The sequence below is a fragment of the Daktulosphaira vitifoliae genome, unplaced genomic scaffold, assembly GCF_025091365.1.
Source record: "Daktulosphaira vitifoliae isolate Bord-2020 unplaced genomic scaffold, ASM2509136v1 Scaffold_5, whole genome shotgun sequence".
Classification (NCBI taxonomy): domain Eukaryota; kingdom Metazoa; phylum Arthropoda; class Insecta; order Hemiptera; family Phylloxeridae; genus Daktulosphaira; species Daktulosphaira vitifoliae.
This window is the reverse complement of record NW_026099576.1, coordinates 24,583,891-24,700,956: the sequence shown is the minus strand read 5'-3', so window position 1 is coordinate 24,700,956 and position 117,066 is coordinate 24,583,891. Positions and strand designations below refer to the sequence as shown.

At 26.6% G+C, this 117,066-nt stretch overlaps 5 protein-coding genes across 14 annotated transcripts in view; 3 read left to right on the top strand and 2 right to left on the bottom strand.

Annotated features, from left to right (window-relative positions):
• The window catches only part of LOC126907786 (uncharacterized), a 13,394-nt gene extending 10,322 nt beyond the window's left edge, over positions 1-3,072 (top strand). For both annotated transcript variants that reach the window (XM_050689380.1, XM_050689379.1), the window contains exons 3-4: positions 322-474; positions 719-3,072. In XM_050689380.1, the coding sequence (XP_050545337.1) occupies positions 322-474; positions 719-2,520 (1,955 nt within the window). In that variant the 3' untranslated portion in view covers positions 2,521-3,072. The remainder of the gene's footprint in view (positions 1-321; positions 475-718) is intronic.
• The window catches only part of LOC126907788 (uncharacterized), a 30,212-nt gene extending 14,001 nt beyond the window's left edge, over positions 1-16,211 (bottom strand). The window contains exons 1-3 of one of the 4 annotated variants that reach the window (XM_050689382.1): positions 15,503-16,211; positions 7,805-8,622; positions 5,390-5,657 (exon numbers count right to left, since the gene is read on the bottom strand). In XM_050689382.1, coding sequence (XP_050545339.1) covers positions 5,422-5,657; positions 7,805-8,622; positions 15,503-16,167 — 1,719 coding nt within the window. In that variant the 5' untranslated portion in view covers positions 16,168-16,211 and the 3' untranslated portion in view covers positions 5,390-5,421. Of the gene's footprint in view, positions 1-5,389; positions 5,658-7,804; positions 8,623-14,014; positions 14,309-14,684 lie in introns of those variants that run through there. The other 3 variants (XM_050689383.1, XM_050689381.1, XM_050689385.1) reach the window with 3 other exon arrangements.
• Positions 16,212-37,837: 21,626 nt separating this feature from the next.
• Positions 37,838-40,567, top strand: LOC126907791 (uncharacterized). Its single transcript, XM_050689388.1, has 2 exons — positions 37,838-39,405; positions 40,195-40,567. The coding sequence occupies exons 1-2, from the start codon at positions 37,953-37,955 to the stop codon at positions 40,425-40,427; spliced, it is 1,686 nt and encodes a 561-aa protein (XP_050545345.1). The 5' UTR covers positions 37,838-37,952; the 3' UTR covers positions 40,428-40,567.
• A 13,874-nt stretch (positions 40,568-54,441) lies between these two features.
• LOC126907793 (protein-tyrosine sulfotransferase-like) lies at positions 54,442-95,485 on the top strand. 6 transcript variants are annotated; one of them, XM_050689393.1, is made up of 7 exons: positions 54,443-54,783; positions 75,644-75,692; positions 92,249-92,395; positions 93,619-93,749; positions 93,809-94,112; positions 94,457-94,710; positions 94,992-95,485. In XM_050689393.1, exons 3-7 carry the CDS (start codon positions 92,270-92,272, stop codon positions 95,224-95,226), a joined length of 1,050 nt encoding a protein of 349 aa, XP_050545350.1. In that variant the 5' UTR covers positions 54,443-54,783; positions 75,644-75,692; positions 92,249-92,269; the 3' UTR covers positions 95,227-95,485. The 6 variants fall into 6 exon arrangements, with proteins under 6 accessions (XP_050545349.1, XP_050545350.1, XP_050545351.1 ...); XM_050689394.1 differs by lacking the exons at positions 54,443-54,783; positions 75,644-75,692 and adding exons at positions 58,374-58,628; positions 71,096-71,229; XM_050689392.1 differs by lacking the exon at positions 75,644-75,692 and having other exon boundaries at positions 54,442-54,783.
• A 19,462-nt stretch (positions 95,486-114,947) lies between these two features.
• Positions 114,948-117,060, bottom strand: LOC126907792 (uncharacterized). The gene is made up of 2 exons (XM_050689389.1): positions 115,747-117,060; positions 114,948-115,263 (listed from the first exon to the last, which is right to left on the bottom strand). Exons 1-2 carry the CDS (start codon positions 116,990-116,992, stop codon positions 115,028-115,030), a joined length of 1,482 nt encoding a protein of 493 aa, XP_050545346.1. The 5' UTR covers positions 116,993-117,060; the 3' UTR covers positions 114,948-115,027.
• Positions 117,061-117,066: the final 6 nt, after the last annotated feature.

Below are 117,066 nucleotides of genomic sequence, written 5' to 3'. Positions count from 1 at the left end.
TATTAATAAGGAACCAGCAGATCAAGTAGCTTTTGGAATAAAACACCATTTTTTTTAAAATTAAACACTATCTAAAGATTTTCATCGAAGCGTTTATTTTTGATAGTGATTTTAATCACTATCAGATATCATTATACTTGATCCAACTATGCCACTTCACCACTGTGCCGCGCCCCCCCTGTGCTGGGTTTTTTTTTAAATATACCCAATTAATAATTAATGTAGGAAATTCCTTCTTCTTACATATTTTAAAAATAAATATACATTTTCATACTGTGCAAATTTTAATTTTATCATTTATAATTACTTTTCTTTCTTTAGTTGATGAAAATTGGGATGAAAGTAGTACAAATGATGAAGTTTATGATGATGATGAAAATGATAAAGATTATCAACCATATTCTCCTGTATTACATGAATCTAATAGTGATGAATCTAATAATTCAATATTTTCAAATCAAGTCCAAAATACATGTAAGTATAATTTAAAAAATGTGTTTTGTAATACTAATTTATTTTAATGTGAGTTATGTTAATAAAATTGTTTAAAACACTCATTTTTGTATTATTTAAATCATTCAATGAACTATAATTCAAAATAATTAATCATTTTAATAAACAACTTTCTTTAACAAATTTTTAAAGTAAAATTATTTATAGCCATAAGTTTTAAAAATGTAATATATTAAAATATTAATATGTGATTTTTATTTTAAAGTTGAAGAAAATCATGATGAAAATGATGTCTCCATCCGACCTTATTCCAGAAAATTAAAACGGATTCGACAGCAAAATAGACAAAAAGGACTTCCATATACAACAGCAAAAGGCAAAAAAGTAGGTGCTCGATCTAGTGACAAGGAGTTGGTTGCATGTCGTATGAAATGTAAAGATTGGTTGCAAGACATTAAATCTAACATATTTAATGAATATTGGAGTCTGGGTTCTCGTACTCGAAGAGTAGATTTCATTGGATCATTAGTGTCTAAAAGAAGTGTAATAAGTTCTAGGAAACGAAATCAAAATTCTTTAAAAATAAGAAATGTCACTTATGAATATTATTTCAATCATGATGGAAGACCTAAAAAGTGCTGCAAAAAATGTTTTCTGACTACATTACATGAAAATGAGAAGTTTGTCCGTACAGCTATTGAAAATAAAAATTGTAGTCCATCTGGTATTACCAAGTTAGATGGTCGTGGAAAAAGATGTCCTGTTAACAAAACTACAGAAGAAGCAATTTTAAATGTTCAAAAACATATTTCAACATTCCCAACATATGAAAGTCACTATACTCGCCGTACTAATGATACAAAGTATTTACCATCACATTTAAATCTTACTTTGATGTACAAATTATACCGTTCTGAGACTGAAAAACCAGTTAGTAAATCAATTTATGAAAGGGAATTCAAGAAAACAAAATTAAAATTTAAGTTGAGAAAAGCGGACACTTGTCATAAATGTGATGTTCTTAAAATGAAGATTGAAATGGAAACTAATGATGAAAACAAAAAAAAATTGATTGAAGATCGTGATCACCATGTAAAAAATGCTGATGATGCATATAATACTAAAAAAATTGACAAAGATAAATCTAAATTAGACCCTTCAATCCTTTGTCTAACTTTTGATTTACAACAATGCTTGCCAACCCCATTTCTTGAAACGTCTGTTGCTTTTTATAAAAGATTGTATTGGACTTATAATCTTTCTACACATAATCTGGCTACTGGTCAGGCATCTTGTTACTTGTGGCACGAAACAATTGCTCGAAGAGGTGCTAACGAAATAGCATCATGTATTTATAAAGAACTTTCAAATATATCAAATAATGTGAAAACAATAATACTTTATTCAGACTCTTGTGCAGGCCAAAACAAAAATTCATACCTTTCTGCTATGTTTTTTACTATTCTTGAAAAAAAAAAATATATTGAACAAATAAATCACAAGTTTTTAACTCCTGGTCACACTCATATGGAGTGCGACTCAGATCACTCGCTAATAGAAAAACAGAAGAAACATTCCGCACTTCAAATTGCACATCCAAGAGACTGGGCTACACTTATAAGCTGTACAAACAAAAAGAAACCTTTTCTTGTGCATGAAATGGATCAGGAACATTTTTTTAATTTTGAAAAATTATTGAAAGGACCTCTAGTAGTACGCAAAAAAGATGAAAATGGAAATAAATTTGTTTGGCATGATGTTGCCTGGTTGCAATATAGAAGTAGTAACATTGGTACATTATACTACAAAACAAGTTTATCTGAAGATGAACCGTTTAAAATAGTAAATCTAAAAAGAAGAGGCCGTGTAAATAATTTTACATTGCAAAAAATGTATAATTCACCAGTTCCAATATCTAAAGAAAAAAAAAGAGATCTACTCCAACTTCTCCCGTTAATACCAAATATTTACCATGATTTTTATAAAAATTTGAATAGTGATTCTACTGAGAAACAAGATTATGATCCAGATCTTGATGAAGATTTGTCTATTGATAATGATGATTAATTTTTTTATTTTAATTTCTTATAATTTTTTTACTTTTATTCTTTGTACTATTTTATTTTATATTATGTTTGTTCTATATTATAATAATATTATGATACATACACATTATTATATGTGTACAGTTAAATTATACTCAGAGGAATGAATGTATTAATCAAATGTGAAACAAAATTTTAAATAATATATCAAAATATTATTTTTAAATTAATTTGTTATACTAATTATTAATAAAGTAAGGTTTTACTAGAAAAACAATTTTTTTTTATGATTCTATTTCAACAAAAATAAATGTAAAGGTTATACCCTAGTATTTTGTTATTGTTTCCTTGATACGAATTTATTGAAATTCTAAGTTAAGTCAAAACGTATAGAATCTAAAAGTCATAAGTCATGATCGTAATGACTTATGTCAAAAGTTCAAAAATAAAAATGGCTCAAGTGCATTTATCTTGTAATTGCTAAATATGTACATATATCTATTACTACACATTTGTTTGACATGAAAAACTAATAATAAAAATATTTGATATAGGAATATAAACATTTAATTTACACTTGTAGCAATTTTCAAAATTTTATTTATTTGTATTGAAAACCACCAAAAATTGACTTAAGCCCTTCTTCCCTGGAACCAAAGAATTATCGTTGAATTATTAATTATTAATAAATCAAATCAATTGTATACAATAAACATTTATATTAATCACTAACTTTAGTTTACGTTATAACATTTTAATTACATGTTTATTAAAATAGTTTTATCGCACATTTATTATTATTATACTTTTATAACTATTATATTTTTACTCAAAATTACACTTATATTATACTATTATCACTAAATCAATATTTGTATATAGATTTATATAAGATACTAGCACTATTAATTACTTTTATTTTATAATATTTACACCATATTTTAGATATTTTAGAGAACAGATATGTTCTCTCTATTTCCATTTTGTGTATTTATAAATGTTAACTCACAGATTATGCTTTATGTACAACTATAAATAAATCATATCTGTTGTCAAAAACATAATTGACGATAAATACTCCGTATCTATTTTTTGGTTATTCGCCGCTGTTTTTGTTTAAAATTCAACAATTTTGGAACAAAGTTTGCTGCTACTCGTTTCGTACCCAAAACATTCGAAATAATTTCATTGCATGAACCAATAGTATTTCAACATCATCAGCGACTTCCCTGATTGTGATTCGGCGATCATTCAACAAAGTCAACTAAAGATACATTATTTGATTATAATTAAAAAAATACAGAGTGTATAGAATCTCTTGCATATAATAATACAGTCATAGATTTTGTGTAACGGTTTCGCATTATTTATAATTAAACGCTTTATTCTCAAACGGTCATATTTACTATCAAACTCAAAGTGTACAACGTGTGAAATATAGTGTAAACTCATAATCAACATTGGATTGTCTAAAATAAGCATTACATTATGTGGGATACAAGGTAAGTACAAATTTAAATTCCGCTTTCAAATATAAATACTCTATTGCGTAATAAACCATTAAGATAGGTAATAAAGTTTTGTAGGATAATTGACTTCATTTATTCAATATTGTTCAACCCCGATATCAGTTCATTATTTTTGTCACAACGTTTGTGTACATTTTTATTTATTTGATCATTACCCTCATGTATTTAAACTACGTTTATTCACTTCTCTAAATTCTACTTCAATCATATCATTATATTCCTTGCACCCTTACATATCTTGCCACATCTAAACATGTGTTACTCCGCCTTTTATTACCTTATTTAATAATTTTTATTATTATTCGGCCAAACATACGCTATATTATATCTTTAGTCTGACTAAAAATCAACCCTCAGATTTTCTTTTGGTACAATATAAGCATTCACACCTTCAATAGTAAAATCCACATCACCACCATTTTTATCCTCCATTATTCATTCCCCATAAATTAATCTTTAATTAAAATTCCCGCTTTCTTTTAATTTTCTTTCATTTTTTTTTCTTTTTGGTTTATTACAGTCGCACGAGTAATGTGCGGCCCAAACTTTAGACGTTTATCTATGACAAGGCCCAGATAAGTCATGGAGTCCTTAAACGGGATCTCCACCCTCAGCACGGCGAGCCGTGGAGGAGTGAACTTGTACCTGCCCGTGAACAAGACCGCTTCGGTCTTGACAAGACTAAGCCCAGTCGACTCCCCTCCTGCTGGATCCAGGCGGTGACTGCACTGAGCGCGCAGGTCGCACGAGATCCAGCCTCCTCGGACGAGGCGCCTTCCGCAACCACCAGCGTGTCGTCCGCGTAGCAGACGACGCGCACGTGCGGTGATAGCGGAACACCGCGTCGTACGCGATGTTCCACGGCAGAAACCCGAGAACTGACCCTTGCGGGACGCCTCCTGTAACAGGTCTGACTCTCGGGCCCGCGGCGCTCTCGTAAGGGATGACCCGATCGCTAAAGTACGACCGGATCATCCGCCTGAGGTAAGAAGGCATCCGAAACGCGTCCAGCGCTTCGAGGTTGTGTAACCATCGCACGGAATTGAACGCGTTTCTGATGTCCAGGCTCACCGCTACCCCAAAGCCCTGGTCAGTTTTGGCCCTCCTGAAATCGAACAGGCCCTCAGACAGCCCGCCGACGTCGGCCAATATTATAGTATAACATAAGCATTTTTTTGTATATTAAAACAATATCAAAAATTACCTTTTTCTTTAAATTTTTGAAATAGATCTTCTTATTGCTCACCTTTACCCCAACTACTTTTAGTCTGGCAGTTTAGTATGGAAGTAGATAAATTGTTATAAGTTTATAAGCTAATAATAGAATACAATAGGTAATTTAAATATCAACTAAAATCTGCATATTTATTCATAAATATAAAAATTGACATAATTTAAATGTACAATATGAAATTTATCAAGTATTTAGGATAAAAATTGTAATTATTTAATTCGCATCTATCACTATTCTGTATAATTATTTCAGGATGATTTTGATGTCTTACAATTTTGTTTCTAATTTCATTATCAATGGCTGCACTTTTATCTCCGAATTCATCGATTTGTTTGACATAATCATCATTGAATTTATATAACATTGTGTAAATATCTTTAGTTTTACATAACTCATCTAAAAATAAAAGATGATTGTACTTATATTTCTATATGACAAATTTAAAAAACTAATGTTTGATAATGAGTATTAAAATTTAAAATTCTACAGATTTTTACTACTGAACATTAATAAGATTTTTTTTACCAAATTTTTCCATAAAATCTTCTATATAAAATAGCTAACCTGAAGTATTTTAGCTTCGATGCGAAGCTGAGTAAGTATTAATTTTACTATGATGTATTTTTTTTTGTGTCTGTTACCACTTTTTCTCAGCTCTCATCGAACCGATTTCTTTCAACGATACGTCAAAAGATCACAAATCGTATCTAGTCGAAGACATAACCCTCAAAAATTGAAAAAATTTCCCTCGTTCCCCTTAAATGAGGGAAATCTGCAAAAAAATTACAAAATTAAAAATCCCTAATTTTTTAATTTTTTTTTACTTAAAACTGCCATAACATTTTCAAAAATGAACAAATCAATATAATTTTTTTTATAGATGTTTGATGTCTTTACCAATCATTTGGTATATTTTGTTTTTAAATTTAACCCTTTACCAGCCTACAGAGGGAGATTCAAAATGACAACTTTTTCACAAAAAAATTAACTTTTTCAACTTAACTTTTGAAAGTGTTCAGGAAATACTGACACTTATATATATATATATTCAATTAAAGCTAATCTAATATAATTTAATATTAAAAAAAAAATTTCGGACTTTATTTTGTTTTCATGTTGAAAATAGTCATTAAAGTTAATAAAAAAATACGATTTTTGTAAAAAAATTCTTTTTTATTTTTTAATTTTATAACGCTATAACTTTTTGAACAATGTATGAATGAATACAATTTTTTTATGAGAAATAATATTAATATACCTCTTTAAATCGACATACTTTTTTTTAAATCGAACAATTGTATATAATACAGAGAGGGTTCAAAACATAAAAATGCATATATAAAGTAGAACTTTTTCAACTTAATTTTTGAAAGTGTTCCGGAAATACTAACACTTTTATATATATCTTAAATTAAAGCTTATGTAATATACTTTAATATTAAAAAAAAAAATTTTTCGACTTGATTCTGTCTTCGTAGTGAAAATAGCTATCGTATTCAAAAATATGATATTTTGTGTTAAAATTCTTGGTTTTGTATTTTGTTTTATTATAAGGGGATTACACTGATTTTTATAAATATTATATTAATCTAATTGATATAGTATAAAAAGTTAAACATATTTAAATTTTTTTGTTTCTTTGAAGTTGAGAAAAATAACTTTAAAATTTGAAATAGCTAAATTTCCATTTTTATTAAGCGAAGTTTCACGCCTGTGTCACTGAATTTTTTCTTAATTATTTTTGAGTTAAAAAAAGATTCAATAACTTCAATAAATATCAAGGATCTCATTACTGTAGTCTCCTCTCGTGAGAAGAAATTCATATTAATATTATTTTACTATGTGTATTTTTTTGTAGCTATCATTTATTTTCTCAGCTCTCACTTGACAAAGTTTTTTTTTTAAATTAAACACTATCTACAGATTTGCATCGAAGCGTTTTTTATGATAGTGATTTTAATCACTGTCAGATATCATCTATACTAGACCCAACTATGCCAACTATGCCGCCACCCCACTGTGCTGGGTTTTTTTTTACGTTTTTCGTAATTTTAACTTTTTTTAAAATAAATTAAATAAACATGGTACGTTATGTTAATTATTATGTCTTAAAACATAAAAATAATTTAAAAATAAATTGATATTAATTAATAATGAGTAATAAACTTTAATATGCATTAGATATTTTATTACTGAACATTAATAAGATTTTTTTTACCAAATTTTTTCATAAAATCTTCTATACAAAATGGCTCACCTGAAGTATTTTTTTTTAAGTTTTTCATAATTTTTAAATAAATATGGTACGTTATGTTAGTTATTATGTCTTAAATCATAAAAAGAATTTAAAAATAAATTTATGTAAAATATTATTGAATGAAAAGTTATATCTGTGTCAACCTATTATATTTTTGATATAAAAATATGTTGAAAAAATATTTGAGAAATAAATACGGAGAAAAATTTTAATTAGATTGTATATATCAAATACAATATTTAAGTGTAGAATATATAAGAAAAATAATTAAATAAAATTTACTTACTTATTATAAATCTATTAAAAACATGTGTGTATTTTATATCCAACATGTGATTAATATTAAAAGTTTTTATGGTGACTTTAAAAAATTCCTTTTGACTATCTAAATTTGCTAAATATTCTTCTACTTGATTCAGGTTCTCTACCAATTCATTAAAACAATTATTGATAATGTCCTTTGTAACGAGCCCAGATAAATAAATAAATTCAAATTTGTTATTATACAAAAATGATTTCAACTCCTGTATCAATTCTATGGTTGATAATTTAAGATTTAATTTATTTTTATTAATAAAATTATTAAGGCATTTTGAAGTTTTTTTTGAAAATGAGAAAAAAACATCAGTTGGACCATCACCAAATAGATTCATATTTACAAACTGTTGAAAACATTCAATTATTCTCTCACCAACAGAAATTATATTTTTATAGAATTTTAAAGGTTCTTTTTGGCTACTATGAAAATCATAAATGTATGTTGATGAACAAAGAACTCTGATAAAGAGTCTTACAAGTATAGCAATAGGACGAAATGTTGCTGTTAATATTAGTGTATGAAATACTTCTATATCTTTTCTATAAAAAGTGTATTTAACGTATCTAAATATATCAAAAAGGGTAAAGCTACTTTTATCTTTACATTTTATTGCAAGTGGTGCAAATCGAATTATATCTAAGACATTATCATTTCGTCCGTTTATTAACAATGGATATTGTTTATCTTGAGAACTTCTCATTATTTCTTTTTCAGAAATTTCGCAATTTCTGGTCATTAAGTCATAATATATTAAATTTTTTGGTAAAAATTCCCAATATTTAGACCTTTCAATGGCTTTATTAAAAAAAGTATATACTTCACTGTATTCTAAGTTTTTTATATTATCATCCATATCGTTTTGTTGTATATCAGTTTGCATTAATCGATTTTTAAGTCTTTTTGCAACATATTGAATAATTTCTGGAGTATATTCTCCTGATTGGTTGTAATCAGGACAATAAATAAATATTTGGTCATATATCACATTTTTGCAAAGTTTTAATATCTTCTTCTTAAACTGTTCTAAAAAAAAATCATGAACCATCTTGTAACCTTTAAGAATACTTGATGATTGATCCGACAAATCATATATGCCGTCATTATTTTTAGCATAAAAATCTATATATTCGGATACGTTATTTAAGTATAAATTTACTGACATCAATTCTGTTGAGTATAAAGTTTTATCAGCGTTTCTTAAAACATCTAACATTACTAGTATGATTTCGCCATGATTTTTTATTGCGTCGCCATACTTGCTTAAACTGTGCACATCATATTTTTTTATATTTTCACTCATTTCAATTAAATATCGATTGTTATGATTAAAATAATTTAACATATACATCATAAAATTACACTGTAAATTATAAAAGGATAATCCAAGCGTTAAATGAATGTGGAATAATGATATAATTTTTAAAAGAATCATTTTTTGTCGTATTAACATAAGCGCTAACAGAATATTAATACTAATAAATAAAAATTACTTTAAGTATTTTCCTATACTTTTAGAAGCTATTTCATATAATTTTTTTATTTTTAATTATTTACCATATGATAAACAGTTTATTTATATCGCTATTTGTTTAAGTGCTTTAAAGTCATACATAAATATATCATATTACAATCATTTTAAATATTGATGTATTTAATAAATGAAAATTTATAAAATAAAATAAATTGTCTTACAAGGGAAGTATACAGATTTTTATAAATATTATATAAATCTAATTAACATTGAATAAAAAGTTAAGTTCATTTAAAGTTTATTGCTTCTTCTAAGTCGAGAAAAATAACTTTAAAAGTTGAATTAGATTTAATTGCCAATTTTTTAAAAACGCATGCGACGACAGTTGTCGTATCAGTAAACTTATGTTTTTAATGCTTGGGGTACGAGGTTCAAACCCACCCGTGCTAGTAAATTTTTTGGCATTCTTTTCTTAATTATTATTGAGTTAAAAAAATTTAAAGTTCGTTTGATTTTTATCTCATTAAAATTCAATAAGTTCAAAAATATTAAGGACCCCATCACTGTAGTCTTCTTTTTTTTTTTTTTCTCTCGATCGGCATAAGTGCAGACCGTCCTAGAATTACCGTTAGGTATTACTTGAGGGAGCTCTTGCCACTCTGTGGCGCGGCCCCTCCTTCTCCGAAGGCTCCTGCCACCGCTCCAGCCACCTTGTTTTCAGAGGCGGTGAAGTGGAGGGGGACGAAGAAACTTGAGCGCGTGGCGACGACGGCACCCAAGGCGGAGGAGCCTGGTGAGCCCAAGCCCAAGCCGCCGCCACCGTCCCGAAGCCCGACTTCCGCCCAGCATAGAGCCAAAGTTCCGAGGACGGAGGCGATGGTTATTGGACCGCTCAGGGAGAGTCAACGGTACGCCGCGGTCATAAAGACCGCGATGGCTGCTGTTGATCTCATTGCCCTTGGGGTTCAATTGGCGGGCACTAGGCGGACCAGTACGGGAGCCGTCTTGCTACAGGTCCGGGGATCGGGCGCCCAGGCTGACAGCCTTAAGGGCGCCCTGAAGGAGCATAATATCAGTACTTACAAAGAAAAATAAATAAAAGAAATCTATTTAATTTTGCAAAATTTTTTTTTTGATTTTAATATTTATGGTTTCAAAAGAAACATACAACTACACCAACTAAAAATTTGAAGTCCAAAATTAAAGAAAAATCATAGATTTCCAATTTGAATAACACTTCTATAATTATCATGTACAGAACAAAAAAGCAAAAATTCCAGAAAAACGAAAAACGTCTGAACTTATTTCTTTTAATGACTATTATTACGTATGGAGAGAACAGGATGATGATTTTTTACACAACATTATACACTTTTTTTTCTCACAATGTTTTGAATTAGTCTTATCGCATTATTTTTACATAAATGTAAAAAATGTAAACAAAAATTTTATATTGTCTTATCTTTTAATATTATATTTGGCACCATACATACCTATACATAATCATACTGTTATTTTTTATGTATTCTATAATTTTTTTAATCTATCTTTCAAATGCATTTGCTCATACTATTAACTTTTAACTATTTTATTATTTACTAATATTTAATATTAACATTATTAATTTTTAATCATTATATATCATAAATACTAAATTTATTCATCAACTATGTTGTACTATATTATTATTCAAATGTTCTATTATAATTTTCATTTGTACCACTGTTGTACTATTTTATCATTAATTATAACTTTATATTATCTTATGTATTTAAACTATTTTATTGATAATCTAATATTATTGTACTAGTGTTACATGATTTATATTCAATATTTAACTATATTCTTGTATTTCCATTATTTTATGTCATAAAAATATTATTATCATATCTATGTAAAAAAAAGTTGTGAGGTCACAATACTTTCAAAACTAGAGCGGATGTCGTAATATGCTCAATGGTTGGCATTACGCATCTTACAGTTATCAATGAAAAATGTATAATCTGTATCTTAAATAACTTGTATCCAAACAAATAATTTATCTGTCATAACAAATACGATGTTCAACACAATTTCTTATTATTTATATATATGTCAATTTATTAATTGTTAAATATGCTATCTCAATATAATAATCATGTAATGTATAATTAAATACAATAAACTAAAAAGATCACTAAAAGCGCTGACAACAATATCCCTGGATTGGGGGTACAATAATTTTTCTATAAAAAGCACTGAAATCCTTTCAGACTTCAGAGAGGCAGAGAGAGGGAGAGAGTGAAGAGAGTTCGCTTTCTCCAAATTCAAATAAGAATAAAAAAGAAACAATTATCAGTCATAGCCCTGTGTTGTTGTCGGCTGACTTTTACGCGTTTTATTTATATATGAAAAGAACTTGTTTTAATTATTTATCTTTTGACGAAGTGCGAATTAAATACTTCTAAGCATATATAAACACATCGAGATATTTATCAAATCATTTTACAGCAATTTACAAGAATAAAAGAAGTAGGTAAATTTATGTTATCCCATTTATTTAGAATTAATAGTCTGAGTAAAAAACGATAAGGCTAGGTTCACAAGGACGCGCGTATACGCACGTCAGTTAATCGCACAACGCAAACACGTGCGTCAAACTCGAAATATTCTTGTTACATACAGTTTGTGTTATACATTCAACGGAAATGGACATGTCAGACGCTGTGTGTTTGTGGGTTGTATATCGAAGAATGAGAAGACGAAGACAAAAGAAGAAAGAAAGACTTTCTTCAAGTCATTATATTACCTTATACCCGAAACTTAGGGTTCATGACGAAAAATTAACCGAGTAAATCGGTTTCGACTTCCATTTATAGGTATACGTTAATAATATAATTATATATAAATAATATAATAAATTAATAACACGTAATTAAAATACTTTTATAATATGTAATTGCACAATGAATCGCTGTTTCGTTGTAAACGAGCATGTTAACTGAACGGTCCGTATCGTAATAACAATAGTTTAATTCGCAGTATTACGCGCGAAAATAGAAACTTGCGTCGTTATCGCGATCGACGCGCGTCCATGTGAACCTAGCCTAAAGCAATAGATCTATATTCTCTTTTAACATCAAGAGTAATTTTACTAATTTGTTCACACTTTATACATATATACATTACAGGATCCGAGGGTCGGATTACCGCCCCGTGCCTGAAAAGAATTTAAAAACCTAATGTGTATCTAACTGTATTAATAGACACTTCGACTGGGTATTCGAGGGTCGGATTACCGCTCTGTTACCTCAGTGTCCTATTAAAGTTGTCTAAAAATGTATTAACTCGTATTCCTCAATAAAGAAGACATACATTTATTTCTTTATATCTACTTGTCTTTATTGTTCTAAACCCTCGAACCATACGACCTCGATAGAACCACAACATCAGGTTCTCACCTTATACAAGGCCCTAGCTTATTTTTATTTTATCAATTTTTGTTATTTGAATTATAACAGGAGACTAAAAACAGTGCAGAAAATACAGTTTTTAGTTTCCCGTGAAAAATGTTTAAATTGTGTGTTACGCCCTTTCTACAAAACACCGTCGATATGCACGCCCGTTAGCAATGAAAAAACATTAATTTTATCTATACCATAATAAATAATCATAGATATAAAGGTTTCATTTTGCCACGTTACAAGGTGCATGTTTTTATTTTATTTCAATATAAACCTAATATTCTGTCAGTTGAATAACTATGAAAGAAGTATCACTTTATTCGTGTGTATTAGTAAAACTCACAGTTTTTTTTTAGTTTTTAAAAGCAATATCTTCAATTAGATACGATTTGTGATCTTTTCACAAAGTATCGTTGAAAGAAATCGGACCTGTGAGAGCTGAGAAAAAGTAGCAAAAGACTGTCGTATGTCGGTAGTACTCCGACGTAGACACAAAACAGTACACAATTTAATTAATACTTTTAACGACGAGTTTGTCGTTTTTGGCTCTTTTTGAGTGCTTCCGTTGGGTAACTGGTCAGCCCCAATCCCTTTAATTAGTGAACCACTAAAGGGATAGGTTTTGGACCCATCAGCACGGCCTAGTTTAAAAGTAGCAGACTGAAGGGTGGCTCCTCGTCAGCCACCAGCACAACTACTTTGTCACTATACCTACTAAAGGACGGTTAAGCTCAAAAATCTAGCCAGCATGCACAATAATTTTTAAGATCGACTAAAGGACCAACAGTCCAACCTTGACTCTAGCCGCACACACAGACAGTTTTAATAACACGGTGGATATAAAATATTTACACTAAGTGTAGGTTTTTGAATAGTTAAATTTTATTTACGGAACTCAATAAACACAAAATCAAAATACAATATAAAAATATAACACAATATAAATTAAGTCGTTCAAAATACAAAGTTACACGCACTAAATGTCTTGATTCGTAACTAGACGTTTCTTAGTCAAAACGTTCAATCCCCCTTACTTTTCATGTTTCATCTTACATATTCTTATTCTCACCATTGTTAATTTGCGTACCCTGCATTTTCCCTTTATATGACATTATTATATTATTGAAACATTTTAAAATTCGTTACTACTGTGTTAAAACTTATACTATTCTAATATCGTAGTTATTTAATACTTTCTCAGCTATTTACTACAAGACATAAAATAATAATAATCCATCATAGTAAAATTAATATCTTCTCAAATTCACATTGAAAATAGAAATCGGAATCTTTATTCAGAAATATTAAAATTTGACAAAATTTATATAAACAATATGTAATTTAACAAGTATTTAGGATAAAAATAGTATTTATTTAATTTGCATCTATCACTATCATTTATATTTTTTTCAGAATGATTTTGTTGACTAATAATTTCGTTTTTGTTTTCATCATCAATGGCTGCACTTTGATCTTTGAAATCGCCGATTTGTTTGTGATAATCATCGTTGAATTTATGTAATAATGTATAAATATCTTTCGTTTTACATAACTCATCTAAAAATAAAAGATGATTGTACTTACATTTCTATATGACAAATTTAAAAACCTAATATTTGATAATGAGTATTAAACTTTAAAATTCTACAGATTTTTACTACTGATCATTAAATTTTTTTTTTTTTTGATTTTTTGGTCAAAATAGTTATCCTGAAATATTTTTTTTTTGTTTTTCGTAATTTTTTAAAAAATAAATTAAAAAATATTGTACGTTATATTATTTTTTTAAGTTTTCAAGTATAAAAATTATTTTTATATTTAATTATTAAAATCTGTGTGCAAGCTATTATAATTTTGATACAAAAATATGTTGAAACAATATTATAATAAGTGCAGAATATATAAGACAAATAATTAAATGAAGTTTACTTACTTAATATTAATCTATTAAAAACATATGTGTATCTTATACTTAATATTTGATTAATATCAAAAAATTTTGTAGTCACTTTAAAGATTTCCTTATGAGAGTCTAATTTTGTTAGAAATTCTTCTACTTGTTTCAAGTTAACTATTAATTCATTAAATAAATTATTGACAATGTCTTTTGCAAAGATTTCAGGTAGATCAATAAAGTGAAATCTGTTTTTATAAAAAAATGATTTTAATGCTTGTATCAAATTCATAGTTGATAACTTGATATTTAGTTTATTTTTATTCCTAAAATACCATAAGCATTTAGAAGTTTTCATTAAAAAATTAGAAAAGACTTTAGTAGGGCCGTCACCAAATAGATTCATATCGATAAAGTTTTGAAAACATTCAATTATTCTTTCACCAATAGAAATAATATTTGTATACAATTTTAAATATTCTTCTTGGTTACTATTGTCATCATAAATGTATTTTGATGAATTAAGAAGTCTGATAAAGAGTCTTACAAGTATAGCAATAGGACGAAATGTTGCTGTTAATATTAGTGTATGAAATACTTCTATATCTTTTCTATAAAAAGTATACTTAACGTATCTAAATATATCAAAAAGGGTCAAACGACTTTCATCAGGACAATTTACTGCAAGTGGTGCAAATCGAATTATATCTAACACACATTCATTTCGTCCGTTTATTAACAATGGATATTGTTTATCCTGAGAACTTTTCATTATTTCTTTTTCAGAAATTTCACAATTTCTGGTCATAAAGTCATAATATATTAAATTTTTTGGTAAAAATTCCCAATATTTAGACCTTTTAATAGCTTTACTAAAAACATTGTATACTTTACTTAGTCCTAATTTTTTCGTATAATAATCAGTGTCGTTTTGGTACTTATCAGTTTGTAATAATCGATTTTTAAGTTTTTTTGTAACACATTGAATATTTTCGAGAGTATATTCTCCTGATTCATTGTAATCAGGAGAATAAATAAATATTTGGTCATATATCACATTTTTGCAAAGTTTTATTATCTTCTTCTTAAACTGTTCTAAAAAAAAATCATGAACCATCTTGTAACCTTTAAGAATACTTGATGATTGATCCGACAAATCATATATGCCGTCATTATTTTTAGCATAAAAATCTATATATTCGGATACGTTATTTAAGTATAAATTTACTGACATCAATTCTGTTGAGTATAAAGTTTTATCAGCGTTTCTTAAAACATCTAACATTACTAGTACGATTTCCCCATGAGTTTTTATTGCGTCGCCATACTTGCTTAAACTGTGCACATCATATTTTTTTATATTTTCACTCATTTCAATTAAATATCGATTGTTATGATTAAAATAATTTAACATATACATCAAAAAATTACACTGTAAATAATAAAAGGATAATCCAAGCGTTAAATGAATGTGGAGTAATGATATAATTTTTAAAAGAATCATTTTTTGTCGTATTAACATAAACGCTAACAGAATATTAATACTAATAAATAAAAATTACTTTAAGTATTTTCCTATACTTTTAGAAGCTATTTTATATATTTTTAAATCATTTTTTATTTTTAATTATTTGCCATATGATAAATAGTTGCTTTATGTCACTATTTGTTTAAGTGTTTTTAAAGTCATCCCTAAATATATATATATATATATATATATATATATATATATATATTATGATAATCATTTTAATAGTTTAATAAATGAATAATTATGTACACCTAAATAATAAAATGTATAAATATAGATGATAGAAAATGTATACCATTGTCCATGGTGGAGAAAAACAAATGTTCTTTTTTAATTATAAAAATGGTTTTATTTGAATAAACCAATATCAAAATGTTTTTATCATAATATTTTCTTCGTAATTTTTTATACGTTTTAAACAAGCCTCAATCTCAATTTATTCATTTTTAAAACAAAAAATATTAATACTGATGGTTTGCGGTACAGTGGGGATGTGACATAATTATAGATGATTCTGACAGTTAATAAAATCACTATCATAAATAAACGCCGTGATGAAAATCTGTAGACACTGTTTTATTTTAAGTAATTTGTGTAATTATTCCATAAGCAAAATTAACTCCTATTTCCTTTATTATTCCTAATAAACAGTTCTATTTTTTACAAGTGTAATATATTAATAAATATCTATCAATTAAATATAATATGAAATTAATATTTAATAATTTAGTATCGTAATTTTTATGGGTAAATTATGAAAAAATTTTAATGTAATTGTTACTTTATGGCAAACGTGTATAAAAATTGAAGGGTTTGATACAAAACTTTTCAATAAATAATTTCTTGTTAATTATAAATAAATGATTTACAAGGAATTTTCATCAGAGTCTCAATTATACTTTTCTTGATCAATTTTTCAATCTAATTTCAATACTACAATTAGATTTTATCTGTCACCACTAATTTTTGATTCTATGACTAATTAGTTAAAAATTATAGGATATAACTATACAGAATATAGTTCTGAATATTTCAATTGTAATATCTATTTAAACTACAAGAGTTACATAGATATGTTAAGTATTTGTATTGAAATGATTTATTACGATATAAATACAAAATATTTATTAGGTGATTTTTATGAAAATTTTGGCTTTTTTCATATATTTAGAGTTAACAATAATTTTAGAAACTCCTGGCCATATAAAATGTATGAAAATTATTGACCCTATCACTGTAGCCTACCTTATATACGATATTTTAAATTAAATTAAAACAGTATGTCGGATAATACCCTCTTCGTATATTGAATTATTTTCAGTGTTGTTGGTTGATTTTCTTTTTGTCTGGTGTATAATAGGTAACCAAGTATTTCTGATTTTCCATCCATCTTCTCTGCTGCAATTTTCCAGACATTTTTTCGATTTATATTGCTTCCTTGTATATCCGTTTGCCAAACTGAATTTCTTTGTTTAGTAATTTTACTTTATCGAATTGGGTGTCATGTCATCTGTTTTTGGTATGTTTATAGATAGGTATGTTTTACGACATTTTCTAATTACTTTATTAATATTTTTAATTGTGTATCCTCTATTCTTTAGTGCTTCTTGTAAATATGTTTTTTCATTCACAAAATCTTAATCAGCTATTCTGGCGGCTCTATTTGCCATTATGTGTAGTAATCCCATTTTGTGCGAGGGGCAATTGTGTTAATAGGCATGTAAATATCTATCTGTATGTGTACTTTTTCTATACACTTCTATGCCAAATTTTCCATTAGACTATTTGTTTACCATTACATCTAGGAATGACAATTTTCTGTTTTCACAGTTTTAATTGTGAACTGTATGTTGGCGTGTATGCTGTTTAATTGTTGCAGGAAAGATTTTAGTTTTTCAATGTTATGTTGCCATAAAACAAATGTGTTATCTACATATCACAACCGTATCTTTGGTTTTTGTGTATACGTGCTCATTGCTTCCGCTTCAAACCATTTTATGAATATGTTGGCAAATACTGGTGCTAGTCTTGATCCCATTGCCATTCCATCAATTTGTTCGTAGATGGTGTCTTGGTATGCGAAAACTGTTATGTTGGTGCATATTTACAATAAATCTTTTAGTTTTTCATGTATCAATTTTTTCTATTTTATAATATTCAATGTATCCTTCACTGACACCATCGTAAATAACGAGACAACAACGAACCTAACGAGAATGTCTCCTCTTCCGAGATTGCTTGTTATAGTTTTTCCACAAAGTCTGTAGAGTTTTTCACATTAGAAGACGTTTATCCAGTGTTAGTTTTCAAAATTATTGCTAAGTGACCTTCTAATTTATACGTCGGCGAGTTATGGCACTGTCTATAGATCTGAGCGGCACATCATTCTTGTGTATTCTAGAGACTCTGAATGAGTCCGAAACGTAAGAACTCAACTGTAAACATGGATACATCTTTAAGAATTTCAAGTAAAAAACAATCTATAAAAGCTTTAACACATTCATATAATAATATTGTTAATATAAAGTTAAAAATGTTAATATTTTTTTATTATTATACCAAGACATTACATTTTTTTTTTTTTTATCATTTTTTTATAGTAATAAGATTAGAAGTTTTAATAACGATTATGACAAAGAAAAAATTAAAGATATCTTTTGATTTTAATGTGTCTAGGATTATTTTGGATGCCGTCATATTCTTTTCATACATTGTAATAGTCAATATGAATAAAAATGTTCAGACTTCTAAGTGTTGTAATATACTAGTCACTACAATAATATGTGATATTTGTACATTATACTATCAGAAGGACATAATCCTTTGAAAAAAAAAAAATGTTAATAAACATTTAAGAGAATTAGTCAAAAAACGCATACTGCTTAGTTATATTGTAATATACATATTGACACGGCCACGGCGTTGTCACACGTTGACACCCCGCGGTCGTATCAGCTCCTTCTCAGCCACCGATTCACTGTAAACCGGACCGTTACACACACGCGTTATCGTCGTGGTGTTAAGTCCAACAAATGCCTAGCGTCGAATACCCCGCCGCAATAATACGTCCAGTCAGTCTTCATCGTGACACCTTACACACCGAGATACGCCGTCCACCGGATCAACCGAAAACACCACCGTGATTTTGAGTGACTTTTATTTTCTTTGTCAACAATTATTCAAAGTGATACTATTATTATTATTGTTGTTCACATATTATTTTTTGTGTTACAACTCTCATTCATTTCTTTATTAAACGGCTCGACGCCAAGTAGAACTGCAACCGGTGTTTACTTCATTTCTCACCATCTTCTACCTTATTAATATACATCAATTTATTTGAACGGAACGCCCGGTAATGATGTGCGGGTTAGTTACTGTTCGTTTCTGGAGTATCTATATCATGCAGGAGAAAGAAGTAGGGAGTGGACTGTATAAATGAGTAAATGTATTGAAATAATATAAAACAATAAACTGTATTTTTAATATAAACTACAATTATATATATATATCAATGTGCGTAGGGGAGCCCTTAATGTTAATGCAACAATGCGTCAAATAGAACAAATAATAAGATAAAAATAAGACAAAACAATATAATTAATAACTACTTATCTATACTGATGATGACTGGTTGATGTGAATGAAATCGTTGGCATGATCATTGAAGTAGACAAAATGTATTGTCGCGAACAGTATGAGCGTATCGCTATATTATGAGTATAAATGTATGAGCGTATCGCATGGGCGATAAACAATAATGCACAAAGGTGCAACAATCGCAAGGGCGATATATATAGCGTTTTTAACAACTACGTGCTCGCAAGTACCGTAGAGTCATATAACAAAACGAACTAGGATGGATGGCAGCGAAAACGCAAAAAAATGTCACACAAGGACCGATAGTAACTAGGCGAGTCACAAGAATCATGCACGTAAGCATCAACGTAATGATCTCTCACACAACCAGTGGTCGTAGTGCGCGAGACGTTATCAGTCATAAAAATAAGATGTAGCAAAACGCGCTCTCGTAATGCATATCCAACACGATTATTAGTTACTTTTAAAGCCCTTCCTTCTGAAAATAAATGTATAAATAATTTTCATTATTATTCTATTATAATTATAATATTTAATGCATTTTATCAACCATAATCTTATATATAAAAAACTATGTTGATGTTATGTATAAAATGTCAAAATAATTTATAATTCAATTCATCTATAATAACTTCTGTATTTTATGCTTACATAATAATAAACAGTTACACTGTAAGAATAAGACAATGATGATTTTTGAGAGTACAAAGTATTATAAAATGCAGAGCAAACCCTTACTCTGGCCTGATATTATCGTGCTCTGGAAAACGTCAAGCGAACGTCGTGATCTTTATTGTCGAAGTTCTTACATTGTAATTTGTGTACTAAATCGAATTGTGTTATTCTATTCATCAATTATTGAATAATACTATTGTTTAATATATTATAAGAACTGAGAAAAAATTATTATGCAAGATTTTTTTAATAATCAATAGTAGTCGATATTTATGTTATTTTATGACCCTCAAATCACATCCCGAATTAAAAATAACTCTTAATTTTATCCTAACCTCACCCTTTTCTTTTTATTTTATTAATTTTTGAGTTACAATATAAGACTCTTTCTTCAAAAATTTTCCATTTGGTTTTGTAATTAATATGTATAGAAATGCTATTGAATGTAAAAATGTATGATTTTTTATTTTAGCCTTTATAATTTTAGTTTGTTTATTTTTGGTTTATTAATATCATTTTATTATTTATTACGAGGTAATCATGGTATAGATAAATATTACATGAAAAAAAATATATTTTTGCACAGTGGGGTCGTGGCATAGTTGAGTCCAGTGTAGATGATATCTGACAGTGATTAAAATCACTATCATAAAAAACGCTTCAATGCAAATCTGTAGATAGTGTTTAATTTATAAAAAAAAAATTTGTTAAAATAGCATATTTTTGAATACGGTAGTCTTTTGCGCATAGAAGATAGGTCGTCGGGACAAATTTTTTTTTTCATTTTATAGTACATAAAAAAAGCTTTAATTTGATACATGTTTAAAGGACGCAGTGTTTCCGGAACATTTTCAAAAATTAAGTTGAAAAAGTTAATTTTTGTAAAAAAGTTGCTATTTTAAATCCCCCCCAATGAGCAGGTTAAGTGATAGATTTTCAAAAAAATGATATCAAATAAAAGGGAAATATCTAAGGTTATTGTATNAAAAAAATGATATCAAATAAAAGGGAAATATCTAAGGTTTTTGTATAAAAAAATTTATGTTGATTTGTTGATTTTTGAAAAAGTTATGGAAGTTTTAAGAAAAAAAAGTGAAAAAAATGACAAAATTTACCGATTTTTAAATTTGTAATTTTTTCGGAGATTTCCCTCATTTTCGGGAAACGAGGAAATTTTTTTCAATTTTTAAGGGTAATGTCTCCAACTAGATACGATTTGTGATCTTTTGACGTTTTCTTGACGATTTCTTTTTGAAAGAAATCGGTCCAGTGAGAGCTGAGAAAAAGTGGCAACAGACATAAAAAAAAAAAAAACACATCATAGTAAAATTAATACCTTCTCAGCTTTGCATCGAAGCTAAAATATATTTGAATTACAAAGCATTTTTATGATATTAATTTGACTTATAATACAACTTTTGTGTCAATGTATTTTTTTTATAATTTACATTTAAATATTTTAAAAATTATTTATAAGTATTATGTGTGGATATTATACCAAATTTATTTCGTAAAGAAATCGAAAAATATTATTTCTCATATAGGTGTTATGACAATTGTTAAAATAATTTACTTTAAGTTTAATTGCACACAGAATAAAAATAATTTTTTAATTTTCTTATTAATACTTTTATTTACATATTATTCTTGAATTACTAGCTATGTAATATTTTTTTAATTCCCTTGTGCCTTGTAAGGTATCAACTTTTTTTTTTCAAAAGGGAATACATATTTTGAATTTAATAAAATGTTTTTATTTTATTAGTAAATGACATTTAAATTTTAACATAACTTTATTCGTTTATTAGATTTAAAACATAAAAGATGCTCTACATTTTTGAGTTAATATTCATGTATAATATATATACATATGAGGGATTACAAATACGGGTGGCAAATTAGTTTTTTAAGACTACACTATACATAGATTTGCAGCGTTTATTGTCAATTATGACTTTATCGACTGATATGTTTTCTGTATTGTCAGTTGGTTTTATTATAAATGTTATTCCACAACAATGTGTCTTACTATCATACTTTAAGCACATTTGTTCATAATGTTATAATTGGCAATAAACTCTGCGTATCTATAAATATTAACGCAAATTCAGAATAAGAAAAAACACACAATATATTTTCTCTCCTTATGAAAATTGCATATAACGTGTATACGCATACACAAGTCATCATAGACACAAATAATGTTTTGAATTTCGCGTAAGGGATATTTAAATTCCAAAATCTTTTTCTCATTCCACTCCAAATAATATACCATACCTTATTTTATTCCCTTTATTAATATATACACAATCTGTTCCCTATAGGTGCAGTAAGAGTATAAGCTAAAATAATTATAACATGAAATACTTGATAAAAGGAGCCACCCATTGATGACACTTTTAAGTGATTGTTATTATTTTGTTTTTAATTTTTTCTTTTCTTAACTAAAGTTAAGTTAATAGGTATCTACGCCAGTTGCGTTTTAAGCGTCTCGGAGGATTACCAGGAATAACATTAGTTGAGAGTCCTTTTATTAGGAGATTGGAGCGGGAGGCTAGTCGAGTGTGGAATCTTTTATAATATGTTATTGCTTCTTCTTTAACAGTTTTAATTTTTAGATCAGAATGGAGGGTATAGAGGAGAGTTCTTTTCAATAATTTGTATAANGGAATCTTTTATAATATGTTATTGCTTCTTCTTTAACAGTTTTAATTTTTAGATCAGAATGGAGGGTATAATTTGATACGTATAGAGGAGAGTTCTTTTCAATAATTTGTATAGCAGTCCTTCATGCCATACTCGGTCAAAAGCCTGTGAAATATCAAGAAAAGCGCAGGTACAATATAATTTTTTTTCAAGTGTATAAGAAAGTGTATTGTGCTTAGGAAGTGAGTAAATTACTGCAACTGTAATTGGAATATTATTTAAACTGATTTGTATAGCACAAGTTTGAATAATGTCTTGACAGAAATTTGGAAGAGTTTGATATATTATTGTGGATTTTATTAAGATGGCCACGCCTCCATGAGCCGTGTTGTCTGGATGGTTAACTTTATGTAGCTCATAACCAGGTATGTATGTGTGTGAATATTGAATAAAATGAGTTTCTGTTATTAAAGAAATGTCAATACGTTTATTATACAGGGTGATCAGTAAGTCAGGAAACGGGTTTCTATTGTTCTCATTNTATACAGGGTGTTCAGTAAGTCAGGAAACGGGTTTCTATTGTTCTCATTGTTACAAACAATGAGAACAATAGAAACCCGTTTCCTGACTTACTGAACACCCTGTATAGAGTTGTTTGGAGTTCATTAGTGTGATTTTTTAAACCATTTGCATTAAATAGTACGACAAGAAGGGATTTGTTTGTAGAGATATTAGTCATTTCTTTTATCTAACAGAGAGGATATTACTGTATTAAGGAGGATATTAGAGGATTTATAAGAAATTTAAAATCTTCAAGAAAATTAGTCATTATTTTATTAATGTCGGCGAGGAGGGAGAAGGATGAATTTAGCATTGGCCAGAGGTAGCCCGAGCGTATGAACGAGAAGTGTTTAGGGGGCATCATTTTCTGGGTGGCTAGTTTTTACAACGTTTGACTTAAGTCTAGAGTTATCTGACAGAAATACATTATTAGAAGAGGGTTTCTTACGACGTTGAAGTTCTTTGAAGACTAAACAGCCTTTGTAGTTGTCTGGGTGGTTTTCTTGACAAAGTGCACATTTGGCTAGAGCATCACGAGAGTTTACGCAGTCGGATGATTGGTGTAAATCACCACAGCGAACACAGCGTGATGGGTAGTGACAATAAGATGTAGTATGGCCATTTTCCAGGCAGTTTAGACTTATTATCTTAGGTTTGTACGATTCTTCGACTTTTATATTAAGAATGGAACATAGAGGTTAATTTATATATATCATTTGAATGAGGGGTAGGATCGACGAAAAATAGTGGTAATGGTTGTTTATGGACTTTATGAAGAACATTAGTAACATTACGTACTTAAAATTCATGGAGTTCCAGTTCTGATTTAATTAAGCTGATTTGAGTTGTTTGGTGTAAATTGCGAATTACTACACGAGTGGATTTATCTTGTTCCAGTTGATACGTATGATATTCAGCTTTTTGCTCCTTAAGGAAGTAAATTAATGTCCTATATAATTAAACAGTAATATAATACACTTAATTCATTTTTTACCTAATACTATATTATTTAAATTATAATTATTGAGATAAAAGTACATTACTACGGTAAAAGTAAAATACATATTTTGCACGAACAACAATGTACATACGTACAGTATTATAGAACAAAATAAAAAAAAACAGCACAGTGGGGTCGCGGCACAGTAAGGTAATGGTATAGTTGGGTCTAGTATAGATTTAATTAGACAGTGATTAAAATCACTATTATAAGAAACGCTTCAATGCAAATCTGTAGATTTTGTTTAATTCTAAGAAATTGATGGATAATTACAAAAGTAACATGAACTTCTATTTTCTTAATTATATCCAGATTAGTAATTCTTAGATTCAAAAATATATAATTTTTTAATTATATATTATATAATTTTTATAATTAATTGTTTTTAAATTATTATTGATTTTGATTTTTATTATATTAAAAGTAATCATTTTTAACTTTTTTTTGTGAATGATTTTAATTTTACTATTTACTACATTGCTTATTATTTTTTAAAGTTATCATTAATGAAAATATAGATTACATATTAATTTTTTTATATTCAATATTCAAATTACTATTATAAAGTAGAACCATACATCAGCTATTGTGTATGGTTAAGAGTGATGGGCAGTTTACAAAAAAGTAGAGCACAGAATGAGTTTAGCAGAGATGAGAATGCTTAGATGGATGAGTGAAGTGAGTAGTGAAGATAGAATGAGGAACGAACATATAAGAGTGAGTATAAGTGTAACGTCAATCGTGGGTAAGATGAGAGAAAATAGACTTAAATGGTTTGGTCATGTTATGAGGAGAGAAGAATCGGAAGCCGTAAGAACAGTTGTAGAAATGAATGTCGAAGGAAGAGGAGGTAGAGTATGATAAAAAAAAAGATGGAGGGATGCTATTGAATGCAATATGTGGATAGCTGAAGTAGGAGATCGTGTCAAGTGGAAGTTTAGTACAAGGATGGCCAACCCCAAGTAGTTGCGATTGAGGCGAGGAAGAAAATATAAAGTGTAAATTAAATCATAATATCATAAAATTTTTAAAAATTAACTCGAAGCATTCCATTTTTTATAATAATTATTTATTATAGAATATAATATGAAATATATTTCCGGCAAAGCAATTTTAGCGATTTAAGTATATTTACATCTTTTCAATCAATAAAATATATTCAGAATAATTTAAAGCAGTTTTATATATATATATATATTTTTTTTTATACGCTTTTATTAACTCATTAAGGTCCATAGTGGCATCCCCCAAAGGAGGAAGTTTTTTAACCATTTATGTTATATTTATTATAATTTATATTTCATGTTATGAGGAGAGAGGAATCGGATGCTTTATGAACGGTTATAGAAAATAATGTTGAAGGTAGAAAAGATAAAGGTAGATAGAGGATGTTATTTTATGCGATATAAGGACGACTGATGCGAGCGTAGATGTTGTGTAAAGATTGTGTCAAGTGGAAGATTAGGATAAGGATGACTGACCACAAATAGTTGGGATTAAGGCCAAGAAAAAAAAGAAGATTATTATAAAGTAAAACATAATAATTGAAATAATTAAATGATTTGACCATTTATTTGTAGATTTTAGTAGACCATTTGTAAATATTATATTAGATGAAATATCACATTTTGTTTTTGAGTTATGAACTTTTACCAATAATTTTTTAATTCAATAAATCTTATGTTACTGTAAAACCAAATTCAAGGTTTTAATATTGTAGTACTAATTTATCGTTCTGTTCAACTCATGTATAGAAACTAAACATAAATCAAAACTTATGTAAGTTAACATAAAGTAATATAAACAAAATAATAAATTAAATTTTGCAAGTTTAAACAGCTGAATAAATACTTAACAACCATATTCTACAAAAATAAAATCTAAAATTTAAAAATTATGTTTTATGTTCATGAACAGCTTGATTATAATATTCATGGTTTTAAACGTATTTAAGTTGAAATTAATATTCCTTATATTATAAAACCTACTCTTTAATTAGAAGTTGATAGAAAATTAATATTCGACTATGTTTTTTTCATTTATTAATTCTATTTGATGGCTACACCATTTTAACCGTTATCTAATAATTAAAAACACTTTAATAGATAATAGTTTTGATCTACTAAGGACTACATTGATAAATTAAAAACATAATAAACACATTTTACTAAACAAAAAAGTATTACCGTAAAATAAATAATTGAGTTTATAAATCTTAAATATAATATTTAATAAGCTGAATTATTCTATAATTGTAGTAATTATATTATGTAAGTGATTACAAGATTATTTTATATTAATGACTAAATAGATTAACTAGGAACAAAATATAAGAACAATATAAATTAGGACAGAGGTCCTGTCACGGTCGCCACTTGTAAGCTAAATTAACAAGGACCCCGAGGAGGGTCCACCCTGAGCCGATGCCAATTGAAATGTTACTCCTCTATCATGGATTTGTAAAAAGACACGCCAAAATTTGATGAGACGACGATGAAGAAGAGAGTGATGATGATTGATAGATTCTTTTTAAACATAATCGTACTTTCCAAAGCCGGTTCGATTGCACATGAGAAAGTTTAGGTGCCAATGTGACCATTCTAATGTGGAATAATATGGTATGGACAAGAATCACAGGTGGTATGGAAAATGATTTGTCTAATAAATAATCATGTGTGTATATGCAACACTGACTCTACAGATATACGACGCCCATCGTTTAAATATAATTACCTTTGACCTTATACTCATGATAATTTTATTATGTTACACAGTTAAAATTAATTATGTAAACATAACATGCTTGTAAACAAAGGGATACATCCCGTAACCTAATATAATAAAAAAATAAATAGGAGAAATCCACAAAAAATTACAATTTTTAAAATAGATAAATTTCGACATTTTTGTAACTTTTTTTTAAAACTGCCATAAATTATTATTAAAATGAATAAATCAAAATTATTTTTTGTTATATTGAAACCCTTTCATTTGATATAAATTTTTCGAAAGTCTGACCCCTACCTGCCTTTAGGGAGATTCAACCTATTGAACAAAAAATCAAATTATTACCATTATTCATAAATTTTAATATATTTTATGGTGCCATAGTGTCATCATGGCTTAAATTCATATTAATACATTTATTTTTAATTTTTAATAAATCGTTCATTAATACTTTTAAACAAAAAACTATCGAGTATAATAATCAAGTGGCTTATATTAAAAGAATCTCTCTGTAAGTAGAATAAAAATGTATTTACTAACAAAATAGCCTAACGACAGATTATACAATTATAAATGATTATCAAATCATGATTTGATGAACATAATAAACATCATCCAGAAAATGTCAGGTGGCAGATATTGTAGTAAAAATGTTACTGTACACTACTAACTTCTAAAGCTTATATATGACGACATTACTTACAGAGTGATTCTTTGGTAATAAAAATTGCTAAATGTCATATTTAAAATTTTTTTTTTTTTAATAGTCATAACTTATTTTAAAATGAACAAATCAAAATAATTCTTATTTATATTGGAACCATAGACATTTCTCTTTCATTTAATATAATTTTTTTGAAAATATCACTTTATCTGCCCACAGGAGGATTCAAATTAGCAACTTCTGCTCAAAAATTAAAATTTTTAACAAAAGCTTTGAAAATGTTCCGGAAATACTCCGAGCTTCAAACATATGCTAAAATAAAGCTAATGTTATGTACTATAAGTTAAAAAAAAAATTTGTCTTGATGATTTATCTTCTATGTGAAAATGGTCGCCGTATATAAAAAAACATGTAACTTTGGTGTTAAAATTTACAATTTCATATTTTATTTTTTCGACTTAAAATTAATATAACTTTTTGAAAAATGATATGATATGGATCAATACAAGTTTTTGTTTCTAAATAAACTATATACAGGGTGATTTTTTTATCATAACCCACTCAATTACTTACAGAATAATAATAATTTAAAAATTTTTTTTATTATTACCTTTAGTTACACATTATTCATTCAAGAATGAATAATGAATTTAATAAACAAAATGATTTAATAAACAAAAAAGAAAGACAATGGAAAAAATCAGATTTGAAATCAGCGTAGAAACGTGGTTTATCAAAGTATCTTTTGGTTTATGCTGATTAAAAAAAGTTTCATTATAGTCATATGATTTACTGTATATAATCAAATTTTATACTCATTTATACAAATTTTTTATTACCTNATTATCTTTAGTTACACATTATTCTTGAATTTTTAACTATGTAATACTTTTTAAGTTCATCCCTTATGCCTTGGAAGGGGGTCAACTTTGTTTTTTTAAATGGTAACACATATTTTTAATTCAATAAAATGTTTGAATTTTTAATTCAACAGTAAATGGCATTTGAATTTTTAATGAAACTTAATTTGTTTATTAGATATAAACATTTAAAGTTTCAAATTTTTGAGTTAATATATAGGTATAATACACAAGGGATTACAAATACAGGTAGCTAATTGATTTTTTATGACATCGATATTAGCAGGTACACAACATTGTTATTATCAATGGTAGTAAGGTACATTGTTATGAGTTTATAAATACACTAACTGACAATACAGAAAGTATATCTATTGATAATCATAATTGATAATAAACAATCCGTGACTGAGACAGCAATGTCATAAAAATCCAATTAGCTACCTGTATTTACAATCCCATGTGTATTATAAATGTATTTTAACTCNATAAAAATCCAATTAGCTACCTGTATTTACAATCCCATGTGTATTATACATGTATATTAACTCAAAATTTTGAAACTTTAAATGTTTATATCTAATAAGCTAATAAAGTTATATTAAAAATTCAAACGCCATTTACTATTAAATTAAAAACTCAAACATTTTATTAAATTAAAATAATGTGTTACCATTTAAAAAAACATAGTTGACCCCCCTCCAAGGCATAAGGGATGAACTTAAAAAGTATTACATAGTTAATAATTCAAGAATAATGTGTAACTAAAGATAATAATAAAAAAAAATTTTTAAATTATTATTATTCTATAAGTAATTGAGTGGGTTATGATAAAAAAATCACCCTGTATATACCTTTCATCCAACATACTTTTTTTGAAAATCGAACCATTTATCTTTATACAGGGGGGGTTTAAATTTTTAAATATATGAGTGAAAAGTAGAACTTTTTCAACTAAACTTTTGAAAATGTTCCGAAATTACTCCGAGCTTTAAATATACTGTATGCTAAATTAAATATTATACTATATGTTAAAAAAATAAAAAATTTGACCCTACACCTTTTCATCTATAGGAAAATGGCCATAGAATTTAACGAAAAATGTAATTTTTATGTAAAAATCACTATTTAAAATTAAATATTTTAATACTTAAAACACATTTTGCCGTGACCCCACTGCGGTACCGTTTTTTTATTAGCTTTTGTTACACATTATTCTTGAATAATACAAAATCATAAAATACAAATATATTATCAAATATATAAAGATATTTTTTATTAATTTATTTATACCTACACTTTCTCAGCTGCGTATTAAAGATACAATTAAGAAATAGATTATGGGTTAATTAAATAAAATAAATCCCAAATAGAAAAATCTTGAAAAAAATGACATAAATTCTGTGTGAATAATTTTATCAAAAATAATTGGTTTAAATAGGAAAATACGTCTTTATAATAAAATATGGCGAGTCTAGCGCTTCCCAGAAAAATTTTGAAAGCTTATTTTAAAGTTTATTGTTCTAATAAGCTCTAACTTTGAAGCAGCGCACTATGCACATTTATGTTTTCCAGTCTAAAAAGTAAGAAATGAATAATGATCACAGTCAAAGAATTCAAGCAATAAATTCGAGGCACTTTCACCTGTGTTTCGCTATGGTATACAAGTTGTTACAAAAGATATCATAGTCTAAATTAACGATTCATAAATTTCTTAAACAACAATATTTAGATTCTATGTTTTTTCACTAAATAATATATAATATAATTTAAAAAAAAAAATCTATACTTAATCTTCTATATATTTATTTATATTTATTGATCCAATATATATAAACAATTTGTAATCTATTAAGTATTTAGGGTTGGGCTTATAACAATTGTTAAATCGCATATATAGTTATTACTTATATTTTTCTTAGGTTGATTTTGATGCTTCACAACATATATTTGTCTTTTTTTATTATTGTAGGCATAACTTTTTTTTTGGACGTCGCCGATTTGAGTGGCAGCATTACCGTATAAAAATGTGTAATTATCTTTAGTTAGACATAGATTTTCTAAAAATAAATTATGATATTAATTTTATTTTAAGATACTTCAAGTTGGATAGCAGACAGAACTCCTATGCTTTTAGATGCAGATAACTGTTCTTACGGCTTCCGATTCTTCTCTCCTCATAGCATGACCAAATCATTTAAGTCTTTTTTCTCTCATCTTATCCACGATTGATGCTATACCTTTACTTCTTCTTATATGTTCGTTCCTTATCCTATCATCTCTCGTCACTCCATTTTTCCATCTAAGCATTCTAATCTCTGCTATACTCATTTTCTGCTCTACTTTCCTATCAACCGCCAACACTCTGAACCATACATCATAGCTGGTCTCACTACAGTCTTGTAGAATTTACCTTTCATCCTCGTAGGAATTATTTTATCGCATATGGCACCAGACGCTTCTCTCCACTTCAACAACCCACACTTAATCCTGTGTCTTACATCCTCGTCAATACCACCGCTCTTTTGCATAACTGACCCTAAATATTCACGAGATATCCTCTAATGTATCTTAGATATTCCTCATTCAATAGTTTTTCAAAATACTCTTTCACATCTTTTTTACATCATAATTAATCGAGAGTACCTTATTATCAACACCTTTTATACACCTTATATAATAATAATCTTTAGACCCTTTCTCTCGTATCTTTGCAAGTCTATAGATTTTTTTCTCGCCTTCCTTTGTTCCTGGCCTATCATACAACTCATTATATCTCTTAAACTTCGCCTTACTACTGCAAACTTGGCTTCTTTGCACTAGCGTTTATACTTCATCCGGTCTTCTTTCCTTTTGATCTTCAGCCATACTTTGAATTGCTTTATCTTACTTTCTATGATTTTTTGAACGTCCTTATCCTACCACCCGGTCTTATTGTTTCCTGGCATTCTATTCCTACTCTCACCAACCTTTGCAGTATTCTTTACACAACTATAAATATCTACTCTAATAATCAAATAATATATGAGAAATTCTTTAAATGTTTATTTAATTTAAATTAAATTTTTAAAGAACATACAATATTATTATTATAAAATAATAATGTCATGTTTCAGAAATATCATAAAATATCTCAGTAATATCTGAGATTATTATTAATAATAATAAGGGAGTATAGCTATCCCTAGAAAAATCTTAGCGTACTATGCATATTTCTATTCCGGTCTAAAAAGTCTGAAATGAATAATGATCACAGTCAGAGAATTCATGCGAAAAATTCGAGGCATTAGTTTCACCTGTGCATCGCTATGGTATAAAAATGAGATTTTATACTTATTTAAGAGAAAAAAATATTCTGGTGTTTTTTCAACACATGAAATGTGTTACATTACTTTTCAGTTGTTATAAAAGATATAAAAATCAAAATATACATAAATTTACTGATACAACAAAATTTATATTCTATGTTTTTTCACTAAATAATTTATAACATAATTTATAAATATTGAAAATAAATCCAATTTAAATGAACAATATGTAATTAATCAAGTATTTAGGGTTGGGTTATAACAATAGTTTAGATCGCATTCATCATAACCATTCACTATATTTTTCTCAGGATGATTTTGATGCACCACAATTTGTTTTTTTCTATTTTTATTATCGTTGGCATTACTTTTTTCTTTGACACGTACGATTTGAGTGGCAGCATCACCTATTAAAGATGTGTAACTATCTTTAGTTCGACATAAATTGTCTAAAAATGGATTACGATAATAATTTTATTTTAATATGATACACTTAAAATTGAATAGAAGATATAACTCGTATGCTTTTAAGTGCAGAATATATAAAACTAATTGATTTTTACTGTTGTTTAAAGAAAAACTTTATCACTACACGAATTATTAGTAATAAAATTGTAAAGAAAGTATTAATTTATATTTAGTTTATATATATTTATTTGTATAATCAGTACTAATTTCATTATTTAATTTATTTTGATAAATAATTATTAATATTTACTTTAATAATTTAATAATATAAAACAAATTGTTTAAAACTTTTAATTATTTCAAATTAAATTTTTGAAGAAAATACAAAAAAATTATTATAAAATAACAATGTCATATTTCTGAAATATCATAAAATATCTCAGAAATATCTCGAAAATGTCAGATTAATTGAATTTTCTAAATCGTTCAACCTAATTATTTAATATGGTAAAACAAAATAATTACTTATACTTAATTATTATATTTTTATTAAAAGCATACGTGTATTGATAATGCAATATATAATTAAAATAAAAATTTTTTTTGGTGAATTTAAAAAGTTCATCGTGTTTTTTTAATTCTTTTACGAATTCTTCTGATTGTTTCAGATTTAGAACCAATTTTTCCAAGAGTTCATCAATACTATTTTCTGTTAAATTCTCAGTTGGAATATTAAGGACCAATTATTTGTTAGATATAAATGATAAAAGTAATGCATAAACACGTCATATAGCTTTTCCTTTTATAAATAAAATGATTAAGGCAATTATAAGTTATACGTAAAAATGAAGAAAAGAATAGTGTCGAATTGTAGCCAAAAAGATTTAAATTTGTTAAAATATTGAAAACATTCAAGTATTTTTTTACCGACAGAAATAATATTATCATAGTATTTTAAAGGTTCTTCTTGGTCACTGCTTTTGGTATATTCCTTAATGGTTTTGATAAACAGTCTTACTAGTAAAACATAGGACGAAATGTTGCTGTTAGTATGAATGTATGAAATACTTGTACTTCTTTTATGTGTAATGTATATTCGATGTATCTAAATATATCAAAAATGGTTATGTGTCTTTTATCAGGACATTTAAAGGTGAGAAGTGCAAAACGAATTATGTCTAAAACAGTTTCATTCTGCCTGTTTATTAATATGGGATATTATTCGTTCTGAGAACTTATCATTAGATCTTTTTCGGGAATTTTACAATCACTCGTCATAAAATCATATAATAGCACATTTTTTGGCAAAAATTCCCAGTATTCAGACCTTTTAACAGCTTTATTAAAAACAAAATATATTTCACTGTGTTCTAAATTTTTTATATTATCATCAGTGTCATTTTAATGCATATCACGTTGTAGTAATCTGTTTTTAAGTCTATTTGCAACATATCGAAAATTTTCGATAGTATATTCTCCTGATTTGTTATAATCAGGACAATAAACAAATACTTCGTCATATGTTATATGACGACAAATATTTAATAACATTTTCTTAAACTGTTCTGAAAAATAATCATGAATCATCAAGTAACCTTTAAGAATACTGGAAGTTTTATTTGACGTATCAAATATTCTTTCAATATTTTTAAAATAGAAATCTAAATGTTCAGAAACATTATTTAAGTATAAATTGAGTGACTTTAATTCTTTCGAGTACAACTTTTGATTGGCTTCCATTAAAACATCTAACATTACTAGTACGATTTCGCCATGTGTTTTTATTGCATCACCGTATGTGTTCAAAGTAAGCACATTATATATTTCTAAATTTTCACTAATTTCAGTCAAATATCGATTATTATGATTAAAAAATTCAACATATACTTGATAAAATTACAATGGAAATCATGAAATAATAATCCAAGCGTTAAATTAATGAGTAATAATGATATAAATTTTATTAAAATCATTTTTTTAACAAATAAATAATAAATATAACTATTTTGTGTATTTTCATATACTTTTAAAAACATATTACATATTTCATTTATCCTTATTTATATTCAATTACTTATCATATAAATAGTATCATTTTATGACGTCATTTGTTTTAGTGTTTCTATATTTCTATAGAAATATATCATATCGTAATTATTTATAATATTAATCAGTGATTGAATAATAAAAAATTTAGCTACACAAATTATTTGAATTCCCCTCCTACAGGCAGGTTAACACGATACCCTATATTTTGGAATACGTTTAATAGACAGACACCTCGTCTCTTTCAACAGCCGCCTTATTACATCACAAGCCCAACTTGATTAGAGTACTTCTGCTATCTAGTGTTGTACGTCGGTAGTACCCCTAATTAGACACAAAGTAGTACACAAATTAACTAATGTTTTTTAACAACGAGTTGACGCGGTCGCATTGCACTTCCAGCTTTACCGCTGGATGGCACTGCGACACAGCTACCTCTCCTCGTCCGACAGGTCGCGCGACGCTGAGTGGCCGCGGGTGACGAGAACCAGTCCAGTGATGCACCAAACATAATCATTAACATTTTGGCTATTGTCTACTTCCTTTGGAAACTGATTTTGTTTTTATGTAATCTTACGAATATAGCAATTGTAAAATATATTTTCACTGATATTTAATCACGGTGTTGTTTATTTATTCAATAAAATTACCACTTGACCACAACAGAATTCGTCGTTTTTAGCTCTTCTCGAGCCCTACCGTTGGATACACTGGTCAGCCACAATCCTCCTAATTAATGAACTACTATAGGGGTAGAGTTTAGACCCGTCAGCACAGTCTAGCTCAAAAGTAGCAGACTGAAGGGTGGCTCCTAGTCAACCACCAGCAAAACTACCTTTTCACAATACCTACTAAACGGTGGTTAAGCCCAAAAACTAGCCAGTACGCACACTAATTATTTAGATCGATTAAAGGACCAGCAGTCCAACCTCGACTCTTGCCGCACACACACAATTATAACGGCTCAGTGGATATAATTTATTTACGCTAAGTGCAGGTGTTTAAATAGTTATTTTATTCAAATAATGTAATAAGTACAAAGTCAAAATGTAACATAAAAATATAAAACAAAATAAATTAAGTCGTACAAAATACAAAGTTACTCGCACCCAATTTCCTGACCCGTAACTCGACGTTTTTTCGTCAAAACGTCAATCCCCTTATATTTTTAATGTTTCCCTTTATATATTCTTTTTCCCACCGGTATTAATTTGCTTACCCTGCGTTTTCCCTTTAGATGACATTATTATATTGCTTAAGAATTTAGAAATTGCTTACTACTGTTGTACAACTTATAATATACTAGTATCGACGTTATTTAATACTTCTTCAGCTATTTACTACACTAGTGTGGGTGTAAAGTCTATCTACTGGAGTGCCGGCGATGAACGCTCTTTCCAGTTGGAAACGCATTCTAATTATTTGTGATTGGCCAACGATTTCCTTTTAAGTTTTTTTTTCGACTCCATTTACCCATGAAATCTGAATAACATATAAGGCGGTTCATCTAGCTCTAGTATTCGTTTTATTACAATTTTCAGTGACAATCATTGTGTTTGGGTTGGACTTAAAATACGATGTGGTTGAACATCGCAAAATACTTGAAACTCTTTATATTTCTCTATTTTTTTACATGTTTTAAATAAATTATATATCACAAGATAGATCTTCTTATATATACAAATTGTCAGCAAATCTTTTAATTAAATTTTATGGCTACATATATATAATCAGTATCTACTTTCAAGGAAGAATTTTATAAACTTTGCTGGAATATAGTGCTAATGTGCAGCAAATATATTATTGAACCATAATTCAAAAAAAGTCTTCTTTAAATTGACTAACAACCCAATTTCAAGGTCCAAATATGATATTGCATCCATTAAACGCAAAGCTTATATTATTATTCAGAGGAATATTTTTGTTTTTCAATGGTTTTAAAAAATAAAAAATAAATTCGATGTTTTTAGTATTACAAGAATAGGAAAAATTAGATTATTAATTTCTAGGGTCATAACTAAAATAAGCTACCACTAAACATTAAAGAAAATGTTTTTTATAATTAACCATGCCATAAAAATATTAAATATAGAAATAACTGAATACTTATTAATTAATTAAAGCTGGAATTTATGCCCGTTGATATTTTATGTACACTAAAATTGTGTGACAAGTTGTAACAAAGCCATGATGAAAGGGAATGCCCTTATACAAGGCCTGTACCTTATAAACTAGAGGAAGATGATTTTTGAAGAGACAAACAATACCCGCCGGTCATCAAGCACGACAAAACCGCTAAAGCACTGCGTGTATACGCCCCAAGTAAGCAATTGGTTTCAGACAGTTAAGTAGGCGAAGTAAAAGAAGAAGATTTATCATAAGTTAGCAATGTAGGTGGTAAGTAATACAAATGATGTTCAAGAGAGGAAAAGAGCGGGGTGAGTGTACACATAAATGCCGTCCGAAGTAGTACACCGCTGACCATCTGTCACGTGCACAAACAAATCACAACACTTATATACTTATATCTTAGTACTGTAGACAAAAAATGCCGTCGCAATATGCAGTCGGCTCAACAAAAGTATAATTTTTAATAAAATTTACGAATATACAAAATTAATGAAAAGTGCTTTTTGTCACGTTGCAAAATATTATAATATTACCGTCTTTAAAGACCAAAATTCAATATTATATTATTATTATTTTTTAGTTTAAATAACGTTGACCAAATATTGATCAATATTAAAAATTGTATTTTCAATGACTTATTATTGTATTTTTTTTAAATTAATAACTATTTATTTATACAATGTGTATCTAACCTTGTAATGCTACAAATATAAATAACTAATTGAAAAACACAACTATAAAAAATAATTATTATTTTTTTAGCTAAAACAAAAAGCAAGTCATCGATAATATGTAAAATACATTTTTCTATTACATTTTTTCTTTAAAAATTTATAATCAAACGACTTATTTTAGTAACGTTTTTAAATATTGCACTTTTAGTTCGAAAAATCTTAAAAATACTTATAGTGTATAACAGATGGTAAATGTTAAAATATTATAAAAATTTGTTTAAAACTATACATATATCTTGTCAGTACATTCTGTTTAATGCATTAATTATAATTCAAACATAAAATTAGTTAAATAAAGTAAGTTTTTACTATTGAGTAGAAACGAAAAAAAAAATTATAACTCTAAATTATGTTAACATAAACTTCCTATAAACGTATTTAGTACTTTGAAGTTCGAATAAAATTATAAACAAGAAAATGATTTTTACTAAATTACTCAGTTTATTTTTTGTAAACTTCTGCGTGGCAAATTATTTCATAAATATGCAATGTAATTTTTCAGTGTATTTTTTAAATTATTTCAATCATAATAAACGTTTTTTACAAGAACTGAGTGTAAATAAAAATAATTACAATGAATTTGATGTAATAACATATGGTGCTGCTGTACAGACTCACGGTGAAATTGTTATGGTCATGTTAGATGTTTTAAGAAAATTCAATTCAAGAAATTATTCAAGAGAGTTAATGACAATCAATTTATATTTGAATAACGTTTCAAATACTCTTGACATGATTGGTAAAAATGATGATGGCACATTTGATTATTCAGACAACACATCAAACCTAATAAAAGGATACACGATAATGCATCTATATATTGAAGAACAATTAGAAAAATTTATTAAAAAAATGTGTTCTAATGAACCTTTAGATGAAGAGTTTGTTAAATTTCCATATTATAATACATGTGAAGACTTGCACCCAAAGAACCTACAATATATAACAGAAAAACTTAAAAATAGAATATTCGACAAGAATTTGCATACTAATATAGAACGGAAGAATAGAAAATTAAATAATAATTATGTACTGAATGAATTAATATCAGCCATTAATCGATGCAAATACGAAGAATTTCATCCAAAAAATTTACTGTTTTACGATTTAATGACAAACCAACATGACTTTATTGAGAACGGTGTTAATCAAATAAAAAAATATCGAATAATAAAAGATGGACAACCGGAACATATTTTAGATCTGCTCCGATTTGCCCCTTTAATTGAAAAATGCTCTGATGGAAGTACTTTAACAGTTTTGGATGTGTTTCGATACGTAAAATACAGTTTTGAAAGACTAAATATTAAATGTTTTGAAATGTTAGTACAAATTGCAGCATTACATCCTATAATAACATTTATACAATATTACAATTCAATATTTGTTAACTCAATTGATGTTAATAGATTTAGCACTCATCATGAAAAAGCCAAAACTTTTTATGAAAATATGATTAATTTAGGCTATACATTAATTATACATTTACAGGACTTTATGAATTTGAAAATGTTTGCAGATTTTGTCATACACGACATAGAATGTATACTATCAGTGGTTAAAAGTTTATTGATTCTGTTTAATCAAAAAACTATATCGCAATTCAATGAAATGAGCGAATTACTGTCCAAAAAAACAAAAAAAATATTAAAAGTTAATAAATTGGATTACAGCTTTGAGATAGTAAAATTAGACGAAAATAATATAGAAATATTTTACGACAAATTAATTAAAAATTTTGATCAAATAAAAGCATATACAGTAGAATTAGAAAAACATAAGAACTCATTTTTTGTTGTCAATAAAACAATGAATAAAAAATTCTTTGCATTTCATAACAGCTCTCACTTTTTAAAATCTAAAATTAAAGGTAAGGAATTTTTGAAATTTGTAATTTTTTAAATGGTATATTAATTACATTTCAAATATTCATAATCATTTTTAAATTAATTCATTTGATTAGAATAGAGCTTTTGCTTTACACAACTATATTAAAATAGATTTTTTAATAAAACTAGATTGTGTATATACTGTTTATAGAATGCAATTTGATTTATCTAGAATACTAATACTCCCAATTATTTTTGTTAAGTTGTGATTTTTTAATGAAAATGTCTTTAATTATTATTTTAATGTACTATGAAAAATATCATAGATATTCCAAAAAAATATATATATATTTTTAAAACACATTACTTTCAGAGCTGGCTTTATAAAATTGAAATTGGAAACATATAATCATTTTTATACCATTTATTTAAGAATGGACTAAATATAATTGCGATCTTTTGATTGCCAGTATGCCATGATATTTTATGAGTTATTAAAATTTTTAAATATAGACAAGAAGAGTGCGCAACACGTTATTATTTTTTTCTATTCGTGTGATAAAAAGATGGCGTGTTTAAAACCATTTCACTCCTCATTTTACTATAATTTTTGAAGGGTAATATTTTAAAAAATAATTTTAACGGCCTGTATCAAATATTTTTAGATAAAAAAATAATATATTTTTTTTTAACCTAAACATTTCATGCACATATTAAATTAAATTATATAATTTAAAGCAGTTTAGGAGCCAGTTATTTCTTTAAAATATCATTCTATTAATAGTTTTGAAATAGTAACAATTATGTTTTAACAAAAATTTTAATTTCAGATCGTATGTGTGAAGACAATATTTATACTTCATTAAATAAAATAAACTCGATTCATAGTGATAAAAATGTTAATGATGTAATTGATTATGATAGCTATGACTTCAGTAAGAAAAATGATGAAATAAAAACTGTCGAAAGTCACTATGATGATGAATTTGAAAATAAAGAAGATAAAATAGATAACTCAAAACATTTTCCTGATTATATGATTGATTATTTACTTTTTAGATGAATCTATTAATTAATTATGACTCAGAAATTTTTGATAAATTTAATATTAATAAGACTATTGTAATCAACTAAATTTACTAAATTAATAATCTGAATAAAGACGATAAAGTAATATATTAAATACAATTAAAATATCAATCTTTATCATTGATTAGTTCGTGCTTATTAATAGACACTTTGACTGGACATTCCAGAGATGGCCGCTCAGCTGTTTCAGTGTCTAATTAAATAGTCTTACCTTAATAAAAAGGACTATAATTATGTTCTAGCTGTGTCTACTCGTTTTTATTGAACCCTCATACTCCACGATTTTGATAGAATGTATTCATACATAAGAACCCAATAACTCATTACAGTAGTTTTGATTTTTTTGACGCTAAAAATTGATGCTCTAAGGTCTTCTTCTTCTTCTTCCTCGCCTTTATCCCAAATACTTGGGGTTGACCACCGCCTACATTTTGTTCGGGATTCCTCATACTTTTTTGACAATAATTTTTACGCCGGCTGTCGACCTGACGCAACCTTATTAGTCGCCTCTTACAACTGGCAGAGGGGTCGTGAAAGTATTCTTAGCCCATATCCACAGGGAAAATGATGCTCTAAGGTAATTTAAAAAAAAATTTAAAGAAAGGTGTTTATTGAACTTTATCCTTTTTTTTCATGTATAAATAGCACATTCAAATATATAATTCTCTACATATATCAATATATATAATAATACATATTAGGACGGAACCATTAATTTCGAAAACCGGAGCTTATAAGTTTTTAATACTTGAAATGTATATATTTCTGACAAGACCGAAGCGGTCTTGTTCACGGGTAGGTTCAAGTTCACTCCTCCACGACTCGTCGTGCTGGGGGTGGAGATCCCGCTTAAGGACTCCATGACATATTTGGGACTTTTCATAGACATACGACTAAAGTTCGGCTCTCACATTACTCGTGCGGCCCAGTGGGCCCAGAAAGTCATGAATTGCNGTGCTGGGGGTGGAGATCCCGCTTAAGGACTCCATGACATATTTGGGCCTTTTCATAGACATACGACTAAAGTTCGGCTCTCACATTACTCGTGCGGCCCAGTGGGCCCAGAAAGTCATGAATTGCCTGGCGGGACTCATGCCCAATCTGGGAGGGCCGAGAGAGAAGCGACGCAGACTTTTAGTCAGCGTCGTACACTCGGTCCTCCTGTACGGGTCCCCGGTTTGGAAGGATACTCTTGAGTATTCGTCCAATAACCATGAAGCCCTGCTCAGGGTGCAGAGGCGGGCGGCGATTCGGACTGTTTCAGTATACCGAACGGTGTCCGGAGTAGGTATCCTGTTATCACTGCCACCTGCCGACCTGCTAGCCTAGGAACGCGCCGCCGGGCATGAGCTCCGCCGACAACGCGGCTGGTCCCTCGAACCCGAGGACTGGCTGGCCCTTAGGTGGATGACCATTCTCCGGTGGCAGACGCGCCTCTCGAAGGAAACGAAAGGAAGGAAAGGAAACTAATAAGGAACTAGCTGATCATGTTGCTTTTGGTATAATCCACCAATTTTTGAAAATTAAACACTATCTAAATATTTGCATCGAAGCGTTTTTTTTTATAAGTGATTTTAATCACTGTCAGATATCATTATACTTGATCCAACTATGCCATGTAACCACTGTGCCACGATCCCCCTGTGCTGGGTTTTTTATATATTACTAGTAAACAAACAAATAATTAAAGCTTATTTATTTTTCTTGCAAAAATTTGATGCGTGTATGAAAATTATTGAAAAAAGACCCTGGTTATTTTTAAATGTTGATGAAAATTTCAAAATTAAAATATAAAGAAAGTAAATTAATATTTACCCAATTCATTAGAATTGAAAAGAACGATAAAGCATTTGATCGAGCATATATTCTTAAACTTTAATTAATTATCATTGACAAAAGTCAACATTTTATTTAAACCATTCTTCATTTAACAGTCAATATATATATAATACGTCCATTTTAATTTTAGAAAATTATTCTTAAAATCTACAGCTAAAAACACTTTTTTATTACTATAAACTTAATATTTACATTGGCTTATAAAAATAAATCAAATTTTTATCTGTAAATTTATATGAAAAACTTATTATTTAGGTAAGGGTGGGACAAGTTGACATCTTTGAGCTTTAATTGAATTTTCTAAAGAAAATATTTAACATAAAAACTGAAAACTTGATATAATTACTACTTTACCAATTGTTAAAATGTTCATTAATTAATAACAATAATTTATTAAATAAAAATTATAAAAAAAAAAAAAGTCAAATTCATCATTCGACTGGGGTTGTATGATTTTTTTTTTTTTTGAAGCAAGTTAGCAGACTTCAGCTAAACTCAGAAAGTCAGCTTAAAGCTACTGTCCCTTAAAGAAATTTAGGATTTTTATACAAAATTTTTAATTGATCAATTAAAAAACTTAAAACAAAAAAAATTAATTTAAATATAATAAAAATATTTTACCTCAATTTATTATTATTCATAATTACACCCCAGTAATTCATTCATTTAAATAGAAATTGAATTTATTTACGATGTTTTATTTAGCCAAAACAATAAAAAAAATTGTACTTAATTATTCCGCTTAAGTTAAAACCTTAGGTCGTAAAACAAAAATATTATATCGTTCTTGCAAATAAGGTACAAGAGCAATATAAAACAAAAATAAATGTTCATTCAAATTATTTTTGAAAATTTTGACATTGTTTGGTTAATAAATTTAAATATACTTCCATAAAAAATTTGCAATAACTTTATTTTTTTAAGTGCACGAACATCCTAAATAATAATCCAAGATGAAATAAAGCTGATATATTAATGTCAGCCATTTTTCATTAGAGTAAAATTATAATAATATTTAACCCTCACACCACATGGTGGGGTGTTTGCGCACCCCATGGAGTTTTTTTCATGCGCATGCGCGATCTACTACTTCAGGTAGTGTTGAGGATCTTAGTAGCCTCGTTATCAGTTGTCTTGTGGACTAGATTTTAGTAAGTACCTTGCTGCATCCAACAAGGTATATGTTACAGCTGACCGAAATCTTAAAAGGTACAAACCGGAATGTCAGTATGGACAACTGTTTTTCTTCCTACCAACTTGCAGAACAACTTACTGAACACAAGCTTACAATGGTGGGAACCCTAAGAAAAAACAAGCGGGAAATACCACAATCCATTGGTTTCAGTAACACGTATACTATTGAATTCGTCAAGGTTTGTATACCAGCCAGGCAAAACATTGGTTTCCTACAATCAAAAAAAAAAAAATAATAACGTCATTTTATTGAGTACGATGCACGATACTGGAGAAGTAAATACAACTACAGAAAAGATTTTGGGTATAGCAGCTCCTTCTGCAACAGAGCAGCCTTTGACAGGTTCTAAAAAATATAAGCGGTGCAACTTTTGCAATCGAAAGAAGGACAAAAAGACAACGAGTTTCTGTTCAAAATGCAAATTACCGATTTGCAAAGAGCATGAGAAAGTAACTAAGTATTGTTATAAATGTTATGAAGATTTTCCTGATGATACTACTTGATTTAATTATTTTTATATTTTATATGTAGAGTTTAATTTTATTTCCTGATGTTACTAGTCTGATATAGTTATTTTATAAATTTTATTTGTTGGTCTAATTTTTTTTTCTAATATTGTTAGTGTTACAAGGAAATAAATAAATATTATATTCTAAATAAAAGGTTTTTTTTTATCACCAACCTGTAATAAATGATCCTAATTATTCATAATACTTATTCAAGTATAATTATGCGCGTTAAAAAATGGTTGGTGTCTTCGGAAATATATAAAAAGTATAATGAAAGAAACCTTTATCAATCAAGTTGCTATTTGAGGAAAACGATAAAAATCTAACGGGAATTGAATGAAAAGTGCTGAAAAACATTTTACAACATTTTATTTTTTAAATAATTTTATGTCATCCATCAATTGTAATAAGAAATGCCTGGAGTATGGAAACACCCCACCTTGTGTTATATGTAACTTCATTTCACCTTGTGGTAAGAGGGTTAAAGTTCATAAAAAAACATCCGTCTGTATACATATCATACAAAAGGCTTTTTGAACTTTTCATATTGTATCTACTAGATTTAATTGAGTATATAATATAATTGAATGCAAGAACATTAATCAATATTACTTAGATCAACATATTATTAAACATGAACGATGTAATGTGTCAACTGGAAAAACGATTAGCGTTATTCTTAGATGTTTGATTGCATATGTACTTAAATGCGTTTGGGTGTCTTTGGCATGTTAAAGTAAAATATTTTACTCTGAAGTAATGCCTAACGTCAGTTCTAGGAGGTCCACAAAATAAGCCGGTGCGTGGAAAAATAAAATAAAATAGTTAAATACTTTTTTTACAGACTTAATACACTTTCTTAATTTAAAACATCAATAATTATTTTAATATTACTTTTAATATTTGTTTAAATAATTTTACCCTAATTTACAATATTTTTTGTTATTAATTTATATTACATGGCTATTTAAATATTTTTTATTTTTGTAAAAAATTTCGGAAAGAATGGAGCTGATAACATTTTTACAGGTAGGGAAAATAATGTTTTAGCAATAAAAAATAATTAATGATTGATAAATTAAAAAATATGTACCTAAAAGAATCCAAAAAAAAATTCACAATATTATTTTTATATTTTGATTAATTAAGTCGTCATAATAAATTAATCACAATTTATCACTCAGTATATTTGGTGTTTAATTATTTTACACAAGTAATCGAAATTTAATGGGACACTCATATTCTCAGATATTAAAGAAAATGTTTAATTTTAGTAAAGAGAAAATATTTTAAATTTAAAAATCTGCAATTATATATAGTTAAATATTATTTATTAATTTCTTCAAGGTTAAAATACCTTTAATAATTTTAAACGCAAATGGTTGATAGGATTTAAAAATATAAGAAAATAATTAATGGTATTTTTTTTTTAAATTATATCATCAAGTTAAAAATAAAGGTTACTTATTAAGAAAATTATATTTAAGAATTTTTATCCTTGAAAGAATGAAAAATAAATTGTTTAACTATATATTATTGTAGTTTTTAAAATCAAATATTTTTTCTCTTTGTTAAAATTTAAAATTTTCATTTACTTTTGAGAAAACAAATTTCGAACACCTGTATTTAATTTATTTTTATAAAATAATTTGCTCTTAATTTATTGAACTAGCTCGGTTACGAAAAATAAATAAATTTAATAACTATCGTAGAGCATACCTTCGGAAACCATAAGGTAGATTTGTCTTATAAGTATTTTTACACTTTAAATTTTTTTAACAGTTATTTACTTTAAAATATCACGAACATATCTGCCAAATTTGAATTTTTTATGAGGAATAATTTTTAGAGAAATTCAAATAAAGCTTTAGGATGTCAACTAACCCTATCCCTCCATATGTTACCATTAATATGTTCTAAAATTCTAATGCTTATAATAATATAAATATTAAAAAAAATAACATTCACAAAATAATATTTAAAAGGAAATTGTCTCTTTAGATTATAATTTGCACAATTGTCACCATTGAAAGTATTATTGTTATATCTGTAAAGATGGTATCAATGATAACTAAGGTTTTCAGCTATGTCACTTTTATAATTATATTTCAAGATGCAAATTTTTTTTTTGTACAGTTTCGTGCAAAAAGAAATATGTAAAGGAAAAATAATGGAGTAAGCAAATAATATTTTGTTATCATCACGAAATCGTATAATAATTATAAACTATTTATTTATATTCAAAATCAATGTATAATACAAAAATAATAAAAATAACATTATGATATACTATTTTTCTAAGCTCATTATTAGCACACTGTTTATTTTATGACATATTTAGTACGTGTTATACAGAATAATATTGTAGCGTAATTATTTTAAATATTATGCTGATTATAAATAATGCATTATCCTATTTTTCAATAACATGTATGCACTATTTTTTTACAAAATGTTATTGACTTAAACGATTTGTAGGAAATTTTAAAAATATATCAAATAATCTTTAGACATTATATTTTCGTGTAAACTTAAAATTTATTAAAAATTACCAATTTCTAAATTTATTGCTAAATTAAACAAGTTTCAAGGTGCTGTGTTTAATATTCAAAAAATACAATTAAATCAATAAATTAAAAATAAAACACATTTGTATAATTTTTTTTTTTATTAAATGATTATATCAAACAAAAACAACAGTCACTTAAAATTAAAAATTTAATTACTCTGAAAATTTTTACTCATAATTATTTATGCACATAACATTTATGTTTATTTTGTCAAAGATACTATAAATCGAAAAATAAAAATATTGTTATTATTTTATATTTAAATATTATGTATATATTTTTTGGATAATGCAGGGAAAATGATAATAGACGTAATATATATTTTTAGTATTAATCTTTAAAATATCAACTCAAAATTGTACGTAAAAATCTAACAGAACTCTCCTTGTAATTTATTAATAAGTAAAGTCGCAACTTTTTTTGTATCACATTTCTCTATTATAATATTACCATCATCACGCTCCAAATTGATTGGAAGTTTACACAAAATGTCATACAAAAATATCCAATTAATATTTTTCGGAATGAATGGATTTTCATTTTCTGGATCAATATCAATAATTTTTATTTCTGATAGCTCATAAAACTTCTTAGCAATTTTTTGTCCAATTTCATTAAAAATACTTGTACAGCTTTCGTTATTAGCAAAATCTTCGAATTTATTTAATAAACCTTTTATATGATTAAAGCAATCAAATGTAGCTTTATATTTTTCAATATAATTCTCCATTATAGTCACTGCAATTTTTATACTTGAAAATATTTCAGAATTAATACTTTCGTTTGAAATATTCAATCTATTGAAAAACAATAGTAAAAATAAAAACTTTAATGACCGTTTTTGAATTGCTAGTTTATAACAGTACATTGCATCTTCAGTAAATATATTTTTTCCACTAATCTCATTTGTCATAGATGCCCATACATTAAAACCATTTACAACAACTAATTCATTTGAAATTGTTTCCGTCCAGGGTAATTTATACCAGGAAAAAACGTCGAACTCTACTTGTATTTTACAAATGAGTAAATCTGTAACTTTTTCTATATCTTTTTTCTCTAATGTACCCTTACGAATATCAGGATAAATTTTAGATGGAATGGAATTAAAAATATTTTCTAGAAATTCCCAATTTATTTTCTCATGGTTGAATGAATTTCCATTTTCTGCATCACTATCAAATTTTCCACCTGATAACTCATTCAACTTAACAGAAATTTTTTGTCCAATTTCATTAAAAATACTTATACATTTGTCGTTATTAGAAAAATCTTGGAAGTTATTTAATAAATTTTTTATATCATTGAAACAATCAAATTTAAAATCATTAACTTCAGTAATATATTTGTTAATGTCTTTATTCATTATACTTACTGCTTCTTTTACACTATAAAATATTTTAGAATTGGCACTTTTGTTTGAAATATTTATGCTATTGAAGTATAATAGCACAAACAAATACTTTAATGACCGTTGTTGGATTGCTAATTTATAACAATCCAGTCCTTCTTCAGTAAAAATTGAATGAGTTCTAAAATTTTTCTTAACTAGATCTGTAGCCTTTTGAATGTGACCATTTATAAAAACTGGTTCATTTAAAATACTGTGCACCGTGGGTAAATCTTTAAAACAAGAAATCGCATCAAACATAAATAGAGTAAAAAAACAGACTAACTCAATTTTCATTTTTAAAATAATAACACACTTTGTCTTTTTTTTAAGTTTGAATCTATCACTTAAAAAAATGGAGTACACCAAGTGCAGAATTTTTTATTTATAATTGAGACACTAAAATGTATTAAGAAAACAAATTTGTGCACTTTATATATTATGAAACTTGTTTACTTTAATCAATAGCATTATTTTATTAGTCGTACATTATGTTTATATATTAAGTATGTATATTTAATAACAACGCGCTACACTGTATACTCTAACTGATCTATTATATCAAAAATGTATTATATTCTATTACACAAATACAAATTTAAATTTAGTTTTATTTTTATGAAAATCTATTAGTGTTAATATAAGAATATTATTAATTATTGTCAATACCAGGGGCATATTAAGAGGGGCGATTGTCCCTCTTAAAGTAGTGCTATCAATATTTTTTTAAACTGATTTCTTTGCTGTTTAGCAAAAAAAATTCTCTAGCATAGTTACCAAAGTAAAATAGTTTTTAATATGCATCTGGTAAATACATCAGTAAACAAATCAGTCAAACTCAGTATAATGCATTATACTATTTTTTTATCTACCTGATTTTAATAATAGAATGTTTATTTTATTTACTATAGTTATTTAGTAATTTTTGTAATTTCGCTCATCGTTGCTGCGTGTTCCATATTGTAAACGTTCATTAAATTAAATAGATAACAATTTCATATAATTTTTTTATTTGTACAGATCCATAACATTAAATACAATTATTTGTATTTTTTGTTACAAGTAAGCTGAATTTAATAAAGCATTTTATTATATATCTATTATAAAAAATCCAAAAGTATATAATATCATGAAAAAACTATTTTATAAGGTTTACATAAAGTACAAATTATACATTTTATTTCGATCTTATACTTTCTAAAAATTATTGAATCAAAAATTGGGAAACATTTATATTTTCAGAAAAATTTACTATAAATTACTATTTTTATTAGTAATAAACAATATTTTACAATTAATGAAAAAAAACATTATTTTAGCAAAATATGAGAGTTCTTTATTAAACCACAGAAAATGTAGAAAACGAAGAAAATATTAAAGCTTTTAAAAAAATTAAAAATTATTTTTCTACCACCAACATAAATTAGAAAGGAAAGAAAATATATCTTATGATTTATAATGGCGATAGTGTGAACACTAATTGGACATTGGTGATAGTACTATAACTCGATCAATGATAACTCGTTCTTGAAGAAAATAACAGTATTTTCCCTATCTTGTAAAACACATCACGAACATGGCTGCAATGAGATTCAAACCACATACCAGAGAACTTTTAAATTTGTATTTTAACCAATTCCATAAGTGCCTAAACGTTATAATACAAAAATTAACTTATATAAATAGCACAGATTGAAGAATTTATACACAGTTTGTTATCAATAACATTATAATAGATGACATACAAAAGTTCCTAAATTTTTTTTTTATGATAAATCACTAGAAATTAACTAATCTAATAAGAAATTATAGGTTTAACAATGTCTTATGCAAATCTATATTTTTAAGGAGAAATATTGTATCATTCATAGAAGACATCTTTTTGTATACATATCATACAAAGAGCTTTTTGAACTTTTCATATAGTTTAAGAACACAACATTCATAGATCACTATTTCAAAAGGAAATCGTTTCTTTGGATTATAATTTGCACAATTGTTACCATTTAAAGTATTATTTTTATATATAAAACGACGCAATCAATAATAACAAAGTTTTATAGCAATGTAATTTTATTTCGATCTTCTTTTTATATAGGAAAAAATAACACTTAGTAGTATACTTTAATGTGTATAAATATTTATAATGATATAAATTCCTATTAAAAAATTAAAATAATCTAAAATTCAAGAATATTGAAAAAAAATAATTACTCCTTTTAGCTTCGATATGAAACTGAGAAGGTATTAATTTTACTATAATGTGTTTTTTTTTTATTCGTTTGTGTCTTTTACCACTTTTTTTCAGCTCTCATCAAACCTATTTCTTTCAACAATACGTCAAAAGATTACAAATCGTATCTAATCGAAGACATTATTCTCAAAAGTTGAAATAATTTCCCTTGTTCCCCTTAAATGAGGGAAATTTCCAAAAAAATTATAAATTTAATAATCGCTAATTTTCGACATTTTTAAAAGTTTTTTTACTTAGAACCTCCAGAACTTTTTGAAAAATAGATGAATAGAAACTTTTTTTTTATAGATATATTATGTATTTACCTATCATTTGGTATATATTTTTTAAAAATCTGACCCTTCACCTGACCATAGTGAGGGATTGAAAATTATAATTATTTCAACTTAAATTTTGAAAATGTTCTGGAAGTACTGATACTTTTATATATATCTTAAATTAAAGCTTATGTAATATACTTTAAAATGTAAAAAAAAATATTCAAACTTTAGTTTGTATTCATGGTAGTGAAATAGGCTACTGTATTTAAAAATATACTATTTTTGCGTTAAAAACTGTCTATGACCAAAAAATAGGTTAAAAATGACATTTTGCACTTATTATTTTTAATATATTAAAAATCAAATTCAGCACTAATTTTAAAATAATTTCTTTTGTTTTAATTATTTTTATGTGTAAATACTCAATTTTTAATAATTAGTATTAATATCAAAAACTAGAAATGATAAAAATAGTCTAATTTCAGATTTGAAAACAGTGCGAAAAGATGATTTACAAAAGTACATTTTTAATTCTGATGAAATTTCTTTGTAGATCAATGTATTTATTCATAAATAATATAAAAAAATGTATAAAGTATTACATCAAGCCTTTTAATTTTTATACGTGTTTGTCATAGAAGTAACAAAATATACTACTTTATCATTTTTTATTGTATTTCCATAAAAATTGTAATTATTAAATATTAATTTCATACTATATTTAATTCCTATGATAAATATTTATTCATAAATTATGCTTTTAAATCTAAGAACTATTAATTAGTATATAATTAATACATATACGGCATCGAAGGTTGCCTTATAATAGTGATTTTAATCACTGTCAGATATCATCTATACTAGTACCAAGTATGTGATATACTATACTATNTTAATACATATACGGCATCGAAGGTTGCCTTATAATAGTGATTTTAATCACTGTCAGATATCATCTATACTAGTACCAAGTATATCACACTCACACTGTGCCGCGACCCTACAATGCTATCTTTCTTTTAAAATAATTAAATTTATTAAACAAATCGAGGGATGAACATATAAGGAGGAGTATAGATGTAGTGTCAATCGTGGATAAATTGAGAGAAAATAGACTTAGATGGTTTGGTCATGTTATGAGGAGAGAAGAATCGGAAGCCGTAAGAACAGTTGTAGAAATGAATGTCGAAGGAAGAAGAGGTAAAGGAAGACCAAAAAAGAGATGAATAAAGATATCAAATTCTAATTAAAGATGTATATTTTATAATATAAGGAATATTAATTTCAACTTAAATACGTTTAAAACCATGGATATTATAATCAAGCTGTTCATGAATATAAAACATAATTTTTAAACTTGCATTTTTTAAATTTTAGATTTTATATTTGTAAAATATGGTTGTTAAGTATTTATTCAGCTGTTTAAACTTGCAAAATTTAATTTATTATTTTGTTTATATTACTTTATGTTTAAGAATTATTTACATAAGTTTTGATTTATGTTTAGTTTCTATACATGAGTTGAAAAGAACGATAAATTAGTATTACAATATTAAAACCTTGAATTTGGTTTTACAGTAACATAAGATTTATTGAATTAAAAAATTATTGGTAAAAAATTATAACTCAAATACAAAATGTGTTATCTTATCTAATTTAAAATCTACAAATGGTCTACTAAAATCTACAAATAAATGGTCAAATCATTTAATTATTTCAATTATTATGTTTTACTTTATAATAATCTTCTTCTTTTTCTTCGCCTTAATCCCAACTATTTGTGGTAGGTCATCCTTATCCTAATCTTCCACTTGACACAATCTTTACACAACATCTACGCTCGCATCAGTCGTCCTTATATCGCATAAAATAACATCCTCTATCTACCTTTATCTTTTCTACCTTCAACATTATTTTCTATAACCGTTCATAAAGCTTCCGATTCCTCTCTCTTCATAACATAACAAATGGTTAAAAAACTTCCTCCTTTGGGGGATGCCGCTATGGACCTTAATGAGTTAATAAAAGCGTATAAAAAAAATATATATATAAAACTGCTTTAAATTATTCTGAATATATTTTGTTGATTATAAAGATGTAAATATACTTAAATCGCTAAAATTGCTTTGACCGAAATAAATTTCATATTATATTCTATAATAAATAATTATTATAAAAAATTTCATACATTATTTGAACAAAATCTAGTATATGAAATTAAAATTTGAGTTCTTTACATTTTTGGTTTGCTTTCAATAGTAAGGCTGTCCTTCATTCTATTATATTATACAAAATGATTATTTAATACATTAAGTGTAATCACATTTAATAATAATAATTCTGCTCTACTTTCCTATCAACCACAAACACTCTGAACTATACATCATAGTTGGTCTCACTGCAGTCTTGTAGAATTTACCTTTCATCTTCATAAGAATTCTTTTATCGCATAAGACACCAGACGCTTCTCTCCACTTCAACCACCCGCACTTAATCATATGTCTTACATCCTCGTCAATACCACCACTTTTTTGAACAACTGATCCTAAATACTTAAAACTTTTCACCTCTCCAATCACGTCCTCGCCTATTGTCACTGGTCTCCTTATTTCACCTACCTTGTATTTCCTTTATCAAACTCGTACTGAATATAATCTGTCGTACTTCAACTTATTCTTAAACCCTTGTATTTCTCTAATAATTTCATTCATCACCATAGAGAATAAGTAAGGGTTTAAAGCAGAACCCTGATGTACTCCAACTCTTACCCTAAAACCTTTTGATACTCCTCCTACGCTTTTTACTCGGGTACAAGTGCCATCATATATATCTTCTATTATATTAATGTACCTTTTCGGGTCTCTTTTTCTCATTAATGCCCACTTTAGAACCTCTTTTGGCACTCTATCATACGCTTTCTCCAAATCTTTAAATACCACACACAGCTTTTTCTTCTTTTCCCTAAACTTTTCTATTAGTTGCTTCACACAAAATAATGGCTCCATTGTTGACTTACTTTAATTATAAATTTTAATAATTGTTAAATTAATTTCTAACTGTTAATCATATAACCTTTTCCCATTATAATAAGGCACGATGTCCATTGTGCTCTGGTTTAGTCTTTGGCTTGCCTCTGCTAGCCCAACACGTAAATGATATTTCTAAGGTATATGTTCCTATCGTTCTTATGTATTATATAGAATGAAACAGATCTAATTGACAACCCTTACAACTTATGATCTACATAACATATTAGACATTTTTTAAAATCAATTTCTACACTATAAGACTATATTTGAAATGTTCTATGTTATTTTACTCATTTACAAAAAATAATTCTTTTAAGATTTGAACATAGCAATATTATAGATGAGTTTTAAAGAAAAATTTTGATATCACATCCTTTTATTTTATAAAATTCATTTACTGAATACAGTCGTTGTTTTATAGCATTTTGGAGTTTTTTTAATATTAATTTTTTTTATGATTTTACTATGGTATTAAATGTAGTCCATATTATGGAAAAGACGAAAGTAAACACTATCTTATTTTGTTATTTACTGTTGACAGTACGCAAAAAATGGACAGAAAAATGTTTAATTTGTTGACCAATGTGATTTATTAAAAATACTCTTAATAAGTCACTCTATAGGTTTATTAATGAAAAACTGTATATTAGTAAATGTGTTAATATAGTGTTGACAACAATATATGGTAATCACATTCTTGATAATAAATTTTTTATTTGCTTTTTGGCTTCGATGGTACATACAGGTTATTCTATACCATAATTTAGTATTTCTATTATGTCATACATGCTTATCAATGTCTTTTAATTACATGATATTGCCATAGATAATAGAAACTTGTTTAGAATATCTATGGTTATCATTTTTGTGAAGTGTTTCGTTGTGATAATAGTGTTGTTGATTTTATTTTGGTTTGAATTTTCTAACATTTAAATGTAATTTTGTAATATTATTATTATGGTGGATGTTATGTTTTTTATTTATTTTTATTATTTTATATTCCTTTTTTTTAAATATTATTCGTGTTAAAAATGCTTAATCTTTTACCACGTAAACATAATATTAATTTTTGTAATAATCAAAGATGAAAAATAATTAGTGACATTTTATTAAGTGAATAATAAATACAAATTCTTCATTTTAATTTATTGCGATGCTTTTTCTATTTTATGATAAAATTCTTGCCTGATTACTATCTTATTTTGTAAAACTTCAATTAATGCAATATGTGTGAAATGTGTTAAAATGGATCAAATTATAACACAATTACAATCTAAATTTAAGGTGAGTTTATATTATTCTATTTAATACTGTGTTTAGAGCTGTAATGGTTTATTATTATTGTATAAAGCGATTTTATCAGTAGTTATTCTTATCAATATTTCACTTTGAAAGATATTTATACTATATTTTTAAAAATTGAATACAGGAAAAATTATTTTGTTTCATTTTATAGAACAGAATAAAATATTAATTAATTTTGAAATAACATTTTTAAATAAAAAATTTATTAGGATAAATGTTTCCGTCTCTTTATTTTGATTATTAGCGGTTCTGTTAAAAAGATGAAATTATACTTTGGCACCATGGGCTAATGCATCACTGATAATGACTGTACTTTAAAATATATTTATTTTATTGTCAATATGATCAGTAAAAGAAGCAAGAATAACGAAAGTAGTGAGACAAAGATGCTCCTTGTCGACCTATCTATTCAATATTTTTATTGAAATGAGCATAGACATAATGAAAACTAAGACCAACTGGTCAACATATACACTGGATTCATTTTATGGATGACATTGTTATTTTTGCAAAGTCTGAACATGACTTGATTAATATGATAAAAATTCTATCAAATACACTTGATAAATTTAAAGTGAAAATAAATTCCATGAAAACCAAAATAATGCTTATAAGTAAAATGTACTCAGATCTTAACCTTAATATACAAATATACAATACACGATTACAACCCAAGAATTCTGCTACCTTGAAAGTATCATAGTTTCTTCCAATAACAAATCAATTCCAGACATCAGAAGACGAATAGCATTTGCAAAGCAAGTATTCCTAAAAAAGAATTAGCTTCTCACTAATCAATAAATGAGCATTGGCACACGTAAAAGATTTGTTAAAACATTTGTCTGGAGTATGCTTTCATATGGCAGTGAAACATGGACAATTGACAAGATAGACAGATGCATTAGAGTTATGGATATGGAGAAAAATGAAAAATACAAAATGGATAGACAAGAAAAGAAATGAGCAAGGCTAGAAGAAGTATGAGAAGAAAGACAGTTGAAGAAGGTGATTGAATCAAGATAAATAAAGTTTATCGGACACATAATCCAACACAATGACTTTATAATCAACATATTCAAAGGAGAAATAACTGGGAAGAAACCAAGAGGATGCCCAAGGAAACAATATTTTGAAAATATCCTGGAACTCATGAACTGTGCGTCTTTTGTTTCACTGAAGAATTTGGCTTCAACGACAAGGCATTGCCTTTAATAGATTATGATAATTGTCAATTTATACCTTTCCAAATTAGAATACAGGTAATAATTGTCATTCTGAGTTTTTATTAATACATTCAACTCATTAAAACTGTTAAAACATTGTTGATGAATTTTAATTTGAAATCATCAGCAGTTCAGGTAATTAATCAATAGTAAGTAATTTCAATCAAATTAGATATTTTTACATGACATAAACATTTCATGATATTATGTTTTTTATTGTTATGACAATTTTTTTAGTTATTCTACCCTATTTTTCTCAACTTAATTAAAATTTTTTTTATTTATTTTGATAACTTATAGAAATACTATTATAAAAATTGATTTTGTGATGGAGTTATTTTTTTTAGATTATACTTAGTTAAAGCTTAGAGCACAGGTACTTAAATAAAAAGTTTTTTTAAAATATTTAATTGTCATATTCATCAAGATTCTGTCTTAAATAATGATGGATTTAAAATGTGAAGAACTACAATGTGAATAAATTTGAAGATTTAGGGAGCATCTGATTTTTAATGTGCTTTAAAAAATGTTATTTAATTCTGAACCAGGTTTAAACAAAAATCTTTTTTTTTGCTGGTAAACTTTACAATAATGAAGATTTTCTAATATGTAGTCGATTCATGAAAGAAAAAAAATAGTATTGACTATTTTTGAAGCCTATTTTTTAGTTCACATCCACTAACAAAAGTGTAGATTTAGAACTAGTTCTGTGGATGAACGATGTATGGATATAGTTCCAATTATAGTAAATGACCCAGATCTATTAAGTTAGTTTTATTTGAAAAATTAAAGTTATTTATATAGATATTTTAAAATATTATTGATGTAATTTTGATTAATTTAAATGAAGAAGATCAAAATAAAAATGCATAAAGAAAAGAGAAAGGCATTTGCTATTCTCCACTAAAAATGTTAACCTTTTGAGAAGTTTTATAAATAGTTTAAGGGTCTAAAGCTTAAAAAAAATTTACATTAATTTTTAATTTAAAATAAAATAAATAATCTAGTCAGTTAAAATTAAAAACAATATTTTAATAAACATTTTTTTAGCAATTTCAATATCAATAGCAGCAGTTATAATAATATTTTTTATTTGACTCACTATTGTATCAGCTATTTTTGAAGAAACAAGATTTTGCATTCCAAAATTATTAATTATAACTTAGTTATTTATACGTATAAATCGTATGTCTATACAGAAAAATATATTTTCAATTTCTTAAATACGTGTAGATGGCGCCTATTAAATATTGGACATGCTCTTTATATACACGATTTCATTTTATGTAGTATATACTCATACTTTAGTTCTTAAGCTGATTAAATTAATCTATTTATCAGTTAACCATTATAAGACTGATAATATTAATCTTATTATGGTTTACTAATTAGATTAATTTTCATAATCTATATTTTAAGATTATATTATTATATAAAAGGATACTTTAATAATCCATTACCTTATTTGTTAAAATATTGCAATTTCAAAACAATATTTAATGTTGAGATACTCTTTAAAATTGTATTTAAAATTTTATCATTTGAAGTAAATATTTTATTTGCATTTAGGTTAATGTGATCCTGGACGTATAATTTATTCATAGATAGGTATCTAAGTAACAGTTATAACATTTTGATAATTCTATCTTTTATTTTTCTGTCATTAGTGTGAAGTTGATATTATTTATATGCACGTAAAAAATAATTTTGTTTGTATTTCTGAGATTTTCGAATACTAAAATCTAAATATATATGATATCATCGCTTTTTTTTGTTCATCTGAAGATAACATTAATAGTTATATTGTTGAACGTCTCTAAAATGTGTTTCAAGAAACTTAAATTTATAGTTATTATGCACTGAATCTTGTAATTTTTGTCTTAATTAAACTGTTTTATTGATATATATATATGTATAATTTTTTCTTAATTATGGATTGAAATAGCTTTATTAGTATCACTCCAATCCAATTTTTAAAAGTGTATACTTTTAAACGTTTAATATATTGTGGGTTTAAAAATTGTTTATTTTTATGACTTTATGATTTTGCGTAAACTATTTGTTTCATTGAACTCATTTTTCATTATTTTATTTTAACCACAGCATTTTGGTTATCTAATTGTACAACGTTGCATACAGTTTATGGACACAACGGCGGAAACTCACTAATTATATATAATGAAAAAATATTCCTTGAACACTTAGATAAAGTCGTAAAGCTGAGCGACACTCAAGTGGGTTAATTTTATTATTTTATCACTAGGGAAAATTAATGAAAAATCCCGAACCTACAACACAGCTGAGGTGTTGGGGCCGGCGTGGACTGTTGGCGGGTCGCGTCTCACTGATTGTTTTCAGTTGGCAATCTGACGTCAAACGTGTTTGGTGGTCGTCGCGTGATCTCTTTCAAAATTCGCAGGCTCCTAGTCTAGCACGTGTGATTATTCAAATATGTTTTAATCATTATTTAGACTAGTGTTAAAATTTCTTTTCTCGTTCAAATGTCGATCCAATATGACTTATTATAGCAGTTTTGATAGTGACAAAACATACAAGCCTAACGGAGACGTGATTGCCTGTCATAAATGTGGAGGATATAAGGTATACATATCATTTGAATTCATTGAACAATCTAATATTAAAAATAATGTCCCCCTATATGCTATTTTATTTTGAATATCAACTGTAACATCGTTTGTAAGAATTATACAACTATTATCTATTCTTATTTAGAATATTTACATATAGTTACAACCTCTGAACTGTAATTATCACCCCGAAGATGAACTCTACGACTTCGAAACGACAACATAGATATAACTGTAAATATTTTAAATAATACAATAACCCATAAATGCTTTAATACATTCATATTGTCTACTCGTATGAACAATGCAATTATTATATTTCTTTTAATTATTTGATAGTCTTTGTATTAATTTATAAAAAAAAAATGAATGATTCCACATAGAAAAATAATTTCTATATTCAATATTTTTTTTAGCTATCAAATAATTTAAATATTTTATGTTTAGCCTAACTTATATAAATAGTTCATGAAGTATTGTTGTCTTATATCAATATAATATATTGATTTAAGATAATATATTATATCTAAGAATTCCATTATAAATTCGTCTGTATATAAATCATATTTTTCGGTTTTTAATTATTTATAGAAAATGTCAATTAAAAGTAAAGATTGTATCTATTTCGTTGGTAATTAAAATATTTAAAAATCAACAAGTGTTGCAAGGGCTCATGTACTGCCAACTATGACGTGATTAAAATTTCATTAACGTTTTGTCATTGTAATAATTTTGTAAACCTTTATACAATTTTATAACTCCTATTTATTTTTAAAAAGTTTTGTCAAAATCTAAGATAGGTCCTTTCGTCTATTAGGAATGCAAAAGATAGTTTGTGGAGTACTAAATATGATATTTTATTAGTACGATCAATTATATAGCTAATTCATATCATTTGTATCTATCTTAAAATAGTGTTTTTTATTTGCTACTCTAGTAATTAGTTCTGTGGATCTTATGTGTTGAAAAATACTGTCTAGTTTTACAGGGTGTTCAGTAAGTAAGAAAACATGTCCATTGTTATAAACAATAAAAACCTCTTTCCTTATTTACTGAACACTCTTTAAATTATTGAAGTGGTTAACATTATTCTGGCTTTTTCATCATAACTATTTCAGTTAACTATAGTGGATTCCAATCTAATAAAATTAATTCGTAAATTCGTTATAACTACTATTTTAGTTGGAATTCTATATTGTATGAATTAAAATAATTTTTACAATGACAATCATAAGTTAATTCTCTTAATTAATGAACTAACCTTTCTTAATAATATGATTGAGCAATAATTGACATATAACCCATGCAAAATGATTTCTTCATACAATCCAGTATTTAAAATCTGATTTTAGGTTTTCAATCGTGCACAAGTTGATTTAAACAATTAATTAATCTCTATTAAAGTAATTTTAAATGATAATCAATTTTTAGTCGGTTATTTACGTTTTATGTTTATTATATATCACTACATTATGGTGATATAACGTAATAATTTTAAGGTTAAACCTTGGGCTTTTAAAATCATGCAGAATATTTTTAAATAGTAGAGTAGGTATACAATGAAATAAAATAAATAACTGTTATAATAATATAGAAAATGTTAAATATAATACAAATTATGTATTATTCCCGAGAAATTCAGTTAGATTATAAGTCAATCTCATTTATATATTACAATTGTTTCAATGTGAGATTCAATTCTAATGTAGTTATTATGTATATATCTTCTCGCTCCTTTGAACCAAACACGAAATTATTATATTAGTTTTGTTACCATTGACCTATTATAGTATTGTAAGAAATAACTGTATTTCATAATGAAATTACTCGCCGTAAATGAAATATTATAATTAAGGTGTATAATTAACTGAAACGTGCAAGACTTTATGTGATAACTTTGTAATATTGAACTAAAACGTATCGGGTGCTATATTTTAGTAGAAATATTTTGAAACCTATTTATTTTTCGTCTTTATTTGAACTGAATAAAAAAAATTATATTGTAAAAATGTTTGGATTTATTACAAATATTATATTCAACTTATACCGTTAGTTATTTTATATATATATATATATATTTATTTCATTAAATTGTGCTATTCCTGTTAGTTTTGTTGTCATAAAATTCAAAACATTTTTTGGAAATTTTCTTTCGATTTCTCTTAATTAATTATCGTGTTTCTCTCTTAATATCGTTAAAATGTGCACATCTTATTCACCTACGTTTATTCAAACGATGGCTTTTTAAAACAAATTTTTAGCGTGATCACGGGGGTGTAAGAACATTTATTACTATATTCTTACCATTTATATTATACACGTTGTATTTTCATTTACTCAATTCATAATACATATTAATTAGCATATTGAAAAATTCTGATGTGACAATTTTACTCGTCTGTAGCCCGGAGCTACTGACGTCAAACTAACAAAGGATAGTGTTTGAGTGGCCGTTATATCTATACTTTTTGATATCATCACTTTTGTCTTATCTATGTTGTTAATAATTTAGTTTAATTTATTCGACGACTCTTCTATCGCCAATTGTCATCATAACCAACCAACTCCGTCTCACTTGGATATACCAACTAAGCTATTCTTTTGGGATTCTATTCAGACGTATTGTTCATTACATAGAACTTATATTTACTACATCTAAAATATAATTCTACTTTATCGTTGACATAAAACAATAGTCTAACTTTATTATATGATACCTCACTAGTAATTAAAATACACGATTGCCTGTGTCTCTTTCAGATAATTAAAACTCATTTAAGGAGATACAGATAATATTTAGGCAGCTTCAGGTAGCTTCCGATTTTTGGTTTTCACTAAGTTCCTTAAGTATTATATGGATCCCTAACGGGGGATGATCGAGTAGTTTAGATTAATAATTTTACTATTTTTAATTGATTGTTTTATTTCCTACACAAATAGAAATAAGAATAGATTTCGTTTGTATTAGAAAACAATTCACGCATAAATTATTAGGAATTGTAAATTAGTTTTAGGTAATATAATATATTTATAATATTTTTTAACCGTCTTTTTTACCCTTTGGCTTGGGTTAAGTTAGCTAAACAAAATTGTAATTCAATATATTTTGAATCTTTTACTTAAAAAAATTAAATTATGTAAAATTATAACAATGTAGATACATAATGGTTGGGCCGTGTTTTATTAATGTATAAATAAACAAATAGAATAATTGTTTATTTATACATTTATTACAAGTATCTACTTGGAAAATTTTAACCTGCACTATTTAAATTGAATAGTATATTTTTTTTATTGGCATGGTATGGTAAAATAAAGTTACTTTAACTATCTGCTTGAAGTTTTTTAATTGACAATCTAAATTTCTAGCGGTTGTCACTGTTGATAGAGTACAGCGACTTTCATAATTGTATTGTCAAACATCAAATGTTCCGTGCTAACGGTACTTTTAATTAACCTTAAGAATTTAAAAATATGTAAAATCTATATAAAAACTCCTGTAATTTAATTGAAAATGGTACAAAATTAATATTAACAGTCTTAGCGTGTTCCTCCCTTACTAGTATTTGTCACGGACCATTAAAAAAAAAATTCTCAATTGTTTACGGGAACCTACTTAGTCGACGGATAGAGCTGTTTTTTACTGCTATACGATATTCCTGCCGTTGCCTGTGTTGTGACCGATTAAAATATTCGTCCGCTATTATTTGTAAATGCTACAGCTGATTTTTTATACGATTCGGTTGGCCGTTAATTCATGATACGTTATATTAGAACACGATCCGTAAAAAAAAATTTCGATTCAGTTACAATTTGTATTCTAATTTCTTTTTAATTTTAATACAATATTTTCAACCTTTGCTTTAAATACCAAAATGTGTCTACTAAAGGAATTTCTTAGTCATCTTGCTTTAGTTTAAAAATTGTGTACTGCGGAGAAAAAATGATAATGATAGATTTTTATTATCCAATTTTTCTGTCTAAGTATTCAACAAAATATGCTCTGTTGCATTTTGTGGAAGCAATATTACATGTGAATCTTATTTCTACAGTGTTTATATAAACTCGTACAAGAAGAGAGATGTTATTGTAATATTTCCGTCCCCAAAGAGCTCTAAATCATAAACTACATAAAAAACTAGTCGTTGTTTTACATTTCTCATACGTTGTACGAGAAATAATGTAAGTTTTGACTTGTCATTTTATTCACACTACACGCCAGTACATATTCACATCGACCAACCAAGTTAATTTCCTTTGTTAAAGATAAAACACCATAGAAAATTTAACGTATTAATATTTTTACTTCTAAACTTATGTTATGAATGCGCCATTTTCAACTAAGCATGTGTACTTCTAATTTTGTTTTATTTTTACTATAATTCGTTAAGAAGTGCTAAAATTCCAAAGTAAATACTGTATTCGAATGCTCAACTTGTTATAAAATTTGCACATAAATTCCGGTTCTGTTTTCGCCAGTCTAAGATAGTCGATGTATATATGTTAATTTACTAAAAAGAAGAACGGTAGAATTCAATTTACTTTTACCGCGTGGGTACCTCTGAATACCATTGATTTTGTAGTTTGTCCGCCCTAAATCATCCGCACGCCAGAATTGCAATGCCTCAAGAATCTCAAGGCGATTTTTTTATTATTATTAGTTTCTCCGTAACCAACATTTTAATTCAATAATCATAGTGATACAAACCGCATTGATGTTGGCCATTATACAAAATTAAAATAGTGGTACTTTGTGTCTATATTTTTTGATAAAAAAATTTTCTTGCCACTGTTCATAAATTACTAACTGCGAAGTACGCTGCACATAAACCTATGAAATATTATTCCTATGAGGATTCGTTTGAATTAACTCGCGTCCCTCTCGGACGTATGTGTGAATATTTATTACACATTTATTAGTTTGTTAATAATTTATAATATTATAAATCAATTCATTGTAATAGTCCCGACTTTTAATTAATATTTCACAAAAATCTACATGTTTCATCAATAGAATTGAATGAAAAACTGCTGAAGAAAAATTGATTTTTTTTCTAAATATTTCAATACTATTCGTTTGTGTATTTCAATTTAACTCGGGATCGACCATAATAAGTTTACTTTGATATTTTAATACAATTTTTGTTTGTATTTAAATTTTAATGTAATGTGTAATATTAATTGAAAGAATTATTTTATTTATAATAATTTATTAAAAATAAAACTTCATTATACTTTTTTAAATACAATTTTCACATCTAAATCGTAAAAAGGTTATGTATCATCACTTCTGGCTTTATTGTCGACGCAGATTATATATAAGTGTCTCATAGATTAATTTTAATTTTAGTATCCGTGTGAAATCGTTAATCTTTGAAATATTACGCCAATAGTGTATATTTAGTGAAGTATAACCGTATGTTTAGTAAAATCATGATTTATTGACATCTTAATGACCAATTAATTTACTGGTGGTCATTTGGTAGTAAATAAACATAGAAAATATTAAATATGATAGGTATGAAACTGACTGTGCTCGAAAAAAAGAAGAGCTTTAAAGATGGTAAAGATTACACTATATAAAATCTTAAATCGTCTGAGTAATGATTATTTTTATTATTATTATCACACTTCAGGCAATAATATAGAATAATAATAAGGTTCTCGATTATATTTGACCAAATAACATTTAAACGATTTAGCGGTATATTACAACAACTGTAATTTTTCACTTCATTTTGTCTTAAAACGACTAACAAAATTGTTTATCGTTTTTGATGGAATAATTTAAAATAAATTATGGATTAAAAATCTTAGATTTACATCTATTATCTTAGCATGTAAATAGCAATAAATATAGTTTATAAAACATTTTCTTATTAAATGTTTGTATCTTTTCAGAACGCTTTTTTATTAATAGTCGTTAAATTTTTCACGACATTAAATAGTAGTCGAAAGTAAAGAACTTATTTTTTGGTTTAAGAAATTTTAATTTTATAAATGTTTAAATATATTTCCCGTTTGTGTTTTAAAGTTGTTCTTAAAAATTATAATTTATTAAATTGAGCTCTTAAAACTTAAACAATTATTATATTTGGCTCGGTTAATTAGTTAATAAATTAGCTTCGTAAATATTTAATAGAATCACATAAAATGAATTACTAAGATTTTATGTCATTGACTTCCAAAATTATTTGATAGTTTGGCATTCAACTGAATCGAATTGTTTCTTATATTATTGAAATTATTATCTATTGATTTAATACGTCATTAAATAGTCTTGCATACTCAAATTAAAGTTTAAGTTAGGTATGCGTTTTAAATAATCGCTTATTTAATTTTCGAAACTTTGCGGGATCAGTTTAAGATTTTATTTAATGGTCTGTCCATTTATAGATACATCCTTATTTTAACACTGGTCGTTTCTATGGTTATTTATGAAGTTTACTATCATACCAGAATACATATGAATTTTCATTTTTAGTACATTGTAAAAACTTGGAAATCAATTTCATAATTGTAATATTTTTCGAGTTCTTATACAAATGATAGGAGTTTATTTGAAGGATCGTTCAAGTGCGAATAGAATCATTTCATTGAAACTGTTATTTCTATTATGAAGGAGGATTGTCTTTATAATCCCAAAAAAGATCTCCCACGGTGGGTTGATGCGAAGAAAAGGGTCAACGAGTGTCAAAAACATTTTCAGAGTCGCGTAAGAAATAGAGTGAGTATTTGTTTAACACTTGATAATATTTTTAATAACTTACTTTAAAACAGTGTTGTAAAATGTCATGAGCAGCGAGAGTTTTTTTGTTAACCACAAATTCTAAATTTAATAAAATTTCCAGTTATAAAAATAATGATTTTACTATAAAAAATGTTTTGTTTTTATACATTGAAAAATATTATATATTATAAGACGACGTCACGTACTAAAATGAAATATTACTGAAAAGGATTTTCATGAAATTTAAAACAGACACCCTCCAAAAATGTAATTCGTCGTAAAGTTGTTGATTATAGTCTGACAACCAAAAAAAAAAAAAAGCTTCCACTTAAGACGACTGCTTGACAGATGATGTCAGTTAGATAGCACCAAATGGACGTCTTAAACAGTCGAATTACTCTCTAAAAAACAACATTAAAATATTAAACTGTTTGTTTTTTAATTACTCTGATGATTTAGTGTTTATATGATGACTGAATTATTAAAAAAAAGTTCAAGTTATTATTGCTTGAGCTCGGAAAATTATCTGTTATAAATTATCGTCCGTTTAATTGCAAAGGGACTATTGATGAGCGTATGTGATGCCAACGTGAAACATCAGCTTCTGTTAACTGCTGTAACACGATCGTTAATTTCGTTCTTTACAGTTTAAATTGCGAAGTAAAGTTATGAAGCGTTTGTAATAGTGTCCTTCTTTGGCTTGTAACCCGTCAAATGTGAGACACAGTCATTATTGTATTTGGCGTTTAAGCTGTTTTCTCATTAACGGCGCCGTTCATGTAACTGCCAAAAACAACGAGCTTAGCAGTCTATCTTAACATAAGCGCACGTTGTATGTATACAATATGGACACTGGAAATGTGTGTCGTAAGATATAATTGCGGCGATGAAAAGAAAAATTGAAAAAGACCATCAAATGTGTATTTCTTTTTGACGGACTTAATTACCGGACGTGTTAACGAAGCGCGAAGAGATGCAAAACACATCAAAAGAATCATCGTCGATGTCGCGTGCTCGGCCCTTGTCGTTTTTGTCGTTATTTTTACGACCGTAGCCTTGTAAATTATCATAACGTGCGGTCCGATGAACCGAAATCTGACGAGTTCTGGACCAGAGATTCTGTAGTATCACGGAATCATTCCGAATTGACAATCGATACAAGTTTCTTTGTTCATAATTATCATTGCCGTGTCGTGCTTGACCTATTCGGTGAACGAAACTCACGAACAACTATTACAATAACATGAAGGCAAATAATTATGTCTTAAAGTTTTTGTACTGACGCGCTGTACATCTACGTAGACAATGAGCGATGTTATTAAATAGTTGAAAATAGAATCGCTCGTGATTTATCGTTGGCAATTAAATTTTTAAACAAAAATATCGCGACACGGAAATCGTTTATTTTATTAACTGTATGCCACCACTATATTTCTCGGCGATATATTCACTTTGCCGACACTATTGTCGACTTTGAGGCACTTATTTCAATTCTCTTGCCGTGCCCGACTTACTAATGGAAAGAATCATTTTTATCCGTTCAATTTTTACATATCATCAATGCGGATTTTCTTTTCGTTAATCGGTAAACTGTCAATGATTTTTGGTTCTGATATTGTCAATTCATAATAAAAATGTCTGTTGCACGGACTTTTTAAATCAAATAATTTCCAAACGACCTTATCGAGTAATGTGTGCAATAGTCGTAATATATTTATCGTTGTATCCTTTTTAAAGTAAAACAAAAGTATTGCGTTCGGTTTCAGCGGCGTTAATTCTTGTTCGTTTCGTTTTGGCTTAAAGTTTTCAAAGTTTTATTCAAATCCGATTACAAACTTACAAATACTTATTAGATATTACCACCCTCCATTGTCCAATACTAATATTTTAGCATAAATCTTCTATTATGAATCCGGTATTTAACTTTAACGTTTATTGTGTAGAATAGTTTATGGGCTGTTAATATTTAATTAATCGAATTTCCCTGCTTAACATACAATAAGTCTGTATAGTTTAAACGCCAAACTGTTATAAATCGAATGAAAGTTTTATGGGCTCTAGTAGAACATTTCACTAGATTTTATTTCCATGTAATAACTTTGGGGTAACAAACTGGCTCACTTTAATTTTGGCAATGGAACGTTTAGATTGTTGTTTACGGTATTTTCAAATTAATTTAACGAGTACTTATATTTGTGACGTAGGTGGCGTTTATTATCTACGTATCACGACTTCAATAAATTATTTTAAATCTCTTTAATTCAATAATATACAACGTTCGAAACATTATGCTCAAAATAATATAACATCATAATGGTAACTTACAAATTTCTATGTATAATAATAATATTATATATCTCTATTTTGTATCAAGTATGAGTATTCCGTTATCTCATCTCGAGTTAATTGTGTAGGTTCGTTCAAAGAATTTATGAGGTGTCCTCCAATTGGAGTATCAGACTGTTGTATATTAGTATCATTTTAAAATAATAAAAAAATTTCTATCATGAATACTGTTCAGTTTTATAACAGAATGTTTGTAATTATCTTTTGCTAATATTATTTTTTTCTAATGTTAAATTTTTTTATAATTTATCGCCTTGTTTTGAAGCATTAACAGACATGAAATAAATTTAAAACAAAAATCTAAAAATTTTTTATCACTAGTAAACAGTTAATTCAAACGAATTTTCATCTATTCTGTTTATTTTTTTTAATTGAACCACATGAAATATACAAGTAATCGGGAATCAAAGTGCTCTCAATTGATTTTTCTGTTAAATTATACAATTTTGTTATTATTTAAATACTTTTTTGTAGCGAGTTATGTTTTATTTTTAATAAAAGAAAATTAAATTGCTAATTATCATTTTTACTATCTAGTGAAGTAATTTTTCTGCGATATAGATAACTGTTACAACTTAACCAGTCATTAAAAACATGAGCGATAATGGATAAAAAGATTTATGAGGATAACCATGTATAACCATTTATTTCATCCTGATTATAATATAAAGTCACTTGAGACAAAGCTGAAGTGTAAAGTATAAATTATTATTTATCATGTCAACGCTTTTCAAAAAGTCTCTGAATATAAATTGAACCGAAAAACCATTTAAATTACTGTATCAGCGAACGTTAAAAGTGCGTAATGTATTAAGCTTTTTGTTTAATGCATTCGTTGATTGCGATTTTCGAAATGAGGTATGACAATTTTGTACAGTATGTGGTATAAATAATAGCATATCCCTTCATGAGTAAAAATCGTTACAAGATTATATAATATTAACTAAACACCTACTAACTGATGTTTATGGTTCAATTTGACTATTAAAAAATTTATTAATATGCGAGTTAACTTAAAATGTTATCATTAATCTTGTAGGACAATTGTTGTTTGTCAATTCTTTATTTTTGTATTAGCTTTAAATTTTATTTTAATAGTTGAACTAAAAATATATATTTTAAATTATAATTATATGCATTATACATATTATTATAAAAATTATATTATTATTTCCAAACGAAAATAACTTAAGTATAATAACTTTCGACAAGAATCTTGCATACAAAAATTATTATTTTTTAAATCTTAATCTTAAAAGTACTTTGTACAAAAATAATTTTTTATAATATTTTCTCTAATAGCTTGTACATTGTGTATCATTATAGTATTTTATAGTTATAGTTAATATTAAGAACATAACATGTTCGATTCAATCTCTGTTAAATGTGTTTACAATTGTTTCATTAATATTTAAAGGCATATAATATACTATTTTGTCAATAAATTATTAATATAATGTATAATTAATTTAAAAATTAAAATGTTCCTTTTATAAGATAACATCTGACAGTTGTTTTCTTACGATTTACTTCTTGACCGAATAACTGTGTAAAATATATTATATTTATATTATTTACAATATTCCTATTCAATAATATTGATAAAGACGAATGTTTGTAGTACATAAAAGAATGTGTTAATTGTTTTTTCATTCAGTAGACAAATGATTCATTCAGAAGCGTAACAAATGAAAACAACCAACCGTTATCTTGTAAAACCTGTCGTCTTGTTTATTATAACTGAATTATTATTTTCAGTATGCGTATCTAAAATGAATCGAAAAGGTTTATTACTATTATGACTTAACATAGAATGAATTGACCAAATTGTTTTCTATTATTTACCTTCAGGTTGTTTAAAACAGTAATATTCAATACAACTGTTTAAATAACGTGTAAAAATATCGTGTTAAGTTCTATTTACTACTTAATTTTTTTTTAAATATTAAAATGTATAAATGCGAATAAAAATGTGGATTTTATTGGTTTAAAAATATTTTAAAACTAAAATTAATTGTCTCAAATTAAAAAAAAAACATTATATTACAAGATTTAAATGTTTTTTGACGTTGTAAATTCTAAAACTATACTAACGGCATAAAAGAAATTATATTTTTACTTAATAATTAAAAATAAAATGTGGAATACAGAAATAGAAATGGGAAGTGTTGTACGTGACATACATGTACTTGAAATTTATATAGATTTTACCATTTTTTTGGCATCAGTTAAGTCGAATCAATTGCATAATATAAATAATATGGGGTTTTTAAAAATACCTATATAATTATTATTGTAATTTTTTATAATAATAATTTTCAGTAATAAATTATTTATTTTTGAAATCATTCAAAAATAATTAAATGAACTTTCAAACTGGAGTATTACAAAATTGGTTTACCGAGAGATTATTATAAATTGAACTATAGAAAATTAAACTTAAAGAATAAATAAATTTCAATTAAAATTATTAATTTATAACTTAATTTTAACCTCGATTCGATACGGTTCAATTATTTAAATATTTTTTAAATTAAATGTATGAATTTCCAAATTAAAATGCATTTATAAGCATATAATTTTATTTATAAAAATAACCAGTGTGAGATTTTTCTTTGAAATCCTTTTTTTTTACAGGTGTTAAATCATTTAACACAAAACAGTTAACTTGAATTTTTTCGATCCGTCTTATTTGTATTTTATGATATAGTCTGACGCTACATAACGGATTCATCAACGGAACAATAGTCTGAGATAATATTAAAAATAATAAATATCATCTTCTAATGGCATGTTTTATTTTTCATCATTTTGATTGCACCATGACTTTCATAAGTATGCATAATTATATTCTTCAAGTTATTATTATAATTTTAACATTGTATTACATCAGTGCTTTTTTTTTTTATTTTTGTCGTCAAGGCATCGATATTGAAAAATGAACTATCCTTTAAATTATCTTGTAAAATTTGATGTTAAAAGGTTTATAATTAATGTATTATTCTTGATTTAAATATAGCATATGTTAAGCGAGTTGTTTCATTACACGAATATTTATTACATTAGATATGATTGTTATATGTGATCTTTTGACATATCGTAAAAAAATCGGTTCAGTGAAAACAAAAAAAAGAGTAGTGACTGAAATATATATACGTATAAAAATATTATGGTAAAATTAATAGCTTTTCAGCTTCACATCGAAACTAAAAAATTTTGAAAATCTGAAATAATTTTCTAGTGCTGGTAAATCTTTTAATGTTTTATTATATAATTAGATGATATGCAAGAAATTTTAAACGCTCATAGCATGTATAATTTTTGCCTGATATCGGATTTTTCCACTTTCCTTGTAGCATATAGATTACAGTATGTGAGCTAAACGGATAAAAAATTGTTTACAGCCAGTATTTGTGCAGTGCAATTGGCGTGCCGAGCGTAAAAAAAAAGCTCAAAATTGGTCAAACAACAACGAATTTCAACAAAATGTTCAGTTTACCTCTAGAACATCTATTGCCGAGCCTGGTAAAATGTTCAGGTATTAAGTCGATAAATGATGGCAGTAGTAGCTGTTTATTTTTAAAAAAATGCTGATTTTTTTAAATTTGCACATAGGCCTAAAAAAAATTCTGTTCTTTCCGAATTATTTTGCTAGGGTAATGTTATCGAGCTTAATTTATATAATTATTTATTAAAATAAATAAACAAAAGTAAAAGTATAATTTATACTAGTTTTGGTGTTGCACTATCATCAGATAAAAAATTGAATAAAACTAGCACAAAAAAATAAACTATTAATAAATGTTATAGACAATAAACATATCAATTGTACAATTTTACACAATTAAAATAATTTATACATCACTAAAATAGATGAAAATATTTAATGAGATAAAAAATTATAATTATAACAATATATTAAATATATTCTTAAATATTTTTAAGAAATAATCATATTCAATATTAAAGAATTAATGATAAAATATAACATCAAAAGACCGCATATCAAACGTTTTACTTATTTTTATACTTAATTGCCTAGTGCATTTTACCAGATTTAATTTTTTTCTAATTTTACATTGTGTATAATTTTGTGGTTATTTCGTGTTTCATTTACTTAATAGTTTATTAGTTCGTATGAATTTTATTTAATTTTTTAGAAAGTGATGATGCCAAAACTAGTAGTTTTACTGTTGAAACTTGATTTTTTATACATTATATTTTAAATTTACTCTAGTTTTATAATAATTCATTAAATTAATATATTAATTATTTACAAGTTTAAAGTGTATAATAATTTATTTATTATTTTCAATAAAGTTGAAATCTACTATAAGTTATTTTTAATTTGTTTTGATTTAAGCTCATCTGTTCTCTAACTAGTCAAGTTCATTTGTTCCAGAACTTAATACTTCATCATTCTATTAATTAAAGCAAAGTAGATTTTACAAACTAAAATTTGTCTGGGTATTTTACTTTCCATTATATACATAGACATAATAAGTTTTTTAAAATTTGTCTTGATTTTCTGAAAACAGTTGTATATTTAAAACCAATTTATTTCTGTACTGTAAAGTAATTTTACATAATATGTAGAATCATGTTGTTTCGTAGTTATTCAAGTGTTCATATTTGGTTGTCTTGAATATGCAAAAATTTTAATCTACAAATCGATTATCTGAGATATTAGTTCTATTCGATTTAATCTTACATAATTGCGCTTTCATTTTCAATATAATAAACTCCTGTATATTTATTTGGCTCTCGGAGTCGGTTTCTGTATTAGTACAATTCATTTTTATCGTTTTTATAGCACATTAAGTGATTTTATGTTCCAGAAATCTGCCAAGCATGTGTGTAACACTAAGTAGGTGTCTTCATCACTGTACAATGTCGTTGCATTTCTACATTATAAAAAACATTTTATTGATTTTCTAGAATAGTCGATGTAAATATAATATTCAACAAAACTTTATATTCATCTTGACACTCTAGACTTAAAATTCATGACGCCCATCACTTTCTTTTTAGCTATTTTATAAAGTATGATCTAAATGCAACTTCACTCAATTTCGTTATTTTACTGACTGAATTTATTACACGTACATGTAGACAATCAATGGCTTCGGGCCTCGATATTTCTAGCGTTTAGTTATCATGTACACATATGTGACCGATCATATAAGCAGATAAAGCTGAAAAAAATCATTATTATTTATTTCAAATGCTGTTTATGACATGCTGACGAGTCCGAGTACACCGCCAGGGTGTTGTTTTTTCTAGAAAAAAACATAAAAAAATCTATTAATGGATTGTTGAGCCATTATACGTGGCAAATTACTAGTTATTGTGTAGTTATAATGGCTTATATGTGAACATAAAAAACATGTTTGTAAAATATATACACCATTATGTTTGATGCTAATCTATAGGTGCTGGTAACATTTGAATTAAATATATTAATCTATTTTTATACATAATGTTATTCATTTTAAATGCTCAAGTATGTATTTTTGATATTAGATGTATTGTTTTACATTTACAACTTAAATAAAAAACTGTTTATAAAAGGGTTTGTTTAGAAAATCATAAATTATTGAAAAAGTTTTGGATTTACGAATTACTATTATAAAACCAATTTACATTTATCATCAATGCATGTTTACCAATCTACATTTTGACAACATAAAAGTTTTACTATTTTTATTTTACGCTTTTAATAAATTCAATCAGTAAAACGACCATAACTGAATACTTGGCTAGAATTTACTAATCTATATATTAATTCATACAATTGGTTTATTTTTCACTAATGGCCATATTTAAATTATTTTATAATGGTTATTCAAACTTAATTAATTTAAAAATTACTTTAAATTTATTAAGTAATGTATTTAAAACGAACTTTTCTTTTTGAAATATTTCAAATTTTAATTTATTTATAATCACTCAAAACCGTGATACAAATTGAAATAATTTTACATCGAATGTATATTTTTAACAAATACGATATCTTTATAAAGTTGGTTACAAAAAACAACTCAATCGAAAATATTTATTAAAAACTTTTCTCATTTCAACGGAAGTAAGGAGCAAATTGTGAAAATATATTTAGTTTTAGCGTCTGAAGCATTTAAACACAAATCTACAGTAGTAATAAACAAATAACAAAAACTTCATAGAAATCAAACGTTTAATGACAGATTGATGTTTTTTTTTTAAATTTCTTCTACGTATATCAATATAATTTTTATGTTGAAACAGCAAATTTTAATAACCCATTGCATACATTTTTTGCGACAAAGAAGTTTATTAACCAATATTAGTCTTGTCGTAAAAATGCTGATTATTCAAGATTGACTTTCATAACTATTTAAGATTATATATTTCTCTTTATCAGAATACTTTATAGAACAGCTATAAAAGATTCAGTTCATTCAATAAAATAATTCACGTTCAGTCTTTATTTTATTTTAGACTAAGTGTCAGTCGTTGGCTAATAATGTTATAGGTTATTTTATGCCATTAACCGTTCTCCGTCATTTCGAAATGTCAACGTTCAGTACATTTTTGCCAACGTCTGCTATGCTTTTGAGTTTGACGTCGTTAAGAATTTCAGTAAATTTATTACTTAAAAATATCAAAGCGTGAAAAAAAGAAGAAATGTTTTCCCTTTTTATTTTATGCACGCCCAACTTGAAAATATAAACATAAAGTACATCAAAACTTTCAAAAAAATCGAACTGTAAAAATATATTTAGTAATATTGTGCCTAATGTCNATGCACGCCCAACTTGAAAATATAAACATAAAGTACATCAAAACTAAGGACAAATTTGAAGGTGGAAAATCAAATATTGACATCCAACAAAGACAAAGTAATATTTCTGAAATATATCAAGTTATAATACATTTGTAAAATAGATGAAATTATGTATTAGATTAGGTAAAAACGACTTACGGAAGAGTGGACTTGATAAAATTAAAATATTTTTTTAGTACCTTTAAAGAAAATGGAAAGAAATATAGATTTTTGTAGGCATATGAAAAAACATTGGTTTAATTACAAAACCTCTAACAAATTGGTGAATCAAATGAATATTTAGATCTTGTGATCATCGATATCGTCAAAAGTGTTAAACAAAATTATTAATTTTATATTCTAGTGCAAAGTCATTTAGGTGTAATAATCTTGTATCGTAGAAGATTCCAGTGAAAGGTAATTTTAGGTGATATTTTCAACATCAATAATACAGGTCTTCGTAATTCTAACAGTATTAAAACAATTATTACATAAAGAAATCACACACGGTGTATATGATTTGAAAATGAATAAAACTAGTTCGACTATGATTATACCAATTTAAGAAAAAATCATTTCATCTTAGAGAAAAAATACAAATTCGGACTCTATTGAGATAATTTGTTTTTGACACAAATGTGTTAAAAAAAAAATTATCTGAACGATTTACAAATTTTAACTTATTTACTAAGCTAATATGACTAAAACTATTATCAGCAATTAATTAATTTTCTATAGCATTTTAAAGTTTGTGAAAATGTACAGTAAATAACACAATTTAGTTCTATCTTTTGAGATTGTAAGCATTTAACATATTCCATGAATATTATTATCATTTCAATGATCGCCTGTAATTGAACTTAAAAATGCAATAAACCAAAGTTTTCAATAATTTATTAGTCATTTTGACGCGTGATAAATTATTACCAATGAGATCTAAAATCTATTGTTTATATAAATTATAACACTATTAGCATTTTTAAGTTCAATTACAGGCACTCATTAAAACAATGATCATTCTTATAAAAAATGTTAAATAAAACGATACAATTTATATTTCATGTTATCTTACATACTTGTAGTATATTGATCTTGTTATTTTATTAAAAATATTATTTGATAAAATACTTACCGATGTTATATTTTTCAGGTAAGTGACAAACGCATTGAATTCAAGTCAAAATTAAAATATTTAGCTCGTAAGTTTTTATCAACTTTCTTATTTTAAGTTCATCTCTCTTTTTATTTAAATCAAATTAAATATTTCTGGTATATTTCATGTTAATACTATTTATTTGTTTAGTACATGTATACTTGTCAGTAGGATATTATGTAAAACATAAAAAAATTTCGAGTTCATTTCCTTCGTTGTCTGTTACAACGGCTTTATAAAAAAATGGATTTTGTTTTAAGTTGTATATTTTTTCAACAAATATAAGTTCTTGTAATTGTTTTTTGGGTTAGAAATAATAGAATTCTGTGTTGATATACCCACTACTTATTTACATTTATATTGTGTAATAAAATTTAAATAATTTCCATCAATATTTGTTGTTTTGTTAAATTTGTCAAAATATTCTTTTAACGCTAGCTATTCGATTTTTATTAAAAAAATAAATATATATATAAATATATAATCATCCTTTATTCTATAAATGAAATTAGTGTTCATTCTAGTGTAGAATTTAACCACAATTTCCTAGAATACTTAAGAATACAATAAAAACAGTGAATTACATGAATGTTAGTTTACTAAGTTTAACAATATTATTTGTGCGTTTATGATTTTGTGAATATTTCACTAGGATATGAATTTTTGTAAGATTTTTTAAGCTTAATATTTTACTTCTAAATTTACAAATGACAATGTTATCTACTATGCTTTTCCTTATATTTACTATTAATAATTTGTACCTTATTAACATTTTCTATTGTTTTCTCTCGAACTATACGATTTAGTTTTTTCATTACTATATCGTATCGATATTTCAAGCCGCTACTAAAACTTTATGATATCTGAAAAAACCATTGATATTCTTGTGTGATTCTTAATGATCTGTAAATTGATTGTAATAATAATTTAATAGTGTTGTAAATGAATTTACAATCGCATTCAAATATTAAATTGACGTGAGTCATATTAATAATAGTCTTGTGTTTTCAAAAACAGTTCAACTGTTCAATTAGAATTTTATAGTTTGTATTTTATAATTAAAATGGTATTTATTTTATTTTAAATTTATAAAAATTGATTTGTTTACAATTTGCTAACAGCAGACAAAAATTATAGCATTCTGAGTTTGGCAATAAAAAAAATGTATAAAAATATTCATATAAAAATAAACATATTAATTGTAATGTGTTGTGTAGTATGTGAATGAACTGTGTGTTAGTAGTAGACGTTTAAGTTCTTAATTCCATTTATTTCAGTGATGTCGTGTTTATTTGGTTCGGCCGCCAATATAGTTGACTTCCGTGCATATTTTTTAACGTTTCTCATATGTAGTTCAATAATGTATCTATTTATGCATCATGAAATTCTTATAGTTTCTTTAATTAATATTAGAAAAAAGAAAAGTGTGATGATCATAAAAACATAACCAATAACCCGTTATTACTCCTTATCACTTCTCCGATCCATGAAAACACCTCAACAGCACCGCCACCACAAAATGAACAGAAAAGTCCCATCCGATATTGTCCAAACGTTATATATTTACAATACTTTGGTTACTATATCTAAATGCACAATTACAAATTAATACAAAAGTAAATTATGTTGATTTGATGGTTTATTATGCTCTCATGAATCAGATGTAAGTCTTTAATTATTTAATTTACTGTTCTATACCAAGAGCTAAAAACTAACGTTCTTTTTGTTTTTTTTCTTAATAAATTATAAAATTTCAATTAATAATAGAATTAAAATAGTTTATTCATTATTATATTTATAATTAACATACTAAAAAAGGTCATATTTAATATAATAGATATTAATGTAAAAAGGGTTAAGCCCGTTTAATTAATAAATAGATAATCTTTCTTCATTTTTATCAGTGAATAATTTATTTATTTCTATGAAAAACTCATTGAGTGAACCAATTTTTTTCACATTTTGCGACAGTTGAGTTTAGTTTAGTTGAATAGGTATGAAATATTTTAAATGATTCAGATTTGTTTAAATTGTTTGTGCACAATATTATATGCCACTTTGACGTGACTTTAAACGGTTAAACGTATGATTTGAAAATGATATGGTTGTTTTTGCTTAACATATTACATATTGCTCTGAAGTGATGATTCTTAAAGAATAATAAAAGTCCTGTGACATAATCTTATTCGACTCGCTGACATGTTTTGCGGAATTTATTTGGTATTATATGTATTTAGCGGTCGGAAGATTTTTATTGCTGGAAAATGTATGCGACAAATGAAATTTTGTATAGGTAACACTAAAAGGGCTTTTGAATAATGGGACAAATACAGTGGCCAACGTTGATAACGAATAGCTTGACAGGTCAACAAAGTGGTTTTACTTGTCTTCCTCGTTCCGGAAGAGTTTTCAGAACGTTATTTTGGCATTTTCTGTAAACTCTAATTCTCTTAATTTAATCGGTTTTACGGTCTATAATAATTTTCGGTGCCTCCAAACAAATACCACAAATTTAATAATGTGTTGTTCTACAGCGTTACGATAATTATGTTATTAAGAGATTACAGCAACGAACACAATAGGTATGTTATACAAACTTTTGTGTTTGTCTAAATATTAACTTTAAAAATGAGTACAATCAAAAAACCTATCTAATAACTTAATTGACTTACAAATCAGATACCTTATGTTTTTTATCCTAAGGATGTTACTTATATTTCTAACTTGCCACCATACGTCTAAATTTAATTACAGTAATTATTTACTTTTAAATCTTACTAGTTTATACTTGTACTGAGTTCCCCGAAAATGGTACTTATATATATTGATGTTATATATGTTGATCAAGTGAATGTTATATGTTGAAAATAAATACTTGGGTTGATATTTCTATAAAAATTTAATGAATTAGTTCTATATTTTACCTGTGGACATTTACATTTTTATAAAAAATTAGACAGTTTAATATTAAAAATGTATTTTAAATATTAATTAAAAACTAAAAAATATTAAAAATATTTTACTTAAAAAGTCACAATAAATACTAAAAAAAAGTATGTGATTATCGCTGATGATGACATTGTAACATTGTTCCCAAAATACGTATACGTGATTTTTTTTATTATTTTTATGATCTTTTAGTTTTAAATCAACATAATTTAAGTATTTTATTAATTTTAAATAATATTAACTACATAGAATCAATTATTATTATATATTGAACAGTATTTTATTTTTCATTTGGCAATTGTATTACATTATTAAGACCATAAAAATGTACCGTCAGGTTTTGAAATCTTTAATAACTACTGATTTCTTAAATATTTTAACGTAGTCTAAAACTGTAAAAATTATTTTAAAAAATAACATAATAAATAATAAAAAAATATTTGCTAGGTCAAAAGTTATTAAAAATTCCAAAAATTGGTGGGACACTATATACTGATCTGCTACTAAGTATTTAAATAAATTACGTTTTAAATTTTGCAAATCATTTAACAATTTATAATTTGTAGGGAAAATATGTAATCTTAAAGTATATTGTAAATTACCAAATTCTAAAATAAAGTTAGTGAAATTTTTATAATTTTTATACTTTATTTTTGCATTGTTTGAATAAGTTTATTTTTCTAAAGTGACACTGTACTTTAAAAAAATGATGCTGAAAACATTTAATAATAAATTTCGAACGAAAATATCATCGATTTTTATTTTTTTTTTTTGTTTTTTATAATAATAATTTTAGTTGTTTCGAGTAATAATAAAAAAGTAAAGAAAGTATAACAAATAGATTATTTAAAAAATAACATCTGGGTATTAAAACAGAACATCAACCTTGGTTAGACTATCAGCATTATGCCTTCAAGCTTAGTATAAGTTACAGCTGCAGCACCAATAAAGATTATAATCTTATTAGCTGATGTAGTTCTTAATTGATGAGTGGGTAAAATGTAGATACTATAATACTAATGATCCGTTTCGTTGTGTTTATTTATTATTTTATAACTTTCAACATAATAATCACCTGCTTCAATAACTGTTTTCTTACTAAAATATTTGTATTCTATTTTATTTCTGAAAAATGAACCTATTATAAAATATTTTCTACATTAGTTTGACGCAATTTATTAATTGAATTGTCACAGTGTGACATCAACAAAAATAAAACTAATATTACGATTTTATTTTGGACGTTGATACAAGTCTCGATCAACACTACATAAATAAAATTAAGTCAACGGTATAATTAAAAATAAATATAATAAAACAAACATAGTTAGCTTAAACATATGAAGCACGAGAGTAAAAAAAAAATATGAGACACGTAGAATAATTCATGAGTTGTATTGTAAAGTTCTATTGCGTTTGATTAATAGCGAGTAGTGACATAATATTATAATATCAAGTGTATAAAAATGTCATCGTTTCTTATTCATTGTTCTTTTGCATGCTATGGCATCACCGTGGACTTAAGTTGTCGCTTAGAAAAGCTTAAAGAAAATTCGAATACGTTGCTTTTATTGCATGCATTATAAGTTTACATAAATAACGGTGACCGCCCAAAATAAATCTATCCGTGACAGACTATGTTTGATAAAATCTTTTTTAACTGACCAATAAGCAACGAATTCGCTTAAATTTACTTTCTGAAAAACGTATAGTCTTGAACGGCCTACTCTATGTCTATAACTCATGAGCGTTTTGAATTCGACAAACCCAATTATAATTACTATTAACGTCATTTTTTATTGCATTTGTTAGATTTTATATTCGTGTAAAATAATTGGTTCCGTCTTTCAGTTTGTTCTTTTTATCAGATCAACATGTATTAAAAAAATACCTGTGCCATACAAACATATTCATAAATATCGCATTATGATAACGACGCGACACGATATTCGAACGGTTACGCATAAATACATTTTGACTTCATCAACGTACGCTGTGTGAACTCAAAGATGTTCCAACGAATAGATATCAAGTCTGTCGAAAAGAGTTACTGCATATTTATTACTGATTATCAGTATGCGTGTATAGATTCGCGCGCATAATTAAATACGCTATTCTCGTCGACGCCTCTTTGTGTAATGCTATGAAAACTACACCGAGAGACCATACGTATCCTACACAAAAACACCTAGTCATAAAAATTTATGACTATCCAGGGAGAGTCGTTTTTCAAATATTCTGCTGAATTTTCCTGTCTCGTAATTCCCAAACCCGCACACTATCTGTATCCCCGTTAGGGACTCTCTCTTTATTACCCGTTACCGACCCTCTCCCAGCTGTATAAGCAAATATAGGTCCTCTTTGAAATTTCAGAAATAAACAGCTTAGGTACGTACTAAACACTAGGATTTAATATTTGTACAACGAAAAAACTATTTATGGAATTAGTTATACAAACGGTATGTAAACATTACGTAGAAGTTTAACGAATTGGCAAATACTGTTTTTCAGTTATGGACATAAATGATTAAATAGTATTTAGACCCGTAAACATGTTAACGATTTGCCACTAAATAGCTTAAGTTTATATTTTCTTCAAACATCAAAAAAATAAATATATCATCTGAGAACTTATTCATTTGTTATGCCCGACAAAAGCATATTCATTTCATTTTTCAATAACAACTCCCTAATTTACAATAGTTTAACCAATAATATATTATTTTATTTAAAAAGTTTCTAAACAAAATTTCAGCTTATCGGTTTCTGTTATAACAATCTTTTACGTTTATTTTTGAAACATGCTATTGAAGATTTTTAAATATAATCAATTCAATATTTAAATGTACATAAAAAAAATGTACAGTTAGTTTAAAATCTATATTTAATTTTGTTTATCGAAATAATTAAATTACAAAATTTTGATATAACCTTAGAATTTATACGTTTGAGTAATAAAATAAAGTAATATTGCTTTTTCTTCGGATTTTTTTCCAGGTTCTTATAAAATAAAGTATACATATTTTTTCAACTTTTTTACTTTGGTAATCTGTTTAAATATACCATCAATTTTAATTTATGTAATCTTCAAGCTCTTGCTACTTATGTGGATTACTTTTAAAATATTTTTATTTTCATAAATTTAGTAAAAAAAAAAATTAAAACCTTTTTTATAAATAATTCTTACAGTTCATGTATTATTTAAAAAAAATATTGCTGCAATACGCTTTTTGATAGCACAAAAGAGCACTTAGTATTCTTATTATTAAGTAAATAGCTTTTTATTAAATTGAATGACTTCATATATACATAAAGGTAAATATTGTATAACCATCGTTAATATTTACTTACATGACAATCAGTCGAGAAAAAAACTTACAACCAAACAAAATTATAATATTCTATGTTATCATTTAAGTTTGGTGCATGCAGTTTAATAGAGTATTAACATGAACTCTTAATTATACATTTTAACGAAAAAGTTATTATTATATATTCTTCAGCATCAGTTCAAATTAAACGACTTCCAACACGTTACCAGTTGAAAATGAGCAGTTGATTTTTTTGTTTCATAAAATCCAACTATGTTTTCTTGTTTCGAAAGTTCAATGGACCAAGACCACCCTTATTATCAAACTGTACTCATTTTAATTGCAGGTGTTCTATTCCGCCTGGAATTGTACGGAACTAAAAATAAATAAGTCATTAAATCTGATGATTGATGTGTATTCTCTTACTGTGCAATTTAAATTTGCACTAGAAAACTATAACCATAATTTATTACAATAATGTAATTCTCCATTAAACAATTTTTATTGCGTCTCTTTAACGTGAACGAAACTAGCATACTAACTGAATATTTGCATGCATAGTAAAAAACGATCAATTAAACTTGCATAGTAATGTTATTTCATTTCAACTTATCTATTCTGGTCATTTAATTACTGAGGTTGAGTTCTCCCGGAGTCATTTAAATGTATTTATTTGCTGGTTTGACGTCTCACGATTTATGTGATATATGTTCATTTCAAAATTGATATATTGAATTTGTTATTTACTGTAATCAATAGTGGCAAAAGCCGATTATATTGTACTGTATTGTGTTCTCATTTTTCTTCCGTATATTTCCTAAAACAACTGTTAATGACTATTAAATTGAACTATACCTTTGTATTTTTTTACTTATCTTTAGGTCATACAGAAATACTGCTTACTTATCTAAAAAAAAAAAATCTAAACATTTTTAATTTAATTCCGCTAATATATAAATTTTTATATCTATGACTCACATAAAAATTATTTCTTCAAACATGTCAGTATTATTACTATTTAAAAATGAGTTCCGTTCTTAAAAATATATAGTAACATTTTTTACCATTAGATTTATACAATACATCTTTGTATCAAATTTTAACACAATAAAATCTTTATGTTTTATTTTACGATTTTACATTTTACAATAAATTTTAAATGAATGTATTAATATAATAAAATAACGTTACTCGTAGTACATTGATTTTAAGTCAACTAGAATGTACCCAGTTGCTTTTGTGGTAATATGATCTGAAAAAACTATTTTCTATGTTGCAGTTGATTCTTGCGGTCACTCAATTTTAAAATAAAATAACTGAATTGGATTGTGTGTTGCTCAATTCCATTTTATTATAAAAGTAGTTTGTATCAAATAATAAAGATAATTGACTTATTCTGTTTTTTTTTTTAGACCTAAAAAATATTTTTGTTTTATTATCTTGTCACGTTTTTTTTTGACGAACTAAAGGCGGTATAAAGTTTAATAATTTTTTTTCTCTTACATCATTTCACGTATGTTACATTGTTGTATGGCAGCTTATAAATAACGGACCATCAGTATAAATTAATCACTATTGTTTTCTCATAAATGCCATCGTATTGTGACTTATTATTCAGTTTTTTGTTTTTTTATTATCGGTTTTATATCATAATAAAACCATTCCTCGTTAAATCTGGCGTGTACTGACGACGGCTTAAAATTGAAAATAAATTGCAAAAGTTAATCATTACACGAATAAATATAGTCATTATGCGTTCAAAATATTTTTAGCATATACGTAGCGAAATCAATTTTCGTCTATTTCACAACATGTCTAGGCTTTAACGTTGAGATATTTTAACATTTAAACTTGTAAATTTGTTTACGTCATTAATAAAATGTATAATTAATAAATAAGAAATTTTAAACTTTACTCATATATTATTAAAAAAATATCTTATGTGTATTATACACATAATACAGCAATAATTCGTTAACCGAATAAAGTAGTTTCAAAGTAAAATTCATGGCGTATAAAGTATTACAAAAAAAATTATATTGTACATGACCTGTTGTATTTGTTTTGTGTTTAAGTTTAATCTTATAGTATGCTGTGTTTTCGGACTCATTAAGCTTTATTAGACTTATTAAACTTTATTGTCATGGTCATGTACGCTTTCATAGTTATCTATTATGTGTTACTAGAATTTTTCAATAGAAAAAGTATTCAGCTCGTTTCTATTACCCCCAAACATCACGGTAAATAACCTTTAAGGTTATTCATGCTTTTTAACACGCAACACACTGAGATCCAATTTCAAGATGGCAAAATACTATACTTCAAACTATTATCCATTAATACCGTAATTACAATCATTTTTGTAAATTTAGTAATGCATTTTTTCATGTTAAAATGTTTTAATGTATATTGTAGCGATTAAGTTGCACAAATAACGTACATTTTGTTCATTTATTTAAACTACCATATAAAATTATTCATAATTTATCAAGTGTAGTGAAAAATTACTAGCTCCATTATCAAATACAATTATTTTCATAATCTACGTATCCGTCGGCCATGGTAAATCATGAAAACACCTAAAAATATAGAATATTTCTTCGCCAAGAGGTTCAAATTTTATTTTACTTAGAAGTACCCTCAGAAAAAATTACCTCGTTTAATTTATTCACGTGTCTTAATATCTATATGTGTAAAAATGTGTTTAAAGCCGTGTTATCACCTAATAATTTTTCCAAACGAGTTCTTTTTTTCTTAAAATAAGCTATAATTATAATGCTTAGTTGCATATCAAATCAACTTAACTGTACGTTGAGATTACAAAGTAGCTAATCGGTACTAGTTCATTAAATTGATTGGTTATAATGATAGGTTTTCATTCAAATTATAAAGTGTGTAGTCTAATAGTATTATTGCTATTACAAGTTTGCCATAAATTTTTAGCAAACCTTAACCTGTAAAAAAGATAAAAATTAAATGTTGAAAATCTCGTGATATATTAATCATTTTTAAACTCTTTCTACTACAGTATTTAAATTTTAAGGTTATGTGGTTTTTATGCAATAAGGGTTAAAAATAGTAGTAATAATAATAATATATAATTTTAGCATGAAAAAATAATTTATCAGGTGACATGTTTAAATCAAATTATACAGTGCTGTTTATTAAGAATATTTCAAAATGATAAGCATTTTCCTTTTTTAGGTTTATATATTTTGAAAATTTGACCCTTAACTTGCTCACTGGGAGGAATTCAAAACTGCTATTTTTTATGAGAATTTAACCTTTTTACTATCTATAGATTTGCATTTTTTTTTTTTTATATAATGGTGATTTTAATCGCTGTTAGATATCATTTGTACTTGTCCCAACTATGCCACGTTCTCACTATGCTGGGTTTAAAAAAAAAACGATAAATTGATTACTTAGACCTGAAACCACATAATGTAGTACAACAATGCCTTCTTTAATACCTATTTAAATATTTTAAAAATGTATATAATTTAACAAATTTTAGTAATCTTTTTATCTCAATTTAGACCAAGATAGACCTTTAAAACTAATTTTATAGCTCATTGTCGTTTTTATTTTATCTTTTATCAATGTTTAATGTAGTCACATTGATTCATTATTGTTCCAATTATTTAAATTGTTGACAGTATTGGCCAAACCATGTACGCTTTCACATAGCTTATCTATAATTAAGTGGAATAGATGACTTAATGGCTTTGGCCATTGTTCTTTGAGATAGACGTATTGTTCTAAAATCTCAGAAATTTCCATAGGGTTTTGGGTTAAGGTCGCTAAACAAGTTGCAACATCTCCGATCAAATTTTAATTTTTAATCGACATTAAAATAGGATTTCGACCTTTTAAAATTTTGACTTTTTATTTTTGACCCCGTACATATTTTTTATACTTGATATTCTACTCTACTGAAACTATGTAATTTTCTTTTTTCTTTTATTTTTATCTTATATATAAAATCAAAAACTATATCGACGTTTTTTTTTCAATTGGACTGTGATCTGAATGTTAAAAAAAATAGAACGGAAGAGACGTAATTCATCAATATGGACAGTTGATGAACTCGATTCTATTGTGTACCATTTCATTCTGTTGATTTTCCTTAGATTTGCAAACGAGAAAAGATTGAAATCTTCCCTCGGTCTGTGAGAACGGGAGTTCATTATCATTTTCGATCAAAACACTATCGATACAAAACGGATTTCATTAAAATAAACATTGTGAGTTAGTACCGGTTTACTCTAACTCAAGTATTTTTTTTTTTTTAATCTTCTTTCTTTGCTTTTTTTTCATTTAATATTCGTTTATTAAAGATTCAAAAAATTTAATTGAAACATGTATAGATATTGATTGTATGATTCACTTCAGTACTTCTCGATATCAGTATAAGACTGTGTGTAAAAATATAAAGGAAAAGGCAATTTTTGGTTTATAACCCTATTATTTATGAAAAGTTTATCTAAAATGTATTTTATATCATATTTTATCCCAAACTATTACAAGAAAAAGGTACGAGAGAAAATAACGATACAAAAAGAAACAATACTTATCAAACCATAACTTGATCTCTAAATATTTTTACTTTACAAAAATACAATTCAAATCATTCATAAGTAATAAAAAAAAGTGCATTTTTGCGTTCATTATTTAGCACCTAATAATTTACTAACTATATTCATTATACAAAAAATTGTTATATGGACTCGATTGTTTTCCTTGCAATTTATTTATTTTTGAACATTATATAAAACTGTTTGTTACTATACATTAATAAATGATTTTTTCTATTTCTTTCTTATAAAAGAAATAACTTTTTAACATTATTCCCCTTACATGCAATTTCATATTGTTTCTATCATAAAAAAAAGCTAATAAAAAATTGTATTAATTAACTTTGAGTTGAAAATCCCTATTGTTCGAATGACGAGGGATAAATTTAGTACTTTGAAGTTTATTGCCTACACAGTACTTATAATCAAACATTTGGTTAAAAATCTGTAATAAAATTAATTTTCGTGTGTTTTCCTATTTACCATTTATATATGTTTTAGATTATTTTTCGTGATTTCTACGGACGTGATTACTAGTTTTGGATAAGTCGGTAAAACATTTCTACGTGGAATTTTAAAGTAAAGCCAAAAATATTATTGTCGTTGATATATTACATGGAAATGTTATTAATGTTTTATCGTCCACCCGTGTAATTAATCTTAACTATCATTCCAATATACATCAGAAATACATATTGAATTTACATTAATTTTAATCTGTTAACGAAAATTGACGGATTGACTAATGTATTCTACACGTTGTTTACCGAATTGGATTTACGTAGTATAACTTTGCGCTAGTTTTAAATGGATATCTGTCATTGATTTTCTAAAGTCGAAAACGAATTTGGTGCGCACCCAATAGGGACTTCTTGTGTGTTATTGTACCACGGATGTCAGTTTGTGAGATGCAAACCTATGCGGCACTATCTTTTAGCGTCCGCAACCGTAAAAATACCGTAACATGGCAATATATATTACTGGATAAATGGCCGCGTGATGGTTATCTAAGGCGCACACAATAGCGTCGAATGATTTAAAGGTTACCTCAAAAAACTAACACAGCTAACAGCCGCCATACAACTCAATACAATACTACCGACAACTATCAGGTGCTTAACGAGTGTAAAAAAACGTTCTGTCTGCGCGGAGTACATACATTTTTATTGTCCTTTACAATTATTGTGTACCCACAAATGGCGACCGTTTCAGCTCTATATGGTGGGTACACATAATATTGTGTTCTTGTTGGGTTTTTAATCTAATTGGTTTAGTAATTACCATACTGTGCCTATTGAAATGTTATAGTAGTGCGTAACAATAAAGATACCAACTCTAACCATCGGCCATTATTTCCCTGTAGGATATACGATACTTATTACACATGCGTTACTATTCCATGACAATGTTCGTTTGTCATTCAACACTAACATGCACAGTCGAATATGATAGTTTTTGCAAAATAAAACTTAAGATTTTTATTTATATTCGTATAGAAAATTGTGTACTAGAGATATATTGTTTTAAATTAGTCACGTGTTACTCACAGGTAATTCATTTATGTACGTAAAATGATAAATGAGTTATTATTGAAAAAAAATCTTGACAAGCAGTTTGTTAAGTTTCTCAAGTAATTTTTTTCTCGGTTGTAATAATACCGTTTAACTTGATGGTTGTCTGTTTTTTAATTAACTAGAACATTGGTACACTACATTATAAATGGCTCAATTACAATTTCTATCATTTGACTTCTTAGCAAACCTTATAGATTAAATTGACATATTGAATGTTAATAGGTTAGTTCTAAATTTTACTTTTTTTTTCGTTAACACGGTTGCGTTCTTTTTGGCCTAAATTCATTCAAAAATATAATTTGCACGAAGGCATTTATTAGACTCGGATGGTAATGTGTGCAGTTATATCAGTCTTGGAACATGTTCAAATATATCAAAATAGTAAATAAATTAATGTCTGAATCATTACATTCATAAATTATATTTTACATTAATGTACAGCTACCGAAGTCATTGCATTAAGTTGCTCTCGTAAAATACATGTTTTACACTCGATAACAACTTGAAATAAAGAACTCTTCAAAATAATTGTTGAAAAAATTTAGTTTACAAGAGCCCATAGATGTGTTTACTCAAATTATACTCAGTAATTTTCTTGGTATTTTAACTTAATAAAACGTGATCAATTTTTATTTTTCTTATTTTTAATTAAAAACATTAAATAAAATATTCAAGTTAAATATATATATATTTCACAGATGTAGCGTGAAAAATAAAAAATTATATTACTTTAAAATAGTTTTACGATAAATACAAACTATTTAATTTTGACACTTAGATATATTTTGACACTAAAAAACTTTATATCCATTAACAGCATAATTGATGATTTTCAACAGCTTGTAAGATAATGTCACACTATTAGAAAGTTGTGTGTTCTTATAGATAATCTGTTATAATTTGTACACTATTATAACATATATTTTTGGACAGAGTAATCCAAAGTAAAGGTTACAAAATTAGTTGAAATTTCCATTTACTTATAATTTGAATTACTCTGTATACATTTTATAAATTTTTCTAGACAAAATAAATAAATCTCTGAATATTTCTCTATCATGATTGAACTACGCTAACAACATAAAATGTTAAACGTTAAATTTTAATTGCTTCATTTTATATCCAACTTAGCGCTTTGTTTTAGGGGTTTTGAACTACTATAAAATTTATCAAAGGATACTAGTTATTCAACGTATACATTGAACTCTTTGTTTAAATCTACTCCAAATCCGCAACTGTTCATCTACTATTTCATTTATTTCAAATAATGACTTTGGTCTTTAAATCCAAGTGGAGGTTTTATTTATGAAGCTATTAATCTAATAATATCAATGGAGGTAATAAAATTTGGGACTGGGCAATAAAATACTATTATTACAACTTTATGATTTTTTGTGTTAAAACATTTTTAACGATAAGAGGATACCGCGTATCGTTTTATCTACACACTAATGTTTACTATTACACTTGAATGCATAAAATACATTAGTAACGCACTATTCTTGCAATTAGCCTTCCTCGTGATTAATATTCAGTGATTCATGAGACAAAATGGCCCAATACCACTGCTGACCAAAGTTTGCACAAAACTACCTTAGTGTGCTTGCGAGTTTGACCACCAAATTGCTTGGAAATGATAAATTAATGTGTATAAAAGTGACTACCGCCCAATAGCATAAATCATGTGATTGTTTATTACTTAACAGCTATGTGAAAAAACAGTAAATTCTCGTCGGTTTTCCTATTCGATGCGGGATTTGCTCCTTGTTAGGGTTTAAAGTTTAAACGCTTATAAAATTGGCAAAAACTTAAAAGGAACGCCTTTCTTCTTCTTCATAAAGGTACAACGTCGATCGATAGTAATTTATCGGTTCAAAACTGCGGGTCGTCTCTTCCCTAGTTCAATATTGCCGTTCATAAATTATTACTGACCTTCTCCGGTATAAACGTTTGGTCGCGGTTTGTCGCCCAGTTTTGCGGATTCCCTATCCAATCAGTGAAAGAAGTTAAGTTATGAAATACACATTGCAACTTAGTGGATTTTGAGGAAAAAATATATTTGAACTGTTAGAGCGACCGTAAAGCTAAATCATATTTATATAATATGTTAAAAAATATGTGCTTGAAATACTCTTTGTCAACTGTTCTTGTATTACATTATGTTACAAGCTTATCTGTATTATTTATATTTTCCTCGTGGGATCAATTTATTTTAGCATTTTAAATTGTATTTATATAAAAGTAGTGTGTACATATTCATTCGAAATTTCAACGTGTACAAATTATTCGAAATTAGGACTTATATAAACTTGCAGTTTGTTGACTAACTTATTTTATTTGGGTCATAAAGTAATCGTTTTAATGATATACTAGAGATATTCCTTAATTTACGGATCTACGTGAAAAACTTGGATGAATGTGTTCTCTCGGAGTTAACGTTTTCGCATTTTAAACTTCTTAAGATTAGATTTATTAGTACTTAAAAATATGTCAAGACCATTAAACCATCACGTATACTTATAATATATAATAAAAACATTTTAATAAAGTTGGCCTAATGTATGGTTGTTGCCAAACTTTTTTAGTTTACGACTAGCCCAATACATTATTTAATTTTATATATATACATAATTAAGTTATAAAATTTTCGATTACGACCTATTCGAATTGTGGTTCGTAGGTGTCATATAATTACTAGGCGTTAAATTTCCCATTGTTCTTTTATTCATAAAGCATTTTTATCGTTCCACATTTAAGGTAATTATAGTTATTTTATAAAAACAAATTAATGTAAACATTTATAATGTGCTGTTAATGTACAAACACGAGTACACGTTCAATGATTTTTTTGTGCTCATGTTGTTTGTCGTAGGCATCGTGTATTGTTAATTTAATTGAATGCACAAGTAGCGCCTTACCGACGAACGGTACATCAAGTTTTTTCGCTTTTGCACGCGTCTCTGAACATTCTGATTAGCTTCTTCATTTTGTCATTTGTGAATCCATTTTATTTTTAATTGTTTTCTGTAAATGTCACGATAGGTACGCACAAATAAACACATAGATNGTCGTAGGCATCGTGTATTGTTAATTTAATTGAATGCACAAGTAGCGCCTTACCGACGAACGGTACATCAAGTTTTTTCGCTTTTGCACGCGTCTCTGAACATTCTGATTAGCTTCTTCATTTTGTCATTTGTGAATCCATTTTATTTTTAATTGTTTTCTGTAAATGTCACGATAGGTATGCACAAATAAACACATAGANACGACTAGCCCAATACATTATTTAATTTTATATATATACATAATTAAGTTATAAAATTTTCGATTACGACCTATTCGAATTGTGGTTCGTAGGTGTCATATAATTACTAGGCGTTAAATTTCCCATTGTTCTTTTATTCATAAAGCATTTTTATCGTTCCACATTTAAGGTAATTATAGTTATTTTATAAAAACAAATTAATGTAAACATTTATAATGTGCTGTTAATGTACAAACACGAGTACACGTTCAATGATTTTTTTGTGCTCATGTTGTTTGTCGTAGGCATCGTGTATTGTTAATTTAATTGAATGCACAAGTAGCGCCTTACCGACGAACGGTACATCAAGTTTTTTCGCTTTTGCACGCGTCTCTGAACATTCTGATTAGCTTCTTCATTTTGTCATTTGTGAATCCATTTTATTTTTAATTGTTTTCTGTAAATGTCACGATAGGTATGCACAAATAAACACATAGATTTTTTTTTTGTTTATTCCATGGTAACCAATGATAGGTCGTACAAACAAATGCGATTGCTAATCCTGTAATTTTCACGCATTCTGGTTCACCGAGCAAAATACAAATGAGAGAAACCGCCTGTTAACCGCAATAACTGCAGCGGTTAGTAACCAAATGTCACGGTCAATGCAGATAAAATAATGTTTTCATTGTGTGACTTACTGTAATTTTATCTGGGTTAAATAGTGACTGAGATGAATTAAGAAATGTATAAATTTATTTGTTTGTTTATTTTACGAGTTTCAACTAATGTTGCTAATGTGTCATATATGCCTTAATAAAACACTATGGTAGTTTTTACCGACAAAAAATCCAGTTAATTATTTTAGTTTTTAATTTGATTACTGCTGAAATTATCTAACCAATGTTATGTCTTAGATATAATTTTTTTTTTGTGTGTTACAGGTTGTGAACCATGTGGGCAGAATGAGTCGTAGCCGTAGAAAACTATTAGTTTATGGGCTAATCGCAGGCACCATATTATTATTCATTTACAATCTACGATCATGTTCACGACCGGAGGCACAAAATGTCTTTATGGTACCAAAAGAAGTAAGTTATCAAAAATAGCTGAACGTTCATTATACGAGTAACTTATCAATCTATCCATTTAGTACACTGTTCTTAGTAAACCGTCCAAGATTGTGAAATAAAAATTAATTTAAACAAATAATTGCTATACTCTGAAATGATCGTTTTCCCATTAATAGATATTTTGTCGAATAATAGATAGATTTTTCGGAATTATTCACTCGCCGTCTATCTACTCTTTTCAGTTGTGGTTACGTGTGTTCACTTATCATAATGTTTTAAGACTTAATTGTTGTTGNACCGGAGGCACAAAATGTCTTTATGGTACCAAAAGAAGTAAGTTATCAAAAATAGCTGAACGTTCATTATACGAGTAACTTATCAATCTATCCATTTAGTACACTGTTCTTAGTAAACCGTCCAAGCTTGTGAAATAAAAATTAATTTAAACAAATAATTGCTATACTCTGAAATGATCATTTTCCCATTAATAGATATTTTGTCGAATAATAGATTGATTTTTTTCGGAATTATTCACTCGCCGTCTATCTACTCTTTTCAGTTGTGGTTACGTGTGTTCACTTATAATGTTTTAAGACTTAATTGTTATTACGAATAAATAACGGTTTTAGAATCTTCGCTATGCGCCGGTGGTGTTTTGAATTAAAATACGATGTTTTGTATTGGGGATTCGATTAATAGGAACGGGTGCGTATGCAAAGCGCATTTCTTCTGTTGTTTAAAGACATCATTTTAAAGCTTTTATCCGAAAGAAACGTAATACTGACTTATTTCATTGATCCTGATTAATCACTGAATCTGTTCAATGTAATAAATCACTAACAAAAGTGTTTATATAGCAAACTGGATTTAGATTGTCACTGTTTGTAATTTTTCTCTTTATTTCCATTTGTAACATTTGGGTATTCATTTTTGTGTTCATCAAACGTCGAACAACTAACTATTATGCGCAAATATTATATTTGATTTTGTTTTGTTTTCCAAACTGTCATATTCTATTTATCTTCCGATCTGAATTATTCCAATCGTTATATCGCCAACTATATTTAGAAAACTGGAGAACTGTATCGCTGTGTCTAGAGAAACGATTATAGTACATGCATAAGTTGTTTATCACATTTTTATAAAATTAGATTTTTTTTCTGGTTTTATATTTTTCCTATAACTGTTGATGAATGAAATTCAATCATAATATAAATTTGCCGCCGTTTTATATTTTTTAGAAATTTATTACCGACAAAGACATGAAAGTATACACATACGATCGAGACATGCCTCTGATATTTATTGGCGGCGTGCCGAGGTCCGGTACAACTCTTATGAGAGCAATGTTAGACGCACATCCTGACGTTCGGTAATTTTTTTATTGCATTTTCCATACAACGATGACTAATGATATAATGTTATCTTTAGATGTGGTCAAGAGACTAGGGTTGTGCCCAGGATCTTACAAATGCGCAACCATTGGTACAAATCGTCTAAAGAGACGTTGAGACTGAAGGAGGCTGGAGTTTCAGAAGAAGTGGTCAATTCGGCAGTGGCCGCTTTTATTCTAGAAGTGATCGCACGGCATGGTGTTCCGGCCCCGCGATTGTGCAACAAAGATCCTCTTGCACTCAAATCAATGGATTATCTGAAAGTTCTGTTCCCAAATGCCAAATACATTTTCATGGTGCGTGACGGCAGGGCCACAGTACATTCGATTATATCGCGAAAGGTAAATTGGATTTTGTCTCTTTACAATTTTTCATCAGTTATAAATCTAATCTTTTAACAATGACTTACAAGTAAACACGTTGATGGAAACAATGTGTTATTTGGATTTTAATGTGTTGTATTTTTACAATGAAACCTATAAATAGTGCCATTTATTAAAGAATATTGGTAGATTCCATTAGATGTTATTCGAGTATCCGCAAATTCAGTTTAGTACATTTCGTAGTATTTCGATATTCTTTTTCGAACAGTTATTAAGAAAGATATTTGATTACTACTCGGCTTTAATTATACTTGTTTCTTGTAATAATACATTTTTTCAATAAATATCTATTATTCTTTAAGGTGACAATCACTGGTTTTGATTTGACCAGTTACAGACAGTGCTTGGAAAAATGGGATGATGCTATCAGTATCATGTATAAAAACTGTCAAAAAGTAGGACCAACGCACTGTTTAATGGTATATTACGAAGAATTAGTGTTAAGACCTCGTGATACATTGACTCACATACTGAAATTTTTAAACATACCATGGAATGAAACGGTTCTCCATCACAATGAAATGATAAACAAACCAGGAGGAATCGCCTTATCGATGTAAGTAGTAATTGGTATTATATTAGAATGATTTTAAGAAGATATTGTCAATTTGGACTATAAGTGTTATGTAAACATTAAAACTTAAGGTTCCACTGTTAGATGCATATTTAAATAAGGAAAATAAAAAAGTTAAAACTATATTGGTGATAAATAATTTTATCGGTACACTTGTTGTATGTTATAATAAAATTAAAATGAAAGAACCAGTTATAAATCATAGACTAACCTTAATATGTTATTTAGCTTTAATTATAATACAATATAATGTTTCTAATTAGGGTGGAACGTTCTTCGGACCAAGTTGTTAAACCCTTGTACCAAGAAGCGTTAACTAAATGGGTTGGTCAAATTCCTGATGATGTTGTAGCTGAAATGGATAGTATTGCACCTATGTTGTCTGTTCTGGGGTATGATCCAATGGCAAACCCGCCTGTTTATGCGATTCCAGAGAACGAACAACAAAATAGTAGTTCTAATGTTGATATTATAGAAAAAGAATCTACTGAAAGATAGTGAATTCTATCTTTAGCCAAACCTACTTTATTTTTCATGTTATTGAAAATATGTAAATATAAATAAATGTAATTTTACAACATATATTTTGTATATATTATTATTTTTTCATTTTATATTGTCTCATGTTGGGTATTATAGTTAATAATGATTATTTTGTTTTTATACTTATATTTTGTACTTATTATATATTTGTATTACAGCAGTAAATTCTGTAAATTTTTTTTAATTGAATTAAATATATTCGACAATCTTTAAATTATTAAATTTTAGTGCTTTAATTTTAACTTTTTTAGTACTTTTAAGCTATAATNAATATCTCAATAATTAATTTTTTTACATTTTATTAAAAATATTAATATTTTTAAATTTTAAATAAAATGTAAAAAAAAAAATCTAAGATAGCTATTTTGTAGAGTAGAAATTATGAAAAATTTTAGTAAAAAAATATCTTATTAATATTCAGTAGTAAATATTCATAGCGTTTTGAAGTTTGTGAAAATTTGAATTTTCATGTATTATTTTACGGTATTAAACATTGAAATACGTTTTGAGAAAAGGACAGAAGAAAACGCTATCTTTTCATGATTACTGTGTATACATATGATGATAATGTGTATACATTACAAACTTGGCATTAATACCATGATAAGAAATTAGATAAGGCAATTATTACTTATCACTCTCATTAAAAAGTATATTGAAAAGATAGCGTTTTCTTCTGTCCTTTTCTCAAAACGTATTTCAATGTTTAATACCGTAAATTTATACATGAAAATTCAAATTTTCACAAACTTCAAAACGCTATGAATATTTACTACTCAATATAAATAAGATATNACAAACTTCAAAACGCTACAGAATATTTACTACTGAATATTAATAAGATATTTTTTTACTAAAATTTTTCTTAAATTCTACTCTACAAAATAGCTATCTTAGATTTTTTTTTACATTTTATTTAAAATTTAAAAATAATTAATATTTTTAATAAAATGTAAAAAAATTAATTATTGATATAGCTATAGACCTAACGTATAACTATTATTAAAAAAAAAAAAATTAGCTAAAAATATTAACTGGAACAAAAGTTAAGTTTAAGTTGTCAGTGAGTGGTGGGCCACTCTATATATATATATATATCTTGCATTTTCAATTGACCTTTGTGTACAGTTAATCAACTAAAAATATTATGATTTTTATCATCAAAAACTAATTTTGATAATAGATTCATATTTCTTATACAGAGCAATTTTTGTTTACAACTATTTTTTTTTAATTCAAACAATAATCTAAAATCAACCTATTTCCGGAGAATTTGGTCATTTAATTGAAAATTTCAGTGAAAAAAAGATTTTTTTTGGATATTTGACAAAAAAAAATTACTTCTACAAAATAACATTTATTGGAAATCATAATTCACATTATCAACAAATTCCTAACTGTGTAAAAGAACCAAGTTCCAACCTAATTCCTTCCTAAATATTTAAGGTTACAAATTCTTTAGCTTATAAACTTCAATCCTATTTTCATGAGCAACATTGTTCTTTTATTCGTATTGCTTAATACTTGGCCAGTATTTGAATAAAGCATAAAACATATTTCACTGCAGTCTGCAGTTCTAAATAAATCCCGCGAGGAAAAAATAATGACATTTATATATACAGAGTGGTTCATTATGGTTAAGTCACTCATTTTCACGGAAACTATTGAAAACTTTTAATTTTTGTAAAGGAAAAATATTGTTTGATTTAAAAAACTCTACAATAATATGTAGTTAAATAATTTGTTATAATATATTTATTAGCGTAGTAATTAAAAACTATTTTTTTTTACTCCATAGACCCTCTAATTATTTTAAGGGTAAAAAATAAGGTATGCAAAATTTGAATCCGAAATGTTAAAGTTACCATGTACCCCACGGCCTCGGAAGTTGAGTAAAATAGCTATTTTTTAAAAAAAAGCTTATCTTTTCTACATTGTAGTACTCAACTTATTGTTACGGTTGTTTGATCCATAAATAAAAAATGTTATTGGGAATTAAAAAAACTAATTTTTGTGATAGTTAAATAATCAAAAACAACATTAGTTCTATTAAAAACAAAAAATATGTAAAAATATCAGAAAATCCTTCTTTTTTTTTTATCAAACATTTTTTTAGAACAGTAATAATGGAGATATAAAAAAATCAAAATATACATTCAGAGTGGCGTATTTAGAAATTTATAATGAGAGTGGCACAAAAAATGTTTATGAATAAGGTATTATAAAACGACTTTTTTTTTTTTTGCTCATGTTTTATTAACACATTAAGTATAAATTTTAGATTTTTTTGAAAAAAAAATCTGTTATTTGTTTTAAATCCATTTTAATTAATAGAAATATATCTTTTTATACAGTGTGTATCTTTACGTAATAAACACTTCAAAGTAGGTGATAACATTAACGGTACAACTGAGCGGGCGTCAAATTTTGTTCCACAAGACAACTATATCGACTAACATTTCATAAACCCATTTTATTATCGATAACCAGAAAAAAACTTTTTTTAGTGATATTATTAGACATTTTTGCATTGCTTGATAAAATATTTACATAACTCAGTCAATGTGGTGGGAGGGGCACGTTCTCATATGCCCCTCTCTAAATATAGCACTGTGTATATAACACATTACAATTTAAATTTATGTATAATACATTCATAAGCACTTTTTGATGCTGAAAACGATGGTGTAAATAAATTTTATGTAGCATAATTATTTCTTTTGCTATTAAAGTATTGCCGACTTGACTTAATGATCAGTAGACAATTTTCAAACTTTGAAAAATTAATTAATTATTATTTATAAAAATGTTAATAATTTTTCAAATATTTCTAAACTATTAAAATTTTTTAATTCCTCGATATATTTTATTAAATATATTTTTAATTATTCATATATGCAGAATTATGACTATTATCAATACATTCTTTTAACATCAAAATATGCACTTGCATGCAAAATAATATTTTGAATATTTTTGAATTTCAGTATATTATAGAATGCTATAACATATCACTATACGGAATATAGTTCTGAATACTGTAGCATCTATTTAAACAACAAAAATTACATAGAAATGTTTACTAAGACTTCTATTTCAATGATTAATAACAATAAAAATCGTGATTTTATAGAAATTTTGAATTTTTCTTGTAAATTTACTGTTAATAGTAATTGTGTAAGGTCCTTAATCATACATCAATCTAAAAAATTCAATTTTTATTCCTCATGAAATTTTCTATTTAACGCTCTAACCACAAGTGAAATGAAGTTACATATAACACAAGGTGGGGTGTTTCCATACCCCAGGCATTACTTATTACGATTGATGGATGACATATAATTATTTAAAAAATAAAATGTTGTAAAATGTTTTCCAGCACTTTTCATTCATTCATTCGGTTAGATTTTGACCAATTTCCTCGAATAGCAACTTAATATGAGAAAGATTCCTTTCATTGTACTTTTTATACATTTCCGAGGACACCAAACATTTTTTAACGCGCATAATTATACTTGAATAAGTATTATGAATAATTAGGATCATTTATTACAGGTTGGTGATAAAAAAAAACCTTTTATTTAGAATATAATATTTATTTATTTCCTTGTAACACTAACAATATTAGAAAAAAAATTACACCAACATATAAAATTTATAAAATAACTATATCAAACTAGTATCATCAGGAAAATCTTCAAAACATTTATAACAGTACTTAATTACCCTCTCGTGCTCTTTGCAAATCGGTAATTTGCATTTTGATCAGGAACTCGTTGTCTTTTTGTCCTTCTTTCGATCGCAAAAGTTGCACCACTTATATTTTTTAGAACCTGTCAGAGGCTGTTCTGTTGCAGAAGGAGCTGCTATACCCAAAACCTTCCGAATGTCATCCCTAAGTGTCTTAGGGAGCTTTTTATTATTGATTCGTTGTCTCATGAAAGGTTCTGCGAGTTGAAATGTATGGTTTTTCAAAAAACTGGCCCGATTGTAACGCGCCCCATCTCCTTTCTTTAGCAAATATAAAACATTGCTATTATAACCAGCTGTATCAAGAATGCCGAAAAAATAACGTATTGGCCAACGTGTATGAGTGACATAACTTGTCAAAAACATTTACACCTCCTTTAAACAAGTTGTAACATTCCACTATTTCTGGCTTTTCTGTAATTGTATTTACTTCTCCTGTATCGTGCATCGTGCTCAATAAAATGACGTTATTATTATTTTTTTGATTGTAGGAAACCAATGTTTTGTCTGGCTGGTATACAAACCTTGACGAATTCAATGGTATACGTGTTACTGAAACCATGGATGGTGGTATTTCCCGCTTGTTTTTTCTTAGGGTTCCCACCATTGTAAGCTTGCGTTCAGTAAGTTGTTCAGCAAGTTGGTAGGAAGAAAACCAATTGTCCATACTGACATTCCGGTTTGTACCTTTTAAGTTTTCAGTCAGCTGTAACACATATCTTGTTGGCTGCAACATGGTACTTGGGCCTAGCAATGTGTTTTTACCAATGTATGGAATTCCCTTACAATTTTTAACCCATATTTGTCAGGTTTTAGGGGTAGATACATCTTGAAGAGACGCCTCTAAAGCTTAGTAGAGTTTCATCTACGGTTACATATTCAGATGGGGTATAGTTGTTTTCGCAGTTCCCACAAAATCTAGTCCAAATTTCCCGAAATGCTGTAAATTTATCATTTATCTTCCTTTCTTTCCTAGTAACTTTACTATCAAACCTTGAAGTATTTAACAGAAATTCAAATCTGTTTCTGTATATAACAGACCGAAATAGTGGCGGTCCAAAAATATTTGAGTACATATCGCTAATGTTAAGTCCTTAGTCTTTCAAAACACCACTAAAAAAAAGGAGGCCAAGCAAAGCTTTTATTTCAAGTTTTTCTGTGGGCCCATATATATCACTGCTGACTTGTAAAATTTTCTGCCTGCCGTGTGATTTCCTCATTGGTGTATTAGACAAGTTTGTCCAATATAATATCATCAAAAAAATAGAAAAACAACGCTGACTCATTATTTGTAGTCTTAGCAGTGCTTCTTGGTCCAGGAAGATGGCTTACGAGGTTCCGTACAGGAACTCTAGTTCTCTTATTTTACAAGGTTTTTGTGGTCCATATCGTTTCTTCATCTTTCCCTAAAACAAAAATTCTATCTTCAGATGATGTTGGCAGATTAGCGTATACATCACCTTTATCGATGACGAAAAAATCGTCAGGTACGTTGTCATCATTTTGCAATACCAAATCTTCATCCTCGCTCTCCTCTCCTTCATTATAAATTGTTTCCCCTTCACGCTCATTATTGTCAAGCCTATGCAGCTCTGCCAAAATGCCCTCGGGACAAGTGAACAGTCGTAGTCTTTTAGCCATTTGCACAAAATGTCATGAAAACTGAGAATAAAATATAATAATGAGGTATAAAGATATATAATCAAATGTAAAAATATTTAATAATAATATTTATACTATATTACTAAATGATAATATTAATAATACGTAAATATTTTGTACAAAAATATATAGCATAAACAACAAGGTGGGGTGCCAGCGCACCCCAACACGTTTTTTTTTTAGAAAGTAAAAAAATGAAGGCAATACTGACCATGAAATACGATGTTACTGCACCAACGTCCACAAGACGACTGATAACGAGGCTACTAAGATCCTCAACACTACTTGAAGTAGTAGATCGCGCATGCGCATGAAAAAAACTCCATGGGGTGCGCAAACACCCCACCATGTGGTGTGAGGGTTAATGGTATAAACTCTAAACTTGCAAGTTGAGCTCAAATAGTGTTTAAAAGTTCAAAATTTTTTAATTATAAACTTTTCTAAAAATCAACTTTAAAGGATTGACACGGCACCGCCTTTTGCTCTAGGCTGGCGCTCACCCGTGTCTCTCTCGATATCAGCCGTCCAGCTATTAATATGACAATCGGTTGTCATCGGTCGTCACCCCGCCCTTGACACTGAGATAAGGCCGCCGCCGAATATGGATTACCGATATTGCGGTCTGTTCCGTTTTCGACGTACACCTAACTGGTTGCTCGACTCCGTTTTTGCGCCCTCTGTTTACCCTTCTGTTTTTTTTTTGGTCTGTTTATTGTACAACGTTTAGCGTCGGTTATACCGGGACCTTGACTTATCTTACACCATTAGGTTACTACCGTGCGGTGTAACTAGTGTTGGCGTTATATCGGGACCGCCAGTGCGATCTATATCAATATATATAGATATATTTATAATAAATATAATATATTTATTCGTCAGTGCGGCTTTGGCATTAGTTTACCTTCTGGTTTAATTTTTTTTCACCAGTGCGACTTTACCGTAGTCTTATTTTGTGTTTGACTACGAATCGACTGTGCGGTCAACCTTTTCTTTTTGGATTACGTATTAGGATCAAAAAATAAGTTTAAAATGACATTTTTAATTGAAATTTTGAACGAATTTTTTTTAACATATTAAAAATCAATAATAACTTGTTAAAAAATGGTTTTTTATTTAAATAAAATTTTGAAGTATAATTATTCGCTTTCTAATTATTAATAATCTCGAAAAAGTGGTAATAGAAAATTTCTAATTTCAGACTTGAAATCAGCGTAAAAATGTTAAATATTTGCTTCTATGATATCATACAAAAATGTTCAACATTTTACGACCTTTTTTTTTTTTTTGAAATTCCACTCCCATGGTGTAAAATGAGCGTTTACTCATTTATGTGAGTAAGTTTATTGTAGCCCTTAATTTGTAAAATATGAATTTTTATGACGATATAATTTTCTATTCAATTCATTATTAATATATGTTATTGTCGTCATTATGAATCTTTTTTTTTTTTATGTTTGTTATATTTATATATTATGTTTATTAACCCTTAAACAGTCGCGTGGGGGTCTACCATACCCCCACACAAATGAAAACGGATGTATTATATTGCATAAAAGGTGTACATAGATATAAATTTAAACGATGGTTTTTATAGTAATATTGAATCAATTTTCATAAATATATTCATCAAAATTGAAATGAGTCATATTTACCCCCACACGACTTGTAACATTAAAATTTTTTTTTGGGCTTATATTTTTTCAAAATATCGTTTTATCGTAAATGCAATTTTTTTAATCGATATAATATTGTGGAATTGGAATTATGTGGATCTACCACCGACTATGCAATTAAGTTTTAAAAATAAATAATCTATTGAGAATTTCCACTACTCGATGATACGGAACATATAAGAACAAAACATGTAATAAATACATCGCGTATATTAAACAGTAAGCAAACATTGTTGGGAGAAAAATCAATGTTCAACAGATTTAGAATAATTATATATACTCGTATCATAATAATTAAATGTATTGTAATATTAATAATAAAAAAATTCAATTCAGAAAAATGATTATATAAATGTAAATACACATAAAATTAATAAATATAAGTCAAAGAAATACAAGAAAAATTAATTAAAATACATTTTGTAATAGTAAAAGCTTTTGTTTTGAGTCTTAAAAATAAGATTTTACAGTTAAAATAATTTTTTTACAAACCAAAATTTTTTAATGAAATTTTGAAAGTTAAGTTTTTTTTTTTTTGTAATATAATTTTTAGTAATGCACTTAATTTTGTAATTTATTTATTTTTAAATTTTATTATTAAATTTTTATCCATATTTATATATCATATGGTAACAAATAATGTCTTTAAATTAAAAAAAAATAAACTTTTTTATACATATTTTATACTTTTTTAGAAATGGGGTCTGATAGACCCCCACACGACTATAAATGTTAAAAAAGGCACGCGCCTGCTAAAGGATTAAGCATACTTTTATTAAGATACTTTTTGACGATTTCTGTTAAATATGTTTATAATACAAATTTGTTGATATATTTTATATAAATTTTTCAATGATGAAAATAAATATACGCTAAAGATAACTATTGGAGGAAGCAAAAAAAAAGTCTTATGCATATCCCTTAAAAAAAAAACTCAATGTTCGTCAGAGATTTAATGTTAGTAACTTTATTTTTACATTTTGAGGCAAATTTCTATAACTTTTTTCATATTTTTGTGTTTTTATAATTGTTAACAATTATAAATACAACTTACTCATTAAATTTTATTACAAAATTGATTTTAAATTAATTATTTTAATTTAAGTAAAAAAGTACAGTTTTTTAGGATGAGTAATCATATAATTGTCTTAAAATAAATATATTAGTTTATAATGTATAATTTTTTCATTATTTTAAATAAATATTTAAGAAATACTTCACCACTAAAAATGCTCTCTTTGATAGAATGTTCCACGTCTAATTTTTTTATTCCTAACATTTCAACATTACTGACATGTTCTGCATGTTTTATAAATTCTTTAATTTCATTAGAATCTATATTTTCTATATGTTTCACATTTGCATTTATGAAGTTTAACTGTTCAATATATTTTGTTATTAAATCGCTTAAATCATTTTTCAAGATATAAAGTCTTGCTTCCATTTTTTTAAATATTTGTCCACGTACGTTTTTAAATGACATGGCAAAATTTTTAACACCGTCTAAAAGTTTTTGATCGTAAGGAATAAAAAAGTCGACAAAATCATTTAGTATTCTGCCCATTCTTTCATTGTATTCGTTTTTAAGATTAATATCAATTAAATCGCTGAGATAGAACAGGTGTCTATCAATGATTCGTAGCATGATAATAATGGTGAAAGTTATAAAAGTTCTATGAAATTGAATAAGTGATGATATTTTATAAAACATTTGTATGTTATTTTGATTACCTAGTTCGTATTTTTTCCATAAATCAAATTCTATAAATTGATTAAATATATTTGAGTTGTCGAAAAATTTATACAAATTATCACACACATTTAAATTTTTTTCAAAAACATTATTTAAAGTTAAATAAGAGAAATAACTTGGAATAGTTTGCAATAATTTTTCGCCAAATCTATCATTAAAATGTTTTATAAGGGTATCAATAAATAAATTTCCAAACGCCTCTGCTATGCCGACGTAGGAAGAATAATTTTCAAAATTAACTTTCTCAATTATCTTCTGGTAATTTTTAAATGACATTCTATTATGATCGTTTTTAATATTTGTGTAACTTTGGCATTTTTCACTTATATGATTATTAAAAAACTGTTTCATATCATAGTGGTTTCTCACGATATAAGACTTGTCATGTTTATAAGTGTCAGGATCGTAGTTTTTAAGTTTATCAGTGTACATTAAGTAAATCCAAAATATATTGGTGACGAAGTCAAATTTTTCGTCCAGGTTATACAATTCACTAACTAATGCCAACATGTATAATGATATACTTGAATAATCCATTATAACTGTGTTATAGTTTAATGGTTTACTCAAAATATCCATTTCACTACTTACATGGAACAATAACTCGCAGGTAATGTATTGGTATATTTGACTTGTATCAGTCATTTTAGGTAAAAAAACAAACTTAATTTCCAGAAGTGCATCTTGAATTGTTAATTTATTATCTAATTGCATACAGCCACACACAACTAATTTCAACAAAAATATCAGTAAAAAATTCATTTTTAAATTATTTTCTAAAGTAATAATAATAATTTCAAAATTATGTTTCAAGTAAGTATATAACAATAATGATAAATCTTGAATTGTTTAAATGTATTTTATATTTAATTCCAATTAATTTTTATGAACACATTGCACATACAACTGCTATTTTAGATTATTCGTAAATACTTATTTTTCAATTTACTTATTTTAAGCGTTGAATCACCAAATTTGAATATTTGGTAATTCAAATATTTGCGAGTAAATTTAATTTGCTTTTATAGTCAATTTGAGCACCCAGAACTATAGTAAGGATCATCAGCGTCATTTATTATATTACAGATATTATACAGTATGATATATTAAATACACTATTTTCCATTTTTTTTTTTGAATAAAATTATTTTATTATAAAAATGTATAGATTAAAATTTAATTTATATTTATAAACCATTGTACATATAAAGTTTATAAAAATAACTATATCAACTATAATAATAACCTCTATAGGAGTTAACTTTGGGATATAATTATACTGTAAGAAATTTCTACTCCAGACAAAACAGTTACTACTCAACATTTTTAAGATTTTTTAAAAAAATAATTTATTTTGTTATATGATAAGGTCCAAATAAATAGATGTTTAATATTTTAATTAAATATATTTTCTTTTTAATATTAGAGTGAGTCTGAAAACTTTTCGATAGCTGAACATATTACAATACACTATGGACGTAGTGCCATAACAGGCGTGACCTGTACGGGGCGATCATCCTCGTACAATGTTTTTAATAAATAAAATTACAATATGAATACCTATTGCACTAATAACTCAGAAATACAAATTAATAATATATGTGCACATGAATAGATGTAGACATTACTAGATTTAATTTTTTTAAATAATATATTATTAGAATTTGTTGTTTAACTTACCAATAATTCATTTTTATGGTGTTTCTTCATCAATATGTTTTAGGTTATAAATAAAAAATTGATACGAGTTACAATTGTCTTAATAACAAATAATTAAGTATAATAATTAATAAAATGTGATTTTTTCATCTAATACTATTAATATAATTTATTTATAAATTCATAATTACTACTAATATCACACAAATCCCATCTATTAATAGATAAAAATAAGGTTGAATACATTATTATTTTGAGTGTAGAAAAAATTTGATATTTTGATCTCTAGAACTAGAGCATTCACCAATTTTAAAACACTAATGTGTCAAATATTTCCAAATAGTTAAAAAAATTATTTTATATTCACACCACTTCCAATTTAGTTCTCCTAAATATGTTCTAAATAAGTGCTTGCAAGTACTGATTACACTTGCATTAAATCAAAGGAAAAAAATGATTACAATGTGACATTGCTATCACAGTCTAGGATTTTTTATTATTAATTATGACTATCAATAGATATACTTTTTGTATTGTCAGTTAGTGTATTTATGAACTCACAATAATGTGCCTGACTACCATTGATAATAACAATGGTGTGTACCTTCTAATATCGATGTCATAAAAAACCAATTAGCTACCTGCATTTGTAATCCCTTGTGTATTAAACATGAATATTAACTCAAAAATTTGAAACTTTAAATGTTTATATCTAATAAACAAATTAAGTTATACTAAAAGTTCAAATGTCATTTGCTATTAAATAAAAAACTCAAACATTTTATTAAATTCAAAATATGTATTCCCATTTAAAATAACAAATTTGACACCTTTATCAGGCATAAGGGATGAGCTTAAAAAGTATTACATAGTTAATAATTCAAGAATAATGTGTAACTAAAGATAATAAAAAATTTGTATAAATGTGTATAAAATTTGATTATATACAGTAAATCATATGACTAAAATGAAACTTTTTTTAATCAGCATAAACCAAAAGATACATTGATAAACCACGTTTCTACGCTGATTTCAAATCTGATTTTTTCCATTGTCTTTCTTTTTTGTTTATTAATAAATTATAAAGACGAGTATTTACATTTAACAATTGTTTTTTAATATGTTAAAAATAACCGTGTAAATTTTCGATTCAAAATGTCATATTAAACCTAATTTTTGGGTCCTTCGAAAATGATTTGTATGAAAGTTTATAATTTAAAAATTTTGAACTTTTAACCTTTTTTAGTTCAACTTGCAAATTTGTAATTTAAATCATTAAATAGAAAGTTTTATGAAGATTTAAAAAATAGTTTTGTTAAAATTAATATATGGTCAAGAACTTATAAAATTACTATTAACAGTAAATTTATGAAAAAAGCCAAAATTCTCATTAAAATCACTTACTATATTTTTTCTATTTATCTCATAATATATCATTTCAATATAAAGACTTTAAATGTCTATATTCTGTATAGTTGTATCCTATAATTTTTAACTAATTAGTAATAGTATCAAAAATTAGTGGTGATAGATAAAATCTAATTGCAGTATGAAATCAGTGTGAATAATTGATCAAGAAAAGTATAATTGAGACTATGATGAAAAATCCTTGTAGACCATTTATTCATAATTAACAAGAAATTATTTATTAAAAAGTTTTGTATAGCCCTTCAATTTTTTTACACGTTTGTCATAAAGTAACAACTACTTTATAAATTGTTTATAATTTCTCCGTGAAAATTACGATACTAAATTATTAAAGATCAATTTCATTCTATACTTAATTGAAAGATATTTGTTAATATAATATATTTATAAATCATAGAACTACTTATTATGAATAATGAAGGAAATAGAAATTAATTTTTCTTTTGGAATAATCCACCAATTTCTTAAAATTAAACACTATCTATAGATTTGCATCAAATTGTCAGACATAGAAATGTCCCCATTATGCCACATCCACACTGTGCTTTTTTTTTCTTTTTTTTTTATAGAAATATACATATTTACCTAGACAATAAGATAAAATATTGAATTTAAACAAAAATTAACAATTAAGAAATGGAAAATATAAGACACAAATTACACCAAAAAAGACGTTTCTTAATATCAAATGAATCGAGTGAATATTAAATTAATTATTTTATTCTTTATGATAAATTTATATAACTATTAGCTAAAATATATGTTTTGAAAAGAGCATTAACCATCTTTTTAATATAATTAAAGATTGGCATAAAATATTAATTATTATGCTATTAATATAGTCATCAAAAATATTTATAATAGTCTAAATAAAATATATGTAATAGAAATGATAAAAATTGATCCACTTGTGACTAATTTAATTTATAATTTAAATATATGTTAAACATATTTTTTATACTAAATAGTTTTCATGACAATGGTATGATATTTAATATAAATTTTTTATTATGTAATAACAATATTTTGAAATATGAAATTATTTGATCGTTTAAAATATAATGCAAAAGTTTCTATAACATAAAAGATATAATTCTATTTTTATTTTATAGTTATTAAATTTAATAATACGTATTTTTAGTTTAGTTTAACACTAATAGGGTTTCTCGCTCTATCCGCTAGTTTAGCAACTACTTATCGCCCTTATCACATGGACGGACTGCACTTTTCCTCCCTAGTCTTCCTTATTAATGTAAATGTTAGGTTAAGTAAAAAAAAACCCAGCACAGGGGGGTCACGGCACTGTGGTGACGTGCCATATTTGGATCAAGTATAATGATATCTGACAGTGATTAAAATCACTATCAAAATAAGTTTTTAAAGTAAATTAAGTTGAAAAAGTTAATTTTTTGTAAAAAAGTTGTCATTTTAAATCCTCCCCTGTGGGCTGGTTAAGTGTTAGATTTACAAAAATTATATGCGAAATGATAGATAAAGACATCAAGCATCTATAAAAATAAAAAATTATATTGACATGTTCATTTTTGAAAAAGTTACGGCAGTTTTTAGAAAAAAAATTGAAAAAATTTCGAAAATTAGCGATTTTTAAATTTGTAATTTTTTTGGAAGTTTCCCTCATTTACGAGGAACGAGGGAATTTTTTTCAATTTTTGAAGGTAATGTCTTCGACTAGATACGATTTGTGATCTTTTGACGTATCGTTGAAAGAAATCCGTTCGATGAGAGCTGAGAAAAAGTGGTAACAGACACAAAAAAAAAAAATAAAAAAAAACACATCATAGTAAAACCAATACCTTCTCAGCTTCGCATCGAAGCTAAAAATGATATATTATTAGTAAGTTTTTGTTTAATATTTTAAGAGCTTGTCGAGTCGATGTAAATAATGATCAAAAATTTTAATTTTATTTTTATTTGTTAAAAAAAAAACCAAGCACAATGAGGTGAGGGCACAGTGTGGTCGTGGCATAGTTGAGTCAGTATAGATGATATCTGACAGTGATTAAAATTACTATCATAAAAAACACTTCGATGCAAATCTGTAGATAGTGTTTAATTTAAAAAAAAAATGTGTCAAAAAAGTAGGTCAATTGAGAGCTGTGAAAATAAATGATTGCTACAAAAAAAAACCACATAGTAAAATAATATTAATGTGAATTTCATCTCACGAGAGGAGACTACAGTAATGGGATCCTTGATATTTATTGAAGTTATTGAATCTAGATGAGATAAAAATCAAATGAGTTAACATTTTTTTCTAACTCAAAAAGAAAAAATTCAGTGCCACAGGCGTGAAAGACCCAAGTGTTACCGTCTAGAAACTGTACGTTGCATTCGTCACTTAATAAAAATGAAAATTTAGCTAGTTCAAATTTTAAAGTTATTTTTCTTGACTTCAAAGAAACAAAAAAATTTAAATATGTTTAACTTTTTATAACATGTCAATTAGATTGATATAATATTTATGAAAATCAGTGTATTCCCCTTATAATAAAATAATATACAATACCAAGAATTAAGAATTCTAAATATTATTTCTTATAAAAAAATTGTATTAATCTATACATTTTTCAAAAAGTTATAACATTTTAAAGTTAAAAATGTAAAATATAAAATCGAGAATTTTAACATAAAAATAGCATACAGAAGCCATTTTCACCGTGAAGACAAAATAAAGTCCGAAATTTTTTTTTTTCATAATAAAATATATTACATTAGCTTTAATTTAAGGTAATATAAAAGTGTCAGTATTTCCGGAACACTTTTAAAAGTTAAGTTGAAAAAGTTAATTTTTTGTGAAAAAGTTGTCATTTTGAATCCTCCCTTGTGGGCTGGTAAAGGGTTAAATTTATAAAAAAAATATACTAAATGATATGTAAAGACATCAAACATCAAAAAAAAAAAAAATCATAGTAAAATTAATACCTTCTCAGCTTCGCATCAAGGCTAAAATTATTAAGTTTTAGTGAGACACTTGCTATCCTGAAACTTGGACAGATTTTATTGATTATGGTTTGTTAGAACCACCTTGAATAGTAGAAGTATAGTAAAGAAATTCAAAACTCTTTCCTAGTTTATTCACGACAAAGCTTCAAAATTGATAGTCGTAATACAATTTCATAAACTATAAATTTACCTAAACTTTTTTGTATGGTTCAGAGTGTTGGTCGGTTGACAAGAAAGTAGAGCAGAGGATAAGTGTAGCAGAGATGATAATGCTCAGATGGATGAGTGGTGTGACTAGAGAAGATAAGATAAGGAACAAATTTATAAGAGGAAGTATAGGTATAGCGTCAATTGTGGATAAAATGACAAAAAATAGACTTAGATTGTTTGGTAATGTTATGAGGAGAGAGGAATTGAGAGCTGTAAGAACGGTTATAGAAAAGAATGTTCAAGGAAGAAAAGATAGAGAAAGACCAAAACAGAGATAGAGGATATTATTGAATGCAATATGAGGACAGCTGAAGTGAGCAAAGATGTTGTGGAAGATCGTATAAAGTGGAAGTATAGCATAAGGGTATAAGTAATTATAGGGACCCTAAGTAATTGGGATTAAGGCGAGAGACAAAGAAGACTATTATAATGTAAAACACAAATATTGACATAATTAAATGATTTGATTATTTATTGCAATATTTGTAGGTTTTATATTAGATAAGATATCACTTTTTGTTATTGTCTTACAAACTTTTACCAATAATTTTGTTAATTAAATAAATCTTATGTTACTGTAAATCCAAATTCAATGTTTTTAATTGATTGTAATACTAATTTACCGTTCTGTTCAACTCATGTATAGAAACTTGGGACATAAATCAGAAATTTTATGTAAGTAATTTTTAAACATGATTTTAGTAAAATAAACAAAATAATAAATCAACTTATGCAAGTATAAACAGCTGAATAAATACTTAACAACCATATTCTACAAAAATAAAATCTAAAATTTAAAAAATGCAAGTTTAAAAATTATGTTTTATGTTCATAAACAGCTTGATTATAATATCCATGGTTTTAAACGTATTTAAGTTGAAATTAATATTCCTTATAATATGAAACCTACATCTCTAATTAGAATTTTGATGGAAAATTATTCTTCGATTATGGGTTTTCATTTATTAATTCTATTTTATGGCTAAAAGATTTTAACCGTTATCTAATAATTGAAAACACTTTGGTAGATAATAATTTTGATCTATCAAGAACTATTTGCTATATAGTAAATTAAAAATATAAGTTAATTTAATAAACATAAAAATATCACTGTAAAAAAAATAATTTAGTTTATAAAACTTAAATATAATATTTAATGAGCTGAATTATTCTATAATTGTAGTAATTATATTATGTAAGAGATTACAAAATTATTTTATTTAAAAATACAAGCTTTCAAATTCGGTATCGATTCGAGCTGAGAAGGTATTTATTTTACTATGATATTTTTTTTTGTCTGTGACCAATTTTTCTCAGCTCTCACTGGACCGATTTTGAAGAACAATGTGTCATAATTCAAAACTCGTATCTAATCGAATATATTACCCTCAAAAATTGAAAAAATTTCCCTTGTTCCCAAATAAATCTCCAACAAATTTAGGAAATTTAATTTCCGTAATTTTTTTAAATCGATAACTTTCGAAATTTTTTTATCTTTATTTTTCTTAAAATTGCCATACACTATTAAAAAATAAATAAATCAAAATGGTTTTTTGTTTTCTTGAAACCTTTTCATTTGATGTAAATTTTTCGAAAGTCTGACCTTTTTTACCTATCCTCAGGGGGATTCAACATAGCTACTTCTATGTAAAAATTTAACTTATCAACTCAAGTTTTTAAAATGTTCTAGAATTTGAACAAGCTTCAAACATAAAATAATACTTATGTTATGTACTAGAAAAAAAAATTTGTCCTGACAACTTATCTTCTATGTACAAATGGTTGCCGTACTTTAAAAACATGCAATTTTTGTGTTAAACTTTTCGATTATATGTTTAATTTTTTCAATTTTAAAATACTATAACTTTTTGAAAATTTATAGATCAATCCAATTTTTTTTTTAATAAGTACTTTAGTTTCATTCTATATACAAATTTAAAATCATTTTCCTTTATACAAGGGGGTTAAAAATTTTAAAAGTACGAATAAAAAGTAAAACTTTATTAACTTAACTTTTGAAAATGTTCCGAAAATACTCCAAGATTTAAATATATGTCAAATTAAGGCTTATGTTAAATATAATATATTCAAAAAAAAAATTATTTTCCAGACACCATATCATCTATGGGGAAATGGCTGCCGAATTGAACAAAAAATGTAATTCTTATGTACAAATCAAATTATAATCATAATCATAAATTTTAATATATTTTATGGTGCCATAGTATCATTGTGGCTAAAGTTAATATTAATATATATTTTTTTAATATTTAATAATCTCCAATATGCCACTGTGTTGGATTTTTAATAATTAACTTCCTGGACTATTATTTGATCGTGCTTTAATATTTTTTCTAAATAATTGTTGTTTGGGAATCACTGTAAATAATTAATCTTGTTTTGTTTTTCGCAACTACCGCCTACCTAAACACACCGACACCGACCGTCAACCGATACCGACCGTCAACCGACACCGACCGTTTATCGACACCGACCGTCAACCGACACCGACCGTCAACCGACACCGACCGTCAACCGATACCGACCGTCAACCGATACCGACCGTCAACCGACACCGACCGTTTATCGACACCGACCGTCAACCGAATTCGACCATCACCGAAACCTCCGGAAAAGAACATACCGACCGTTAACTTTGAAAATCATTTACAAATATCGTACGTGTGTGCATTAACAATTCGTCGTCGCCGCCGTCGCAGTCGTATCCAAACAGCAAAGGCAAGCCTTATATTTACTTAATTATTTTGTTTTTTTTTTTTAATTAATTGTTTGTATTCTGATCCCCCCATTAATTGATTCTCCTTAGTTTTAAGTTCTTGGCCAGGGTTAATGCATGTATGAAATTTTCTTTGGTTAATAATTAATTTATTGTAACTACGTGAACATTGGTTGATTATTTATTTATTTTCAACTTTATTTTATTGTTTTCCTTTACAATACCTTATACAGTCCATTAATGACCAAACAATTGTAGTTTCTTCAAATTTTTGAGTTTTATTTACAGATTGATCGGCTAACTATGTGTCACGTAATATCTTTAAAAATACAAGTATTATAAACAATTTTTTTTTAATCATTATGGATCATTGATGAGGTGATTCGTAAGAAAATTTAAATTTCTCTCATCATCCCTTATACTTAGAACTTGTGTCAACTTCAGATTTTCAAATGGCAACTCTATTTTCTTTTACACTATTAGATTTAGTTTAATAAAAAATATTTTGTAAAAAAATTTTCATTTTATTTAATATTAAGCGCTCTATGGCTCTCTAAAGTTTAGGGTTTATTAAGAAAAAATTATAACAGACTGTAACATTATAGGTCGTAAATCGATAAGTGCTACTACTAGTTTTATAAATAAACATACCAAGCTTACCTTAGCTATTTTGACTACGTGCATTGACACAGTAAACCGGTAGCACTTATCGCTACATAAAATAATAATATGACCGTGTTGGAAAAACTACTGAATTTTTTCATAAAATATCGTAAATTTTAAAGTAGCGTATCTTATTTAAAATTCATAATTTTTTATTTAATTTTTGTTAACATTTTTTTTTTTTTTTTATGACGAACAAAATTATATAAAAATAATATGAGGTTGCTTTTTGAAAACATGAAGTTGATAAAAGCTCTAAGTATAAAGGATGATGAGAGAAATTTTATTTTTCTTGACAAACAGCTCATCAAAGATCCATAATGATTTTAAAAAAAATTGTTTGTAATACTTGTATTTTTAAAGATATTACGTGAGACATAGTTAGCCAATCTCTCTAAATATTTTTTTAATAATTGCGCATTACTTATTACTAAGTTTTCATACGTAAAATAAAAAACAAAAAAAATTATTTTTGTATTCCTTACAAAATATTCTATCTATTGATAGCCATTACATTTTTATGAGATTGGATAGTTCAACTAAAATTTTTATCATTTTTTCTGAAAAATTATCATTAAACTTAAATTTTAAAATGTAACAAACTGTAACTGTAACTGAAAGTGATCAATTTACACGTGCATTTTCTCAAAATTGTAGTAATTGACAAACCACAAGTTATTTATCATTATTTAATTACTTTGTACAAGATATTATTTATTTATTTACACCTGTACTTTCCAGGTTCGCATTAAAGATGAAGTTAAGAAAAAAATTATGTGTTAATAAAATTTAAAAAATCCCAAATAGAAAAATCTTGATAATAATTTCATAAATTCTGTGTGAATAATTTTACTAAATATATTTGTTTTGAATGGAAAAATAAATCTTTATAATCAAAGAAAGGGAGTCTAGCTATCCCTAGAACAATCTTAGCGTACTATGCACATTTCAGTTCCGGTCTAAAAAGTAAGAAATGAATAATGATCAGAGTCATAGAATTCATGCAAAAAATTCGAGACATTAGTTTCACCTGTGTATCGCTATGGTATAAAAATGAGATTTTATACTTATTTAAGAGAAAAAAATATTCTGGTGTTTTTTTCAACACAGGAAATGTGTTACATTACTTTTCAGTTGTTATAAAAGATATAAAAATCAAAATATACATAAATTTACTGATACAACAAAATTTATATTCTATGTTTTTTCACTAAATAATTTATAACATAATTTATAAATATTAAAAATAAATCCAATTTACGTGAACAATATGTAATTAATCAAGTATTTAGGGTTGGGATTATAACAATAGTTTATATCGCATTCATCATAACTATTCACTATAATTTTCTCAGAATGATTTTGATACACCACAATTTGTTTTTTTCTATTTTTATTATCGTTGGCATTACTTTTTTCTTTGACACGTACGATTTGAGTGGCAGCATCACCGAATAAAGATGTGTAACTATCTTTAGTTCGACATAAATTGTCTAAAAATGAATTATGATAATAATTTTATTTTAATATGATACACTTAAAATTGAATAGAAGATATAACTCTTATGCTTTTAAGTGCAGAATATGTAAAACTAATTGATTTTTACTGTAGTTTAAAGAAAAACATTTTCACTACACGAATTATTAGTAATAAAATTGTCAAGAAAGTATTAATTTATACTTAGTTTATATATATTTATTTGTATAATCAGTACTAATTTCATTATTTAATTTATTTTGATAAATGATTATTAATATTTACTCTAATAATCTAATAATATAAAACAAATTGTTTAAAACTTTTAATTATTTCAAATTAGATTTTTGAAGAAAATACAAAAAAATTATTATAAAATAACAATGTCATATTTCAGAAATATCATAAAATATCTCGAAAATGTCAGGTTAATTAAATTTTCTGAATCGTTCAACCTAATTATTTAATATAATAAAACAAAACAAATAATTATATTTACCTATGATATTTCTATGAAAAATATACGTGTATTGAAAATTTAATATGTGATTAACATAAAAAGTTTTTTTGGTGAATTTAAAAACTTTATCATGTTCTTTTAATTCTTTTACGAATTCTTCTGATTGTTTCAGATTCACAGCCAATTTTTCAAAGAGTTCGTCAATACTATTCTCTGTAAAAATCTCAGTTGGATTTTTAATGACCAATTTGTTGTTAAATAAAAATGATTTTGATAACTGTTCCCACTTAGAGCACGAAATCATTGTATCGCGTGTCCTTTTATAAATAAAATGTTTAAGGCAGTCAGAAGTTTTATATAAAAATGAAGAAAAGAATATTTTCGAATCGTTACCAAAAAGATTCAAATCGACAAAATTTTGAAAACATTCAAGTATTCTTTTACCGACAGAAATAATATTTTCATAATATTTTAAAGGTACTTCTTGTTCATTTTTTTGAATGTACACGTATATTAATTCCTTAATGGTTCTGATAAACAGTCTTACTAGTAAAATAATAGGACGAAATGTTGCTGTTAGTATGAGTGTATGAAATACTTGTACTTCTTTTCTGTATAATGTATATTTGATGTATCTAAATATATCAAAAATGGTTATGTGTCTTTTATCAGGACATTTATAGGTGAGTGGTGCAAAACGAATCATGTCTAAAACAGATTCATTCTGCCTGTTTATTAATAAGGGATATTGTTCGTTCTGAGAACTTATCATTAGATCTTTTTCGGGAATTTTACAATCATTCATCATAAAATCATATAATAGTACATTTTTTGGCAAAAATCCCCAGTATTCAGACCTTTTAACAGCTTTATTAAAAACAAAATATATTTCACTGTGTTCTAAATTTTTTATATTATCATCAATGTCATTTTGTTGAATATCACGTTGTAGTAATCTGTTTTTAAGTCTATTTGCAACATATCGAAAATTTTCGATAGTATATTCTCCTGATTTGTTATAATCAGGACAATAAACAAATACTTCATCATATGTTACATAACGACAATATTTTAATATCATGTTCTCAAACTGTTCTAAAAAATAATCATGAATCATCAAGTAACCTTTAAGAATACTGAAAGTTTTATTTGACGTATCAAATATTTTTTCATTATTTTTAGAATAGAAATCTAAATGTTCAGAAACATTATTTAAGTATAAATTGAGTGACATTAATTCTTTCGAGTACAACTTTCGATTGGCTTCCATTAAAATACTTAACATTACTAGTACGATTTCGCCATGGGTTTTTATTGCATCACCATATGTGTTCAAAGTAAGCACATTATATTTTTCTA

Coding starts and splice junctions, on each gene's coding strand:
- LOC126907793 (XM_050689390.1), top strand. CDS start 65,232: ATGAAGGAGGATTGTCTTTATAATCCCAAAAAAGATCTCCCACGGTGG. Junction 94,113..94,456: donor ATTCGATTATATCGCGAAAG/GTAAATTGGATT, acceptor TTATTCTTTAAG/GTGACAATCACTGGTTTTGA. Junction 94,711..94,991: donor GGAGGAATCGCCTTATCGAT/GTAAGTAGTAAT, acceptor GTTTCTAATTAG/GGTGGAACGTTCTTCGGACC.
- LOC126907791 (XM_050689388.1), top strand. CDS start 37,953: ATGATTTTTACTAAATTACTCAGTTTATTTTTTGTAAACTTCTGCGTG. Junction 39,406..40,194: donor TTTAAAATCTAAAATTAAAG/GTAAGGAATTTT, acceptor TTTTAATTTCAG/ATCGTATGTGTGAAGACAAT.
- LOC126907792 (XM_050689389.1), bottom strand. CDS start 116,992: ATGTTAAGTATTTTAATGGAAGCCAATCGAAAGTTGTACTCGAAAGAA. Junction 115,264..115,746: donor TTTTCATAGAAATATCATAG/GTAAATATAATT, acceptor ATTCATTTTTAG/ACAATTTATGTCGAACTAAA.